Source organism: Chionomys nivalis, chromosome 1, assembly GCF_950005125.1.
Source record: "Chionomys nivalis chromosome 1, mChiNiv1.1, whole genome shotgun sequence".
NCBI classification, from domain to species: Eukaryota; Metazoa; Chordata; class Mammalia; order Rodentia; family Cricetidae; genus Chionomys; species Chionomys nivalis.
Window position 1 is genome coordinate 118084681 of NC_080086.1, and position 144179 is coordinate 118228859.

At 45.5% G+C, this 144179-nt stretch overlaps 2 protein-coding genes across 2 annotated transcripts; one reads left to right on the forward strand and one right to left on the reverse strand.

Annotated features, from left to right (window-relative positions):
* The first annotated feature begins 36754 nt into the window (after positions 1-36754).
* Kcnk12 (potassium two pore domain channel subfamily K member 12) lies at positions 36755-99956 on the forward strand. The gene is made up of 2 exons (XM_057779688.1): positions 36755-43976; positions 94890-99956. The coding sequence occupies exons 1-2, from the start codon at positions 43586-43588 to the stop codon at positions 95789-95791; spliced, it is 1293 nt and encodes a 430-aa protein (XP_057635671.1). The 5' UTR covers positions 36755-43585; the 3' UTR covers positions 95792-99956.
* Positions 99957-111711: 11755 nt separating this feature from the next.
* Positions 111712-112398, reverse strand: LOC130881651 (60S ribosomal protein L14). Its single transcript, XM_057781330.1, has one exon. It carries the CDS (start codon positions 112380-112382, stop codon positions 111747-111749), a length of 636 nt encoding a protein of 211 aa, XP_057637313.1. The 5' UTR covers positions 112383-112398; the 3' UTR covers positions 111712-111746.
* Positions 112399-144179: the final 31781 nt, after the last annotated feature.

Here is a 144179-nt window from a genome sequence, read left to right on the forward strand (position 1 = left end):
CTCTGGGGACGTGGAGTCTGGGGATTTGAACTCAGGTCCTCAAGCTTGTACAGTAGTGTTCTACCCACTGAGTTACTGCCCCAGCTCCATGGCTGTATTTGACAATATGAGCTGGTGATACTACACAGAGATTTATAATATAAATATCTTTTCATAGTGAGAGGTATATCAGCATTTTAATACCCATGCTCCTTTACCCCTTTACCCCTTTACTGGCAGTGAGCTTCCCATAACTTAAGGAATCCCATGACCTTCTTACTAGAGGTACCATCCCAAGTCCAAACACTTTGCTTCTGGAACCTTCTACAGTTTTAACTCAAGAGGGGAGGGTTCTTCTGGGGACGTGGGAGGTGGTTTGTGGGCTTTTAAAAAGGAAAGAAATGAGACGTGACAGGTGAGAGCTAACAGAGAAAAGCCCCTCACCTCACACACTATCGGAATTTCAATGGAGCCTGCATTGCATGCAGCAATGAATGCCCACTGAGGCTGACAGAGTTTCCAGAACCTGCCTGAGCCACTGAAAATTGAGAGGAGATAAAAATAGAACCAGAACTGAGCCCTGAGACTTTTCTCAATTCACAGACACAAAGATGGCCCCAGGAGGACCTGGCTCCTCCTCCGCGCTTCCATCCACACTGCATCCTGCTGTCTAAAAGTCTCCAGGGCTTGCGTTTTTCTGAAAGGCCCCCATCAGAAAGGAAGCAGAGTGGAAAGCTCTGGGGCTTGAGTCAAGAACAATGGCTGCTGTGTGACCTTGGGTCAAGTCCTTAACCGCTCTGAGTGGCTCTGGCCTCATCTGTAACAAGAGGGTAACTGGCCACTCCACAGACTTCTGGGATGGAATGGTGCCTGGAGCAGAGGAGAGGGAGTGAACAAACAGGCTGTTGCTGTTGTTGAATCTGTTTCTCAGATGAGCCAGCAATGGAAGTTGGGGTTTTGTTGTTTGCTTGCTTTTAGGGAAGAAGAAAGACTTACTGAGTGTGCAGTGAGGAAGGAGCTGACTGAGCAGCAAGTACCAGGATATCCACTGCTTATAACTATGGCTTGGCTTTTGAGAGACTTGCTATGTAGTTCACACTGGGTGTGAACTCTCAGCAATCCTCCTGCCTCAACTACACCTGGCTGGAAGCTGGTGGGTTTATTGTTATTATTTTTGACTTTTAGAGCTTTTAAAATATGTGTGTGTATGAGCACGATGTGTGCACAGTCATGTGTGCCATGCACGCATGTGTACAAGGAGGACATTGATCACCCTGCTACATCCCTCTCTGCACTATTCATATGACACAGGATCTCTCGCTGAACCTAGAGCTAGGCTTGTGGCAGCTAGTCCTGGTGATCCTCCTGTCTCTGTGCTCCCTTCGCAAGCCCTGGCCCATGGATCACAGGCTAGCTCAGTCACACCAGCTCTTTCCTTGGGTGCCGGAATCTGGATCCATTTCCTCATGCTAGCACAGCCGCCTACCGAGCCAACTCCCCAGCAGGATGTGGAGAAGTTGGTGGTATATGTGCACACAGCTGTGAGCAGAGGCCACAAGCATGGCGCCTTTAGCACAGGCTGGAGATGTGCTGGGATGGTATATGGGTGCCTTACACCCCTAGCCCTCAGCCTTCATAGTGACACCTTCCCAAGGCCTGGCAGGGGCACAGATTCTGCAGTTAAGTGAAGTTTGACTGAACTTTATTGGCATACTGGGCCTTACAGGAGACCCAGGAAAGACCTGCTCTCTACCCATCCCTGACCCCATTATCTGGCATCTTCCCAAGATCCCAGGCATGTGGTCATACATGAAGGCAGAACCTGCCTCAGTGTACCAGCGCATTGAAACCTTTCCAAGGGCACAAGTGACCTGCACATCTTCAGAACTTAATGGCCATATTGGTTACTTTCTGTTGCTGTAATCAAACACCATTTATCAAGACAACTTATAAAAGAAGGTGTTTAATTGGGCATACAGTTCTAGAGTGCTAGCTTCCATGACAGTGCCTGAAGGCACAGCGGCAGGAACAGCTAAGAGCTCTCATCTGGAACCTCTCTGAGAGGCAGAGCACACTGGGAATGGCATGAGTCTGAAGTCTCAAAGCCCCCCCCCCCCCCAGTGACATACTTCCTCTAGCCAAGGCTATACTTCCTAATTCTCCCTAAACAGCCGCCAGCTGGGAACCAAATATTTAGATCCCTGAGACTTGTGAGAGCATCTCATTCAAGCTTCCACACTGGCCACAGACTAGGAGAGCTCAAACCCTGTGAGTGCTCTCTCAGTGGATGCTGGGAGCAAAGCTGCTTACCTCAGTTGTCAGGTGCCAACACAAAGCACCACGGGCCGAGAGGCAGGAAGCCACAAGGGTACCATCTGGCGACCCTTGAAGCTGGAGGTCTGACGCAGAGTACGAGAGAAGTGGCACGTCACTTAAAAGCCCCAGGCAAGTCCTTTTCTCTCTCCAGTGCCGAAGGCAGAGCATCCCTGAACCTCGGCCTTCTTCATTCATTAGGTGCATCAATCCTATTTTGAGCCTCTATTGTCACATGGTCTGGGTGACTCCATCCTCTTCGGGTAAGGACACTGTCATGGTGAGCAAAGGATCTTCCTACTCCAGAATAACCTCATTTGAGATGATTGCATCTATAACTATTCTATTTCCAAATAAGGTCATGTCAGAGGTCCTGAAGGCTAGGATTTCAGCAGCTGCACTCTTGGCAGCCTGCAGGTCCTTCTGAGACAGCTGTTCTCTAATGTGCCAGGGGACCAGAGCAGCGCCAATCATCTCCACAGCAGGGACATGGTCTAGAGGAAGCCTAACCCAGCCCATGTCTGCAACCCCTGCCAGGCCCCTCAGAAGTGGAGGATGGAAAAACAACAGATCAGACACACATAAACTAGAAAGTGATGTCAAAGCCCCCTGCCCCCCTCCCCATTTTTTTCCTTTTTTGAGATAGGGTTTCTTTGTGTAACAGCTTCAACTGTCCTGTAACTCACTCTGTAGACAAGGCTGGGCTTGAACCCACAGAGATCCACCTGCCTCTGTCTGTTGTGGTGCGAGCGACGGGCTGAGTTCCTGCCGCCCCAGCTCCCGGCTGCCTGGCTAGCTTATACCCCAAAATAATTACACGGAAACTGTATTCTTTTAAACACTGCTTGGCCCATTAGCTCTAGCCTCTTACTGGCTAATTCTCACATCTTGATTAACCCATTTCTAATAATCTGTGTAGCGCCACGAAGTGGTAGCTTACCAGGAAAGATCTTAACCTGCATCTGTGTCAGGTGGGAGAATCAGGGCGACTGCCTGACTCGGCTTCTTTCTCCCAGCATTCTGTTCCATCTACTCCACCTACCTAATTTTCTGTCCTAATAAAGGGCCAAGGCAGTCTCTTTATTTAACCAATGAAATTAACACAAAACAGAAGACTCTCCCCCATCATTTCCCCTTTTCTGTTTAAACAAAAAAGAAATCTTTCATTTTAACATAGTAAAATTATATATAACAAAACAGTTATCAAGCAAGAATTACAGTTACAATATTTATATCTATTTTGTCTTTTATCATAACTAAGAAAAACTATAACTATCTATCCATTATTCAACTCCATCAAAGACTCCAGAAGGATATAATATTACCTAAGCAAATAAGAAATCCAAAACTCTAGAAATCACAGAGACATCTCGCTGCCTGGACAGTCACCCAAAGTCCTCTGTACTATCGGGGCATCCATCTTTGGCCTACAGGCCCATAGTATCCAGCAAACTCTTCCATGAAGCAGGAAATTTCAAAGACAGTTCAGTCACTTTCTGCTGTGCCCTGCAGAATGTCTCGCAGACTCTTTCATGAATCAGGAACCCCAAAAGACCATCTCACCTTTAGGCAAGTTCAGCAGTCCTCTCTCTGTGGGTTCTATGTGTCCAGTTTATGCAACAGTCCAGGCAAGAGCAGTTTCTTGCCCAAATGGCTATCCAACTCCATAAGGAGCCTCTTCGATGCCCATTTTCCTCTTGAAGTAGATTGGTGCTGCCAGGAGCAGAGTGTCTCATTGTCATGAAAAGTCCTAAGTTATTAAAACATTTTAAATGCCATATTCTGTAGTCTTTGAAAGATATGAAGAATGCCTATCTAACTGAAATATATCTCTATATATCTAGAAAATCTAACTAACATGACTACAAGCTTGACTATTATCAATGATTATCTATTAACCTATATTTCTTAATTTTACATTCATTTTTAAATGAACTACACAATCATAATACCTTAATCAAGATCAGAAATATACATATAACAAGATTGACCTTAAATTAGTATCAGTAAACCAAGATTCTTATCAATCCAAATTACATCTATATCATCTGTCTCCAAAGTGCTGGGATTAAAGGTTTGTGACATCACTGTCTGGCCCCCATTGCCCATTTTTAACACATTGCAAAGTTTTAACTGAGCAAACCTCAGGGCCTGAATAAACTGACTACGGGATGTGAGGCGCGTGACAGCTGGACAGTGGTGGTGTGAAAGGGAGGACAGCTCAGTGACAAGGTGAGCAGTCAGTTTAACTCTCACGCAGAGGCTCCACTTTCTCCTTTTCTCTTTTTATAAAAGACATTTGTTTTTGTTTTTGTTTTTTGAGACAGAGTTTCTCTGTGGTTTTGGAGCCTGTCCTGGAACTAGCTCTTGTAGACCAGGCTGGCCTCGAACTCTCAGAGATCTGCCTGCCTCTGCCTCCCGAGTGCTGGGATTAAAGGCGTGCGCCACCATCGCCCGGCAAAAGACAATTTTTTTGAATAAAAATGATGAACATGTACTGGCTGTACACGTTTATGCGGTACTGTTTGGAATTACAATACACACACAGAGCTGGAATCACACAGAGAAGTCAGGTAAGTAGCATTTCCATCTCCTTAGGGTGACTTTATGTTCGCTAGGGAAAGTGGAGATGGATGGGAAGACAGAGGAAGGTGGGCACCAAACACAGAAGGAAGTGGCCATGGAGGTCACAGCACCTGTAGAGGGTCCATGACTTCCAAGCCGTGTTCCTCTACGGAGCCTGGTGCTCCCAGACACGCAGGACAGTGTCTCCTCCCAGAGTTCCTCGCCTTCTCAGCTCAAACCCTCCCTGTTGTTTACTTGACCTGGGCAGTTTGCCAGCTGTGAGGCAGTTCAGGTCCTGGCCTTGCTATCACCCCAGAGGCCAAAGGGAAGACCCTGGTGTGGCCTGGTGAAGTAGACCTGACAGGGTCTTTGCAAACCCTTCCATTTATGGCTCTTCTGCAATGACTTTGGAGGTGTTTGGTAGGACCCCGCTGCTGGATATGACCTCACTTGGCTCCTTGCTCACGGACATCCCATCTCAGCAATGTCTTTCTGCCCTGAACACCCCGTCACAGCTGGAATGAGGGTAGTATAAAGGGAAAGGGAGCATTCCTGCACGGTGTCAGTGAGAGCAGGTGGCACTGGTGATATGTTGGGGGAGGCGCTTGCTCATTTCCCAGCCGCCCAGACTCCCAAAATAATCACACAGAAACTATATTGTTTAAATCACTGCTTGGCCAATCACTTAAGTGTATTGCAAGCTAGTACTTACATCTAGAATTAACCATTTCCATTATTTTATATTTTACCACGAGGACTTGTGACCTACCAGCCAGGTTCCAGCTGGCAGCTCACGTCTTTCCCCTCTGGTGGCTACATGGCGTCTCACTGACTCTGTCTCCTCTCTCCTCCTCTATCTGCTCGGAACTCCCACCTTGCCCTATTCTGCTGAGCCACTGGCCAAAATAAATTTATTCATTAACCAATAAAAGCAACACAGACATTATGATTTCCCACACCATTTCCCTTTTTCTGTTTAAATAAAAAGAAAGATTTTTAACTTTAGCATAGTAAAATTACATATAACAAGACAGGTATCAAGCAAGAATTACAGTTACAACATTTATATCTACTTTATCTTTTATCATAACTAAGGAAAACTATAATTATAACAATCTATTCTTCAACTCCATCAAAGACCACAGAAGGATATAGTATTACCTCAGTTAACAGGAAGTGCATTGTAAGCAACTTTCAAAACTCTAGACTTGACAAACAGTCAAGTCTTGCTGCCAGGACAGTCACCCAAAGTTCTTCTGTAATGTTGGAACATCCATCTTCAGCCTATAGACCCATAGTATCTAGCAGACTTTTCCATGAATCATGAAATTTAAAGATCTCTTATGCCTTGTAATGGCAAAATCCATCAGTTGCTTTCTTCTGTGTCCTGCAGAATATCTGGCAGACTCTTTCATGAAGCAAGAACCCCAAAGGATTGTCTCACCTTTGTTAGGCAACTTCAGCAGTCATTTTTCTGTGGGTCCTGCATGTTCATACAGCATAACATCAAGCAGTCCAGGAAAGAGCAGGTTTTTGCCCAAATGGCTAACTCCATAAGGAGTCTCTTTGATGCCCATCTTTCTCTTGAAGAATTGGTGCTGCCAGGAGCAGATGTGTCTCACTGTCATGAAAAGTCCTAAGTTCTTAAAACATTTTAAATGCCATATTCTGTAGGCTTTGAAAGGTTTGAAGATTACCTATCTAATTAAAACATATCTCTATATATCTAGAAAACCTAACAAACATGACCGCAAGCTTGACTATTATAGACGACTCTCTATTAACCTATAGTGATGGGTCACGGAGTCCTCTTTAGTAGCTTCCATCCTCCCATCAAGGATGAGGCCTTTTGCAGAACAAGGTGCAGAAAGCATGTGGACTAGAGGAAGGAGAGGCAGAATCCTGAGGAGAGGCAGGTAGGCACTGTCTCAGATGTGTAGAACAGGATTGAGGGAACGCTAGAGATGATGACTGAAAGCAAAAGCAATTCCATGTGGTCCACCTGCCAGGTCTCCAGCATCGGCCATGTGGTCCACCTGCTAGGCCTCCATCATCAGCCATGTGGTCCACCTGCTAGATCTCCAGCACTGGCCATGTGGTCCATCTGCTAGATCTCCAGCACTGGCCATGTGGTCCATCTGCTAGGCTTCCATCATCGGCCATGTGGTCCACCTGCTAGATCTCCAGCATCGGCCATGTGGTCCACCTGCTAGATCTCCAGCATTGTCCATGTGGTCCATCTGCTAGATCTCCAGCATCGGCCATGTGGTCCACCTGCTAGGCCTCCAGCACTGGCCATGTGGTCCATCTGCTAGGCTTCCAGCATCGGCCATGTGGTCCACCTGCCAGGTCTCCAGCACTGGCCATGTGGTCCACCTGCTAGGCTTCCAGCATCGGCCATGTGGTCCACCTGCTAGGCCTCCAGCACTGGCCATGTGGTCCACCAGCTAGGCCTCCAGCATCAGCCATGTGGTCCATCTGCTAGGCCTCCAGCATCGGCCATGTGGTCCACCTGCTAGATCTCCATCATCGGCCATTTGGTCCACCTGCTAGGCCTCCATCATCGGCCATGTGGTCCATCTGCTAGATCTCCAGCACTGGCCATGTGGTCCACCTGCTAGGCCTCCAGCATCGGCCATGTGGTCCACCTGCTAGGCTTCCAGCATCGGCCATGTGGTCCACCTGCTAGGCTTCCAGCATCGGCCATGTGGTCCACCTGCTAGATCTCCAGCTTCAGCCATGTGGTCCATCTGCTAGATCTCCAGCACTGGCCATGTGGTCCACCTGCTAGATCTCCAGCACTGGCCATGTGGTCCACCTGCTAGGCCTCCAGCACTGGCCATGTGGTCCATCTGCTAGATCTCCATCATCGGCCATGTGGTCCACCTGCTAGGCCTCCATCATCGGCCATGTGGTCCACCTGCTAGATCTCCAGCACTGGCCATGTGGTCCATCTGCTAGATCTCCAGCTTCAGCCATGTGGTCCACCTGCTAGGCCTCCATCATCGGCCATGTGGTCCATCTGCTAGATCTCCAGCATTGTCCATGTGGTCCATCTGCTAGATCTCCAGCATCGGCCATGTGGTCCACTTGCTAGGCCTCCAGCATCGGCCATGTGGTCCACCTGCTAGATCTCCAGCACTGGCCATGTGGTCCACCTGCTAGATCTCCAGCACTGGCCATGTGGTCCACCTGCTAGATCTCCAGCACTGGCCATGTGGTCCACCTGCTAGGTTTCCAGCATCGGCCATGTGGTCCACCTGCTAGGTCTCCAGCACTGGCCATGTGGTCCATCTGCCAGGTCTCCAGCTTCAGCCATGTAGTCCACCTGCCAGGTCTCCAGCTTCAGCCATGTAGTCCACCTGCTAGATCTCCAGCATTGGTCATAGGAGTACAGGAGACAGGATCAGTGAGAGGTAAGGTAGTTCAGAGCATTTGCACCCAAGTTAGGACAAAGATGGGTCATAGACTCTAAGCTGGACTGAGGGGACAGTCAACATACTGTGAACTGTGCCTTCAGCCACACATCCAGAGACTGCCAAGGACAGGTGACCGGATCCAAGTACAAATAAGGTGACCTTACCCTCAGCTGAGCACTGGCAAGTGCACTCTGGGGTGGGGAGGTTGCAGTTTGAAGCTGGATACGATGTGTCATGACATTTCATAGATTTATTTTACAAGTAATTTGGAGCTAATAAAAAAATAATTGAAGTTTGGGTATTGTTTTCTCTTTACAGGGCATGCTGAAGGCTATCTCTGCTACTTTATTACTTCCATCTGGTTAGGCTTCCTCATGTGAGAAGGGAATGATAGGGTGATGGTTGGCATTTGGCCTGGTGTGCAAAATCAGTCTTGTAGCTTGTATGTCAAGCCCAGCATGAAGAAGGCCTCAAAGAAAACCTTAGGGGTTTTCACTACACGAATGACATTTCAAGGGGCTGTTCTCACAGCAGAAGCCTATTGGGACCACACAGGTCCATATTTACAACTGTCTCTCTCTTCTTCCCAAGTTCTGTGACTATGCAGCTGACGGAGGTTTTCTAGCCTCTCTGTGTTGGATGGCCACTCCCAGACCATATCCTAAGATTCCCTGCCCCTGCATTGCATATGTTTCCCAGGGCCGCAGCCTGAGCGCTGAAGGGGTTGTTGCTTGCTGTCTTAGTCAGTGTTCTATTGCTGTGAAAAGACACCATGATCAAGGCAACTCTTACAAAAGAAAGTATTTAATGGGGACTTGCTTACAGTTTCAGAGGGTTAGTCCATTACCATCATGGCAGGGAGCATGGTAGCAAGCAGGCAGACATGGCACTGAAGAAGTAGCTGAGAGTTTTACATCCTGATCCTAAGGCAGGAGAGAGAGAGAGAGAGAGAGAGAGAGAGAGAGAGAGAGAGAGAGAGAGAGAAAAGAGAAGAGAGAAATACCAGGTCTAGTATTAGTTTTTGAAACCTCAAAGCCCATCACCAGTGACACACTTCCTGCAACAAGGCCACCCTTCCTGACACTTCCAAACAGTTCATCAAATATATGAGCTTATAAGAGCTATTCTCATTCAAATCACCATATTTGCCTTCAAACCAGAGCCTAGCCATAGTGATGGTAAACACACAAGCTAGAGGGTGAACTGAGGCCTTTAATGATAAAGGGCACAACTACTGACCAAGCAAGAACACTTCCTTTGTGCCTTAGGTCACTCAGCTGGCTGGGAACAGATTCTGTGCCCTGGTGCTTACTTGGGTACAGTAGGAAAGGAAAAAGAAACTCTACTTCAGTGACAATGAATGGGAGCTATCTGATGGTTCATGGGCACTCTGGAACAAGGGTGAACTTTCATGGACATCCTGTACTGAGTCAAGGTATGGAACCTTTGTGTTCCCAGTCTCTGGTCCTTCACAAAAACAGGCTGCAAGGGAAGCAACATGGGGGAGACAGCTACCTTTACCCATTGGATAGTCAAGCAATAGACTCATTCAATGTCTCTTCACACTACTGCATCAAGGAAACTGAGGCAGGATAGCAGGTCCTATAACAGTCTGCACTGTCCCTTTAAGAGACAAGCCATGCCCACTCCCCCATCTGCCAAGGCAGGCTAATCTTCAGCTTCAAGCCTGAGTCCCTTCCTTTCCATCTCTCTAGAAGATGCAGCTTCTGTCTCTCACTTCTCCCCACTTCTTTCCTTCCTCCCCCTCTGTTTCTCTCTCTCTCTCTCTCTCTCTCTCTCTCTCTCTCTCTCTCTCTCTCTCTCCCTCCCTCCTCTTCTCCCCTTCTCCCCTTGTACTTGTCCATTTGTCTCTCGCCTGCTACGTAGCTCCCTCTCCCTGACTGGGACCAACCACGTTTGGAGACCTGTGGCGTGGTCTCATGGCATGCCTGTCCGACTGCCCCATCTAGGTCTCTCACCTGTCATGTGGTTCCCTGTCTGTGACTTGCGGTCCCTTGTAGCCCACTGCAGCCACTTGGGGAACTGTGCCATTCATGCCTGGGACTGGTTGCTCTCAGGACCCGCAGCCCACTGCCTGCCACCACTTCAGGGACCTGCAGCATTTCTGCTGCTGTGTCCCTTGGGGAACCTGCAGCATTTTACTCTTACCATTACATCATTGGAGCTGTGACTCAGATAGGCTCTCCATATTCCCTCCAACACGTGGGTGTGCTGGCTGAGGACACGTGGAACCCTGGGCTCAAGAACCAGGTTTTTTTACAACAGCTCTCCATTCCATCTACCTGAGCGTGACTTCTACGCACACCACCGGCTTCAATTGGTGAGTTTCCCCATTCTAGTCAGCTTAACCATTTCTCCCGACCTGAAGGATTGACCACTGAGCTCCTGGAAATCTTCTGGTGTTCCTGGAAGCAGGAAGCGGGGGAGCATGCTTCCAACCACAGCCTTAATGGCTACAGTTGAGCTCTTCACTGACATTCAACTCTGGATTGCTTCCTTAGCTGAAATTGTGTTTGGATGACCCAGGGTCAGTCCTCCTGCATTGGCACTGCACACGCTGTGTGGCACATTCAACTGAGGGTGCAGGGTCTCTCTAATTTTTCTTTCTCTTTTTTCTTTTCTTCTCTTCTCTTCTCTTCTCTTCTCTTCTCTTCTCTTCTCTTCTCTTCTCTTCTCTTCTCTTCTTCTTCTAGTCATGAAAAGCCACTTGGAGCAGCCTCTGGCTTCTCTGGCTTCTGAGTTGCCCCGACCAGGTTCAGTCAGGCTTTAGCACTCCACCTGTAGGTAGAGGATGCTCTCCTACAAGCCCTGCAGTGTTCTCCACCAAATCATACCCTTCCTATAGAGGGGAGATGTCTTCCTACAGACCTTATGGTATTGCCATTTCGCCGGTTTTCACAGTTTCAGCTGTGGGTAGCAAGCCATCCATATCTGTCAATCCAGCACCCCCCTGGGATGGATGCCTTTTAGAGGCTCTAGAACCCCAGCCTAAATGCCCTACTTCTTCAACTCCTACCCTCACTCTGCCAGTGTCCAGCTGCCTCCACTTTTACAGGAGCTTTCTAACCACTGTCGGTGCACAGGTAAATGGAAGGAGTTTCCTCAAACTGTCCCTGCCGCTACAAGATTAGTTGGATCCACAAGGTAGCTGTTTTCAGTTCCAGCCTTTTCTCCCTGCCATGCCTTGTGGCACGGCAGCTCAGCGACAGGGCAGATCACACCTCTAGGTCTCTCCTATTATTAAACTTAAAATCCCTGCAGCTCAAAAATTGTGGCTTTTCCATGCAACATGTACCAATGACATTTTGACTGAGGTCAGGTGACCTTACCACAATCTTATTTGAAGTCAGGTGACTTCACCACCACCTTAGTTAAGAGTCAGGTCATGTGACCAAGTTCCACCATTTTTACTGAGTTATGCCTGTTATGCCCTGTCTGGTTCCTGAGTGCTGACTCTGTTGCGTGTGTGTTTTGTGCAGTGTCATGCCTTTGGTAGGGCCCACCAAGAGCATCCACTTCACCCAATTCCTGTTTACTCTATGTGTGTGTGTGCACACATGTAACTTAAATGCACCTATGTTTATTGTTAAATATTATAATTACCTGTTCATTGTATCTCATTCCAGACTACAAAGCAATAAGTTTCATGTTTTATCTCTTACAACAATATGGTATATTTAATCCTACCTGATTTAAAATATATTAAGATGTTCTCTACTATTGTCAGTTCTGCTGTTAACCTTCTATTGCAAGCCATTTTTTCTTCTTTCTGTCTTTTTACAAGTGTAAATCTTACCTGTTAAGTTAAGAGCCGGTACAGTCAAGCTCAGACCAGCCCTCCCAGAAGATTCTATACTGTAGTTACACCTGATAAACAGCCCTCCACTGCTCAGAGGTCTGGGGAATATGGCATTTAAACATTTGATTATTAGAAAACTTTTCATAACAAAAAGAGACAGGTTGGCACCTAGCAGCAGCACTCTACTTCCTCCAAAGAAGACAGAAGACAAATAGGCACAGACCAATATCCATCTGCAATTTGCTTCAACTGCCAAGTACTGACCACTAGGAAAAACTGCCTTTGATCTAAACTGAAGATCTTCAGACAGTGGACAGAATTGCTGGAATTGATGGCCTAGCGACTCAGGTCAAGGGAGACTTGTCTTCCTACAGATTTCTTAGCCCACGGGATCTTCTGGAGCCTGGTAGGCCCTGCACTAAACAGTAAAAGCAAATATGACCTTCAGCAACCATGGAGGACTCTAAGGAGGGGCTCTAGGTGCCAACCAAGTAAGTTCTCTGTCTTTTTTTAAAAAAATATTTATTTATTATGTATACAATATTCTGTCTGTGTAATATGCCTGAAGGCCAGAAGAGAGCACTGGACCCCATTATAGATGGTTGTGAGCCACCATGTGGTTGCTGGGAATTGAACTCAGGACCTTTGGAAGAGCAGGCAATGCTCTTAACCTCTGAGCCATCTCTACAGCCCCCCTCTGTCATTTTTTAATCAGTAACTCAAGTAAAATTTTATCCTTCTCAAAGATCTCTGATGCAGCTTGACAGCTGAGAGGTTTGATCAGTTTAAAAGGACAACCTCACCAAACAAATTTCAGTAAAATACAAATACAAGACCTGCAAGTTATAAAGGTGTGAGGACAAATACAAGTTATCAAATTTCTCTCTCACACTGCCTTCCATAGTCTTAAAAATACTTTTCATTGTGCAGAAATATCTGTCACAGTCATTGTGACATAAATATGCTACTGTTTATACAATGTATATGTCTAAAACTTCTGTTTTCGCAAACTCAAAGAATTCTTGTGAGTTCCAGGGAGCTGAATTGAAGAATTCACCTTAAACAGATCAGATACACCCCCCCTCAATTCCCTGATTCTAAAACTTTCTTTCCTTAATTTTGTCCTGTTCTGCCAATACATTAAACAGGTGTAAGAAACATCAGACATTTCCATACCACAAACACTGGACAGGAGTAAAGAGACCAGCTACCCCAGGATGTGGCCAGCACCCAGCTTTTTCAGGTTCTTCCCCCAAGACGATGCCCACAGATAAGCAGGGAGTAGTCTTGAGAATCCATGGCCCCAATTCCTTGAACCTGCTGTGCCTAAACTCCCACCTTTTCATTATAAAAAAGAGATGGGAATGTAATGGTCTGCTCTGTCCCTTTAAGAGACAATCCATGTCCACTCCTTTCCTTGTCTGCCAAGCAAGCTGATCTTCAGCTTCCAGCCTGAGTCCCTTCCTTTCTATCTCACTTGCCAAGGCAGCTTCTGTCTCTCCCTTCTCCCTACTTCTTCCCTTCCCCTCTCTCAGTCTCTCTCTCTCTCTCTCTCTCTCTCTCTCTCTCTCTCTCTGCTCTCCACTTCTCTCCTTTCCCCTCCATAACCCACTAAATAAATATCCAACCTCACTCTGCATGGTGTGCCTATTCATCTGTCTCTCACCTACCATATGGCTCCCTAACCCAAACCAGCCACTTTTTGTCTTATGACATGCCCATCCATCTGTCTTTCCTTATGGGCCTGGCTGCCCCATCTAGGTCTCTCACCCACCATGTGGTTCCCTGCCTGGGACTTGCTGTCCCTCGTGGTCCACTGCAGCCACTTGGGGAACTGTGTCATCCCTGCCTGGGACTGGCTGCTCTCGGGACCTGTAGCCCACTGCCTGCAGCCACTTTGGGGATCTGGAGAGTGGTCTCATGACGTGCTGCCTGCCACTGCTTTGGGGACCTGCGGGGTTTCTGCCACTGTGCCCCTCAGGGAACCTGCAGTATTTTACTTTTATCATTACAGACTGCCTCCCATGAGAAAGAGAGGGAGCCAAGCAAGAAGTTATAAACAATCAACACTCCCTGAAATTGGGAAGTAATCAACTTGGTCCTGTAGAGGGTCTGGTAATACCCACTCAAGATTTGTCATGGCTCTCCCTCACACAGAGAAATGTTGATGCTCTATAACTCTTTACTTCCTGCCAGGCCTGTCTGTCACAGCAGTTCAGCCCATCCCAATCTGATAATGCTCTCCACTGGTTTCTAGGGTGTCTTAGTTAGGGTTTCTATTGCTGTAATAAACACCATTACCATAAGTGATTCTGGGAGGGAAGGGTTGATTTCAGCTTCTAATTCTCAGGTCATACTCCATTGCTGAAGAGAGTCAGGGCAGGAACTCAAACAGGGCAGGAACCTGGTGGCAGGAGCTGGTGCACAGGTCATGGAGGGGTTCTGCTAATGGCTTACTCCTCATGGCTTGCTCAGCCTGCTTCCTTATAACTTGCTCAGGGATAGCAATCAACCACAATGAACTGGATACATCAATCAATGACTAGCTGTGTCAATATGACAGAAGAAAAACTGTCAAGGACCGGCCTTAACAAAATACTTCTTATCAGGGTAGAGGAGTAGGAATTAAAGAAATATAAGTAAAGAATGTGAAGACACATAAAAAATAATACAGAAAACATAAAAAGTATTGGGAATGCATTCCAGTGACTGAAATTCTGACAATCCTTCCCTACCCCTGCATTTATTTTTCCACAGCTTTTATACCAAATATAAATGGGGTAGAAGGTAACAGAGGACTTTGTGGTACAAAGGATAACTCATACAGTCAATCACTTTATCACTCTGAGACATCAAATCATTAGCATCTTGTTGTCTAGGTAGTGAAGGTGCTCTAGGTCACTTTATGCTGAAGACTGCCCTTCCCCAAGTGACCTCATAGTTACAAAAGAAGGAGCAGAAGTATGTCTGCATATCCTGACCACCTGTCAGGATGATGTGGCCTATCTTAATTTCAAAAGTAACAAGCATTGACCTCCTGAGTTGGGACTTGCAACTATGCTTGCCAATCTCCAAAGTCTCTCACTGTTAGACAAGGTGGAAATGGACCTGCATTGTTTTCTAGCCTCCACAAAAAAACTACTCAGATATGGGGTGTCTTAATTAGGGTTCCTATTATTGTAAAGAGACATCATGACCATGGTAACTCATATAAAAGAAAACATTTAGTTGGGGCTGCCTTACAGTTTTAGAAGTTTAGTCCATATCATCGTGGTGGGACATGGTGGCATGTAGGCAGACATGGTGCTGGGGCTGAGAGTCCTATATCTTGATTGTCAGACAACAGGCAGTGAACTGAGACACTGCACATGGCTTGAGCATATATGAGACCTCAAAGCCTGACCCCAAAGTGACACACTTCCTCTAACAAGGCCATACCTACTTCCAACAAAGCCATATCTCTTAATAGTGCTGAAAGACCTCTGGAGCGGAAGACTCCCACTCAAGTCTCAGGATAACATGACCCCTTAGGAACTCACAAGAGGCTGTCCTTGCAGCAATCACACAAGGTTTATTGACAGGAACTTGTGCACTGGGGCCAAAACTCATTTCCCATGCAGGGGTAGAGAGTTCGATCCCGAGTAGCTGGGAGAAGGGGTATTTAAGGGAAGAAACCACAACCAGTAATCCAAAGTGGATAGGGAGGGCGTCATTGGAAAATTCCAAAAATTCCAGTGATCATTGAAAAATTCTGAAAACACCAGTGATAATCACAATGGGGCAACTCCCTGTTTCTCAAGATTATTCTCAAGATTATACTCTAACTTTATCTTCAGCTAGTTCCTGAAACAGAGTCACTGAACCAGCTAACCTAGATTATTGGCTCTTTTCTTCCTGCTAGATTTTTGGCTCTATTTTTCCTGCTAGAGGGGTCTGGATTTATCCGGGTCTTTCAGTGCCACTCCCTATGAGCTTATGGGGACAAGTTACATTCAAATTGCCACACAGTGGTAGATCCTATGCAGAATCCCCCTAGACATTCATGAGCTACGAAGAAATACAGAGTCACCAGTCAGACACGGTGGAAGCAGGATGGGCAGTACACAGATGATGTAACAAACCACATGCCAGAACATAGATTAAAAAATATGGGTTAATTTAAGTTATAAGAACTAGTTGGGAACAAGTCTTAGCTAAGACCAAGCATTCATAATTAATAATAAGTCTTCTTATCATTATTTGGAGACTGGTGATTTAAAGATAGTTCAACAAGAAAGCTTGCTACAGTCCCCAGTCCAAGAGCATCACCATCACCCGGGAAACTATTTTTATTGCAAATGTCACCCCTCCCCCAAGACCTACTGAGTCAGAATTTAAGGGGTGGCTCTGAGCATGGTTTAGTTTTTAGCAAGCCTTCTGATGACAGTCAAGATGCAGATGCACTGCACTGGGTTCCCTTCCCTCTCCACTCAGAATATCTGTTATGCAAAGTGTTCAGGAGCCCCATACACAGGTGGAGAATGGCTATTTTGCAAGAGAGTCTGAGGGTGCCCGCAGGAGCTATTGTGGAAAGCCAATGTCAGGTCCAAAGAAAACTCCACTCCCCCAAATTCTGGTGCCTGTTGCCCTCTACCAAAGGAGCCATCTCCTTATCACTGACAGAAAAGGCAAATGGCTCTCGGTGATGTCTCTTAGGACACCAAAGTGTATGCTGGCCTCCCGGTTCCCTCAGCAGTTCTTCCCACCTGCCCCATTACTCTAAACCTTTGTCCTCAGCTTCTCATTCTTATAACTGTAATTTCAGATATGCTTTTGTCAATTCCATAGACATAAGGATTTGCCTGTAGGAATGAGACATCCAGCCTCATCCTCCCAAGGTGAGTCTTTTGAGCTGGGAAGATACATAGACCTTTAGAGATCTTTTGAGGTGGGAAAATCCACCTTTAATGTGGGCCACACCTTCTGCTGTATAAAGGACATGGAAGAAGGAAGTTGCCGCTCTTTGCCTGCTGGCTCTCACTCACTGGCAAATCCATTCCTACTGATATTAGAGCCTGCTTCTTCAGGATTCTTGTCTACACTGAAGACCAGCTGAGACATCCAGCCTCATGAACTGAACAACTCCTGGATTTTTGGACCATTGGCAGAAACACATCTTTACAGTGTAAGCAAATAATCCATAACACATAGGCTCATATGTTTGAATGCTTGGTCATTAGGGAGTGGCACCAATTGACAGATGTTAGGAAATGTGGCTTTGTTGGAGTAGGTGTGGCCGTGGAGAAAGTGTGTCACTGGTAGTAGGTTTTAGAATCTCGAAAGTCCAAGCCAAACCCAGTGTCTCTCTCTTCCTGCTGCCTGCAGATCCAGATGTAGAAGTCTCAGCTCCTTCTCCAGCACCAGGTCTACTTGCATGCTGCCATGATGATAATGGAACCTCTGAAACTGTAAGCCAGCCCCAATTAAATGCTGTTCTTTATAAGAGCTGATGTGGTCACGACATCTCTCCACAGCAATAGAACACTGACTAAGACAGGAACAGAAAGGCGATTGAATATGGTGGTAGAGATGAGGAAGAGATAGCTAAGAGTGTGGGTGATGGAAATGTTCTGTAACTGTGGGTCAGTTTGCTAAAAACCACCAAACTGAGGTCAGTCATGATGTACATGCCTGTAATCCAGCGCTTAGAATAGGCAGGAGACCTCTATAAGTACAAGATCTTCCTGGGCTGTATATGTAGTTCCAGACCAGTCGATGCTTTAGAACTTAAACCCCAAAACAAACAGAATAAAAACATTAAATCATATGCATGTATGTATGTGTGTGTGTGTGTGTGTGCATATGCAGTCTTGGAATTGAACTTCAGTCCTTATACATGTTAGGTGTCTTAGGGTTTCTATTGCTGCTATGAAACACCATGACCAAAAAGCAAGTTGGGGAGAAAAGGGTTTATTTGGCTTATACTTTAGCATTGCTGTTCATCATTGAAGGAAGTCAGGGTAGTGGTACTGGAAGTCCTTTTGCATATATGTTGCTTTTATTGGTAAATGAATCAAGAAACTGATTTGGCCTGTGATAGGGCAGAATGGAGCTAGGTGGGAAAACTAAACAGAATGCTGAGAGAAAGTGGGCAGAGTCAGAGAGAAGTTGTGTAGCCACCAGAGGAGAAAGACATGAGCCACAAGCCAGAATCTTGCCAGTAGGTCATGAGCCTCGTGGCAATATATAAAATAATAGAAATGGGTTAATTTAAGATGTAAGAGATAGCCAGATATACACTTAAGCTATCGACCAAACATTATTGCAAATAATACAGTTTTTGTGTAATTATTTTGGGCTTGAGTGGCTAAAAACAAAACAACAGCCTCCAGCAAGAGAGCAGGAACTCAAACAGGGAAGGAACCTGGAGGCAGGAGCTGATGCAGAGGCCATAGAGGGTTACTGCTTACTGACTTGCTCCCCATAATTTGCTCAGTCTGCTTTCTTATAGAACCCAGGACCACCAGCCTAGGGATGGCACCACCCACAATAGGCTGGGCCCTCCCCCATCAGTCAGTAACTCAAAAAGTGCCCTATACCCTGATCTTATGGAGGCGTTCTCTCAATCGAGATTCCCTCCTTTCAGATGACTGTAGCTTGTATCAGGTTGGCACTAGGTAAGTGTCCTTTCACTGAGCAATATCCCCAGTCCTCTCGTTGTGCTTTATTCTGAGACAGGGTCTCATTAAACTGCCTAGCCTTGAACTTTCTGATCGTGCCTCCATCTTCTTAGTGGCTGGGATTACCCTTAGATGGATCAATTAGATGGCATGTAAGGTAGATTTCCATAAAGCTCCACAAAAGTGCTTAATCAGAGAAAGGTCGAGCAGAGGGTGGTGAGCAGCATTCCCAGTCACCCTACCTCATCTGTGTGGGAAGGACCCAATCAAGGATGCCCTGGAAGTAGCTTGGGATGACTAAGCCAAAGAGAGCTAAATGAAGACAGCTCTATTTTCCCAGCAAGGAAGACGCTAAGAGTCCAGAAAGGATGTGGGTTTGCTCAGGTCTTCCTCACATGACTGCTAAGCAGGCTTCTGGATGCCCTGCAACCCACGGCTGGAGTTCCGGTGGCTGCTTGAGCTGTATTACGAGCAACATGAGGTCCCCCAATCGCCTGGCAGTGATAATACCTTCTATTTATACCAAACACCTCTCCTCCCAGGAGAGTGCTGTGTTTCCCCAACATTGAGTCAGTAAGCCATACAAACTGAATTGAATTAAAATCCACAGCAGCCACACACGGCATGCCAACCCTTCCCCCTGCCTGCCCAGTCTCTTTGCAGTGCGGGGAAGACAGCAACACGGAGGACTTCCACATGCCTGCCCCATACCTGCTCCAGAGGTCAAGAAGGCAGACTGCGCTACCTTCTGAGCTGAGAGAAATGCAACATAAACAAAGTGACCTTCAAGTGTGCCATCATCCCTTTGCCATATACTTATCCAATTGAGATTATTAAACCTCAAAGGTAAGGCCTGCTAATGATAATTGTCAGGTACAATAGAGAATCACATTGAGGGCAACTTTAGAGTGTCTGTGTGTGTGTGTGTGTGTGAGAAGAGAGTGCTCACGCATGCTGCTGAGAATTGAACCAAGTGTCTCATGTATGCTAGGCAAGCTCTGCTATGGAGCTCCGACTACAACGCCTGTCTTTTCTAATTTTATGTACCACAGAGACAGTTGGCTATTCTGTCCACGCAGAAGGGTACACATGGGCATTACCAGGGGACTCATCATGGGCAGATTCCCTCTGGCTCACTGGAAGAAGGAGAAGGAAGGAGCAACTGGGCTCTGCCAGGCCTATATTTTTCGTAGAGATTAGATTAACCTTGGCCTATCCGTAGCCATGGAACAGACTGTAGTCCTGGTCGCACTGGGTTGATTAATAGATATACCCAAATGCACACCCGACCCCCTCACACACACAAGTCAGAGACGGGGCAGGATGCTTGGGGGTCAAGACAGTGCCAAGCATAGGATGCTTTGAATTCATCAATAAAGACTGCATCCCTTTTATGAACATGGTCATGCTGTATCCCCCTTTTACTGTCTTCTAGGGTGCTGTATCCTCTGCCTTGACTGGAGAAATGCAGACGGTTTCCCCAAAGGTGCCTCCGTGACAGGACACAAAAACCTCAGAGGCTGCAACCCTTACAAGCTTTCTTTGAAAGTGCTAAACTCAGGGTTGAAACCACTTAGAGCTCATTCAGTTACCTGCCCACCTTGGCCATCACCACATCCCCTGACTAACACCATAGTCCATACACAACAGGAACACAGCTGCCCCAGCCTTCCCCACTCAAAGCCTTGTCCACTGTTCTTCATTACCAAGTCCCACTTGCTGGCACCCATAGTAAAAGCAATGGCTGGGTCAGCAGCCATGTAACCATGGCTCCTGAAGAGAACATCAGAGGCTGAGGCATGGAATACCAGGAATTATGAGCTCTAAGGCAACTGAACTGGTTCTTTAAAAGCCATGACAAGAATGTTCTCAAATGACAGGCTGCCCCCCCCCTTCCACAGAGAGCACATTTTAGCCTCTATCACGTCATACTTATAATTCCAGGTTAGGGTTAGGAATACAGGTTAGTGGTAGAGGGCTAGCATGCACAAAACTCTGGGTTCAATCCCCACTGCCAGCAAAGTAAATAAATCATATAGATGTATACATGCATATAATACATATATGGACTGAATATGTGGCTCAGCTGTAGAGTGCCTGCGCCATGTGGCAGCAAGCGAAATTCAACTCAAGAGATTAGATTAAAAACCACTGTTCCAAAGTTGTCATTTGCACCTCTTGGATTTATAAATGTTGAGCAATAATAAAAGCAATTATTACAAAAAAAACTTACTCTGTTATAGCTGTTTTGCATATTAAATATCTGTTGCAAAACTGAGTGAACATTTAATTGGAAGACTAGAGAGGGAGCTGCATTTCTCCAGAGGACGTGGAGCCACAGAGCACAGGCTCTATGACAACGCTGGGGAGAAAGGGAGGAAGGGAGGAAGGGCACCTGGGTGCTGCTGCTAGCCCTGTAAGGGAGCGGGTGTGCGTGCATGGGGGGGGTAGTTCTCAATGCCTCCTAGCTGAGCCCTGAGATAGGAAGCTCCAGCATTGCTAAGGGTCTCAGCCTCACTCACTCAGAAGCAGCTGTTTCATCTCCTGCGGTAGCCACTGCTTGCCCTCTACACACAGGTTTGACTGAGGTAGAAGCTCTAGGGGCCTGCCCGTGCCCACCCTGGTGGTCAGCTGATGGAAACACCATGCTGGGAGAGCATCTGGGAAAGGGGTCAGCACAGGTGGTCTGCCTTCTGTGTGTCTCCATCCAGTGGCCTATCATGTGCTTTCAGGAAGATTGGGCGATAGGCAGGGCTTGAGAGCGAGGTGGAATGAAGACCCAGGTCACAAGCCTGTGGAGACCCAGGGACAGAAGGGACTTGCTTGGGGTCGTACGTTGGCAATGTGGAGTTCAAAGGCCCAGGGTCCCCAAGGCAGTTATTGTCTTGGTTCCCTCAGCTACAGTAGCACACTACCATAAAGAGGGTGGTTAGCAAACCACAGACATTTCTCCTCCCTGTTCTGCAGACTAGAACGTCTCGGATCAATGAGCTAGCAAACTCCATGTCTGGTGAGGGCTCTCTGTCTAGTAGAGGATGCGTCCTTCACAGGTCCTCACACGGTGGGAGAGCCAGGCAGCTCTCTTAGGACCTCTTTTCTTTTTTTTTTTTTTTTTTTTTTTTTTTTTTTTTTTTTTTTTTACTTATTTATTTATTTTTATTCTTTTTTAATTAAAATTTCCACCTGCTCCCCATTTCCCATTTCCCTCCCCTCCTCCCAAATATTGCCCTCCCCCCACTTCCCTCCCCCTATCCCCACTCCTCTTCTCCTCCCCCCACTCCATTCCCCCTCCCTCTCGATACTGAAGAGCAGTCCAAATTCCCTGCCCTGCGGGAAGACCAAGGTCCTTCTATCTACGTCCAGAAAGGTGAGCGTCCAAACAGGCTAAGCTCCCACAAAGCCAGTTCATGTATTAGGATCGAAACCTAGTGCCATTGTCCTTGGCTTCTCATCAGTCTTCATTGACCGCCATGCTCAGAGAGTCCGGAATCAACCCATGCTTATTCAGTCCCAGACCAGCTGGCCTTGGTGGGCTCCCAATAAATCAGTTCCACTGTCACAGTGGGTGGGTGCATCCCTCGTGGTCCTGATTTTTTGCTCATGTTCTCCCTCCTTCTGCTCCTCATTTGGACCTTAAGAGCTCAGACCGTTGCTCCAAATTGAGACTCTACCTCGATCCATCGCCAGATGAAGGTTCTAAGGTGATATGCAAGATATTCATCAGTATAGGATAGGGTCATTTCAGGTTCCCTCTCCTTAGTTGCCCAAGGTACCAGCTGGGGACATATTCCTGGACACCTGCGAACCCCTCAAGAGTCAAGTCTCTTGCCAACCCTAAGATGGCTCCCTTAGATAGGATATATACTTCGCTGCTCCCGTATCCATCCTTCCTATATCCCAACCATCCCAATCCTCCGAGCTCCTCCCATCCTCCCCTTCTCATATTTCTCATCCCATTTCCCCTTTGCCCCATGCCACCTCACCCGCAAGTTCCCAGTTTTTGCCCTGCAATCTTGTCTACTTCCCCCTCTCCATGCGGATGACTATATGATTTTCTTTGGGTTCACTTTCTTATTTAGCTTCTATAGGATCACACATTATATGCTTAATGTCTTTTATTTTATGGCTAGAAACCGATTATGAGTGAGTACATCCCATGTTCCTCTTTTTGAGTCTGGGATACCTCACTCAGGATAGTGTTTTCTATTTCCATCCATTTGCACGCAAAATTCGAGAAGTCATTGTTTTTTACTGCTGAGTAGTACTCTAATATGTATATATTCCACACTTTCTTCGGTTGTTTCCAGGTTTTGGCTATTACAAACAATGCTGCTATGAACATAGTTGAACAGATACTTTTGTCATTTGATGTGGCATCTCTTGGGTATATTCCCAATAGTGGTATTACTGGATCTTGGGGTAGGTTGATCCCAAATTTCCTGAGAAATCGCCACACTGATTTCCAAAGTGGTTGGACAAGTTTGCATTCCCACCAGCAATGAATGAGTGTGCCTCTTTCTCCACAACCTCTCCAGCAAAGGCTATCATTGGTGTTCTTGATTTTAGCCATTCTGACAGGTGTAAGATGGTATCTCAAAGTTGTTTTAATTTGCATTTCCCTTATCGCTAAGGAGGTTGAGCATGACCTTAGGTGTCTTTTGGCCATTTGAATTTCTTCTGTTGAGAATTCTCTGTTCAGAAGCAGACTCACCTAGGAGAAGTAGAAGACTGGAAATAATCAAATTGAGGGCTGAAATCAACAAAATAGAAACACAGAAAACAATCCAAAGAATCAATGAAACAAAAAGCTGGTTCATGGAGAAAATCAATAAGATTGATAAACCCCTATCCAAACTAATCAAACGGCGGAGAGAGAATACGCAAATTAACAAAATCAGAAACGAAAAGGGAGACATAACCACAGACTCAGAGGAAATTCAGAGAATCATTAGATCTTACTACAAAAATCTGTATGCCACAAAATTGGAAAATGTTATAGAAATGGACACTTTTTTAGATAAGTACCATATACCAAAGTTAAACCAGGACCAGGTGAACAATCTAAATAGACCTGTTAGTCGCGAAGAATTAGAAGTTGTTATAAAAAACCTCCCCACCAAAAAAAGCCCAGGTCCAGATGGCTTCAATGCAGAATTCTACCAGAACTTCCAAGAAGACCTAATACCTATACTCCTTAATGTATTTCACAATATTGAAACAGAGAAGTCATTGCCAAATTCCTTTTATGAAGCTGAAGTTACTCTGATACCAAAACCACACAAAGACACAACCAAGAAAGAGAACTACAGGCCAATCTCACTCATGAACATTAGGACCTCTTTTCTAAGGACATCCAGGGGGATGAAAATTCATAATCTAATGATGTCCCAAAGCAACGCCCCTCACCCCCATATTATCATCTGGGGGATAGGAAGGATGGCAGCACTTGATTTTTGTGCAACAGACTCCAGCACCTTTATCAACAGCCCCACACGTGATGATGCTGAATGGCTGGCACCTTGTTCATCTCAGGCCCAAGAGCCTGGGTTTATGGGGTGACTGCCCCACAGCCTCAATCTGACCTTGACTTCACTTCAATCATCCAACGACGTCTTAGGGAGGCTGTGGAAAAGGCCACTGGTGGAAGGCATTGAAAGACAGACATTGCGTACGTGCTTCTCACGGGAACTGAAGAGGGAGACTGTCCTGGGACCTGGGTCTCCAGCAGTGGCCGTTCCGAGTGTCTCAGTCAGGGCTTCAATTACCGTGGTGAAACACTGTGACCAAAAGCAAGTTCGGAGAGGAAAGGGTTAACTCAGCTTACACTTCCCTATTACTGTTCATCACTGAAGGAAAGGAGGACAGGCACACAGGGCAGGCAGGAACCTGGAGGCAGAAACTGATGCAGAGGCCATGGAGGGGTGCTGCTTACTGGCTTACTCAGCTTGCTTTCTTACAGAACCTAGGACCACAGCCCAGGGATGGCCCCACCCACAATGAGTTAAGCCATCCCCTATCAATCACTAAATAAGAAAAAAACCCGCCCCACAGGTTTGCCTGCAGGCATTTTCTCAACTAAGGCTTCTTCCTCTCAGATAACTCTAACTTGTGGCAGGCTCCGATGAAAGCTAGCCCAACTGCACCATGGTAGGCGCTAGCCTAGGGAAATTTCAAATTAGTGAGGGATGTTTGGCTGGAGGCCCTGGGGTCAAAAAAAAAAAAAGAAAAAGAAAAAGAAAAAAAAGAAAAAAAGAAAAAAAAAGACACAACTGTGGCAGGAAGCAGATACCAAATGGGGCAATAAAAAAGGGATTTGTGCTCAGCCACTGTGGAAAAGAGCCTGGCAGTTCTTCAAAAACACTGAATACAGGATTACTGTGTGATCCAGTAATGCTGCTCCTGGGCAAACACTAGAAAGAACTGAAAGCAGGTGTCCGAGCAAATACACGTGAATGTTTGTAGCAGTGTTGTTAACAATACCCAGAGAAACTGGGATCTATAGCTCAAGAAACTAGGATCTATAGCCTCTCATGCACAAGGTCCTGAGGTTGGTGCCCAGCACACAAACACAAATAAACATGCAGATAAGTAGAGACTGGACATCTTTCAATAACAGAGTACTTGCCTAGCACGCACAAGGCTTGGGTTTACTGCCAAGCATCATAGACAGATACATAATGAGGAACTGGGATAGCTCCATGGTAGAGCCTTTACCCAGCACACGCAATGGTCCTCAGGCTCAATGACCACCACCACCACCACAGAAATAAAACCCAAAAGGAAGCCAGGTGTGGTGGCTCATATCTGTATCCCAGGTCCTTGGGGAGCACAAGGCCTGTCTGGTCCATAGAGTGAGCTCTAGGCCAACCAGGGCTACATAATGAGGGAAAAAGAAAAATCCACAAGGCATAAACACCCCGATTGTCTGTCAGTGGTGGTGAACAGGTCCTGTGGTATGTCCACACGATGGAATATTATTCAGCTGTGTAAAGGGATGAAGTACTGAGCTATGCTGTTACAACCTGATGAACTTACTAAAGTATCATGGTAAGCATCAGAGACCAATGATAAAGTGTCACCCTTCAGACAGGTGAGGGAGACAAGGGCCTTCTGTCTCTTTGTTTATATTTTTGAGACAGGGTTTTATGTAATCCAGGCCAGCCTTGAACTCCTATTCCTCCTAGTCCTCCTGCATCTGTGCCCCCAGTCTACGGTCACAAACATTCTCCCACCGTGTTTGTTTTAAAGAAGTTTTTCAGTTCATTTTCCTGGCTAATAAGATGCCCAAGGCTGGAGGGGAGCAAAACATTTGCATTTCTTTTAGAAGTTCTTCCTTCACAGAGGAGATGGGGAAGAAACCACAGAGAATGAGAAAAACCTTGATTCTGGATTTTGAGGTAGTTTCTAAGACTTTCCAATTCCCCCCACCACCCCCACCCACACTCCCACTCCACCCCAGCCCTCACCCACACTTCCAGCCCACCCCAGCCCCCAACCCCACCCCAGCTCCCAGTGTGTTTCTGCGTGCACATGAAGTCAACCTTGAGTGTGACTCCCAAGAGTCCTTTGTCCTGTCGTCTCTTTGAGACGGGACTGATGAGGCTGAGCAGACGGGCCAGTGAGTTGAAGGGATACACTGGTCTCCACCCCAGTCACTAGGATGAGAACGCTTCCGTTAGTAGAGCTGGGAACTGAACTCAGGTCATCAAGTTCGTGCAGTGGACACTTTGCGACTGATTGGGCTGTCTTCCAGTCCCCCAGTCCCCTCTCAAACTGCCCAGAGTGCAGGAACATACCTGGGGACACCCAATGCACCTTTTGTTCTAGCTTTAGCTGGATTTTCCCTGTACTGTCAAAGTGCATCAAAGTGGCTTTTCTCACCTTTCTGGAGATGGCGCCTCAGTTCATGCATTGCTAATGAAATTTGAGGTAAGGCAGGACCATAATCTCAGCACTTGGGAGACGGAGGCAAGAGGACCGTCAGTTCAACGCTAGTTGGGACACATGAGATCCTGTCTCAAGAAAAGAAAACAACTGATTTGTTGTTTTGAATCAATGATCAATGGGGTTATTTTTCCTTCCTTCCTTCCTTCCTTCCTTCCTTCCTTCCTTCCTTCCTTCCTTCCTTCCTTCCTTCCTTCCCTCCCTCCCTCCCTCCCTCCCTCCCTCCCTCCCTCTTTCTTTCTTTCTTTCTTTCTTTCTTTCTTTCTTTCTTTCTTTCTTTCTTTCTTTCTCTTTTTGCTGTTGCCGTTTTCCTGCTCAGGTGGAAACTCTGAAGGTAGAAGCTCTCTAGATGACCGTATGTCATCTAAGCCATTCACTCCACAGTGCTAGAGACAGAACGAGGCCTGAGGGCTGAAGAACAGAGAGCAGGTAGAAGAGGGGTCAGTGTTAGGATGGCGCTTTGACTAGGACAAAACAGCTCTTCAGAGCCCTTCACACTTAGGCTGCCTTTTCAGCTTCTTTGTCTCCCCGAAAAATATTTTTCTTCCACTCTAATTGCCTGTATCCCCACCCCTTTCCCTGTGGAGAAGATGAGGACCAGTGGCTCACTGACTGCAGCACTGGAGACAGAACCTAAAGCCTCAAGCAGGATAGCTCAGCATCCAAACACCAAGCTCACCCTGATTGTCTTTGTACTTTTATCTTCTTCGCACAGAGACACACCAAGCCTAACCTTGAACTCATGCTGTAGCCTAGGTAGGTCTTGAACTTTCCATTCTCCTACCTCAGTCTTCCAAGTAGTTGGGGTCTTGGACCTGTGCCACCAGGCCCAGCTGAAGAGGACTCTTAAGTCTCAACCTACTTGGCATTCTTTGTATTCCTTGTTTTATGTGGCTCGTGTGTGTGTGTGTGTGTGTGTGTATGTGTGTGTGTGTGGGAGGGGTGTATGTGTGTCTTGTGAGTGTGTCTGTGAATGCAAGTCTCAAAAAAAAACTTGTGTGGGGAATAAACAGTTCACAAGTCTCAGAAGTCCCTGAAATTTACAAGATACTGAAGACTTCCCCCCATCAACGTTACACAAGCAGTTAAGGGCTGATGAGGAGACTCTCCAATCTGCAAAGGTACCTTTCTCCCTTGTTAATCTTCGTTTTAGAACTTCGTTCGATGGTAAGAAAGTTCTTCTCATTCCTACATAAGCATCAGGCTGCTCTATACTTCTTTCCCTACAAGGAAGAAAGCATAGGATCTTCCTTCTCATGCTTGTTAGAATCAGTGATTTTCTTTCATTCCCCTTTCCTATTTAAAGATTTACTTTTATTATTGTTTAATTATGTGTGTGTGAAGTGAGGGCTTGTACATGTAAGAGCAGGTGCCTGCTGAGTTGGGAGAAGGGAGTCAAAATCCTCAGAGCTGGACTTACAGGCAATTTGTGAACCACCTGACTTATGTGCTGGGAACACAGCCCAGGTCCTCTGCAAGACCAGTGTGTACTCTGAGCCATCTCCCCAGAATCTCCTCCCATTTCTATTGATTTGCCTGTTCATTTATTTATCCTTCTATGTAGCCCAGAATGTCTTTGAACTTGTGATCTTCTTGTCACCTCCTAAGCTCTGTGGTCATGGGCATTTGCCACCATGCTCAGCTCAGTGTAATTCTGTTACAATGATAAGAACACTTCTACTAGCACCAGGCCAGATCTGACCGTGCTGAAACTAGGGAAGATTTGGCACCCTGGCTCTGGGAAACCTGCTGCTTTCTTATTGTGTGGTGATGTCCTCTGGGTTGAAACATTACATCCTGAGGGAAGGCTCCTTAAGACTTGAGTGGGACTTAGAGGTGGTAGTGCATGCCTTTAATCCCGGCACCAGAAGGCAGAGGCAGGCGGTCCTCTCGGAGGCCAGTCTGGTTCACAGACCTAGTTCCAGGGCAGCTAAGGCTACACAAAGAAACACTATCTAAAAAAGAAAAAAGAAAAAGAAAAGACTTGCATATAAAGTATGCAACTCACAAGCCTCAGAAGTCCCTGAAATTTACAAGATGGACTGAAGAGGAGAGTCTCCAATCTACAAAGCCGTATACACACTGTAGCATGGCTAATGATTCACAAAAGCACCAGGGTTCCAGCTTTTGTGAATCATTAGCCACGCTACAGTGGGTATACGGCTTCTGTGAGCCACGTTAGAGTGGATATACAGTGAGAAGGCAGCCTGAGTCATGCATGCTCCTGTAAACAACCCTAATAAATTGGCTGGTTTACTAGGTTTGACTTAGATGGTATCATTCCTTTTGATCTGTTGTTGGCTCCCTGTCGAGGATGAGTAAGCACGTCCCATCCTCCCAGGAATGTTGTCATACAACATTTTTCCCTAAAAATCTTAATGACTGCATGAACGCAGTCTCTGAATCCAGTCTTAGGTATGCTCGTGCGTGACTTCTCCCTACTCTTTAGCTAGCAAATAAAATTCCCTGCCTGGTCAGAGAACTCTTGGGTTATTTGCTGAACTAACAAATACCAAACACATTGGAAGGAAAAGAATGTGCGGCTCTGGGAACACACTTTCTAAATCTATTTTCTGTCTCCCTGGATTACGGAAATCGTAAATAAATGGGAGCCTGTCATGTGACCCTTCTTCTCATTGTTGACATACCCACACAGGCTGGTACTAGTTGAGTGTTGGTTCACAGCAGGTCAAATTCATTCTGGGAGAAAGACCACCAGCAGCAGAATTGTCCAGCCTGGGAGTCAAAGGCAATTCTTTTGCTATGCCCCGAAAGAGTCTTCCAGTAGAAGCGAGGGAGGAAGGGGCAGTGGAGATGCCGTGCGTATTGGGTGAACTGAGACTGTTCCTAGGGCATGGCAGCAGGTGCAGGGAGTAAGGGGACGCAGACACAGCTAAAGGTAGGTTGGGTCCAAAAGAACAGACCCTGGGGGCTACTAGGAGGAGGCTAGAATTACCCTTCTGGGCTTGAGAGAGCCAACCAAGGAGCATAGGCCAAGCAAAAGTCAGAAGGGAAACAAGCCGTGGAGATTGGACTGCGGAGGGATGGGACTTGAAGTAACTGGCTGGAGTCAACAACCCAGGCTTCTCCCTTTCCCCTGGAATATCCCTATAGGGTTTCCAAAGCCCTGTAGCCGGCAGGCCTAACCTCACCCACTCCCACAGGGCTACTCTGCCTGGTGGCAAAAAAGGGGGAAATGAAACTGGAACATTCCTAAGGAACACAGGGCCCCTGGAGACCTGCTGGGGGGCAGGGAGAGAGAACAGAGCCTCTGAAATGAGCACTTTCCCTGGAAGCCGAGGGTACGGTAGCTCCCACGGTAGAACACACAGGCGCTATGCTGGCTCGTTAGCCTCAGGTCACAGTATTCTAGACTTCTTACTCTAGCGGAATGAATGCGCAAAACAGTGAGGATGTCTCTCCCAGGCTGTAATTGTGTTCAAGAGTAAATTCACTCAGCACTTTCTGCTCAAGAAGAAACTCTTGCTATACGTTTGTTGATTTTTCCTTTAATCACTGTGACAACCGCCTGAGAGGAGGACCTTACAGGAGGTCAGACTCGGAGTCAGGGGTTGCAGTCCACGGCTGGCTTTGCTGTCTCTGGGCAGAACTCCACAGCATGGAGTTGAGATGGAGCAGAGCTGATCATTTCACGGAGGCCAAGAAGCAGCAGGGCAAGAATGAAAGGTGCAGGGACAGACTACATAGTTCCAGAACATTCTCCCAAGAACCTGCTTCCTTCCACAAGGCCCACCTCCTACTTTCTACCATCTCCCATTGGATTAAGACTCCCTTAAGGGAATAATCCATTGTTTAGTTCAAAGACGCCAGGATCCAATGAGCCCTCAGCAACTTGATATGGCAGTTGAGTCTTTAGGGGAGGGGCTTCATACCTCAGAGCTAAATCCAGTCAGTCTCTCCAGAGCCAGCTCCTCCACTCTCTTATCTTTCCATTCTTTTTTTTTTTGTTGTTGTTGTTGTTTTGTTTTTCGAGACAGGGTTTCTCTGTAGCTTTGGAGCCTGTCCTAGCTCTGTAGACCAGGCTGGCTTCGAACTCACAGAGATCCGCCTGCCTCTGCCTCCCGAGTGCTGGGATTAAAGGCGTGCGCCACCACCGCCCGGCATTATCTTTCCATTCTTAAGAGGCTGAAAAGCTGAGTGTGCCAAGCTGGAGACTGCGTATTCAATGGGAGTCTCCTGGGCTCAGATGCAGGAGGGAGGATCACCCAGCCGTACAGTTCTGTCCCTGGAAGTCATTGCTGGAGGAGTTTGAAAACATGCTGGAGGTCGGTGCCTCTGACTTCTCTGTGTGCCTAAGCATCCTTGCCTGGAATTCCACCTACACTGTGTCCTTCCCATGCCCCTTCCTGTCCAATAATTATAATTAACACCATCTGTAATGAGTTAGAACCCTTGAAAGCACAGTGCCCGGCACAGAGCACAGGTGTGGAAATCATTTGTTTTATTTTATTTTTGAGACATCTGGTTTCGAATGACCTTGAACTTCTGATCCTCTGCCCCTATCTTCTGAGTTTGTGGGTTGCAAGCATGTAGTGGGGACCCAATCCCAGGCTCCCTGCATGCTAAGTAAGCATTCTGCCTGCTGAGCTACGCTCTCAGTCCATGTGTGCAGCTTTCCCAGACCCATCCTCAGGAGCACTCCTTCTCTTGAAGCCTGGTGTATACGATACTAAAAAAGACGTCCTCAGAATGACCATCCCCCATCCTCCACTGATGCTTCCCCTGCAGATACCATCTTTCTCCACACCCGGCCACCTTCCCCACTCCCAAGGCTCACTTCTGGAGTACTTATAAGAGCCGTTAGCCTCAGCTTCCCTCTCCGCTCTTAGAGTTTAATCTGCTGTTTGTGTTCTGTCCACTGTCACAGGTGTCCCAGCCACAGTCAAGGTAAAGACAAGGACTCCTATTACCCCTGCATATTCCCCTGTATCCCTTTTACTCCTGGGCACCTCACCCCATTGTCAAAAGCTGCCCAGCGCACAGCTTTAATCTCAGTACATGGCCAGAGGCAGACAGATGTCAAAAATTAAAGGTCAGCCAGAAATACACAGTGAGACCCTATCTAAAATTAAATAAGTAAATAAAAAGTAAAATAAAAGTTTCCTGAATAAAATGACTGCCCAATCTCCCTCAAAAAGTCAGTCTGATATTCTCAGACTTCCAACTCATCCGGGAGTCAGTGTCGGCTGCAGGGACTCAGCTTTTTTCTCCATGTCGGCTGCAGGGACTCAGCTTTTTTCTCCATGTCAGCTGCAGGGACTCAGCTTTTTTCTCCATGTCAGCTGCAGGGACTCAGCTTTTTTCTCCTTGTCTTTTCTCTCTGCTTTTGTTACTGACTTCTCATCTCTCCCACTTGCAAGAATATGGAAAAGTCAGGGGTGGGGTGGAGCCCAAGCAAGCCCACCTTGAGGATAACATTGGAAAAGAAAAGGGAAGGCTGGGCAAGGAGACAGAGAGCCAGAAACATGTGGAGGAGTTACCTGAGGATCCAAAACTCCACCTCAGACTCATTTAACCCAGAGCTTTGAATACCCAGATGTACAGTTGGTAAAAGTGGTTATGCGGCTGTGGGCCAAATAAAGACCTGTTCTCCACCGTAAAAGAAGCATACAGGTTTTCATAATTTTGTTCCTCCATTCTGCCCACATTCTGGGAAGCATGACTGAGAAAGAAGAAATGGTAAAAAAGCACATTTCTGGAATTCCCTTGATATTTTGTGTAAAGATATTTTACTTGTCTTTTCACAAATAAAGCTTGCCTAAGATCAGAGTGCAGAGCTAAGCCACTAAAGGCAGTGTTGGCACACACCTTTAGTCCCGATATTCAGGAGTCACGCACCCAGCACTCGGGAGGTGGAGACTGGAAGGGGTATGACTGGGCAGAGAGAGGAATGTAAGGCAGGAGGAGACAGGAGCTCGGTGCAGTCTGAGGTTTGGTGGAGACGGTAGTCTGATTTGTGGAGACAGGATCTCATTCTTTTGGTCTGAAGATTTGGTAGAGGTAAAAGTTCTCTCTAGTGGCTGGCTCCTTCTCTGATCTTTAAGCATTTACCCCCCTGTCCTGCCCCATATCTGACTCCAGGTTTTTATTAGTCAGATCAATTAGAATCCGCACAACAATTTTTCTCAGATTTAAGAGTACACTGTCCTCTAGGGACTGAGGATGTAGCCCAGGGTCAGAGCACATGCTTACCGTACACAAGGCCTAGCATCCAGTCTCTGACAATAAGGAAAATGAAAGTCACAGGTTTCATTAGGTAACCCTGGATGGCCTGGAAATCTCTATGTAATCCAGGTTGACCTCAGACTCACAGAGATTCACCTGCCTCTGCTGAGATTAAAGCATGCACCAGTATGTCCAAAAAAGAAAATTAAGTTTCACTTATTTATTTTTAGTTATGTGTGTGTGTGTGTGTGTGTGTGTGTGTGCATGTGGTTGTGTGCAGGCAGGTTTGTGTAGTAGGGGCTTTTTATGTGTTGAACTATTTCACTGGCCCCCAAATAGGGCATTTTAATTGGACCTGCCGACACTCAAATAAAATGATCATTCTTTTGCTGAAAACATGAGTCTGAATGGCAATTAGCAGTCTGATTAAAAGGGCAGGGTAGGTGGCTCAACCAGTAGAAGCACTTGGTTTCCACATGAGCCTGACTACCTGAGTTCATCCTATGGTGGAGAAACTAATTCCCAACAGTGGTCCTTTGGCTGCACTGAATACACAGACAACAGTAATAATAATAATAGCATTGCATACACATACAACAGTAATGATAATAATAGAATTGCATACACAACAATAACAATAATAGTATTGCATGCACATACAACAGCAATAATATCAATAATAACATTGCACACAAACAGCAGTAATAATAATAATGGCATTGTGCACACATACAGCAGTAATTATAATAGCATCGCATACACATCAATAGTAATAATAATTTTCAAATGCCTGGATCTCACAATGTGGCCTAAATCACCCTCCCACATACCGTGATTGGAGGTTTGAGTGACAGTAGCAACTTGACTGCCTTTAGCTACTTCTACTTTTTTTTCAACCCTGGGGAGTAAACCTAGGGCCTTGCATGTGCAAGGCAGCTGTCAAACAACTGAGCAGCATCCTCAGGCCGTATGGTCTTAAAAAGTAGTGTCAAAATCTATTTGAGACAAAATAAAATCAATACGTGCTTCATGTCCTTACTTATGGACAGGATTTTAAATAAAATAAGTAGCTGGGCACAGTGGTGCATACCTTTGATCCCGGTACTCAAGAAGCAGAGGCAAGCAAATCTCTGTGAGTTGGAGCCCAGCCTGGTCTATGAAGTGAGTTCCAGGACAGCTAGGGCTATTACACAGAGAAACCCTGTCTCGAAAAACCGAAAAAGAAGAAGAAAAAGGGGGGAGGGGGGTTGAAGCAAGCATTTAAAAGCCATTTCTCAATGGAAATACTGACTCCTATGGACGTGTTTGGACAGGGAATCCCCAGCTGTCTGGATGGAAGACTGAGATAAACTGGCCCTCAGTGCCTTTAAGGCTCTTCTCTACCCTGGGGTTCTTGTCCGCAGGGACAATTGATGGGCCCACTTATACACAGATTCCATGGCGACATAAAAATAAGATGGCGCATTCTTCCCACAGACAGACCTGGAAACCAAAGCTCTTGGCAGGGCTTTAGGACCAGAGCCCCTGACTCCACACAGGGTACTCCTCATTCATCTGGCTTCCTGCCTGCAGGTGTTGCTGAAGCCTCGCTATGTGGGAACGCATGTGGGGACCCTGAAAATCTGACCTAAATTGGTTTCATCCAGCACAAGTCCACCAATATGAGCTACCTGATTCTCATTCCTGGAGGGCGTTTTACAGAGTGAGTTGCTGCACTCACTGAAGTCCTGAAGTCGCCGTGAGAGCCCGGCCAATGGGGCCACACATGACAAAGCAGCAAGCTGGTCCCTCCAGCACAGTCATCTGTTCATCACAGATTCCTGAACTCTGTGTGCTTTTTCCTGCTTCCACGCTTGCACCTAGAACAATCCTTTCGGTTGGGGTGTTCCTTTCCCTCCAGTCACACTCTTATCACCCTCAGGCCCACCCCACAGCCCCCCTGCCATCTCTAACTGCCTCTACTGCAGCCCTCATCACAGGGTCTCTGCTCCATCCTCCATGACCAGCAGCACAGAGACAGCTCTGAGCCATATGTGCTGAGACACAGTTCTCAATGCTTCATACATGTGTACTATCCCCAGCCAGGCTCTGAGAAGAGCAGAGCTTGTTAAGAACATGCAAACAGCCAGGGTTCCGTGCTCTGTGTACACTACCTAGTATGCTGCTTTGTATCTGGTGCGTTCTCAATAAATATCTACTTATTAGTTATTTAAAAAACATCAGGAAGAGGCTAGAGGATATCTCGGTGATAGAGTTCTTGCATAGCATGTGCAAGTCCCTGGGTTTCATCACACACAGAGAGAGACACACACAGACACACATACACACACACACTAAAAAAAATAAAGAAGCTTATCAAGGAATCACTGGACAATGAAGAAATTCCTTAAGTTATTTTTATTCTTAAAACTCTGAGTCTATCCAACTATATGCAATTCATAAGAGAGTCATTTAATACCCAAAGATACAAATTGGAAGTAAAAGAATAGAAAATCTATTCCTTGAGGGCTGAGGTACAGTACAGGAGCAGAGCACTTGACAAGCATGTGTGGAGTCTGGGTTCAATCCCAATACGGGGAGGGAATGTGGCCCATGCAACTCAGTGTAGAGCGTGTACTTAGCGTGTGCGCAGCTAGTGCAATCCCTCGTACTGGGGGAATAAAGAGCAATTCTTTCTTAAAGATGCATGTGTGTGTGTGTGTTTGTGTGTGTGCGAGCATGCATGTGTGTACTTGTGTGGCAGGCTGGTGAGCTGCCTGGTGTGAGTGCTGGAACTGAACTCTGCTCCTCTGAAAGAGCAGCAAGCACTTTTAACCACTGAGCTATCTTTCCACACCCCCAAAAGACATCCTTTAAAAACCAGTGACTAAAAGAGAGCTGGGTAGCTATGCTATTCTTAGACAAACTAGACTTTGAGAGAGAGAGAGAAGAAAAGAGAGAAAGGAAGATTGCATATTAATAAAAGAGTAAATTCATCAAGAAAGCCTAACTCTCCTGAAATATAAACACCAAATAATAGAGCCCTGGAATACACGACAATAAACACTGACAAATTTAGAGGGAGAATTACAGTTTTACAACAACAGTTGGGGACTTGGATGCCCCACATCCAGTAGTCAAAAGCACAGCTAGACTGGCAGATAGACTGATAATCAACAGCAGCACCTTCCACATGAGGTTTACTCAGTCCAAAAACCCTCCCTTTTAAGTGACAATTGTAAGTCAGTGCAGGAGCAAGGCAGCATAAGTGCTATGTGGTTGCCTGTGACCTTGCATCCCTTGTGACACTACATGTCTATTGCTGATCGGATACTGCTTCCCATGAAGATCCACACTGGGTATCAAGGATGTACTCTTCTCTGGTCATAAACTGAGGCTTCACCTTGTCTTCTGAGGACAAGTGACTCCAGGAGGTCAGAGCTATGGTACACCCGTCATCAATTATATCCCGTGACATCCACTCACTTAGCCCTTGTGTGAGCCCCAGGCTTCGGCCAGCTTTCTCTTTCCTCAGAACAATTTCTCCTCAGGGGGCTGTTAAATAGCTCCTAGCCCACAGTCTGTCCCTTCCATGCCCTTCTCTTTAACAAGTCTCCCTGGCCACACACTGGATCAGCTAATTGTCTCTGCCGCCCCACCCATTGGCTTCCCCCTTCACCATTCTGTGGGACTGGCAAGAAGAAACATTGGCCAAATCTCTGAGGAAAATACAACCTAATTTCAAGACAATGTAGGAAAGACCTTTGAACAACCAAAAAGGAAACATAAGCAACCTTTCATAGGCTAGAGACAACCAACTTCCTCCAGTTTTTAAAAATAAATTTTATTATAAAAAAAAACCTTTCCAAATAAAGCATGACACACCCAAATTAGCCATAGCCAAAGTCTACAGAGCTTAATGAACTCAGACACAGTTAAAATTGGCATCGAAACAGAAGCTGTGAAGCTTCACATGAAATTTTACACTTTCAGTACTGAATATATTTTATGCATGTATCCACAACCAAATCAAAAAAAAAATTCATGACAGAATTAGAACTAGAAAAACAATTAGCTCTATATTCTTTCATCACTTGAGCCCATTACCCAAATCCACTTCTTCTTTTTCCACTTACATTTCACACCAATTCTTCTAAGCTTCTTCCTCAAAACAAAGAGTGAAGAAATTCATTCTATGATGTCAGTATCATCTTTATACCAAAACTAACTAAAGACAAATAAAAACAACTACAATTTCTTTGATGACCATAGATGCAAATTTTTTTAACAAAATACTTACAAACCAAACACAGGAACACATTAAGGAAAGCTTACATTATGACCAATTGGGCTTTGTCCCAGAAAGTCAAGGTTGGTTCAATAAGCATAAATCAATGTATGTACTACACCATATAAACAAACTCAATGACAGAAGCAATGTAATTATTTTAATTGACACTGGAAAGGCATTTGACAAAGTTCAACATGCTTTTGTGATAAAAAGCTCCAAAGATTTTAGGAGTGTATGAAATACTCTTCAAAATGGTAAAGGTTCTGTCCAGCAAACCTTTACCAACATTATATTAAATAGAGACAAACTGAGAGCATTTCCTGTACAATCAGGAATAAGGTAAGGTATCCGCCCTACTCTCTTTATTTAGTATAATGTTCAAAATCTTAGCTACAGCAGTGAGATGAGAAAGACATAGAAGGGGAGATAGGAAGAGAAGACGCCAACCTAGCCCTGCTTCCAGATGGCACAATTCTCTCCTTCTCTTTATTTGGTCTATTAGAAAACCCTTGGGCCTAATAAGCATAGTGAAGTTGTGGGAGAGAAAAAAAATCAATACATATAAAACATTAGCCTTCATTTATACTAATAGTCTACTCTCTGATAAGTAAATTAGAAATAATATTGCATTCAAGTTAATTCCCTCAAAATAGAGTATTTAGGAATAACCAAAGAGGTGACGGTCTCTGCAATGAAAGATATTGAAAAAGAAAATCACAGAAGGTATTAAAAGATGGGAAAATATTCCATATTCCTGAATATTTCTGAATATTAATTCACAGAATTAATACTGTGAAAATGTTTATGCTGCCAAGTTAATATACAGAATTAATGCAATAGCTATCAAATTATCATGTCATATTTTACTGGTCTAGAAAAAAGTATTTATATAGAACCAGAAAACACCACAAATAGTTGAAGCAATCCTAAGGAATAAGAACCATACCAGAGTTACAACACCAGACCACTATACTATGATGCTGAAGTGATGTAGGCGTGAACTCCAGTGTCAACAGATGGTAATGAAGACAGAAAGTGTCCGTGAAGCAAGGCAATGGCCCCAGAATAGGAGGAAGTTTACCAGCTGCACTTCAGAGAGGGGCGGACATCCAGGACTGGTAAGGAACTGCAGATAATTGTTTGAGCAGTTCTGAGGAGAGCAAAAAGGTCTGGAGGTGCGCAGCACATTTTAAACCTGTTGCTTGGAATGCAGTATTCTAACAAAACTTTGCCAACACAGATTAATTTTTTAAAAGAAAGCATTTTCTGAAATAAATTCCTTTGTTCAAACTAAAATTTATAATCATTTTTCTCTTTACCACAGCTAAACTGGCTCAAATTCTCCACGTTTTTGTTGGTTTTGAGAGAGAATCGTGTGTAGCCCAAGCTGGCTGCAAACTCATGATGTATTTTGAACATCTGATCCTTGCCTCTGTTGGGGTTACAGACATGTGCCATCACAGGGTGTTATGGAGTGGCTGGATTGAACCCAGGAGGCAAGCTCTCAATCAACTGAGCGACACCAGCCCCCTCTACACTAGTCTATTTTTTTAATAATCATTTTTCATTTGGTATGGATGTGCACATCTTTAATCCTAGCACCCAGGAAATAGAGGCAGGTGAATCTCTGTGGGTTGCAGACCAGCCTGGTCTACAGAGTGAAGGAAGGAAGAAAGGAAGGGAGGGAGGGAATGAGGGAGGGAGGGAAGGAAGGAGGGACGGAGGGAGGGATTATTTTCCTGGGGGGCGTGTTTTTATTTGTTTGTAACATATTCTCACTATGCAGCCAACCCGTTCTGAAATTTATAACCACACCGCTTCACCCTCCTCATGTTGTGATTACAAAAATGGGTCACTGTGCCTCGTTCTACTATTTTTTAAATAACAACTTGTCAAATCAATTACCCTTCTGCTTCTTATACAGCTTTATTGAGCTTTAGTTCACATAACTTGTAATTCCAAGATTTCCAATACACAACTGGATGTTTTTGAGTCTCTTGATAAAATCATATATCATCACTACAATCGACTTTAGAATATTTCCACTGCCTTCACACAGAAACTTAACCATCATTCCTTCTCATCCACCCTGGTTGTAGGGTTTCTATCGCTGTGAAGAGGCACCATGACCACAGCAACTCTTATAAAGGAAAGCATTTAACTGGGGCTGGCTTATAGTTTCAGGGGTTTAGTTCATTATCTTCATGGTGAGAAGCATGGAGGTGTGTAAGCAGATATGGTAGATGCTGGAGAAGGAGCTGAGAGTTCTATATACAGAGCAGCGGGCAGCAGAAAGACAATTCCACACTGGGCCTGGCTTGAGCATCTAAGACCTCAGGTCAGGCCCTAGTTCCTCCAACAACACTACACCTACTTCAACAAGGCCACACCTCCTAATAGTGCTGCTCTCTATGAGCCTATGGGGCAATTTTCTTCAAACCACCACAATCCTTAACCCCAAAGTGACCACCGAGCTGCTTCTGTCTTTGTGGATTTACTCATGTTTGGACATTTTATAAAACTAGAATTCATAATATATGGTCTTTTGTGATACTTTTTTTCCTTGTAAGTACTGTTCTTTCAAGACTGTTATATGTTATTGCCCATGTCAGTGCTCCACCCCACTCACTGCTGGGCGTTCTGTTGCATAGACATACTATGATTTTTTTTCACATATTAGCTGGCCTAACAGTTCCCACTTGCTACTGCTGTGACTGTCAGCGTTTCTGTATGTGGTGGATACAAAATTCTGTGTCTCTTAGCTGTATGAAGACGCCAGTTGAGTTTGAATCTGACTTTACCCAGTTTTCCTGGTTAACACTCCAGCATTATGTTCCCCCTTACAAAAGACAGAAAGGGAGGAAGAAAAGAGGAAGTGGAAGAAGGAAGAGAAGTTGTGTCCATCCATTTGTCCTGCTGAAGTTCCTGAGTACATGACAGATACAAGAAGGCTGGGGTTGAAATGACAGCATCAAAGCAATTGGGTCAGAATCTCCTACGAAGGGAAAGCTTTATGAGAAGAAGAAAATCTGGGTTGGCAAGGCAGCTCATGGGCCACGCTGGAGGGGAGCGTGGTCCTAAACCTGATGACCTGAATTCACTCTTCAGAGCCAACATGGTAGAAGGAGAGCACCAACTCCCAGAAGTGATGTGTGCGCGCACACAATCACATCAAATCAGAAAAGAAAAGAAAATCTAAGCTGACTCTACATTTGACAAGCTGAAGAAGAGGGGCCCACAGCATAATCATGGTCTGGTGAATGGGTTGCAAAACAGCTTGCTTAAAGAGTAAGAGGCAGTAGGCAAAACGAGGATGAGACACCCCCACCCCTAACTCTGAGAATCACATAATTAAAGGCACAGAACCACAAACTCAAAGACTTAAACACCAATTTTGTATAATGTTAGGAAATCATTGAGAGTGAGGTTTAGAGGCATCAGTCCCATGACTAGACTGAATGGGCAGGATGATTGGCAGTTAGGATGGACCTATATGGGGAAATTTTGCCACAGCAAGCCCTATCTCCAGGGCTGTTGTGACAATTCTGGGTTGAGGTAAAAGCACTGAAGATAGCCAGCTGGCACAGTCACTGGCTTAGATATTGATTTAGTGGGCAAAAGCCACATTCATCACGGGGCTGGTTCCCTAAAGGACCCACATCTATGAGCAGGGGACTCATCATTTCTCTATTACATAAGGAGATTTGTCACTCGGTGTTGAAACTGATGCCAAGGGTTCTCTGCTAATCAAGCTAGAATCACAGGTTGGAGGACAGGGTGGGCCCTCTGCCAGCTAGGCAAGGAGTTGGACCCAGAGGCACAGGATATTGCAGTCAAACATGCCATCCCTGCTCTGGGAATCCAGGCAAAGCCGGGAGAGGCCTGTCAGTGCCTTTCAGCTGTGTCTGGAGCTTCCATGGACATCTCCTGAAATCACACCTGTCAAGGCTCTTTCCGGCTGACCAGGCAAGTGGAGTTCAGTCCCAGAGGTTGCTATCTGCAGCGGCTGGCTGGGGAACAGTCAGCTGAGGTGACTCCTGCAGGAATCTGAGGGGAGACAAAGGCTTGGGAAGAGAACAGTTGGCAATAACAGTAGTTTGCGGTGGTGATGGTTGGCGATTGGATAAAGCTCCCACTGTGCTCCACAGTGAACCAGGGTGCTCAGGGCTCTCAGTGGATAAGCCGTTTCCTCCTTAAACCACAAGTAGCCATCCAAGCCTGGAGGCGGCGGTGGAGTGGATTTCTCCCCACCTGTGCACATCAAAGAGAGCATGGGGTCCTCTACCCATACACCGGAGCAGCAGTCTCTAAGATACAAGCCTCCATTACCCCTGGCTAGTCATAACCCACATCCCAAGACAGGTGCCGCTCAGCATTCCACACCTCTCCAGCCCCCAGTGCATCTGTGCCTCTACACTGGGTGGAGGGATCCTAGCTTCACGGCTGTTCAGTGAGGGGTCCACCTTAAGTACCACCAAGCTTCAAGGACCACTTTGAGGAGATCTTAGCTTGGCATTTTCCTATGGTGGAGGCTAGCGAGCCTGGCCTTGGGCTGGGAGCAAGACGGAGGCAGCTCAGTGTTTTTGCCAGAGTTCTTGCAGACACCTGGAGTGTCTAAGAAGTCACCATCAGTATTTTTCTTCCCTGTTATCTATATCATATCGTTATCAGGATCCGATTCGCGGCCAACAAAAGAGGGAAGGGGGTTAAAAAAAGAGACTAGCTACCCAGAGAGGGCAGTATTATCTGTCTATATCGAGAGCGTTCCTTGCTGCACAACTTTATGACCTCAACCAGACTGGGTTCTGCCGGGCAGGGAAGGACTGGCGACTGTGTGCACCACTCACTATCTTTCCCCTCCGATATAGGGCGGAGTAGGCTTCCCTAGGGCGTTCCAAAGCACACCGTTTCTCCTAGCGAGTTTCTTCTACCCTCCTCTCCCTCCACTGTACCCGCGGTATATCCAGACTCTCGTCCCTCGGGAGGGTGAGCTAGGGTAGCAGAGAAGCCCCAGCAGTGTCAGGCCTATGATCCTCCGGCTCTGGTGGCCCCAAGTCCCCCACCTGCGCGTGACTCCTCCTCCCGTCTCAGTTCCGCAGCGTCCGCACCCTGGCGACACTCTGTTTCGGCCACCGCACCTGCGTCAGGGTGGAGTAGGGGACAATCTGGAGGTAGAAGGGGAAACAGGGAGGGTCTGGGGAGCACCACGTTATCGGGTGAGCAACCTCGCCCGGGGTGGCGGAGCCCCCGCAGCCTAGAGCCTCCCACCCGAGTCTGCGGCACTGATGCGCTGTCCGCGGTGCTGACGCCGGCCGGCCGCTCGGTCGGGAGGAGGAGCAGACGCCCTGGTTCCCTTGGTGCCCAGAGTCTGTCCTCGGTTCCCAAACCGTGTCTTTTACCCGAGAGGACTTTGCCGGAGTCCGGGCGCTGCGGTTGGATTCAGGAACAAAAGAGTGAGCAAAGGGAACTTAAACTTCAGGCTGGAGCCCGAGAATCGGAAGTCGGGTTTGACTCTCGATAGCCCCCGCAGCCCCTGAGACCTCAAAGCGCCAAGTTGAGCAAAGTTTCCCAGTGGCTTGAGGAAGGAAGAGATTCCGGAGCCCAAGCTCAGGGAAGGAAGGACGCGGTTGTCTAGCGCGCTGACAGCCAGCGCCGCAGTGGGACACCTGCTCCGGTGGGACGCGCTGGTGCCGCCAGAACGACCCGGAGGCGTCGCAGCAGCCCAACTCTCCACCCCTTCCTTCCTTCCCTACTCACCCCTCCCCAACACCCCGCCCCGTGCTCCGGTGACTCCGCCTTTCCGTGCCGGGTAGCTCTTCGGTGGTAGCAAGGAAGGGAAAGGACCGCTTTCCCGGAGGACTCGGCTCGGCTTTGAGGCTCCCAACCCGATACCGCCAGCTCAGTCCCAGCGGTGGAACAGGATCGCCTGCCAGGCTGCGCCTAGGCGCCACCGAGCCCCAGCAACCTCATGGGACGCTCCAGAGGACTCTCTCTGTGCCCTGCCACCGTGTTCCAATCCTAGGCGTCCAGACTCCACGGCTCAACCTGTCCGCAACCCCAAGGCCTGTCCGGAGAGGAGTATGCGGCCCGGGGCCCCGTGGACTCCGGCCACCGGGCGGCACTGGCCTAGCTTCGGAGTCCAGAGCCCGAGGGCAGCAAGTGATGATCCGCGGGTGGCTGTAAGGCGTCGGGGAGCGGAGAGAAGCGCTCCAACTCGGGTGCCCGCTGGGCCGCACGACCCGCGGTGTGTGGCCTGAACGCCCGGCAGGAGGCGGAGGCTCCCTGCCGTCCCGGTTCCAGGGAGGCTGCAGAGGGGCTCCGCGGCGGCCCCAAACCTCTGGCCACCATCCTCACGCTTCTGCTCCTACGGCGGGGATGTCACGGCCCCGGCTCCGAGCGCCGCCCCAGCCCCGGGGTTGAGCTGCGGACCATGTCCTCCCGCAGCCCCCGGCCCCCGCCCCGCCGCTGCCGCCGCCGCCTGCCGCGCCCCTCCTGCTGCTGCTGCTGCTGCCGCCGCTCACACCTCAACGAGGACACCGGGCGCTTCGTTCTGCTGGCCGCGCTCATCGGCCTCTACCTGGTGGCGGGTGCCACCGTCTTCTCGGCGCTCGAGAGCCCGGGCGAGGCGGAGGCGCGGGCGCGCTGGGGCGCCACGCTGCGCAACTTCAGCGCGGCGCACGGCGTGGCAGAACCGGAGCTGCGCGCCTTCCTCCGGCACTACGAGGCCGCACTGGCCGCCGGGGTCCGTGCCGACGCCCTGCGCCCGCGCTGGGACTTCCCCGGAGCCTTCTACTTCGTGGGCACCGTGGTGTCGACCATAGGTGAGCGGCGCGTCCCGCGCGTCTTTCCTCTGCGCGCTTGTCACTCGCTGTCCTTTCCATCGATCTGAGGATGGGCCCTCTCTGATACCCTTTGCTTACTTTTGTCTCGCTCTCCATCCCCTGGGCCTCCTACTTTTTCCCTTGCATTCGGAGCGAAAGGTGGTCATAGTGTGTCAGCTAGGTGCCAAGCACTCTGAGCCCTCCATGTCCAGGCTCTGCTCCTTGGTTTTGTGCTCTGTAAGGGGGTTTGTGAGAGAAGCGTGTGTCAAGGGTTGCTATTGCCCACCCCACCCAGGCCTCACTATCCTCAGCAGGTGATTATAAAAGCCATTTCTTCGTCCATTCCTAGCATTTTTATTTCCTCCTGACCACACTGCCCCACCCCCTCACAGTAAAGTCCGTTATTCCCAAGCCAGTCCTTCCCCTGAGGTGTTTTACACCATTCACCTTGGTTGTCCCCTTCCCACATCCCTAACTTCTCCGAGTTCTTGACCTCTTGTCTTTGTTCCCCTCTTCGCAACCGATATTGGTGTCGAAGGACAGCCAAGGGATAGTCGCCTTTACGTTATGCTTTGGGTGTAAACAGCTCACGTTTGCTTAACCTTGGGGGGAAAGTGCAGATTCTTGAGACCCCAGCCCTCCTTTTCAGCTAGATTGAAGTCGCCTGGCGCTCCTTCTGGAGAGACCATTTCCAGCCACCTCTGTGTCCACCCCCTCCCACCTACTCCTCTTCTCAGGCGTTTGGAAGCATAGGAAACAGCCACCTTCCCCCATTTATTTAGCTAAACAGAGAGCAGAAGAAACATTCTTTGACAAGACTTGGTTGTGTCTCACTCACTCCTTTTTGTGTCTCAGGGTAAGACAAGCACTTGCTGGTCACACTAGTCATCCGAAGACATTCTATTCTGCTGGTGCAATTGGGGAGGAAGGGGCTGCACTTTCAGGGCAAAGAAGTGAGGAACTTTTTAAACACCCTTTCCTCGTGCCAGTTCAGAGTGAGGGGCATGGACTCCTGCCTACTGCTACCTTGGAGGCCGGGAGAGAGGTAGCAGGTTTGTTCAGGATGTGCACAGAGGCAGAGGTCTCTCTACATCTCTCTCCCCGTGTGTATGTACATCCGTGAAAGCACTCCCTTGCCTCCAATCGTTTTTCCCCCGTGTCATGCTTTGGTCTGATTATTTTAAATAGAAAAGGCAAATATGGACTGAGTCCAAAGTCTACACAGATTAGATAAAAATACCCTTTAAAAATATATCATGTTGTTATGGTGATTGAAGATATAAAATGACCCCCCTCAAAATCCCCTTTTAAGAGCTGCATCGAGTTGCTATAGCAACTTGAGGGTTTTTTTTAAGTGCTTTAAAAGTACTAAAGATGCTTAATCTTGGAGGATGACATCATGTATTTATAGTTCATTGTTGACATGTACTCTTCTCGTAAGCACTCCCAGTGGCTTCTTCTACATATAGGTGCACCTATACCACAGTATCGTTCTCCCAGTGACATGTTCTAGCTTCCTGATGGAACTGCAAGATAAACGGAAGGTGTCGCCAGTTTCTCTTCCCCTACAGTCTGTGAATCTATCCAAAGAGACTATATCTGTGACCTGTGCTCACTCTGTGTCTCTCATGAGCATCGTTGTCCTTCATGCTTCGGGGGCTTCCCCTCTTGTTTGGAAATTGTTTCATGCCTCAGTCTTTAATCCACCATCAGGATTGGGTAGGCAGGCAATGTCGACAGGCTACACCAAAGCTTGTGGCTGTGTTAGCAAGGACCTAGCAAGTTGCTTCTCAAATCTGCAGGCCAACGCTAGTACCAGACTGTGGATGGCTCAGGATTGAACTGGCCCTCTGCGGGGACATCAAAACTGCCATATGTGTAGTGTCTACCAGCTGCCTGCCTGCTGCGACACTTGGGGATAGTGGTTTAAATTGGTCCTCTTAATGTCAGCCAGTAAGTTCTGCTGAGTCCCCAGCCAGGGTGATTATTCTTTCAGCCTTCTCTGTGAAAGATGTACTTGATTGAGATTTCAGTGCAGACCTACATATGGCAGCTAAGTTTCTGCTTATATATGTCCTTCCCTTTAAATATCCAATTGTTATTATTACTGATGTAGTTGTGGGTGAAACCACACAGGGAACCAAAGCTCAGTCATAGATGGATAGTTGGGGTCCTCTAGTCTGCCCCTCACCTGGGAAGAGGAAGACTTTCATGTTCTGGGTTTTACTCGATCAACGAACACCACAGGGTGTGTGATTCATGCAACAGTGTGGGATTCAGGGATCCAGCTACGTACTCCACCTAATGAAATGAAGACTTTTGGTGTTTATCTGTGTAGTTTTAGTATAGACAACCCTTCGCTCATGTCATAACTATGAAGTGTTGTGTGTGTCAAGCCCAGTGCTGCGGTTTTAAAGGTTAGCCTTTGTTTTACATGTTCTGTAAGCATGCTTTGCTGTGAGCCGCTGAGATACATCATATGTTAGCCATCCTCACTACAGATGACCAGAAAGAAGGGACCTTTGGTCAAGCCTGTGTGATATAGTATTAGGAGATTTATACAAGGTCACATGGTTAATGAAGGATTCACCTCAACCCAGAGCTGAATTTGTGTGGTGTATTTTACAGTAATTTCATACACAGAGCAGTGGGAATATCCTTATTGGAAACTGAAATACTAATAATGTGTATCTTCTTGTATGTGTGTCTGTCTGTCTGTCTATATACATGCATAAATCTGACACTAAGATAGGAACTAATTTGCTAGTCAGGCCAGTAACTGATTAAGTATAAAAAAAGCTCAAAGGGGTCACACAGATATTCCAGGCAGATGAGTTAGAAGTTGCTGTAGGCCATAGATAGGCAAAAGCCAATACAAACTACAGAGAATCAGAGAAGGGCCCTAGCAAGCAGAGGACAGTCTGGAGAAGTGTGGTCCAAGGACTCTCAGTCCTAAGAGCACATATTCAGGGGAAGCAACAAAAAAGACAGGGATTGGCCTTCAGTAGTAAGCAGTGTAGAGGAAGGTTCAGGTTGGCCACACGCATTCAAGGTCAGAAGGAACATCGCAGAGAGGGAATATTTCTCCTAACATTTGGCTTGATCAGGGCTCCATATCCTGAGCTGGGCATCTTGCACCTGTGTAAGCACACACGCGTTCACACAGCACAGACCCCGCGGGGAAATGCGCCTGTGATTATTCAGCTGTAGTTGAAAGTCTGAGGAGCTCAAGCAAAATGTTTAACAAGTCCACTTTATACTCTGGATTATTCACAGATTGCTCACACAGATCTGAAAACCCGGGTAATTCCTGCTTCTCCCATTCACTCTCGGTGACATATTTCCTGCAGGGTGGGGGATTAAGTTTAGTTTAATATGAACATGTTGGTGTCTGCAATCCTCCATTTAACAAACACCCAAAGCAACAGCATTCAAGGTGGGTGCAGCGCGGCCTTTGATACACAGCTACCTGTGTCATCTGGTATCTGCAGTTCTCAATCGTCTAGGCCCGGCTGTGTTCTTAGCAGCAGCACTCTGGCTTGGAGAAACTCAGAACAGTCTAAGGAGTATTAATCCGTCATCTCACATCTTAAAGGCTGCTTTATTGGTTTGCTTTGGAAAGATTAAAAGGAAGCTTTCCCTTGGGGCTCTCATTATGTGTCTGCTGTCAGATTTACACATACAGGAGAACATATTTAAAAGTCTCTCTCAAATGGCAGCTTGGTCGAAACAGAAATATTTTTGCTTCCTTTTATTAGGTTTCCTGGCAGAGATTTTTAGCTGTAAAGCTAAAATCATGCCGGTAGAGACGATATGGGGTAGGTACGAGAGTTGTCGCTTTCGGCTCTGCATGATTTAGCTCACTGCTTTCAGAATTATGCACACTTGAATATGTGGTCACAAGACTGGTAACAAGTCCTAACTCCACTTGCAACCCCTCCCTTTAAAAAGCAAAAACATAGGTTTTTAAAATGGTTTTTTTTTTCTGCAGAGTAAACTAAGACATTATAAGACCAAATGTCACTACCACGATTCATTTGGGTTTCTTCTAGCATGTATGTAGTAGAACCGGAGGTGGGGTTGACACCTGGAGTGAAGGGGGGCCTGACGTCGCTCATTTCCTTTTCTCGTTAACTGCCTGTGTTGGAACGTGAGGCTGTGACCGTTTCGAAGGATACTAGGGAGACATACATTGCATGTGACATCCATCTGGAGATGAATAGGAAATACATTCCTATTCTCTGTGTCCCCCCCGCCCACACACACCTCATAGCTGACCCAGACCACAGTAAACAGTGATTGTTCAAGTGATTCAGACAGAAGTCTCCCATACTATAACCCTGCTCCAACACAGCTCTTCTCACGTCTGCGGGTCCCTGCAGGAAAGAAAACAGAGGACCTAACTGATATGGGGCACTGTTTCCCTTGGTTGTGTCATCAAGGTCAAGCCTATGTTTCTACATGGCCTGCACATGTGGCTTTTAATAGGCGCATAATATTCTTTGTAGTTGATGCTTCCTTGCTGCAGGCTAACTGGGTGGCTCCCTGCCTGGGCTATTTCGAGTAATGCCACAGTGAGCATCTTGATGCATATGGCCTGTTCCTTCTGTTGAGCATCTCCTCAGGGTGAGCCTCCAGCAGGAAAACTGCTGAGTCAGTGGGCACCGCTAGTGAAGCTGCTGAGTCAGTGGGTGTTGCTGTCTTCACAGCTTCTGGCCAGCCCTCTTAGAGGGAGGAATTGTTGGCTCTTCCCTAAGGTGAGTCTCTGCTTCTACAAAGCCTCACAGAGGTTGCACAGCCATCCGCTAACTGTTCCATGGTTGCAGGCCACAAAGATACTTGGTTTTCTCTAGGATCGTGCTGCATTAGGTTGATGCCATCTTCAGCCTCCACTGCTGCCTCCGATGGAAGCACTGGTTGCAAGAAGTACAAGCAGAAACAGATGGGGACAGCTGCAGGTCATCAAAGACTAAGAGAAGAGGAACATCTGGACCCTCGTCTTTCTGGGTCTCAGGCAGCTGACGGGGAGCATTCTTCCACTGGGCACTGACACTGACCAAGGGCCCCAGTTGAATGGAGCAAAAATGCCCTCCAAGTTTTATAGATGCAAGTACCATGAAGATCTTCTAGAGCTTTCTCTAAGCATTTAGAAGAACATTTTGTCAACAAAAGTTATTCAGACAGACTGTAGCAGAGCTGTGCTGACTAAGAGCTCAAGGCAAGATCCCCAGCCATTGCATTACCCTCAGATGCCAGCTACTATTTGAACTCACTCTCACTCACTCAACTCTCTCTCTTCTTAAGACAGTCCTGCTATGTAGCCCAGGCTGGCTGCAACTTACTATATGGCCAAGGCTGGCTTAGAACTCATTTCCCAAGTTCTAGATTCTGGTAAGCCACAGCCTCATGGTGATACACAGATTAATAGAAATTGGATAATTTAAGATGCAAGAGCTAGCTCAAAATATGCCTGAGCTATCAGCTAAGCAGTGTTGTAATTAATATAGTTTTGTGTGATTACTCGGGTCTGGGCGACTGGGAAATGAATGTGCAGACTCTGACTACAAATGGCACCCAATGTGGGCAACTTTATCCACATAGAACCTGAGAGAGCTTGGGAAGGAATTCTATACACAAAAGAACAGGGTTAAGCATGTCTTCTTGGTAGCAGCATTTTCTTGGGTGGGCTCTGTTTGCTAAAGGAAAGCACAGTTTCCAATTATAAACTTCCTCTAGAGGACAGTGGCTGTGACAAGGAGGTTTTGAACCCTGACTTTAAGTGTCACTTTCCTGGGCTTAGACAGAACTAAACTGGCTGATCAGTGGGTCACTGATGACATGAATACCTGGGCCCTGGAAGGACTGGCTCCATTTGCTTCCCCTGGGTCTCAGAGGACTCATGCTGGGGTGACTGTGGTAGGAAACCCAGTGCCTTACAGTTTAAAGTTTTACAATCCCTTGTCTTCAGGACAGATGTTGTAGACTAGAAAGACAGGGTCCTCCATGCAGTCTCTCTCATGTTGTACAGGACAGAGGAATCACCCCGTGTTCCTCTCTCTGCAGTTTCTGCTAGGAGATCTTGGGTAGAACCTTGGGGGTCCACATTCCTCACAAGCTCCTCACTGTGCCTAGACTTTCTGGGCCTCAGATAACCTGTGGAGGCAGGGATCAGAGAAGCAGTGCAATCAGGATCAGCGACTGTGTGGCTTTGGGCTGGGCATATCACCAGCAGGTGACTCAGTCTCTCCAACCTTTAAACAAGGGAGTGCTAGGAATCACTTGAGTCCCTTCCTCTGATGCTGTCACACTTGTGAGGACTGTTCCCTTAGCCTTGCCAATGTGGGCTGGGGCCACGCTAGCTGCACCAACTGCAGCTGCTTGCCTTGGGCCCAGTTCGCTTCTGTCACTTCCAAATTGTGGAGTACGGGAGTGGGAACAGCTACTACAACTCCTTGGCTCGGTTAGGTCTCTGGAAAGTGAAGATAACAATGCCTCGTAAGCTGGGCATGTTGTCCACACCTGCAGTTCTAGTGCTCAGAAGCTGGAAGCAAGAGTATTGCCATAAGTTTGGTCCCAGTACGGGCCTACATAATGAGTTCAAGGCCAGTCTGAGCTATGTAGTCAGACCCTGTTCCAAACACACAAAGTATCTGTGAATTCAGCTCAGTGGTAGATCATGTACTTGCTTAGTATAGCAACAACCAAATGTACATCACATAAAAATAAACAAACAAATAAATAAATAATAGAACTAAGAAGCATGGAGCTGGGCATGGTGACTCATGCGCACTAGTAATCCCAGAGTTGGGGAGGTGTAGATAGGTGGATGCTTGGGGCTTGCTGCCCAGTAAGTCTACCCTCCTTGGCAAGTTCCAGGCCAGCCAAAGATTCCCTTAAGGAGGGATGAAGAAGGTTGGAATTAGAGAAATGGCTTAGCAGTTAAGAGCACTTGTTACTCTTGCCGAAGACCTGGGGTTGATTCCCAGTGCCCACAAGACAGCTTACAACCATCTTGAACTTTATTTCCGGAGGATCCAATGCCCTCTTCTGGCCTCTGTAGGTACTGCATACAAGTGGTACACAGATATGTGCACAGGAAAAACACTCATACACACAATAAATACATCAATAAATCTTTATACACACATATGTTGATGGTCTCTACACACACTAGTACTATTGCTGTGCTAAAACACCATGATAACAGCAAGTTGGGAGGAAAGGGTTATTTGGCTTACACTTCCACATCACAGTTCATCTTCAGGAAGTCAAGACAGGAACTCAAGCAGGGCAGGAAACTGGAGGCAGCACTAATGCAGAGGCCATGCAGGGGAGCTGCTCACTGACTTGCTCCACATACTTTGCTCAGCCTGCTTTCTTATAGAACCCAGAATTAGCAGCCTGGAGTGGCCTCACCCACACTGGGGTGAGCCCTCCCATATCAATCACTAATTGAGGAAATTCCCTACAGGCTTGCCTGCAGCCTGATCTTATGGAGTCAGTTTCTCAATTGATTCTGCCTCCTCTCCAAAGACTCTAGCTTGTGCCGAGTTGACATAAAACCATTCAGTACAAGTGACCCCTTATCAACTTGACACAGAGACACATCACTGTTAAATCATAACCCTTCCTTTCTTATTCATCTCCAAGATCACATATTAATAAAGACATCACAATATAAAACATTTTACAAACTTGCAAGTCTCATGGCCTTTAAAAATTCAAACAATTAAGGACTGGAGAGATGATTCAGTAGTTAAGAGCACTGGAATCTCTTCCAGAGGACTGGGTTCAGTTCCCAGCACCCACATGGCAGCTCACAACTGTTTGTAACTCCAATTCCAGGGAGTTACATAGTTACCATCACATAGACATACACACAGGAAAAAAAATCAATGCACATAAAAATAATAAACTTTTTTTTGAATTTAAGATTATTTTTTCTTGTTTTTATTATTATTATTAAAAATTTCCACCTCCTCCCCTCCTCCCATTTTCCTCCCCCTCCCTAATAATAAACTTTTTTACAAAATTTAGCAATTAAAAATTAGGTCTCTTGAAAATATTTAGTCTCTTTTAAAATCCAAAGTCTTTTAAAATTTAATGTCTTTCAACTGTATGCTCTTAGAAAAATGAAAGATGAAATGAAAGTTAAATACTTTCTTATTTCAAGAGGGAAGAACCAGGGCACAGTCATAATTATATCAAAGCAAAGCCGAACTCCAACTGTGTAAATAACTGAATGCCCAATGTGTGGGATCCACTCCCATCTTCTAAGCTCCTCCAGCTCTGCCCTTTGCAGCACACAGCTTGTCTCCTAGGCTCCCCTGCTGCCATTCTCGGTCATCATCCCGTGGTATTAGCATCTCCACAATGCTGCACTTTCGCCGATAGCCTCTCTTCATGATGCCAAAGCTCGACTCCTCTGTATATTATATTATTTAATATTATTATCCTCTGTATTCTCCTGAGCTTAACTGCCACTGAGGCTGGACCTTCACCAATGGTCTCTCCCGGCCCCTCAGTACAAGACTTCAGCTCTTTTCCATGACTGTCTTAGTTAGGGTTTCTATTGCCGTGAAGAGACACCATGAGCACAAGGAAAGCATTTAATTGGGGCTGGCTTACAGTTTCAGAGGTTTACTCCGTTATCATCATGGTGGGAAGCATGGTGGCACACAGGCAGACATGGTGCTGGAGAAGGAGCTGAGAGTTCTGCATCTTCATCCACAGGCAATAGAAGCAACGGTGTCACACTTCCTCCAACAAGGCCACGCCTCCAAAAAGTGCCATTCCCTTTGAGCCTGTGGGGGCCAGATTACATTCAAACTAGCACAATGACCCATTTATGCCTTTAGAACCAGTATACCACCTACGTGATTCTTATACTACTAAGTCCAGCTGCCCATGTGAGATACAGTCTTAGCCACCTCCGAAACACAGCTTCTGTGTGCTGACCCTGCGGAAATACCTCCCAGACGTCACCTCAGTGATGCTGGTCTCCTCCTTCTTGAGACAGGACCCTGGTTGTGCAGCCCTGGCTGTACTAGAACTTGCTCTCTAAGCCAGGCTGACCTCAAACTCACCTGCCTCTGCCTCCCCAGTGTGGTGATATTTTGTCTGTGATCTAACAAATAAAGCTTGCCTGAAGATCAGAGTGTGGAGCTAGCCACTAGTTAGCCATAGAGGCCAGGCAGCAGTGGCACACACCTTTAATCCCAGCACAAGGGAGGTGGAGATGGGAAGGGATATGGCTGGGCGGAGAGAGGAATATAAGGCAGGAAGAGACAGGAGCTCAAGATTCAGTCTGAGGATTCATGGAGACAGGATCTTGTCCCCTTCAGCTGAGGATCTGGTAGGGTTAAAAAGTCTCTCTAGTGACTGTCTCCTTTACTTCTCTGATCTTTCAGCATTTACACCATATCTGACTCTGGGTTTTTATTATTAAGACTAGTTAGAATTCACACTACACCCCAGTTCTGGGATTAAAAACTTCAGCCACCGCTGTCCTGCATTGGTCTCTTCTTAATCACAGCTAATTTCTCAGCTTCAGCTAACTAGGGTCAATTGTCCCAGTAACACAAAGGCTTCCCTTCAGTGGTGCTGGTCTCTTGCTACTCCTGGCTGACACTTCAGCCTCACCTGACCAGAACCACAGATTCTGAATTCAGATATGCAAAGACCCTGGGAGAGTCTTTAATGACTCTTCCCTCTGGAACTCCACAGGCCGGGCCTCCATCCTCTGCATTTCTCTCAACATTCTCATTTTCCAAGCTCCCACACAACCGCTCACCAAGGTTTGAATACTCAGTGGCTTTGCCAGCCCAAAATCCCAAAGTCCTTCCATGGTTCTCTCAAAAACACATGGTCAAGTCTGTCACAGCAATGCCCTACCCCAGTACCAGTTTCTGTCTTAGATCGGGTTACTGTTGCTGTGCTAAAACACTATGGTCACAGCAAGTTGGGAGGAAAGGGTTATTTGGCTTACACTTCCACATCACAGTTCATCTAAAGGAAGTCAAGACACGAACTCAAGCAGGGCAGGAAACTGGAGGCAGCATCTAATGCAGAGGCCATGGAGGGGAGCTCCATGAACCCAGAATTACCAGCCTGGGGTGGCCTCACCTCCCATATCAATCACTAATTGAGGAAATTCCCTACAGGCTTGCCTGCAGCCTGATCTTATGGAGTCATTTCCTCAACTGAGGCTCCCTCCTCTCCCATGACTCCAGTTTGTGCCAAGTTGACATAAAAGTAGCCAGGACACATCTCAAAATTAGGAAGAAATGGTTCTTGCTCCCAAACTGCTGTGAAGGTTGAAAGGGCTCATCCCGTGTCTGCCCCTGGTCAGGCCACAGTCACACAGCCGCTTACCAGAGTTGGTTATGCCTTGTTGGTGAGTCCTGGGATACCCTTGTGGCTCCCCTAGCCTTGCCACCCTGCGCAGGGCCCACTGGATTTCTGCCACACGTCTAGAGTGGCATCTGCCACTCAGCGATGGCCTCTGTCTCTATGGCACGCTATAATCACGTGCTGTTACGTTGTGGTGTTTTGCATTTGAGGCAAGATCTCCTGTAGCTTAGGCTGGTCTTGAACTTGCTACCTAGTTGAGGATGACATTGAACACCTAATCCTTCTGCCTCTACCTTCCAAGTATCAGGATTACATGCCTGGCTGAGAAGGATACTCTTAATAAAGTTTTTTATTTGAGCTTTCTTTCTTTCTTTCTTTCTTTCTTCCTTCCTTCCTTCCTTCCTTCCTTCCTTCCTTCCTTTCTTTCTTTCTTTCTTTCTTTCTTTCTTCCTCTCTCTCTTTCTCTTTCATTCTCTCTCTCTCTCTTTTTTTTTTTTTTTTGGTTTTTCAAGACAGGATTTCTCTGTATAACAGCCCTAACTGAACTAGCTACACAGAACTATCTCTGTAGACCATGCTGGTCTCGAACTCAGAGAGATCCACCTGCCTCTGCCTCTCGAGTGCTGGGATTAAAGGTGTACACCACCACCTCACTGTAGCACAATTAATAAAAACTCACAGAGAGATATTGGGGTTCAACCAGAAGGTCAGAAAAGCAAAACAGCCAGCTACTGGTTCTTACCTCTGTCTCAGTCTGAGATGGCGATCCTGTCTCCAGGAATCTCAGAATGAGTCTGTGTGTGAGAGCTGTCTCCTCCCATCTTATGTTCCTCTCTAGGGCTGGGATTAAAGGCATGCAGCACTACTGCCTGGTTTCTATGGCAAACTAGTGTGGCTACTGAGATTAAAGGTGTATGTCACCACTGCCTGATCCATAAGGCTGACCAGGGTGGCTGTTTTACTCTCTGATCTTCAGACAAGCTTTATTTATGAAAATACAAATGAAATATCACTACACCTCGCAGCTGCTTACGTGCCTTTGGAGACAGTTTCTCATGTAGTCTAGGCTAACCCTGAACTTGCTATGTAGCTGAGAATGTCCCTGAATTCATGATCCTCCCCCTTTCATCTCCCAGGCAAGCACCCTACCAACTGAGCTACATCTTCAGGCCCCATCTAATGCCTTAATCGTCCATGATCTGAAAAAGGGCAAAGTGATTGAGCCCAGTGCTTTTCTGCCCCCCAACCTCCACAGAACCATCAGCAGTCTTGTCCTTCCCACCTTCCTCTTTCTTGGCAGTACTCAAGTCATAGGAGGAGGCTGTGGCACTGAAGGTAACAGAGAAAACTCTGGCCTAGGTGGGTCCTTCGCTGTCCCTTTGGATCTGGTATCAAGACCACTGTATCAAGACCCCAGCAGCTCCTCTCTCCAGACCACTATGCCAGCAGTGAGGGCCTGAGTTCTGGGGTTGAAGGTAACGATCAAACCCTTATCATGTCCTTGTCTGACTCTCCTTCCTACTGTTTGTCATCTGGTCAGTCTATCACAGATGCCTTCATCTATGCTTTCTCAGAAGCCTCCCCAAATCCTTTGGACAGGGAAAAACAATCCTCATTTTGTAGATGCAGAGGCAGCTCAGAGAGGTTAAGTGACAATCGTCATGCAAGTCAGTCCTGGCAGAGCAAGGATTCGGGGTCCTGACTGCCCAGGACCTTAACTGCTGCTCCCGACTTATGTGCTACCACAAGGGAAGACCCACAGCCCAGCCTCGGATCTACCCACCGGTGGGAGATGGAAGAGGTGGGGAAGGAACTCTCAGGCAGGACTGAAGCACAGTTTAGGAACGCAAAGATCTGGCTGTGCTGTGTTAGCCTCCGAGGGTATGCTGAAGCAAGGGCTGCCTGCTTGCCATCCCACAGCCCACACGGCTCTGAAAGGAGGCCACGAAACTGGCAGGCCTGGTGCCACCTCCCAAGGGTTGATTCAAGGGAAAGTCTGCTCAAGGTCATAGCCTAAGGCAAATCCTGCCCAGCTGTTGAGCAATGTAGAAACTGTCTGTCTGTCAGTGCATCCTTTCTACAGCCTTACCGTTGGGCTACCCTTCCTCACTGCACCTCCCACTCCTCCATCCACCCGCACACCCCTCACACTTGTTCCAGACATGCCAGCAGGCTGCTGGACCAGTGCTCATACTGTTTCCTCCACCTAGAAGGCCCTGTCCTGTCTCCCCGTTTTCTACCCATTGAACTTGGTCTTTAAGGTATCTGGTATGAAGCACCTCTCACAACCCCTCAGACATGTGCTAATCCCTCATCTATGCCAGTTTTCCCTACTCTCACGTAAGCTTGCATCAGGGAGAATGGCTGTGTCCAAAGCAGACACGTGACCTAGCACATTTTTGTGTGTGATTCTTTCTCCATGGCAGCAGCTTTTGTCTTAGCAGTAGGGATCCCCACTACACCTAGTAAAATGATCGTGACCAGACTGGCATCGACGTGCTGAGTGACTGCCATGAAGTGGGTTCTGCCTAGAGACAGTGAGAACACAGTGATAGCTTCTATTGCCCTTGGAGCGTGTCGGCACAAAGTACACAGTTAGCCAACACATGTGGAGTGAACAGAATGAGTGAATGAATGCATGAATGAATGAAAAACTTGGACTTTGGGGAAACCGCAAGCTGTGCTCCCCATCCGGGACCCTCCTCCCCCAATCCTACCCCCATGGCTGGTGGAGCTGAACATGTTTTTTGTCTCTCTGTCTGGTCACTGGCTTCATCTCTCTGAAGATGGCAGGGGTGCAGCTGGGCAGCCATCTTGGTCATCTGTCACTACCCTGGCTGGCAATGCAGTTTTTGTAACTTTTGAGTCTGATGGGTCCTGTCCTGACCCTGCTTTGGGGTTTCTGGACCTAAAGGTGCCTGACCATATCAGAATTGCCAGAGTGAAACCATTGCTGGTGAGATAGGATTGCAGCAGCACACAATCCTGCCCCGCCCTCCTCTGCGCTTGGTGGGGGACGTTCAGTCCCGAACAAGACTATCTACGTCTGGTCCTTTTTCTCTCATTGCCTTAGAGTCCAATCATGCCTTGGTCTTAGCTGTGTCCTTCAGCCATGAAAGCCCCCTCTTTGTTCCCTCTCTAGCCCCTACATTGCCTGTGCCTTCTCCAGCTCAGGACATACCACATGGGTGGACACTGGCTCACAAATCTGATGGAAGTTTTTATCCGTAAGAAAATATAATTCCACAAACCCAGAAAAGCCACACCCACCCACACAGCCCAGCACCTCCACGATGCCTCCAGAAATACTCAAGGAAGCTTTTATTGGAATTGGGTGTCCCAGCTTTCTGGAAAGTTACAGTGGAGATCAAGGCAAACCCTGAATCACAGCCTGTGTACTTTCTCCCTTTTCCTTTCCAAATGGCCGAGATCTCTCTCCCCTCTGCCAACTGCTCCGAATTCGGAGCGCCTTCTGAAAGCCTGATTGGCTGCTCGCCCCAGACCCTGCCAGAAATGCTGCAGGATTGTTCCTGCAGGAGGGAGAAGAAAACACATTGGCATTCACCACGGGGAGCAGCACTTTGGAGGCCTTGAGAGTTTAGATCCTAGGGTTCTCGTCTTCCTTAGAAAGCTGGGGTGGCATGTTAGCCAAGCCTGCAGGAGACACAGCCACCCGTGCCCACATCCGTGCAGATGTGGTGGGACCTCAGGCCCAACCCTGCCAGCATGCTTGCCTTCAGCCCCTCACTTTCTGCTAGGTTCGTGCTCACTATGACACCGGTGAGCGTCTGTCTCCTTTGCAGAAGATGGGTCCCTGGAAGGTGAAGTGCCTGTAGCTCTGGCCTTTTCCTTGTCCCACTAAAGCAAGCAAGGCACGTGATTCCAGATATAGTCTTGAAATGAATGGTTATTTGAACAAGTAGTTAAGACTCCTCTGTCTACCTGGGTGCTTGTTAAAGAAAAAATAAACCATGGAGACCTTCACTTACAGGCCAAATGACAAGGTGGGCAGAAAAATCCGTTCAAGGTCATCCTTGGCTTCACAATGAGTGTGAAGCTCACCTGAGGGACATGAGAACCTTTCTGAAGAAGAAGAAGAAGAAGAAAAGAAAAACAAAACAAAAAAAACTTTAAAATAAAAGAAGGAAGAGGAGAAGGAAAGGAAGGGAGGAAGGAGGGAGGAAGAAAAATGCAGATAATGATTGAATTTGTCAAAGAAAACCCCAGTATTTGAGTGTTCCATGACAGGCTGCTCCGAGTCAGCTGTTCCAGAATTAAAAATGGACAGAATTTGAAGCCAACGGTTATATACACTCTACTTCACTGCCCTATAAGCCCCTAATGCCTGGGGAAGCCTCCGTCCCTCTGATCAAATTCACAGGCAATAAATATCTACAACCTACTAGGCCACTGAGAAGAACATCCAACGGGTTGGACTGTTTGCAGGCTATGGAGCTGCCCAGCAGAGACTGGGCTGAGGCCTGAGTGGGAGAACTGGCCTCGCAGGGCTCCTGGATGAGCGCTGTGTGGACGGCAGGTATGTATTATTCATGCCTGCAGTTTAAGAATGAGGACTCCTCCATCAGGAGACAGCTCATTCTGAGCCTGTGTGCAGAGTGCTAGTGGTGAGGGCCGGGGACTCCAGCTGTGGTTTTCTGTTGTGCTCTAGCACTGTGGTCTGTCACTTGCCCTCTGCTCCACTGAATCTGTTTCTACTCCTAGACAGTCACCCTGGACAACTCAGCCGTGACCTTGACTCCTTGACATCTCTAAAGCAAAACTTTTCTTCATTCACTCTGACAGGTTCTATCTACTCCCTTGCAATGACCAATCATTGCAAAGTAAGAAAAACAAAAAACAACAACAAAAACAACAACAACAACAAAAAAAAAAAAAAACTGAGATTTGGCAGGTACACACCAGTAATCCCAGCACTTGGAAGTTAGCAGCAGGAGGATTAAGCTTCAAGATCAGCCTGGCCTACATAGCAAGTTCCAGGCCAGCCAGGACTGCATTGTAAGATTTGGTTTCAAAAACAACAAGACAAGCAAAAGCTATGTAAAAAGTCAGAATATTGGTTCCCACCTTTGCTTCTCTTTTCCTTAATAACATCACCCACACCATAGAGTTGTCCCAATTCTTTTTTTCCTAACTTTCCATGTCCACTCCATTATCAAATCTTGCCAGCTCAACCTGCAAAAACCCATCACGATCCCCTCTTCTCGTCTGCCTCTTCGTCAGCCTTAGTCTCCCCACCCTCTGCATGGCTCCCACAGAACGCTGCCAGGGTCCTAACCTGTTCTAGATTCTAGTTTCTTCTCTGCTTCTTGACAACCTGTTTTCCAAAACTAAAGATATCCTTACAAAGGGCAGGAGGGGATCTGATATAGCCCAGGGTGGCCAACAACTCATGATGTAGTCAACGCTACCCTTGAACTCTTGATCCCCTACATTCACCTCCCAAGGGCTGTGATTACAGTTATGAGCCACTGTGCCCAACTTTGGAAAGCTTTTTAAGAACATAGGACAGAGCCAGGCGGTGGTGGCGCACACCTTTAATCCCAGCACTCGGGAGGCAGAGGCAGGCGGATCTCTGGGAGTTCGAGACCAGCCTGGTCTACAAGAGCTGGTTCCAGGACAGGCTCCAAAACCACAGAGAAACCCTGTCTCGAAAAAACCAAAAGAACATAGGACAGGTTAACCCAGTCTTTGGCTTAAAACCTCCAATGAATTCCCCCTGCTCCAAATCATGTTCTCCCCGATTTCCTGCAGGACCCCCGTGCTGCTTTCTCCTTGGCTCGAGTCACTACAGCAGCCCTGGACATCTTAAACCTCAGGACATTAGTTAGCATTTACTTTCTTAATCCTGGGCGCACTGCCCCGTGAGTCACAGAGGGCTAACTTCTCAACTGTACTCACACCTCATTGTCTAGAGCGAAAATATCACCCGGCTCCCTAACTATAGACCCTTCTCACTTGTTTACTGCCTTCCCTAAGAGCATGCATTCTTTTCAGGAATCCTAGTCACAGAAAAACAACAACCAAAAAGAAAACAGATAAACGAAGAAATCCTAGTCACATTTCCTACCTACTTCCTGCATTTGAGAGCAAGGACCTCTTCCTCAGACCCCACTGCCTAGAGTTGGCAGAACCAATGAGTGAGTTTTCAGAGTTCTATGGGTGTTGTTTCTGCTTTTATTTGATGGTTCTGTACATGTATGTGTAGTTGGTTTTTTTTTAACTCTTTGGTGGTCCACTACCCAGCTCCCAAATAAATAAATATGCAGAGTCTTATTCTTATGAATGCCTGCCCTTAGCGTGGCTTGTTTCTAGCCAGCTTTTCTAACTTAAACGAACCCGTTTCTCTTCTACATTTTGCCTCTGGGCTTTTTACCTTTCTTTATTCTACGTATCTTTCTTCCCTTCTTACTCTGTGGCTGGCCCTGATGTCCTCCTCTTCTTCTCCTTTTTTGATTCCTCCTCTACTTATTCATCTCTCAAGCCTAGATTTCTCTTATTTATTCTCTCTCCTGCCTTGCTATTGGTTGTTCAGCTCTCTATTAAACCAATCAGGTGTTTTAGGCAGGCAAAGTAACACAGCTTCACAGAGTTAGACAAATGTAACATAACAGAAAGCAACACACCAGGCCGTAGTGGCACACACCTTTAATCCCAGCACTCGGAAGGTAGAGACAGGCAGATCTCTGTGAGTTTGAGGCCAGCCTGGTCTACAGGGGGAGTTCCAGGATGGGCTCCAAAGCTACAGAGAAACCCTGTCTCCACAAATAAAAACAACAACAAAAAAGAATGCAACATATCTTTGCACCATTAAACAAATATTCCACAGCATAAACAAATGTAACACATCTTAAGCTGGTATTCCACAACACGTATGTGATGTGTTTTGATCACCCACCCTACTCACTCCTATTTCTCTTCTATTCTTCTCCCCCTTCCACTGAACCCCTTGTCTTTGCAAGTGAACCACCTTCTTTCTCCTTGCTTGTCTCCTTTTCTTTCCTTTGAGAGAGGGTCTCGTGTATCCCAGACCGGCCTCGAACTCACTGGGTAACCAAGGGTGACCTTGACTCCCTACCTGTGCCCCCCCAAAAGCTGTGATGACAGGGCCTTGGTACTATATCCAGTTCCCATTTTGTCATCTATAAAACAGGAGTGGGAACAGCGCTGTGTCTCATGGTGGGTGGGAGATAATAGGAGACAGTGAATGCTGATGCTTTGGCCCTTGAATTTAACGTACACTCTAGGATGGGGCTGTGCTCATATGAATACACAATTGGGCTGAGATCATACAGGGAATAGCCAGATCATGGCCAAGGAGCCTGATCCCAGGTCTTTTGCTTTCCACCATGTCTGACAGGGTGAGCAGGCCTGAAGAACAGCGAGGCCAAGGGCAGACCTCCTCAAGCATGATAAATGGCAACAACCTGCAGTTTTCTTAATGGCAGACCTTGAGGGCCAGGCAGAAACGTGTGGGATTGAAGCAGGAGCCATTATGAGTTCCCAGTGTTGTAGGGAAGCATCCTGGCCATGTAGTCAGGCAATCTAGTTAGCTTAAACCATCAGCATCTAGATTGCCTAGAAACAACCAAGTAATTGTGTAATCACTTGTCTCAGCTGTTTACCAACATTTAAGGCAGCCCACTGCCAGCTGTCCCCTGTCTCTATCAAGAGCTGTGTGTCTCTAGCAGTTTTGCATTCTTTGAGTGGCATGTGCTTAGCTTGTATATTTAGTTCTGGCCCACTGTGTGATCCCACACTCTTTCAAAAGGGTTATCACTGTGAATTGTTTTGTGGGTTCTGAGTGGCTCATAGGGTTCTGTTGTCTAGCTACAGCCTGGATGGACAGTGGAATCAGGCAGATGGAATGTAGATGCTGTACACGTCTTTCTCACAATCGCCTTGTGTGTAAGGGGGTGTGGGGCTTAACCAGGGTCAAGGGAGAGCTTTCAGATAAATAAAACAGATGAGGGAAGTGATATAGCAGCAGCCCAGGAGGGAAGGAGCTAGAGGCTGGTGGAGCCTTTGGAAGTGCATAGAGAATTTCAATTCCCAACACCAACTTGCAGCCCTAGCTCCAAGGGATCCAATGCCCCTGGCCAGCACAGGCACCTGTACACATGTTCACATGCACACCCACAGGCACCTGTGCACATGCCCACTCACAGGCACCTGTGCACATGAGCACATGCCCACCTACAGGCACCTGTGCACATGCCCACTCACAGGCACCTGTACACATATTCACATGCACACCCACAGGCACCTGTGCACATGAGCACATGCCCACCTATAGGCACCTGTGCACATGCCCACCCACAGGCACCTGTACACATGTGCACATGCCCACCCACAGGCACCTGTGCACATGAGCACATGCACACTCACAGACACCTGTGCACATGAGCACATGCACACCTACAGGCACCTGTGCACATGCCCACCCACAGGCATACACACACATACAGATACAAGACAGAGAGAATAAAATAAATCCCGGGGATCAAAAAAGACCACATATGAAGATCCATGGCAAGGGGCTAGCAGGATCTCTCCACAGCGCACCTGGAGAAGCCTTCAGAGGAAACTTCCTCCTCCAAAGTGGGCTGGTCAGAGCTGCCTCCCTCTCCCCAGGGTCTCGGGACAACAGCTCCTGTGTTTGCAGAGAAAGGCACTAGCACTGTGATGTAGCAGAAGCCGGCATGTAACAATGACCTGAATTCATGGAGCCTTTGCCCTTAGACTCTCCTTTACCCGCATCTAAATCCCTGCTTTATTTCTTTTTTAATGTTTTCCCACAAAACTTCTGCTTTTATAGCCATTTACGGCTGAAGGGCACCCCAGATGCCTAGTGCAAGCTGGTACTCTGATGAATTCTATCAGCTCATGACCCTGTCCCATCCCAGGGCTAAGTGTGGAGGAGGGAAGGGAAACAGAGCCTGCTGGGAGAAGCCCACTCCATTGTTCCAGGACTCAGGTGTCGCTGGACATCGGTGTGGCTCTGACTCCGCTTCCCTGTGGCTGGAGATGACATTCTGAGGTCTCCCCATCCTCTGCACAGAGGTTAGAACTGCACCTTAAACCAAGAGGCTCCACCAAAACTGGCACCAAACGCTTTTATGTGTTAAAGAGCTAGAAGTAGAGAGCTCAGAAAGTCTTGTAGTATGGATGCTGGGTGCGGGGGTTAAACTAATCGCCCATCTACATTTTCCACAACAATTATCAGACCTCATATTCCATTTCAGCACCCAGAAAACACGACCTGTTGTCTGTTTGCTCATCAAGTGTTCGCTGGACATTCTCCATGTGCACATTCTTAAATCCCTAGGAATACAACAATGGGCATGGAGACGGATCCCCCACTGAAACATTCTAGTCATGGAAGAGAGGCAACAGGCCACAAAGAGAAAACAGTAGGTAACAGACTGGCTGTGTGGACCTGTTCACACTTGCTTAACTCACATGCATTAAAGCCCTAGGTCCAGTCTCCAGCCTGCTCTGACCTGTCAGATGCTACATGCATGTGGCTCACAAACACACATGCAGGAAAAATACTTGTACACAAAATTTAAAAGGACAAGCTGGTTTGCTCTTTACAGAGGTGGGAAAGGGTGAACCAGGACAGATTGGGACTGAGGTACAAGTCTGGGATTTGCCAACTGGTAGACCATTTTAATATGGTCTGAAGAGGGATAATAGATAATGCAAATGCTCAGATGAGCAGGGTATGGCTCAGTGCTGGACAGGTTGTCTCCAAGAGGAAGTCCTAGGGAGCTAGAAATATTCCCAAGCACAGGGAGTTGTTTTATGTATATTTCCACTAAGTAATTGCAGAAATGCATATTGGTCTTTGAAGTCTCTGAATTAATTTAGCCACACGTGTAAGAGCATCCTTCTTCATCATGAGTCCATTTGGAAGCAAAGAGCTCAAGTGTGCAGCAGACACATAAGGCTTTGCACAGGGCTATATAGATATGTAACTGCAGGACCCAGGACTCCATTCTAGATCAGCAGGGCCTGGGACTCCATGGTCACCAGGACCCAGGACTCCATTCTAGATCAGCAGGGCCTGGGACTCCATGGTCACCAGGACCCAGGACTCCATTCTAGATCAGCAGGACCCAGGACTCCATGGTCACCAGGGCCCAGGTCTCCATTCTAGATCAGCAGGACCCAGGATTCCATGGTCACCAGGGCCCAGGACTCCATTCTAGATCAGCAGGGCCCGGGACTCCATGGTCACCAGGGCCCAGGACTCCATTCTAGATCAGCAGGGCCCAGGACTCCATGATCACCAGGGCCCAGGACTCCATGATCACCAGGGCCCGGGACTCCATTCTAGATCAGCAGGGCCCGGGACTCCAGCCCCATTTGCAGTTTTGTGTAAGCAGAGAGTGCTTTTGCCTTTCCCGGCTGCCCAGACCCGAATAATCACCCACGTGACTACGTGACATCTCCTTGACTCTGCCTACTCTCTATCTCTGTTTGGACTTCCCGCCTGGCTTTACTCTGCTAAGCCAGTGGCCAAAACAGCTTTATTCATCAACCAATCAAAGCAACACATATACAGAAGGACATCCCACATCAGTTTCGTGGGAGTCAACAGAGCGTAGGGAGCACACTCGCTTCCGAAGAATTTTCCCTAATAAAGCTGTCACTGAATCAGGATGATGGTGCTAAGCGGGCTCTTTCCCAAGGGAGCCCTTACGTGGTGCCACCTGTTGGCCTCATCCCTGGGTAAATCATTTGTCCAAAGAAAACAAGAATTTAAATTTAGCCAGGTATGTTTATTACAACCTCTGTCCTGCATCTCAGCCTCGGCCTTGAGCCCGTGGCTCTTGCTCTGCACCTGCCAGCACCAATGGTCGGCCTCAGAAGGTACTCGCACTGTGCAAAGCAGCTTGCACGCGTTGCTCATTTTACACCCTCATCTCCATCCTGTGGCGGCAGGTACAGCGTGGGTTATCCGCAGACAAAGGAAATGAAAACAAAGGATGTGGGGGCTGGAGGACCCAGGTTTGATTCCCAGCACCCACAGGACAGCTCACAACCCTCTATTATCCTGGCCAGCAGGATACGAACGGTGGTCCCTGATAAACCTGGAAGAGAGGAATGGAAGGAACAAGAGACACGAGAAATGACGGCAAGACAGTGTTTCTGATCAAACCGTCGTTTATTATATCCTCAGAAGCTGTTATGTAGCAAACGGGCACGGGGGAGGGGAGATGTGGCAGGTCTGCTGGAATTCAGGTAAGTAAATACTGAGGGTCTGTGCTTGTTGACTAACAAAGGAAAATGCTAATTGTTTCTGAAGCCTGGTGCCTGCAGGTCTCACTAGGAGATAAGATGCCAGGTTGATTTCTAGACCCTGCAGAGGGGCTAGAGGTAAATATTTTACTTAACTTGTGAGCTTAAGATGGCTGTAAACAAAATGCAGATCTCAAAATACAGGTCTTTGCTTCCCACACTCTATAACTCCAATTCTAGGGCATCCAATGCCCTCTTTTGGCCTCTGAAGGTACCAGGCAAGCATACAGTGCATATACATATGCAAAACATTAACACATATAAAATAAAATCAACAAATCTAAAAAAAAATTAAAGGTAGGTCATATGACTTTCTGAGAAGTCAGCTAGCAACAGATCTGAGAGATTAAACCGGATGTGGCTGACTCCATGGTAACCCCCCACACACAAAGTTGATACTCTCTAAATGACAAATTTAGAGACATAAAACTATTTATCAATGATTGAACCAAAGGAAGACAACCAGATTCCTGCCTTTTCTGACAGAGACTCCCTGTTTGCTCCAGGGGAAACTGCACACCCCCAGCCCTGCCAGATCTTAGCCCTGCCACTACCTTGCTGGAAGCTCAGCTCTAAGCCGCGTATATCGAACTCCGAGTCTGTGAGGGTCCCTCTGAGGAAGCTGCCTGGTCACTTGGGCTTCATTCACCCTCCTTTCTGATTTGACTTCGGCCTGTGATAGTAAATCCCCCACAACCTTGTTATCTTCTTATTAATGTATGGCTTCCCTTCCCACCCAGACTTGTCATTATTAAAAACAATGAGTCATAACTTGGCATGGTGGCTCATGCCTTTAATCCCAGCACTCGTGGGGCAGAGGCAGGCAGATCTCTGTGAGTTCGACGGCAGCTTGATCTATATAGTGAGTTTCGAGCCAGACAGGTTACAGGGTTAGACCCTGTCTCAAAAAACAAACAAACAAGAACAAAGAATGGGCTAACCAGGGTGGGTAACTGCCTAGCCTGAAAACCTGTGTGATTCCCAGGTGGGAAGAGAACTCCCAAAAGTTGTTATCTGACCGTCCGTTGTACACACATGTCCACAGACATATACACATAAGTAAATAAAATGTAATAACCTATCTTTAAAGGAACAAAAAGCCAAAAAGAAGAAAGGGTGGGAAGTGTCGTATTTCTATTACTATAAAAATCCTAGAGATTTACCTCTGAGTCTTCCCTCTTGATAAAAATGTGGGATATTGTTTTTCATGTGGTTTTTAAAGTATTCTTTTTGCTAGATGCATAGTATTCCTTAGAGAGGGTTTACCATGGTTCATCATGAGTACATGTATCCCCTCCCTAAAGCCTATCTCATCGACATCCTCCCCACCCTCCTGCCCTCGTGAGGACTATGAGTAATTGGGCTGTCTGGGGGTGGGAAAGGGGGTGGGCTATGTTTGGTGCATGATGTGTGTTAGCTCCAGAGGGGCCATTTAGAGGGCTGGAAAATTACAGAGTGCTCATACCCGGCCCCCGTCTGCCAACAAAGGGCACCTACAACAAATCCTGGGAAATTATAGCTTTTGCAGTCTGAGCTACTCAAACGGGAGAAGAGTACACGGGACCCATGTGTCTGGATAAGAACACTGGGACAATGGAGTGACTACCCTGGGCCTGGGAGGAACTCAGTGAGGAGGGAAGGCTGCCCAGCTGCAGCCTCACACAGCATCTCTGCGGTCCAGAACTCGGTGGCTGACACAGCAGAAGGCAAACTCATCCAGGTTACCATCTTGCTGAGGGAAGGCAACCCCAGTCAAGATGATCCAGAGGTTTGCTGTGGGGACCCCTGCATGTGTGGAGGTGGGGGCTGGAGCGCAGGGCAATTGAAGAGGTCAGACCTGGCACACTTGTGTGTCTCAGTCATGGTGGAGGGCCAAGGGCACTCAGCACCCTGAGTCCAACAGGAAGATGTGCCAGTGCAGGGAGCTGGTGCAGCTGGAGCGTGAGGACCCGAGTGTGATCCCCAGGACCCATGCAAGGAAACTGGGTGCAATGGAGTGCATTTGTGACCCCATTACTGGGGAAGCAGCAGTAGAGGGACCCCTGGGCTCACTGGCCAGCCAGTCTAGCCTAGTTGGCAAGACTTCAGTCCCAGCAAGAGACCCTATCTTCACGTGTGGATGAGTGCATGTATGTACATATGTGCATGTGTATATGGAGGCCAGAGGTCAACCTCAGTGGTCTTTCTTCCATATATACATGCACATATGTACATACATGCACTCATCCACACGTGAACATGTACATACATAGACACACACCCATGAAAAAGGTGAGAGTGAGGGTATGTTTCCAGAATGTTGTTGGCTTTTCTCTGGGTGGGGTGGGGTGGGGCAGGCCTGGGCTTCAGCACATCTGGGAATACCTGCTTCTAGAACCTGTATGGGTGAACCAGTGGCTTGGAAGGACCTCCACCTTCCTGCCAGTCACAGAAACTGCTCTGAGAACTGAAGCCGGGTTACCGAAGCTTCAGTTGGAAATGCTATGTTCCCCTTTCTGAACCTCAGACTCAGACACAGCGAGGGCAAGGGGATGTCTTTCCCCATGCCCAGCTCCCAAGGGACCAGACCACAAGTAGTTCCAGGGTCTCATGAATGTCCTGGTTCAACTTCTGTTTAAGGAAGAACCAATGCCCTGTCGCCCTCTGGAGTGTCCAGTCTTAGAGCAAAAGTCCCTGGCAGCTCAGCTGAGCTTTCCTCACTTCCAGATTTCTGCTCTGATGTCTCTAGGTGATGTCATCAGAGAGGCTCAGCCACAGTGGAGTCCGTGATCGAGTTCTGACCCCACTCCACCAATCCCCCATGCTGTCGCCTGAGCCTCAGATTGTACATCTGAAGACAGGGTAACAGTATGGCCTACCTAGCTGGTGTGAGAAATGAAACATGCATTTAAATGGTCTAAAACTGCAAAGGCCACTCGAGCTTCGGTGAAGTATCACAGGCCAATGACTGCAGGTTTAAAAAGGTGTAGCTGTCACCTGCTCTTTCTGGAGACGGTTATGATGGCTGTTGTGAGAGCTACCATCTAGTGCCCCAGCCACTGCTGGTTCCTTAGTTACAGATGCCTCAAGGGTTGGCGATGCCCGCCAGTTAAGAGCTCAAAGACCCTGATTTAGTCCCTAGCGCTCGTGCATTGTCTTAATAGCCCTCTCTAACTTCTGTTCAGGAGGATCCGCGCCCTCTTCTGGCTTCTGCAGGCACTGCACACACATAGTGCACAGACATGTATGCAGGCAAAACACCCATACACATAAAAATAATTAATTTTTTTAAACTTCTACCTCAGCTTATTCCTTTTAAAGGATTATAGTTTCATGCCTACCTGTGAACAGGCATGGCGGGTATTATGTTGCTTGTTTTGGGGATTGGATTTCAGGCAGTTCAGGCTAACCCCAAACTTGCTTTATAGCCAAGGGATGGTCTTAAACTTCTGGTCTTTCTCCTCTACTTCTCAAGTGCTGACCTTATAGCCCTGAGCTACCATACCTGGTTTACACAGTACTAGGAATTGAACCCAGGGCTTTGTGCGTGCAGGCAAGCTGGCTTTCTACTGTGCTCTTAATCATTTAGAAGTGAAAGTGTGTTTCATGCATTGGTGCAGAAACTTGGCAGCTTTGGCAATCTGCTCTTGCTTGTGACTCGCAGGCACTGGCTGTGCTGTAAGGCAGAAGCAGCCTGGGGACTCACTAAGCATTGGTCCTCTTACCTCATGCCATCTGCGCTAGGCTTGAAGGGTCACAGTGTGGCGGTGCTGCAGTCCTGTAGGCTCCTGACAGCCCATCCTGGCTGAAAGGCTACATAACAAGACATGGGCTTTAGAATCCCCCCTACCCTCAGAGAAGCAAAGCAAAGGGTAGGGAGTGTAGTGAGCATTGTGATCCACGTCTGTCTGTCATCTCAGCATTTAGGAGATGGAGGCAGAAGCATCAAGAGTTGAAGGCCAACCTGGGATACATGAGACATGGTGTCCAAACAAAAGAAGCAACGGCATTTTACAGTTAACCAAGATATAAAAAAATTTAATTTGTTAGCTTTTTCTTATGTGTATGTATGTATGTGCACACACACATACTATATACAGTATTTTCTTGTGTATACGCACACACACGTACTATATACAGTATTTTCTTGTGTATATGTGCACACACGTACTATATACAGTATTTTCTTGTGTATATGTGCACACACACGCTTACTACATATGTGTGTGGAGGTCAGAGAACCACTTCAGCAGTTCCTTCTCCACCATGTGGGTACTGGGAATTGAACTCGGGTCTTCGGACTTGGCAGCAAGCACTTTCACTCTCCGAGTCATCTTGCTTACCCCATTTACTGTTTTCTTGAGACAGGGTTTTCTTTTGTAGTCCAATCAGGCCTCAGATTTAAAGCAGTCTTCCTGCCTCTGCCTCCTGGGTGCTAGAATTACAAGCATGTGCTGCCACACCACACCGTTTTTTTTTTTAAAAAAAAATTATTGTGTGAGCTCTTTCTAAAACTTTTTATTACATTTACTTATTGTGTGTGTGTGTGTGTATGGGGGTGGGGACTTAAGCCACAATGCTTGTGTGTGGATCGGAGGACAACTTGCTGGGAGTTGGTTCTTTCCTTCCACTTTGTGGATCCTGAGGACTGAACTCACTTCATCAGGTTCTGTGATGTGTGTGTGTCATATATGTTTGTATACATATATGTGTGTGTTTATAGTGTGTATACATATATATTAGTGTGTATACACATATATATTAGTGTATATGTACATATATTAGCATGTGTATGTACATAAAATGTATATATTAGCATGCACATATATTACTGTGTGTATATGCATATGTGCATACACATCTGTTAGGTGTGTATACATATATGTGTGTATACATACATATTAGTGTGTATATGCATGTGTATACATATTAGTGTGTATACACATATATATTAGTGTATATACACACAATAGCATGTGTATGTACATAAAATGTATATATTAGTATGTACATATACACATATATTAGTGTGTATATAAATATATGTGTGTATTCATACATCTATATTAATCAGTGTGTGGATATACATATATATTAGCATGCGTGCGCATACCTGCTGTGGTAGGCAAGTGGAAGTCAGAGGACAACTTTCAGGAGGAGTCAGTTCTCTTTCCACCGTAGGTCCTGGGGATGGAATGCAGATTTGGAGGCGAATGCCTTTTTCTGTTGAGCCATCTTGCCTGCCCCTTACACTCATTTTTTTAAGAGCAAAAATTTTGTTGCCCTGTTTGTTGAGCACCTACAAAGTGCTGACCTTTCTGATGAAGCAGAAAGACAGCAGAGCTGGACCTGATTCCAGCGGCATCCGTCCTTGAGCGGAGCAGCCTCCATCAACCTCCAGGAGGTGGCCCAATGATGATGAGCTTGAGGAGCCAGAAGCAGATGACCCATCTCACAGGGGAGGGCATTTCTCTGGGTGTAAACATTCCCCTGCAGTTAGTGGGATAAATATAAGCACAACCTCCTGATCAAGGCTCCGGAATGAAGCTTTGCTTCCTGGACTCCCTGCTGCCTCTGCTGCAGGGAAACAGTGGCCAGGGTTGGCCAAGCGGGCTCCTGCAGCCAACCAAGCTGCCGGCCTATGTGGATCTGATTTTGTTCCATGACAGTGAGGGCAGGCAGCTCACGGTACCATAGACTAACACTGAGGTCAAGGGTTTGGTTTCTTCTTAAGGCTCTTTGCTTATAGATGGTTCTGTCTGTCTGTGTCCCTGTCCGCCCCCCCTCCCCCCCCCCCCCCCGGCTTCTCCTCATGGCTTTCTCTCACAGGATCAGATAAGAGCCTTCTTGTTGCCCTTGTTGGTCTCAAAGGAGCTGTCTACCAATACAACCACACTCAGAGCGCTGGGACCCTGACATGTGAATCAGAGGGGAACACAATTCAGCCTGATATGGGCTTCAGAAGCCACTGTGAGCATGCCACGGCTGCTCATCATTGGCTCCTGTAGACTGGAGGGAAAGAATGAGGCAGAAGGAGGATGAAAAGGGTGAGAGAGGACCAAGTCTGAGACGCAGATGGCAAGGACCACTGCCTGCTGCTCTGCTCTGAACCACCCGTAGGTCACACTGGGCCAAAGGGAGGCTGGAGCTTCTCAAAAGGATGAAAATGAACGAGTGTCATAGGAACCAAGACTTCAGGTACTGAGGAGGGACTCATGACCGTAGGACACGGGAGCGATGCCTTCCTCTGGCTTTGCAGAAGTGGGTGCCTCTATTGTTCCTTCCTGAAGGCAGAAGAGCTAGCATCACACCACAGGGACTGCATTTTCGTAGTCTACAGTTTCTATTTTCTGATTACCCAGCTGTATTAGTTTTATGTGATAAAATACCCTAACAAAAGCAACTTTAAGAAAGGGCTTATTTTGGCTTACAATCCCAGGTTATAGCTCACTGTGGGAAAGTCAAGGCAAAAACTTGGAGCAACTAGACACATCCACATCTGTGAGCAGAAAGAAATTAACACATGCATGCTTGCTTGTGCTGGGCCTCCTTTCAACACTTAAACAGCCCAGGATCCCTGGCCTAGGGAATAGTGCCTCCCACAGTGGGATGGGCAATCCCACATTAATTAACACAATCAAGACAATACAGCACAGATGGGCCCTCGGGCCCACCTAATCCAGCGCATCCTTCGCCAAGCTGCCCTTTCCTGATGATTCTACACTGTGTCAACTTGACAGTCTAAACTCACCCCTCACACCGTCTGGACGCAGAGACAGCGCTCGGTGCTCCGAAGGGCTAGAGAGAGGGCTCAGCAGTTAGGTGTGGGTACGGTTCTGGTGGAGGAACCTGAGTTTGGTTCCCACACACAGCTCCGGATCTGACATGCTCTCCTGGTCTCTATAGGCACCTGCGCTTACTCTCACAGAGACACACATGTAAACACATAATTTACAAATCATAAAAATAAATGTTTTTTTAAAAAAGAGATGACATTTGGAATTCCCAGCAGTGGGACTCTTTGCCTATCATCACTAGAATCTCCTGGAGACTGGAAGTGTGGAGGTAGTGTCCCTCTCACCCCAGCCAGATACTAAGCCCCCCCTTGCCACAGCAGTCTCACTCGTGGCTGTCACACAGTAGGCTCTTTATAACACTAGGAATGCCTACGACAGATGAGTGCATAGCTGAGACAGGAAAATGGCGCCCTCCCTGTTGTGTTCCATAAGCTGGGGGTCTGCCGGCGTGGCCTGGTCCTCTCTACTTTGCTCTTTGCAGGAACCCAACCTCAATAATAGGCTGACAAGTCATATTTATTGATGTCTACTCTCTACCAAGTATTCTGTGACTTACAGGCTGTTTGCTGACCCCCCCCCCCCCAAACCTGGCTCCATCTGATAGACAAGGAAAGAGGCGTGGCTTGTTAAAGGTCCCTGTGAGGTGTGGTGGCTGACTGGAATCCCTGGCTCCAGGGCCTGTGGTTTAGCCACCATGTCCCCGTACATGGGCAATTTACTCTGCCTCCCTTAGGCAAAGTGGCACTTGTGGTGTCTGGGTGCCCACAGACTCTCTGGGAACTGCTCCAGAGACCACCTTCTCTCGTGCCCAGAGCCAGCAGCTTGCCAGCTGCCAATCCTGAGAGAACTGTGAGGTTTCGGTCTTACTTTTTTGTTGTTTGCTTCTATTTCAGCTTTTAGTTTCATTTGGGTTGTTCTGCTTTGGTTTTGTGAGCTAGGGTTTCATGTCGCAGAGGACGGCTTTGAACTCCTTTGAACCCGATTTTCTACCTCCCCCAGTGCGGCGATTGCCCACCAGCTTGTTTCTCCGTTTTTAACCTCCCACCACCTTTAGGTTTTGAGTTTGTTCTCTCCTGTTTTGTGGCCTTATTTGGCTCCTTATCTCCTCCTGGCTACTGCCCTGTCTGGGTCTCCTCTTTTCCATGCATGTATATGTCCACATGCATGTGCACAAGTGCAAGCGGGTGTGCACATGCATGCACAAGAGCACACACATGCACACACACACACACACACACACCACCTTGAAGCTGAATTCCCCACTCCACCCTCTGCAGTCATCTTCAACACAGCAATTGAGACCCCCCTTTAATCAAGATAAGCCTTGATTGAGAGCATTAACTGTTATAGCCTCCAATAGTTCTCTGCTACAATCAAAAGTTCTAGACTCAAGAGGGAGGAGACAAATGCTCACTCACACTTGAGGAAGTTAGGAGTCCTGCATGTGTGTTATTTCCTGTAGATGCATTTTCCTTGTCTGCTCAGTGGGGACAATGACATTGTCTTTACTTGATTATGGTGATAACTAAATCAGATAAAATAGACAATTTTCTCCACAGTGTCCAGAACTATTAAAAATGTGACAGGTGTGGTGGCACACACCTTTAATCCCAGCACTCAGGAGGCAGAGGCAGGAGGATCTCTGTGAGTTGAAGGCCAGCCTGGTCTACAGAGTGAGTTCCAGGACGGGCAGGGCTGCATAGTGAGATCCTGCCAGAAAATAATAAAATAAAATAAATGAATGTGACCCCAGGGCCTGTGTTAACCAGGCAGGTGCCTGTAATTCCAGTCTGGGGGTGGAGGTAGGTGGGGAGGAGACCAGAGGATCCCTGGAGCTCACAGGCCACCTCAGTTAGCCAAATCAGCTGACCCCAGTTCCCAGCATCTCAATACACAAGGAGGATGGCTCCTGAGGTAGGACACCTCAAGCTGACCTCCACCACAGACACACACACACACATGCACGCGCGCACAACACACACACACACACACACACACACACATACACGGTGTTATTTCCTGTAGATGCAATTTCCTTGTCTGCCTATTCAACCACCACAGCCTCCATCTCCTACACAGAGGATAGTACCAACTCATGCCACAGACCCAGGGCAGGCATCCTGACTGCAGCAAGCCTCTTTGCATGGTACAACTGGGCATACCTGACTCTGCGTGCGTTTTGAAGCGACATCAGTCGCATTCTCTCACTTGTGTGCTGTGTCTTCTCATCTACTGTACACGGCCAACAGGCCACCTTCTGTGCAGAGAGGTGGGGGTGCGGTCAGGTATGGAACACCTCAGTCAAAAAGACCTCAGGAACCACGGGAAAGACTTTGGACTTCACGATTGCACCCTGGGCTCCTTCCACACCTGTTCCTTCCCCAAGCCTGTGTAATGACTCTGGGCTACACATCAAAGGTACCAGTGGGGTGCCAGACCTGGGGTTCCACTCACTCTCTCTACACCAGTATTGGCCTCCCCTCTACCACAGCTGGGAGTAAAATCCACACTTAGAACCAGCCCAGCCTAGGTCCTCAGCTCAGCAGTGACAGTCCCACCCCTGCTGACCCCTGACAGGCTCTGAGGGAGGCTTGGTGCTGAGCCATTCTGAGGTGCTATAGCAGTTGCTTTGATGGACGCGTTGGCCTGTCTGCCAGCCTCTGGATGGGCATATCAGCAGATTGGCAGGGCAAGCACAGGATTCTCTGTGGACCCTGTTGGTACTTCTCTGGATGTCGCTTTGAAACTGTGGGTCTGTGTCCATTGTGTCTTCTTATCTACCATAAACAGCCGACAGTCCACCTTCTGTGCAAAGAGGGGGTGCAGTCAGAACACCACAGTCAAAAAGACCAAGACTGGCCTCTGTGCATCACCAAGTCATCCCTGAGGGCTTGGCAGCTAACCTTTCGGAACTCCACCCCCTCCCTAAGTGCCAGGTCTCTTCAGGGGACACAGAGGCCCTCAAGGCAGCCTGAGGCTACACAGGTGGGCAGGGAGTGCTTGCGTACTTAATGACCTGATTGAGCAGTGCTGAACTTTCCGCTGTGAGCAAGACTCTTCTGCCTTCTAGAACCACAGTGTTCCTAAAAGTCCTGCCCCTCAGGGATGGAAGATTCGAGATACATTATGATGAAATGGACATTTATTGAGCATGTAAATTGGGTTTATTTAGAAGACCTGCTTTCTTGCATGGGTTTCTCTTGTCTCTCTCGGAGAGGTAGCCTGAGTTCTGGTCATCACTGGAGCTCCACCATGGTGCTCCGAAGTGGGCTGTGCAGGGAGCAGGGTTGGGGGCTGAGCAATAGAGCAGGTCTTCTCCACATCCAGCTGCTCCTAACCCTGGGCTGTTGCTGGCCACACTTCTACCTCAGCCAAGGCCTTGTCAGTCTCCACACAGTCTTGGTCTGAGGTTAGGGTTCTGCTCTTTTGTTGGGGGGAGGGGGCTGGTGGGGTGGTGATCTCATCCTTGAAGGGGATTAGTCACCAGAGAGACAGGGATGGAGCTGGGGGGCAGGATGGAGCCTGACTCTCTACGTAAATGAGTCATCTTCCCGCCAGCTCCACGGGGCCTGCCTTTGACAGCTGCTCCCCAGGAGAGATTGTTAAACGGGAGCTACCCGGAGGCAAAAGTAGTTAGCCGGCTTTTAATAACTCATTTTGGTGAACGGTTTCTGGTGAGGAGAGAAGAGTTTAATCCCAGAGATGAGGCTGAGGCGCGGCGTGGGGGTTGACGCCAGCCCCAGCAGGAAAGCTGCGCCAGGGCTCAGAGCTCTGGGGAACTGCTTTTTGCTCACCGCCTACCAAAAGCACTGGCCTCGGGGCAAGGCTGTGGCTCAGCGGGAAGGAGCTTGCTGAGAGTGTACTTGGATTTCATCTTCATCATAGCATACACAAGGCCTTGGATTCTACCTTCACCACCAAGAGAGAAAAACACTGGACTGCACCATGGGATTTTGTCCTGTTTCCCCAGCTTTCCTGACCCCTCAGTCTCCTCAGCCCTCAGTCTCCTGTAGCACGAATAATAAAAACCCAGAGACAGATATTAGGGTTCAGGCTGAAGATCAGAAAAGCAAAGCAGCCAACTAAAAAGTTTCTGCACCTCAATAGGCCTCTCCACCAACCCAGTAATCGGAATCAGACCAAGTCAAACTGAATTAGAAAAAGCCCAGGTTTAATGGATGCAAATGCTCCCAGATGACTTTCCAGACCCCCAGAAAGGAGTCAGGAAAGGAAGACTGGAAAACCACATATTAGTGGTCTGAGGAGCAGTGGGAGTAATCTTGAGCCTCTCTGGGGAGCGGTTATCTTTTGGTGGGCTTTCTCAGGGGTGGAGTCTGGACTGAGGCAACTCCCAGGGGAGGAGGCTTGGGGTGGAACTTCCACCGGAACATTCCAGACTCTTTGGGTGTGTGGATGCCAAGGACAACCACTAGAGAGAACTTTCATCTCTATCAAATCTTCCCGCTGAAAAGGTGAGATCCTGTCTCCATGAATTCTTAGACTCCACACTCCAGTGAGTTCCTGTCTCATCACCCCCCCCCCTTTTATTTTCCTTTTAGCTGTCCTGGAACAAGCTTTTGTTGACCAGGCTGGCCTTGAACTCACAGAGATCTGCCTGCCTCTGAAGTGCTGGGATTAAAGGCGTGCACCACCACTGCCTGGCCTTCCCCTTTCTATTCCTTTCTCTGCTCAGCCATATCGCTCCTGTCTCTACCTCCCCAGTCCTGAGATTAAAGGTGTGTAACTCCAAAACACTGAGATTAAAGGCGTGAGCCACCACCACCTGGATCTGTGGTTCCTGGATTGGTTTTGTGTAGCCCAGGGTAGCAGCCTTGAACTCACAGAGATCCACCTGCCTCTGTCTCCCAGAGTCCTGGTGATTAAAGGTGTGTGCCACCACTCCCTGACCTCTAGTGGCTTAGCTTTGCATTCTGATCTTTAGGTAAACTTTATTTATTGAAATACAAATAAAATATCACTACAATCTCCTGCCATTAAACAGAGAAAATCATCCCAGAGCCCCCCAAAAGACAAGCCAGCCAGGCAGGATGATAGAGGGGTAGTTTTGCCATGTAGCTGGCTGGTTCCTGCCACTGTATCCAGAGTCACTGAGCATTGGAGTGAGATGGATACTCAGCCCTGCACCCACAGAGACCTAAGCTAAATATTCCTGCCTTTCGAATTAGCCCAACCACATGCAGCAACAAACACAGAAGAGAAGTTGTCAGTCTCAGCTTTTCCACCAACAGGCCCATATCTCCAGCATCTATCAATCATATCTATCTGTCTATCTATTGCAGGATATTTGAGCACACTGTGAATCCCTAAGCCTGTTTTTAGTTGTGGTATGTGTCAGCCCTAGCCCATAGCCTTTAATCCAAAAGCTTTCTGCTTGAATATTGTAAACCGGATTAAGTAAAGTCAACCACTGGTCAAGAGACCTAGCAAGCAACCAGTTGACAGGAAAAAAAGAACCATAGCGTAAGAGGGAGTAAGGAGGACGGATAGAGAGATGCTAGGAAGGAGATGGGAGGGACATTCAGTTTGAGGAGTCTTATTTGAGATGGCATAGGAAAAAGCCTTTCTGGGATGCTGGCTGAGGAGGAAAGTCAGCTGGGTGTTTTCTCTCCCTCTCTGAGCTAGTAGACTTTCACCCCAGCATCTGGATCCCAAGTCTTTATTGGTAAAACTGAACAATTGAGATTTAGTTAAAAACAACTATTATCTATCTACCATCTGTCTATTTATCAATCTATCATCATCTCTCTATACTCTATCATCTATATTATCTATCACCTATCTATTTATCATCTGTCTCTCAAGATTGACAAAGCTGGTGCTTACTTCTAGATGGACCCAACAGGGAACCCAAAGCCAGAAGTGAAGCTGGGGCCAGTGAAGGGAAAAGAATATGAAGCTAGCTGTGCTAAATGAGAAATCGCTCCCCACCCTTGAATAGATCCCAATAGTAACAGTAAGCCAGTCACAGTGGTATGCATCACCACAGGGAAGCTGAGGCAGAGGAGGCCTTGGACTGTGTTAAAATCCAGCCTATGCCACCTTTGAGGTAAAGACTGTCTCATCACTACCCCTTCCATCCCTGCCTGTGCAAGTGCCCCTGTCAGGTTCCTACCCAGTCATCTGGCCAACACAGCTTCAGACTCAGGACACTGTGGGTCATCCTGGAATTCTCCCAACATTCCATCCAACAGTTGTGCAGGTACACGTGAGTTCCTGTAGCCTCAGCCAGTACCCAGCTAGGAAGAGAGATGCCTGTTTGTCTTCTGATATCTCTCTCTCTCCCCCTTCCCACCTCTGTTTTTTTGGCACAGATTTCTCTGTGTAGCCCTGGCTATCCTGGAACTCATTCTATAGACCAGGTTGATCTTGAACACAGAAATCCACTTGCCTCTGCCTCCTGAGTGCAGGAATTAAAGGTGTCCACTACCACCACCTAGCCTCTGACTGTTTTCTTGACAGCCTCCCACAGCTATAAGCAGCCTGTGGAAGAACACCGCACACAATGACTCTAATACCTTAAATGCATCTCCCACAAATATCCAGGTTAATTTCTGATGACAGAAGTCACAAAATAATCCCACACCAGTTCAGAATTATTAATAATAAAAAGGCCATTTATTTCAGGGGAAAAACTTACAGATCACTGTCCTAGATACAAGTCCTCTACAAAAACAAGAACAGAGTCTAGCAGCCTGATGTGGGAGCCAAAAGCAAGAGAGCAAGCACAGGCTTTACAGCTGCTTTTTACAGTATCAGAGACCACACCCAAGTGGGCTGGTATCTGAAGGGGTGGAATGTGCTCCCACAGCACCTCCCCCTTTTGTTTAAATAAGAGAGTTCCAAACTCAATTCAAAACTATATACACTAGGAACAGATATCAAGTATAATTAGAATTACAAGCATCATAAACAATATTAAGCTAGGAATGTATGCTAAATGTTTTAGTAAACATCCTATCCTAAGGGGCCTAAGTCTTGTATAGGAAATGGCTTGGCTAGTTCATAAAAGTACAATAACTATGACTATCTAATCTTCAACCCCATCGAAGGTCTGAGAAGGGAGATAATATTACTTAAGCAGGCAGGAAGTGCAATCAAGCAGCTTCCAAAGTGAGCAATACATGATGGAGCAATCATCCAAAGTCTCATTTTGCAACATTGAAGAAACCAACTTTGTAGCGTAACTGACAGACCATTTTTAGAGGCAAGAAATTTTTCAGAACCATCTTACCGTGTCTTGGCAAGATTTGACAGCCTTTTTCCTTGTGTCCTGCTCATCCATTTTGGATACCATGTTCTTTGTGAGTGGTTGAGACATAGGCAGTTCTTTGCCCAAAGGCCAGTTGTGCCAAGAAGAAAACAAACTCTGAGAGGAGTGTCTTTGGTGCTCAGTATTCTCTTGGGAATAGATTAGTGCTGTCAGGAGCAATCATGTCTCATACCAACAGAACCCTAAGTTATCTAAATGCCATGTTCTACAGATCCTTAAAGTGGTTGAAGATTACCTATCTAGACAGAATACAATCTCTATGTATCTAAAAAACCTAATTGATCTGACTGTATGTACAACAAACATGAACAACTTTTGACCTATAATATTTTATACCTGTATAACTTAAAAACTAAAACTTCATGTCAGAATATTAAATAATCTGTAAACAAATGTGCAATAAATGAGGGCAATGACCTCAAAGTGTAAACAATCTATAAGTATCTTGATCAGAGGTAGAAGTAATAAATATTGCAATATGAAAATATGTTCTATAGCTGGGCAGTGATGGCACACGCCTTTAATCCCAGCACGTGGGAAGCAGAGGCAAGCAGATCTTTGTGAGTTTGAGGCCAGCCTGGTCTACAAGAGCTAGTTCCAGGACAGGCTCCAAAGCTACAGAGAAACCCTGTCTCGAAAAATCAAAAAAAAAAAAGAAAATATATCCTAAAAGTTGTATCAATATACAAAATGTCCTAAACAGAGGTAGAAACATGAATATATACAATCTAAAAGAAAAACGTTGCATAGGTGTACAAATAATGTAAACAAAAATAACAAATATAATTTGAACTTGTATCAATATACAAAAACTATACCAATGTAAATTATGCATAAATAATAGCTCACAAGTATTCACTATATTACTCACTATTATTAATCCCCCCATTTTTTTGAATAAACATAGTTTTCACCACAACCCTCTATCTAGTACAAGTAATAACAACCCCTAAACAGTGTTCCCAACCCTAAGGACAAATAATTTTGGGATGGGGGCATTGTCCTCTAGAATTGCTTCCCACTGTCATAGGAGTGATATTCTCTTAATGGGATCCTGCAAAAGTATAGTGATGATTAAGTTTCAAAATTACTGTCTAATATAGCTGCAAACAATTTCCGAGCAGTCTATAGGGTTTTTTTTTTCCCACAAAGTTCTTATTTGGAGTTCTGGCCAGAATGTCATGAGAAAGTGCACCATTCCAGTAGCTGTTACCCCAAAAAACAGTCTTATAGAAGCGCTATCTGCATCACAATGTCATCTCAACCAGGTGGATTTGTTGCTATGGGGCCCCATCTTCTTCCTGGAATTTTCAAAGATTACTGCAAAAAGGATCTGTAGGAAAATCTATTGTTCATTGTGGAAAGCTTAAACATCATTCACATAAACATACATTCAATGAAGAATATGATATAGGTAAAATAGCAATGGAGAAAGTAAAATTTTTTCTAAAGTCTTCCTTCTGTCTCATACTAGATGGTTCCCGATACGAGACAGAAACTCTAAATGTTCCTTTTACCAACGTGCTTGGATTTAGAGAAGTACAGAGCCATTGTCCAACTCCAAAACCAGCTCTATATATTCATAAAGATATATGTGTGTATATGAATATATATATATATATAGGTCACCTGTCCTTACAAGTCATATTCCTTTTTCATGATGATGATCCTTATTGGATAGCTATTTTTCCTTCTGTTAGCATCCAAACAGCCAGGGTTTCTTGAGTTTTTGAAGATGTGTATTTTCCTGGAAAGACAAGAGTAGAACCCTGCCCCAATTCATATGAAGTTTTCTTACCACCTATATGATTGTCACCATGTGGATGAGCTGTCATTTCTCTTTTTCAAGAGGTTTCACCTTTTCAAAGTGAATCTTTATTAATTTTGATGGTATCCATAATTTTCTTCTCCTGTGGAAACAAGAGCAAAACCCCTACCCTAGCTTAGCACATCTCCTGGTTTCCATTGTGAAGTCAACACAACCTTGAAATATACTGGTTGATTCAATTCAGAAGTTTTTACAATTATCCAATGCCTTCAGTTGCTGTTGTTCCTTTCTCATTAACATTAAGAAAATTCAAGGTTAATAAAGCATTATGCAATCTATTTCTAGAAGTATTTTCCATCCATGTCGACCGCCTTGATGGGTTACTCTGTCTAGGGTCTGTAACCCGCCTGGCTGGTCAGTTATTCCAGGGTCACGGAGAGGTACCACCTGAAAGACATGGGCTGATAAGAGGAATGAGGCTAAGCATATTTGTCAAAGCCTCCGTTTATTAGAGTCATGGTTACAGCTTATATAGCCCCTGGATGAGGAGCTTGAGGGGCTGGGGCACGGGATCTTGCCACGTGGTCCATGACCGTCACGTAGGCCAAGAGGTTACGATCGGTCAGGTCACGATTCCTTGGTCAGGAAGTCACAAGTTGACCCACCTAGTTCTCTAGATAGTTTGGAATGTGAGGCAGGTTCCGTTAACAGATAGCTCTCTATTAATAGTTAATTTGGGTGTGGGATAGGCTTTGTCAATAAGACTATTCTCAATACAATTGAGAAGTAGAGCTCTCTGCAAAACTCCTCACTGCGGTGATTCCTGTAAATTTTGGGGGGACATGGCTCCTGACACGTCCATTTCTGTTTGTTCAGCATATCCTTTATAGTACAATTTGACCTATATAACTGCCTGACCTATAAGATTATTTGGTATACTTATAATATGCTTTTATATTATAATAAACAAAAAAACCATTTCATTTTCTTAGATACATATGCCAGACCATTGTTTGTCTTTATTTGTGCATGAATGCCCATGATGGCCATAACTTCTAATAAGTGTGTGATTACTGAATCAGCATTTTCTGAGCTCAAGGCAGTTGCCCATTGAAAACCTGAATATGTGTCTATGGTGTGGTGATATTTTAATATTTATCAAATTCCGTATAATGGAACACATCCATCTGCCAGATTTCATTCCTCTGAGTTACTGAGTACCCTTTGGGTTACTCACTGTAGGTAATGGTTTTTGCTTATAGAAAGAGAAAGTAGGACGTCTCTTTATAATCTCCTTAGCTAGTTGCCATGTAATGGAAAACTCTTTCTTTAAACCTTTGCTATCGACATGATTTTTTTAATAAAATTCAGAGGCTCGCAACACACTTCCAATCAATAATTGATTAATTTTTATATTACCTTGTGCTAGAGGACCTGGTAGACCCATATGGGATCAGATGTATATGGGACAAAGCCTATTCCTGATAATGTCTTGCACCTGGATGAATTATGAAGTCAATTCCATATCATCTGGTATAAATTCAACAGTTTCAATATGCAAGACAATTCTTTCTGCATATTGTGAATCAGTAACTATATTGAGAGGTTCTTTAAAATCCCTTAGTACCATAAGAATAGCATATGATTCTGCCTTCTGGATAGAATTATAAAGGCTTTGTTCCATCTTACTTAATTCTTTTGATTTGTAACCTGCTTTCCTTGATTTATTTGCATTGGTATAAAATGTATGGGCTCCAGTTAGTGGTGCATCATGTACAGTTCAGGAAGAATTCAAGAAGTTCTATTTATGAGGTTAAGTCTATTGCTTTTGGGATAATTGCTATTAATTTCTCCCAAAAAATTCGGACAAACTTTTCCAGGGTTCATTGTCTTCCCATAACTTTTTTATTTTTTCAGCAGTAAAAGGCACTATAATCTCTGCTGGATCTATACCTGCTAATTGACAAAGTCTCAATAAACCTTTTATGGTTAATTCAGAGACATTTTCCACATACATTTTTAATTTTTTACTTGGTTTATGTGGTAAAAAGATCCATTCTAAGTTAACATCATCCCTCTGCATCAAAATTCCTGTAGGAGAAAATCTAGAAGGCACTATGACTAGAATACAATTAATAATTGGATTCACCCTATCCACATGTGCCTCCTGTAATTTCTCCTCAACAATTGTCAATTCTTTTTCCACTTCAGCTGTTAATTCTCTGTGATTATTCAAGTCTTTATCACCATCCAAGGTTTTGTTTAAATGAATTATTAAATCAGGTGTTATCCCAACAGCCAGTCATAGACTGGAAATGTCTCCTAATAATTTTTGAAAGTCATTAAGAGTCTGTAACCAGTCTCTCCTAATTTGTGCCTTTTGAGTTCTAATTTTCTATAAACCTATTCTGTAACCTAGGTAATTGACAGAATCTCCTCTTTGAAATTTTCAGGAGCAATTTGTAATCCCCATTTAGGCAAGACTTTCTTTTCTTCTTCAAACATTCTTTCTAAAGCATCAATATTTGAATCCGATAACAAAATGTCATCCATGTAATGGTAGATTATAGACTTAGGAAATTGCTTATGTATTATTTCCAATGGCTGGCTGACCAAGTATTGGCACAGGGTGGGGCTATTGAGCATCCCCTGTGGGAGGATGGTCCATTGATATCTCCTAGTAGGCTGAGAATTATTATAAGTAGGCACTGTGAATGCAAACTCTTCTCTATCCATTGCTGTAAAGGTATAGTGAAGAAACAATCCTTTAAATCAATAACTATGAGAGGCTATTCCTTTGGTAACAGAGAAGGCAGAGAAATTCCAGATTGAAGAGGGTTCATAGGTTGAATAACCTTGCTGATACCTCTAAGATCTGTCACCATTCTCCATTTTCCAGATTTCTTTTTGACAACAAATGCAGGAGAATTCCAAGGGCTGCTAGATTCTTCAATATATTGAACATCTAGTTGCTCTTGTACCAGCTGTTCTAAAGCCTGCAACTTTTCCTCAGCTAGAGGCCACTGCTTAACCCATATTGGTTAACTATTTTAAAGGTAGGGCTATTGATACCTCTGAAGGTTTATCAATTGCTTTGTGTTCTTGTACAGCTCGATGGCTGGTGTACATCATCTATAATATCTTCTAATATTTTCCTCAGAAAAATAAGTTTTTTGGGCTGCAGAATGTTAATCTGTATATTTCATTGCTGCAATAGGTCATGACCTCACAAATTCACTGCAATATTAGCTATATATGGCATCTGCCTTCCTATTTGCCCTTCGGTCCCTATGTATTCAACCCATCTCATGCTTTGTTTTACCCAAGATAGGTTTCCAATTTTCAGGAACTGAATATCTACCTCCTGAAGAGGCCAATTCAGATGCCAAGATTCTGGAGTAATGATACTTACATCCACACCCATGTCTAATAAGCCTTAAATAAAAATGTTATTTATACACACTCTTATCTTTGGTCTCTGATCATTTATAGAAGTCTGCCAGAATATATGTTTCCTATGTCCTACTGGAGTTTTTGATTCATCCTCCACATTTAACCCATCATTCAGACCAGTATTGTTAACAGCAGGCATTGGATTTTAAATTTTTTACTGGAAAGACATGTTCTCCACAGTAACTGGGAATAATTAGACCATGTTCATCATGGGAGCCTGCAAGAGCCCCCGCCCATGGAGTTTCCCAATGTTATTGGGTTGCCTTGTCTATCTTTCATAGACCTACATTCATTGGTCCAATTATCGGCCTTTGTTATACCTTCTGCATATACCTTAAGGCTGAGTCCTCCTATTTCTGCCATTGCCAGAGAAGACATTATTCCTAGGAATCCCTTGTCTACAATCCATTCTCAGATATCCCATTCTACCAAAATTAAAATATTTGGTATTTTGATGTCTTACCATTGGAAATTGCTTCTCCTACCCAAGCTTCAGTACCATAGCCAAGTGTCTCTACATTTATTGTATGCAAGACCCATTCATTCATGGGTGATGATCTGATCTTTAAAGGCCCAAGGGTCCTTTTGCATTCTATGTTGGCATTCTCATAAGCCAAAGATTCAATGATTATACTTCTAGCTTCTGGGTCAGTTACCCCTATTTGTGCAGCCCTAGTTAGTCTTTGTAAAAAAAAAAATAACTAAAAGGTTCTCTCTGACCCTATTCAACCCTATGATATGATTCAACTCTCCTAGTTCCTGAATTCTGTCCCAAGCCTTTAAAGCTGCTGTTCTACATAGGAACAAGGTGTGGTCATCGTAAAGAGCTTGATCCTAAGGATCAGAGTAAAGTCCTTCACCTAGAATTTGATCTAAGGAAATATCAAGTCCTTTTGTTTTTTTCTTATTGCTCTAAAATCTAGCTTATTCATTAAAAAAGCACCACCAAAGTAACTGCTTTCTACTTTCTAGGACTGCTGAGATTAACTGAGCCCAGTCTTGTGGCATTGCTTTGTTACTGGAAGCCCACGTTTTGGCCATTTCCCTAACAAAAGACGAATGTAGTCCATAAGCTACAATTGCTTGTTTAATTTCATTTAGATCAGTCATATGTATGGGCTCCCATTGAATTTCCTTTGACCACCTTAGGGTACTTGGGTCTATGTACTTTTTCTGATGTTATTACTGGAAAGGCAGGAAGAACTCTGGGGAAGCTATCCCAGAGATTTTTACATACTGATGAGGTTAAATTTTGCCTTTGTACCTTATGTCTCTGGTCATCAAAGTCGATCTGTTTCTCGGTCTTTTCACATCTACTTACCACTGCCTTTTGTAAAGTCTAGATCTCCTGTCCAGTGTTCTGTTCTAATGCCCTCATTGAGGATTCCAAGGTATGAAGTCTGTCCAGTAGAGATAATGTCTCATCCTTGGACATAATCTTCATAGCATGCATATTACCTTCCTGGAGAGACACTCTCTCAGTCAATCTGTCATACCCCTTCGACAGAGTCCAGTTAATACATCTGTACTCAAATAATGTTTCAACCCCCATTATGTGCCAAATTGGCTGTATCCTTCTCCAGAGTGCTGGATCTTCCTTTAAATAAATTATTATCAGTCTGTACCATTTCTAAAAGTACCTCAGTTGACTGTTTTGTTAGTTAAATTGTTTGTATCCTCCTTCAGAGTTCTGACCTCTTTTTCAAGAAGCTTGGTATCAGTCTGTAAAGACTGTACCATTTCTAAAACACCTCATTCTTAGCCCCATTGTCAAACCATATTTTTAAGAAAAAGATATTGAGGACAAGACTAATCCCCAGAATCAAAAATAGTGATGTAGAAGGGACATCTTATAAGTCTTGTAAAACCTCGTACATGGTGTAAGTAAAGAGGCTATTGAAACTTTGAACAGTCAGGTTGTCTGACATATTGCCCTTTTAATTTAGAAACTTATGATTTATATTTTGGATATTAAATCTTACCTGTTGTTTAATCAGCTGGATTAGGTACAATAACCATTACCTGCTAGTAGGTATCATGGGCCACCTAAAAATTGAACCCAGCTGGGTCTAGCAGTGCACCTGGAGTTATGTGACTGGTCTGAAATCTAATTTTAGAGTGAAATGCTGCAAGATATGCTTAGATTAAAAATAGTTATTTAATAGAAATCACAGACTGTATGAACCACAGTGGGCTCTGATTGGTCAGCAGTCACAGGAGTAAAGGGACAACAAGATAACAGAAGGCACCCAGGAAAGCCTGTATCTCACCTGAGTTTTCACATGGTGTGTGGTGGCAGGGCACAAGCACCAGGGCAAGTGCACAGGGACTGGAAGCTACTTCGAGGTGTGTAATGAAATAATATGAAGAACCATGCCTGATCTGTAGCAAGAAAAGCCACCGCTGAGTGAGAGTTCTATATCCAAATGAGCTACTGGCTCCGCGCGCACAGGCTGTGGTTGAGGTGGGCTGAGCCAGGCATGCTCCAAGCCTGGCGGCACGCAGCAAAACCAAAGTTTCTAAAACCAAACAGTGGGCACCAGATGATGATGGAAGACACAAAATAATCCCACACCAGTTCAGAATTATGAATAATAAAAGGGCTATTTATTTAAGGAAAAAACTTATAGATCATTGTTCTAGATAACAGTCCTCTGCAAAAGCAAGAACAGAGTCTAGCAGCCTGACGCGGGAGCCAGAAGCAAGAGAGCGAACACAGGCTTTACAGCTTTTTATAGTATCAGAGACCACACCCAAGTAGGCTGGTATCTTAAAGGCTATTGGCTGAAGGGACAGAATGTGCTCCCACAGCAAATTTCTTTTTTTTTAAATTTATTTATTTATTATATATACAGTATTCTGCCTGCATGTATCCATGCAGGCCAGAATAGGGCACCAGACCTCATTGTAGATGGTTGTGAGCCACCATGTAGTTGCTGGGAATTGAACTCAGGACCTCTGGAAGAGCAGCTAGTGCTCTTATCCTCTGAGCCATCTTTCCAGCCCCTCACAGCAAATTTCTAGCCTTTCAGATACCTGGGGGGGTGCAGGGAGTGGGAGTGGGTGAGGGTGCAGGGAGTGGGGGTGGGTGAGGTGCAGGGAGTGGGAGTGGGTGGGGGTGTCCTAGTTGTCAAACCTGGGAAGAATGGAAAGTCCAATTCAGCATTCTTGTGACTCAGATAAACATCACTTTTCCAGGCTTGGGATTTTCCACTTCTTTAGGAATTTAACAAAGGAATCCCTCCTTGAGAGGTTGTCCCTGCCTAAGCAGAGCAGCCATCACAACAGCCCAGGCCAGGCTCTCGCTGCTCTCCTCCCTCACTAGCACAGCGAGGGGCAGGTCAACATTCAGGTCCCTCAGGTGGGCATGGAGCTCAGTAGCAGAGGGCTTGCCAGCCTTGCTGCAAGCCTGGCTATGGTCGCCAGCGGTGACAAAGTAAAACAAAGCATCCAGTTGTTTTCCTCTCAAACACTGATAAAATAGGCCTCAGGCTTTAATAGGCTGCTATAACGAAAGCAGATTAAATATCTTCCAGTTTCATGTTCTAAAAATCAAGAGCTTTTTCTTATTGTGAGAAAACACACAAAATACAGTTAACACATCCAACACAGCCAGCACTAGGGAGACATTTCCAGGACCCCTGCACCCTCTCCCCAGGAAAGCCCCTATTCTTTACTTATAATTTGATCAATTAAATAAGTATCCCTTTAAAAAGTGTATTATATTACTGAAATAATGAAATAGTGCAGGTTTCTTTGTTTCCAGCTTCTTTTGTTCAATGTTCTTTATTACATGAGATTCATCATACTGTAAATAGCTATGGCTCATGTTTTTTGGTTTTTTTGTTTCCGATGAGTGAGGTTCCCTTGTAATAGGCAGACCATAGTCTAGTTACGTTGCTGGGCACTGACTTATCAATCAAAAACTTTAAACTATGTGAATGGAGTTTGTGGATACAGGTGCCTAAGGCTTTGAATGCCAGAGTTAGCGTTCTGGTTGGTGTGACTGCTCAGGTGTCTACTAAGGGCCTCTGAAAGAACAGTATGTGCTCCTAATCACCAGCCATCTCTCCAGCCCCCAATCTAAGGCTTCCTAAATTTACTTCATTTTGTTTTGCTTTTGAGACAGGGTCTAAAAGGATCACATCAGCTCAGGCCCAAAAGACCAATTTCTCAGCCAAAGGAAATGTATTTGTCCAAGGGAGATGAAGGGCGGGAAATAAGAGACAAAGACAGGAGACAGAGGATGAGGGAGGAGGGAAAGGGAACAAGGGATATTTGTCCCAGAGGGACAAAGGACTGACTCTGGATAGAGAGGAGACAGCATGGCCCTTAGGAAAACGTCAGTTTATAAAGGTAAAACGGGAAGCCTGTGCTAGGATGAGGTGTTTAAGCCTAATACCATGTTTGGACATGTTAATTAGGTAAGCCAAAGGGGGCTTCTCTTTGCTGGACTTCAGTACTTTGATAGCTGGACTTTGGTCGTCAGCCTCAGGAAGTGATCAAATAAAGGAATAGACCTTGGTGACTAGCTTTAGGAACACAATCTAATGGTTTTTAGCAAGGAAAATGGAATGGGGTAAAAGGTAAGGCCTGCCAGAGCCCTGTTTGCCATGCTCGAGCTGGCGAGAGTCGCTTCAGGGTCTCCTGTATCCTAGGCTGGCTTCCAGTTTACACGCAGCCAAGGATGACCTTGAACTCCCAGCCCTCCTGCCGGGGTTGTAAGCATTCATCGCCAGGCCTGACCTCTACCTCCACAGGTTCAATATAAATACAGAGTTCAGCCGGGCGATGGTGGCGCACGCCTTTAATCCCAGCACTCGGGAGGCAGAGGCAGGCGGATCTCTGTGAGTTCGAGACCAGCCTGGTCTACAGAGCTAGTTCCAGGACAGGCTCCAAAGCCACAGAGAAACCCTGTCTCGAAAAACCAAAAAAAAAATTCATTTCTTTGTGAGCCCAAGAAGTTGAGTTTGACTTTAGAATACTATAAAATCCTTCTTTCTCATTCCTGGGCAGACTACAAACATCTTGTTTGTTTTGTTACTGTTATTTGCTGTTATTTTTCATTCTTTTGTGGACAAATTTGGAACACAGCCAACAAAACATCTTTCTCAATGAGTAATGTCATAGGATTTCCCTTGAACTCGAGTCAGTAATCATAAAATGAATAGACAACTTGGGTGTTTCCTCCAGAGAATCAAGAAAACTGTTAGCATACAAGCTTAAGGAATTTGCTCGGAAAGCATTAGGGAGTGTTTTCTCTGGCCCATTTAAAAACAATAAGCTAACTGGAACAAAGTATCATTGATTTCTTCCCAGAGCTGGGCCTACTGCACACAGGGTCGTCCCTCTCTGTTGGGTGTGAAGGTAGTGGGGACGCTTCTGAAGCTTGGCTCCCACAGGCATGAAAATGTGTGGTGGTCAGACAGCTCAGACTCCATGCACCAAGATAATCAAGACCTCGCTCCCCTTTCTCAAGCAACTTTAATGGGCGCACTGTGGGGGCAGCCAGGCCTTCTGTGGGAATCCATTAACAAAGGCTTTAAACCCCAGCTTTCCACAAATGGGTAGGCATGTTACCTCTCTTAATTATAAGGACTGAAAAGAGTAAGCAACTGCCTGGGCCTAGGGCAGACCTTCCCGGACAAAACTCCAGTCATAGACCAGCACCACAGGACCCGGCTGGGCCAAAGCATTTTCCCTTGGCCTTGGTTGGAGCAAGGATGACTGACAGTGGTCCTAGGGAGGGGGTCAGAATGAGCAAGGGTGACTGACAGTGGTCCTGGAGAGAGAGGGGGGGTCAGGATGAGCAAGGGTGACTGACAGTGGTCCTGGAGAGAGAGAGGGGGTCAGGATGAGCAAGGGTGACTGACAGTGGTCCTGGGGAGAGGGGGTCAGAATGAGCAAGGGTGACTGACAGTGGTCCTGGAGAGAGAGAGGGGGTCAGGATGAGCAAGGGTGACTGACAGTGGTCCTGGGGAGAGGGGGTCAGAACGAACAAGGGTGACTGACAGTGGTCCTGGAGAGAGGGGATCAGAAGCCAGTGGCAGATGCCCAGATCTGCACTCTAAGTGCTGGGGAAGGGAACTTGTCCTCCAAAAGAATCCTTGTGTGATTCACTTGGTAAGTGAACCAGAGGCTATGTGGTCCTTCTATCTCAGTGGTCCCAGAGTGAGGAATCCCCTTCACAAGATGTCCTTCTGGAAGTCCGGCCCAACAAGGCTGTCTGCCTGGGAGTCATAAAAAATTCAGTTAGGGGAACAGGTGTCTTGCTGGCTTCCTGGCAGCTCAGTGGTTTGCATCTGTGCACCTGTTGCTGCTTGGTACACCTATTGGACCCTTCCTAGCGCTTATCTTCCCTACCCACACTGCGGTAAATATCCCCACCGAAAAGGCCCCTCTCCATGTGTTGGGGTTCCCATGATCAGGAGCCACCAAGAGAGGGAAATGTATAAGTGTTGTTTGAAAAGTTTCTGCACCCCAATAAACCTCTTCGCTGACGCAATAATCCAAATTAGACCAAATCAAACTTAATTAGAAAAAGTGCAGGTTTAATGGATACCAACACTCCAGGGTGGCCTTCCTGTTCCCCAGAGTGGAGACTGGGAAGGAAGACTGGAAAACCACGTGTTTGTTCTCTGGGGGGCAGTTTAAACACCTTGTGGGAGTGGTCTTGAGCATCTCTGGGGAGGGGTCATCGTTTGGTGGGCTTTCTCAGAGGAGGAGTCTGGACTGAGGCAACTCCCAGGGGAGGGGGCTTGGGATGGAACTTCTACCCAAACATTCCAGACTCTTTGGATATATGGGTGCCAGGGGCTGAGGTGAAGCTTCCATCCAAACATTCCAGACTCTTTGGGTATAGGGACGTGAGCTCAAGTGTGGCTACTTGCTGCAGGCATAGGGTAACATGGGAGAGGGGAGAGTTGGGAGTTGGTGGGCTCATGCTCAGCAGAAGGTGTGGCTGGAGAGGCATCCGGTTACCTGCCATCTTGGAGACCTCAGGCTTCTGTTGAGGGAGATGGGAAGGCACATTGCTAGGAGAAAAAAATAGATTGTTATTACTGGCTCTATGAATGGGGCTAGTCATGGGAAGGGTGATTAACTCCAGAAAGAATGGGACAGAGAAGTGCCCTGGTTGTACAGGAGAAGCACGGGTGAATAAGTGAGACACGAGGGCAAGATATGCCCTTCAAGCCCAGATTTCAGTTGCTGGGTAGGTGCCCATTTGAGCCAGGAGAGGTGATACCAATGGTGAAGTTCCAGGAGCTGGTGTAGGTACTGGTGTTATCTGGAGGGCCTTTGTAAGTTGGTCTTGGCCCAGACAATAGGAGTGACCTGTAAAATATGCTTGAAAATGGGCCGGGTTAAAATGGGCTCTGGAGACTGTTTTCACCAGACCAATTCCTTGATGCAGCAGCAGAACTTTTTTCAGGAACCTGCAGGTGTCTGTAAGACAGCTGGGACAGATTCACATCCTGATGTCACAGCACAAGGCTATGGCTTTAGGTTAAAAGGTGTGAACATTTTAGAAGACAATTAAAGGAAATTGGAAACTCTGAACCTTTGAAGATACCTGTTAATTTTGGACTATGAAGCCTGTGGAAAAGGCACATCTGTCTGTACTTTAGCAGGAAACTTAACAAATGAAGTAATGAGCTACCAGTACCCTAAGTCACCAAACGCCATCAGACAGATCTGAGAGGGATAGGTAAATGAACAGAAGTGACCTGGCTTTTTTTTTTTTTTTTCTACACAGGCAATCCCAAGTCTCTCCATAGTCTTTGGCGAATACCAGTCTTAGAAGCAGTACTTGCCTTTAGCTGCTGAGTCCAGAAGGCCTGAAGATTTTCCTGTGGGGGTAGGGTTCAGTCTACCTGTCTTGACAGGATGAGATGATCGATTCCCCCCAGTCCAGGAAGCTGAGGTGGAAGGCAGCTTTTTGCTGCATGGGTGGCTTTGCCATACCCAAAGGCAAGCCTCCAGACAGGTCTTCTTCAGCCATGCATCTTCTTGGAGGAGATACAGGATGCTGCAGGAGCTGGCATGTCTCTGTCATAAGAAGCTCTTTTATTAAATGCCATACTCTCAGGGTATTATTACCTGTCATGTATATCTAAATTAGACATATAAGTTAAATTTGGACATATAGTTTACCCAATCAGTTACAGCTTACCAATGTCAGTAAAAGGCAAGAAGATTAGAAGGAATATTTTAGTATGTTAAAGAATTTTGGAGGCAGAATGTCTCCTTGGTAGGTCCAGGGCATGTGGGTACTCTTACCAAAGATGGCACTGAGGTTTTCACTTTGACCCCAACCAAAAATGTTGGCTATTCACATGTTATTATTTTTCCAGAGCTGTTGTAATCTGGAGTTACAAATTTTATAGATTTTTTAAAAATATTTATTTATTATGTATACAATATTCTGTCTGTGTGTATGTCTGCAGGCCAGAAGAGGACACCAGACCTCATTACAGATGGTTGTGAGCCACCATGTGGTTGCCAGGAATTGAACTCAGGACCTTTGGAAGAGCAGGCAATGCTCTTAACCACTGAGCCATCTCTCCAGCCCAATTTTATAGATTTCAAAACAACACAGAGACACAAAACAAGCATACTGTGGCCACATTATTTATACATATATATTAACAGACAGACAAACAAACCTTTTTCCAGGAAACTGTGTCAGCTGACCAACTTAGAAATCCTGGAGTAGGCTGCAGAAGCCAGGCGAGCACACAGAGGGTCCCACTGAGGGCCAGATCAGCAGGTGCTGAGAGGGAGAACAGAAACATAAGGACGGAACACCTATGCAGCTCAGAGTGGGAGGACAGGGAGAATCCCAGAGAGACAGATCACATGCCAGGAATGCAGACAAATAGCAAACAGCGAAGAGAAGTGGGGAGAGGGGTGCGGAGGGGGAGCAGGAGCGCAGTATCCAGAAACCACCGGCATATGGGGGGGGGTTGTTTCACACGGGCAAAAACTTTTAGGTGTTAAGGGACATAAGGTGTCAGCCCCAATTTAAAAAGGTTTTGTAAAAGGCAGCCCAATGGTGTTTGGAGATCAGGCCTCGAATTGTAAGTGTTCCTTTTTCAAGTCCATGCCAGGATTCACAGCCTAGAGCAATGCGTCCACTCTGGTAGACTTTGGGTGGAAAAAACAGAGGGGTGTGAGAAATGCTTTAACAGGACGTCTCCTGATAAAAGAATCCCACAGGGACAAGGTCAGGTCGGGTGCCTGGCACAGCCCTGTCTTCAATATGAGGCCCTGAGCCTCCAAAGACAATGACTTAGAAATCAGAACTTACCTAGATGAAGCCGATCATAACCTGGAGACCAAGAGCAGGTGCTGGGGGAGAAAGGTGTTTTCCCAACACATGGCCTTGGGCCAGTGAGAAAAACAGCCCCCCTTGGGACCTCCAGATAAAAAGTTTCTGCGCCCCAATAAACCTCTCCCCCTACACAATAATCCAAATCAGACCAAATCAAACTGAATCGGAAAAACTCCATGTTTAATGGATAGCAACAATCCGGGTGGCCTTACAAACCCCAGAGATGAGACTGGGAAGGAAGAAAGACCAGAAAACCAAGTGTTTGTTCTTGGAGTGGGGGAGGGGGGGAATTTAAATACCCTGTGGGAATGGTCTTGAGCATCTCTGGGGAGGGGTCATCGTTTGGCTTTCTCGGGGTGGAGTCTGGACTGAGGCAACTCCCAGGGGAGGGGGCTTGGGATAGAACTTCCACCCGAACATTCCAGACTCTTTGGATATATGGGTGCCAGGGGTCTGGGGTGAATTTTCCACCCAAACACTGTCCTACCCCCACCTGATTTAAATCAGTTAAGACAGAAGTTGGTTGATCCCGCAACATCTGTATTCGCCTGCCAAGTGCTTGCACCAGATAGAGACTGCCTGCCCTAGCTGACCCCGACTCTTATCTCCACAGGTTTCGGCATGACCACCCCAGCCACAGTGGGTGGGAAGGCCTTCCTCATCGCATATGGACTGTTTGGCTGTGCGGGGACCATCCTGTTCTTCAACCTCTTTTTGGAGCGCATCATCTCTCTGCTGGCCTTCATCATGCGCGCCTGCCGAGAGCGCCAACTGCGCCGCAGCGGCCTGCTGCCCCCCACCTTCCGTCGAGGCTCGGCACTATCGGAGGCCGACAGCCTGGCGGGCTGGAAGCCCTCGGTGTACCACGTGCTGCTCATCCTGGGCCTCTTCGCCGTGCTGCTAGCATGCTGCGCCTCGGCCATGTACACCAGCGTGGAGGGCTGGGACTACGTGGACTCGCTCTACTTCTGCTTCGTCACCTTCAGCACCATTGGCTTCGGGGACCTGGTGAGCAGCCAGCACGCCGCCTACCGGAACCAGGGGCTCTACCGCCTGGGCAACTTTCTCTTCATCCTGCTCGGCGTGTGCTGCATCTACTCGCTCTTCAACGTCATCTCCATCCTCATCAAGCAGGTGCTCAACTGGATGCTGCGCAAGCTGAGCTGCCGCTGCTGCACGCGCTGCTGTCCGGTGCCCGGCGCGCCCCTGTCACGGCGCAATGCCATCACCCCGGGTTCCCGGCTGCGCCGCCGCCTGGCCGCGCTAGGTGCCGACCCCGCGACCCGCGACAGCGACGCCGAGGGCCGCCGCCTGTCGGGCGAGCTCATCTCCATGCGCGACCTCACAGCGTCCAACAAGGTGTCGCTGGCGCTGCTGCAGAAGCAGCTGTCCGAGACGGCCAACGGCTACCCGCGCAGCGTGTGCGTCAACACACGCCAGAACGGCTTCTCGGGCGGCGTGGGCGCGCTGGGCATCATGAACAACCGGCTGGCAGAGACCAGCGCCTCCAGGTAGAGCGGCCGCCCGCCCCCAGCGCCGCGGACCCTGCTTGGACTGCGCGCGGTAGGGCGGGTTTGCTTCAGTTCTTCTCTCCGAGATGGCGCTTTCTTAATCTTTATCCAATAAAAACGAAACAAAAAAAAAACATAAAAAACAAAAAATGTTTTCTAAAGAAATACTATTTGGCCAGGCCTGACGTTATCAAGGGCAAGTTTAAGATGAGACTGTGATCTTTTGAGTCCCCTCTTGGAGAATCGTGGCCGCCAACAGATTTCTCTTCCTGGAAAAGAGAAAACGTGGCACCCCAAATCTACCCCCCTCCCCGTGCCAGTGAATTCCTGGGCTTTGCAGACAGGCACCAAAGCCTTCCCCATGCGCATAAGCAGCTGGCAACCCCGAAGCATATGGTGCCGCCTTTCATGGCTCTGAATTACCTCCTCAGCCTTTAGAATCCTGGCCCGGCCTAGCAGCTTCCTTCTGGTCGTCAGAAGTGATATAGTCACAGTTTTGACAGGTGGGGGTAGGGAGCGCCATATGTTGCCTTCCCGTGTATATATATATAGAACAGCCACTACACACCGGGAACGGTGTAGTATTATGCAATGAGAGGAAACAGCACCAACCAGCGGTCGGTGGCATCTCCCCCCACACTTGGAAATTGCAAGTGGTGAGGGGCTTAGCTGGCCTTTTTCAGCCCGCAGCTAGTCCACTTCGTGAGTTCTTCTTGTGTAAACTCAGAGGGACCTGTAGGAGGAGGCGCTCTCTGACTGGGAGTCCTGCTCTGTGCTTCGGGGAGATCTCGGAAATGAGCCCCCCGACCTTTTCAGTCACAAGCTTCACGCACCGCACCGGTAGGGCCGCTTCCTGTTACTAATCAGGACTGGTTGTTTCGTCTCAGATAAGATTTTGTCATTGTTGTCTTCTTAACTATTGTTGGCCAGCTCAACTCTTTTCCCCTTTTTAGAAAGCCTAGAGGTGCAGCGCACAGCCCCCATCCACCTCCTTTCTGATTCAGGGCTCTGCCCTCTACCCCCACAGGGGAGGAGGGCACTACAGCACCAGAAGCCAAAAGAGCCATATTGCAAATGTCAGGCCATTAAACTTCTGTGCCTACCACATAGTGTTTAGGGGCAGGCACAATGAGATCACATTCTGAGCCCTGTGTGGTCTCCAAATAACCAGGTGGGTCTATTTTTCTCTGCACACTCTACACTGGAGGTGGAGGAGGCAGGAGGGATGGAGATACCAGAACCTATGGATGGGAGGGGTAGTGGGATAAAAGTGATGTTCTGAAGAATGGTCCTCAGGCTGAAGGACAGAACCTCCCAGACTCCTGCTCTGCAGAGGGAAGTCCAGACACCCAAGGCTTCATTGAAATGGCAGAATTTGAAAGCTGTGAAGGAACACACCTCTGCCTTTTTCTCATCTTAAGAAATGTCAACATTTAAGAAAAGTGTTCGTTCATGGTGTGACCCAATATACAACACTTCTGGTAGGAATTTTTGCAAGCGTTATCACCTGAATACTATCTGTCTCCCTGGCAGATGTGCCTAGAGTGTGTGTGCACATATGCATACACATACGCTCACACACACATAACATTAAAAACCATATTTGAATGCTGAACTCTTCTTTCCCCTTCCATTTTCAGCTAGAAAAAAAAAAAAAAAAACCAGGGCACAGGAGTTTAGTTTGGGTAATTTGTAGTCTGGTTTGGGGTTGGTCTCTAAACATGGGCTTTATTCTGGTGTAAAAAACCAGTGAGGTAAGACTGGCTGAAGAGAGGCAGTCTTACTAAATCTTCAAGGGGGAAACCCCTCCAGAAGTCATACTTCCAGGATCTACTGTGACTGTCCATCAGAACCAGCCCATAAGCTAACATCTGAATAATGGCTTTGGTCCCAGGAAGTAACTACACACTCTTAAGAGACTTAAGTCTCCAGTATAGAGCTTCTGACAGGACCTGGACGTAAGGCACCAGGCTCATCCCTTTAAAAAAGAAACAGATTAAAAAGCATTCAATTAGAGATGTCACCTAGGCAACGGGAAATAACTTGGGGAGCTGAGCCATCCAGAGGGGGATGTAGAGATTCCCGTGGCAGAGTCATCTGGACGAGACAAAATAGCAGTTTGCCCATTGGGAGGGAGCTTGGCAGCAGCACAGTGGGACTAAGGCTCGGTCACCAAGTCATCATGTGGTAAGATATCCAAACCACCCTTCTGACAAATGCATAGCACTGCACGGAATCCTGCCTCCTTGGGAGCAGGGGAACAACCACCAGGATCCTCCTCCAGGGGAGAGAACACCAAGCACTCCTTAGCAGCCTCTTCTGTCACCATGCTTCTGAGGCATCCCTGAGTTGCCTACACCGCACAGCCTTAGCGGTTTTCAGTTCCTTTTTTATGCATCATTTGTTTTGGAAGAAAGCAATCGGCTACGGTTAGAGCAAAGCCTCTCAATGAAGCATAGGCACGGTTGGAGGGGGCAGGGAAAGGAAGCCCCCTCTTTCCCTTCCTTCTCATGACATCCCAGAGAAACGTCTGTCCTCCAAGTATCTCGGGATCCAGTGACACATGTACATTGTTGCCCCTGTCCCTCTGGGCCCCATCACACAACACCAGTCTCAGTCCCACTATGTGGTATGACATCGCATCATTTTCCTCTGCCCAGACCAAAGGATTCAGTGGCCCAGATGCCTGGGGGCTCCTGAAAAGCTGGGGTTCCCCGGGTCAGGGGACTTGATGGAGCAATAGAGTTATGTGGTGTGACCTCTTATTTAAGAGAACTCGGAAAAGCAAGAATATAGGCTCTCCTATCGTTTAGAAACAATGACATTGATAAGAACCCCTTTCCTAAGAAGGGCTCCATGTCCTTAGATGGCAACATCTCTTCCATGGTCTAGTTTGACCCATGACTGGCAGCTCACCAATGTTCTCAACTCCTGTGGGCTGCCGCTCACCTGCCTAACTTCAGGTCCACATTCACAGGGTCCTACTGGGTTGTGGGTTCCTGTAATGACACGGTAGGGTTCCCATCATCGTTTGTCTTCTCCTTGTGGCCACACAGAACACAGAAGCCAGGGGCTGAGCCCCAGGCCCTCTTAAAGTTGAGTAGATAAAGAAGCCACTGTCCATGTCATTGTTCACTAAAGCCACATAGTCAGCCCCTGTGTCTTCCGAATGAAGCCCAAGGTCCTGATGGGGTGGTCTAAGGGCTAGGCAGCCTCAGGCCTTCAGCCCTTGAGCAGCAAACAGGGAGCCCTGGCCATTGCATGCCATGCACAGGTGTATCCATGCACAGCAGCCTTACAAACAGCCACTAGCCCTTTCCTCAAGGGACCTCCCCAGGTGGGGCCACTTGAAGAGACCTCCTTGGGTGTTGTTCCTCTCTGTGTCAGGGAGTTTTGTGTACAGTGTACAGTGTTTATGTGTTACACAGAAGCCAGCATCCCACCCCAAGCCCACCTCTAAAAATAGCTGGTCACCAAGACTCCCAGCAGGCTCCTCTTCCTACAGGTTCTAGAGTGAGGGTACCTGTGCCCTTATTAACAGAGGAGATGTTTCTGGGGGACTGATACCAACAGCACCCCATCTTGTCTGCCACCATAGGGCCTGTAGGCCATCTGGGTCTATCTTAGTGTAGCCTTTTACATTCTTAGGGAAAAAGAAAAGCACAAATCTCTATCAGTGTCTGGGAGGCCCTGCCACGCAGCAGCTCGGGGCACTGCAGCATCCAGAAGAGATGCTGGGCTTGTCTGTCTATCGCTAGGGTTGTTGGGTGACCCTGAAGTCTCCTCCTGTAGAGTGGGAAGGACCTTCTGAAGCCATTCCTGGCCCCACAGACATGTGGCCTGAACCTGGTGACCCTGGAGAAGCCCTGGCACCAGCAGGCATCCTGCCGTGTGATGTCACCTAATGCAGAGCAAAGCCAGCCTCACTGTGCACTGAGGAGAAGCGATGGCCTTTCTACACCAACCTGACCAGAGACACCCCCCCCCCGTCCCTCCTCCCAAAGAAGCTGGCCCTGGCTTTACAGCTCATTCCTTATGCTGTGTTCTCTGGGGAGGGGTTCCAGCATGCAGGTGAGCCTACAGCACTTGGAAACAACACTTTCTCCTCTGAGCAGCACTTTGCTGAGAGAACACTAAAGGGTATTTAAATTATTGATGAATAAAAAGCAGCCTGCCACCCTTTGTGCTGTTTGCTTTCTGTCTGGTCAGAGCTCCTCTTACTTCTCACACTGCCTGCCCAGGCTCCTCCTCCTGACTTCCTGCTCACACTGCCTGTCTAGGCCTCTCCAGACATAGGACTGCCAAATCAGAGCTACCCCTGGCCCAGCCTGAGCCGAGGTTGGTAGAGTCTGGGAATGAACTGAACCTCAACCATGCTCTCAAACCTGGTTGCACACTTGATCCTCCAAAATATGTGTGGAAAAGTGCTGAAGCTAGGCCCTACCCAGGGAATGGGGCTGCCATACTTAATTTTCAGGGGTCATACCTCATAAATGCTAGAGAGCAATTTGGACTCTGCTAGTAGAAGTTCAAAATAATAATTCTACTAGCTAACAACAGGTAAGAGGTTTATTCTTCTTCTGGGAAGGAGTTCCAGCACAGAGTCCCTCCATATCTGCCTATTCCCACACCATCCCATGGACCAAGGCTCTGTGGTCCAAGACCATTCACTTACATTCCAGACAAGGAAAAGGTCTAGACAGATGCCTCCCTTCAAGACCATGGTCCCGAGACAACACACGTCACTCATTCTCTATCAAACCAAACTTGTCATACGACCTAACATGGCTGCAAGCGGATCTGAAAACTACTTTTCTTCAAGTTAGCCACGGACTGCTGGGGGGAGGGGGACACTGTGCCGCTGCGGCAGGGTCTCTAAAAGCTCATGGCAAGGCCAAGTTTGTAGCTCTTTGTTATTGCTGGTGGGATTCAGACTCAGTGTCTGTCTTGTCACCATCTCTTCTCCCAGCAACTGCGCCCCTATCAACAAGCCTGTCTGGAAGGAAACTGCCAAGGGATTCTGGGAAACGTAGTTTTTAGACTTCCAGCCTCTGTTTTGTAAGGCAAAAACTGTTTTATAAAGCAAAAACAGTTTAGAGGCAATGTCTTAACTGGGGTTTCTATTGTCAAGAGACACCATAACCATGGCAATTCTTACAAAGGAAAATATTCAATCGGGCTGGCTTACAGTTCAGAGGTCTAGTTCATTACTGTCATGGCAGGAAGCATGGTGGTGTGCAGGCAGATGTGGTGCTGGAGGAGCTGATCCTCAGGCAGCAGAAGGAGACACTGTGTGCTGGGCATAGCATGAGCATTATATGACACCTCAAAGACTGCCCCACAGTGACGCACTTCCTCCAACAAGGCCACACCTCTTAATAGTGCCAATCCTTAAGGATCAAGTATTTAAACACATGAGTCTATGGGGTCAAATCTACTCAAACCACTGCAGGCAGCAGGTATAAAATATATACCAAACACCATTTGGGTAGTTCACAAATTCCTGTAACTCTGGACCCATGAGATCCAATACCCTCAGAAGACTTCTGTGGGTGCCTGCGCACATGTACAAACATACACACAGAATGACACACATACACATAAATGATAAAGATTTAGGTGTATGTGTGACGCACCACTCCCCTAGGACACATTAGCCACCACTAGGCAAAGATGGTTTACATCCCAGTGCTTATTTGGTCAGCAGTTTCTATGGAGACAAGGTCTCACTGTGTTATACAGTTTCTATGGAGACAAGGCCTCACTCTGTTACACAGGCTGTTACACAGTTTCTATGGAGACAAGGTCTCACTGTTACACTGGCTGTTACACTGTGTTACACAGTTTCTATGGAGACAAGGTCTCACTGTTACACTGGCTGTTATACTGTGTTACACACTGTTACACAGGCTGCTGTAAGCTCTTGGACTTCGGGTACCTCAGCCTCCACAGGAACTACAGAGTCATTGTTCCCCTCATGCCCCTCTCTAGTCCACTATTGAGAGCACACTGCTTCATTTTGAGGGGTTCATTCACAGAGCACTATTGGTATCCGGATGGCAAGGGACCGTCAACACTTCTGACCTGGTTCTGCCTCTACATGACTGCAAGAGTGGACTAGAGTAGGGTTCTTTTCTCATGTCAGCAAAATAAGGGGCTGGCCTTTGGTCTCTGTCACCCTAAAGCTTTGATGGCCAAGGGAAGAAGGGAGAAGTGCAAGAGGTCCCAGGGGTTCTTGAAAAGAACCATATGTAGGAGCATCTACCGAGTGTCTGTCTAGCTTGAACAATTTATCCCACCTCTATCTCCTTTGGCTGGGTACAGCAGGACCAGTCACTTGGATGCAAGCCCACTCTGAACAGAATAGCTCCCTGCTGAGGGTGCAACTTCTTCATCCCACAGCCTAGAGAGTAGCACAAGCTCCAGGTTCTTGGTCTCTTCAGTTTCTGTACCCCAGGGGTCACATAAAGCATTGTTCTCTAGACACATGCTATCCTCTAAGGCCCCACAAGCAACACACAGATACTTATGTTACATGGGTTTATATTAAATTAAATTTCCAGTCTTGGACTGGCAAAATGTTCAGCAGGTAAAGGGACTGAAGTTTGATCCCTGGACCCCCTACAAGCTGTCCTCTGGCCTCCACACACTCACTGTGGCATGCATTCTCCCATCTACCCTACACACAATAAATGTAATAAACTTTTTCAAAATGCCCAATCTTCAGTTGCAGTAGACATGTGTGGTCAATAGCTACATGTCACTCACAACCACCACGTGATGGTTAAACCTCCTTGTCCATTTGCGATCTGGAATTTCCTAGGAGACACACTCTGGGCACGTCTGTAGAAGATGAACAAATGTGGGTGGTATCATCCCACAGACTGGAGTCCTGTGTAGTGGGAGCTGCAGGCTGTGTTCCTGCCGCCCCAGCTCCTGGTCGCCTAGCTAGCTTATGCCCCAAAATAACAACACACAAACTGTATTCTTTTAAACACTGCTTGGCCCATTAGGTCTAGCCCTTACTGGCTAATTCTCATTACCAATCAACCCATCTCTAATAATCTGTGTAGCATCAGTCTTACCGGGAAAGATTCAGCATGTCTGACCTGGCGGCTGGCTGCATCGGGTCTGCCTCTGAGAGGAGCTGTCCTGCATCTGCCCGGGAGAGGGGAGCATGGCATGGCGTCTGTCTCTGAGAGGAGCTGCCCTGCATCTGAGCTCACTTCCTCTTCCTCCCAGCATTCTGTTCTGTTTACTCCACCCACCTAAAGGCTGGCCTATCAAATGGGCCAAAGCAGTTTCTTTATTAGCCAATGACCTTCCTCCATCATTTCCCCTTTTTCTGTTTAAACAAAAAGGAAAGGCTTTCACTTTAACATAGCAAAATTACATATAACAAAACAGTTATAAAGCAAGAATTACAGTTACAATATTTACATCTACTTTATCTTTTATCATAACAAAGGAAAACTATAACTATAACTAACCATTCTTCAACTCCATCAAAGACTCCAGAAGGATATAATATTACCTAAGTAAACAAGAAGTAAGAAACTTACAAAACTCTAGAAATCACAGAGACATGTGGCTGCCTTGACAGTCACCCAAAGTTTCTCTGTACCATTGGGGAATCCATCTTCAGCCTACAGTCCCATAGTTTCCAGCAGACATTTCCATGAAGCAGGAAATTTCAAAGGCAGTTCAGTCACTATCTGCTGTGTCCTGCAGAATGTCTCGCAGACTCTTTCATGAATCAGGAACCCCGAAAGATCATCTCACCTTTAGGCAAGTTCAGTAGTCCTCTCTCTGCGGGTTATTTGTGTCTAGTTTAAGCAACAGTCCAGGCAAGAGCAGTTTCTTGCCCAAATGGCTATCAAACTTCATAAGGATCCTCTTCGATGCCCATCTTCCTCTTGAAGTAGATTGGTGCTGCCGGGAGCAGAGTGTCTCATTGTCATGAAAAGTCCTAAGTTATTAAAACATTAAATAGCATATTCCATAGTCTTTGAAAGATATGAAGAATGTCTATCTAAAATATATCTATGTACATCTAGAAAATCTAACATGACTACAAACTTGACTATTATAGATAACTATTCATTAACAACTTATATACATAACATTTTTACATGAGCTATACAATCACAATACCTTAATCAATATCAGAAATACATATACATATAACAAAATTGACCTTAAATTTAAATCACTAAAGCAAAATCCATATCAATGCAAATTATTCATACCTATATCATATCCCCCTTTAAATGTAAAAGAACATTTATAAACAATATTTGGGAAGATGGGCACAGATTTTTCTCTCCAAACTGCTTCATGCTGAATAGGGCGTCATGGCCCCATAAATTTATTGCAATATTGGCTATATATGGCCTTAGTCTTCCTATTTGCCCTTCAGGCCCTATGCATTCAACCCATTTTGTGCTTTGTTTTACATGAGATAGGGTTCCAGTTCCCAAGAACTGAACATCTACCTCTTGAAGAGGCCAATTTGGATGCCAAGATTCTGGAGTAATGATAGTTACACCCACACCTGTGTCTAATAAGCCTTCAATAAAAATGCCATTTATATAGACTCTTAGCTTTGGTCTTTGATCGTTAATAGAAGTCTGCCAAAATATACGTTTACTCTGTCCTGGATTTTTTGACTCATCTTTCACATGTAATTCATCATTTAGAGCAGTATTACTTTTTACAGCAGAAATTGGAGCTTTTAATTTTATTGGTGAGGCACATTTCCCACCTTGACTGGGAATGACTGGGCCACTTCTGGCCTGGGGGCCTGCGAGAGGCCCCTCAAGGGGTTTCCCAATGGTATCGGGTTGCCTTGTCTGTCTGTTGTTGACCTGCATTCGTTGGACCAATGTTGGCCTTTACTGCATCTCCTACATACACCTGAAGGCTGAGGTCTCCTATTTTTGTCATTCACAGAGGCCCAATTATCTTTTTGCAATCTATGTTTATATTCTCAAAAGCTAGAGATTCAAAAAGTATTCGTCTAGCTTCTGGGTCTGTTACCCCTATGCCCAGAGCCTTAATTAATATTTGCAAAAAGTCAATAAAGGGTTCTCTCTGTCCCTGCCTAATCCCGGTATATGACTGGACCCTTTTCCCTGGATCTTGTATTCTATTCCAAGCATTTAAGGCTGCCTTGTGGCATAATGACAATACTTCTTCATCATATAGAGCTTGGACCTGTGGATCAGCATACGCTCCTACACCAAGAATTTGATCTTGGGAAACCTCCACACCTTTTGCTCTTCCTTGCTGTTCCATATGTTTGGATTCTTCTCTGAAATAAATTCCAAACATCAAGGAAGATCCATCATCTAATACTGCAGACACTAACTGATAGAAATCATGGGGGTAGCTCTGACATTAGAAGCCCAAGTCCTTATCATTTCCTTAATAAATGCAGAGTGCAAGCCATAATTAACAACAGCTTGCTTAATTTCTTTTAGATCATTCATTCCTATTGGCATCCATCTAGCTTTTTTGACTCCCTTTGAGCCTTTAGAAGTTGACGCTTTGTCAGAATAAAGTACAGGGTATGTTGCAAAAACCCTGGGTAAGCCAGTTCTAATAGCTGGTGGTGGCATTGTATCCTGTCCTCGTGCCTTCTTATTCTGTTCACTAACTCCAATAATTTCTTCAATCATTTCAAATCTTTTTATTATTGTCTCTCTTAAATCCTGAATCTCCTGACCTGCATGAGTTTCTAGTAAAGATTGTATGGTTCTTAGGAGTACCATATTCTTCCTTAATAATAGAATATTGAAAAGAAAACTGAACCCTAGTAACCAGTAGATTAAGGTATCCCCATAGTCATATAAACCTTGCATGATATAATCCGTTGTATTAGTAAACAAAGCAGTAAAATTGCGTTGGAAACGAAAACTGCCATATTACCTATTATCCAGCAGGTAGCTCTGTTGCCGAGTCACGACTAGAACTTCTGCAAAGGTGATGAAAACTGGGTCCTGTTTCAGTGTCTGCCTTAGTATTTGTTTAAAACTGAGAAATGTGAGTTACTAAACTAAGTAAATGTAATTAAATCAATTCCATACACGGAACCAGAAACACAGAATCCAGGGGTAGAAAAAAGAGCTATCCGGAAGCCATGTATGCCTCCATGTGACAGAGTTGCCCCGAGGGGTTGCAGCTTTCAGCAACTGCTTGCGCTCTGGTTTGCGCCACTTAAGCACTGCGCTTGCAAGGGAGATTTAAAAAATGACTCAGAAAAGAGCAAGCCAGGCAGGCAGAGACTGTGCGGGCCTGTGGAGTTTAAATCCACATGGGGAGGCAGGGCACAGGCCGTGGCTGAGGAAGGGCTCGTGCTAAACCAAGCTGGTGGCAAGCTGCCCAGCAGGGGGAAGGAGGGTTCCTAAAACCAAACGTTAGGGTGCCAGATGAAGGCGTAAGTCACAAACAATCCCACACCAGTTTGGAATTATGATTAATAGAATGGTTATTTATTTAAAGGGGGAAAACTTACAGATTACCGTCCCAGACAACAGTCCTCTGCACAATCAGGAAAGGAGCATAGTCGCTGGAAGCGGAGCCGGAAGCCAGAGAGCGAGCAGAGGGAAGTGGCTGCTTTTTTAAAGAGAGAGAGAGACCACGCCCCAATGGACTGGTATCTCAGCAGCTATTGGCTGAAGGAGCAGAAGGAGCTCCTGCAACAGCATCCCACTATATCACAACATTTCCTACAATTCCCTGACTCCATGCTGGCCCCTGAGCTTTTCAATACTCTGCCTTCATTTCCCACTATTGAATTCCTACACAGTCTTCAGGCAACGCTTCCTCTATTGGGTGTGCTCAGAATCCCCTGCAGAAGAAACTGATCTCTCTATCTCTTTTATTTTCCCTTGCACTCTCATTCTTGGCTCTTGTCACTACAGGCTGCAGTGTTGGAGCAGAAGAACAATTCTTTCTGCTAAATTTTGAGTTTTGGAACTTGTAAGCCATGTCTCACTTAATGCCATTTCCCTCAGAGTAGGTAAATGCACAGGGAAGTTTACTCAATGGTTGAAATAGGAAGAAATAGAAACTGTAACATCTAAAAGCTCTAACATTTGTCTGACTTACAGAACTGGCTTTAAGGTGAGGCAGTTCTTAGAAATTAGAATAACTTTGGACTGGAGAGATGACTCAGAGGTTAAGAGCACTGGCTGTTCTTCCAGAGGATCCCTGTTCAGTTCCCAGCACCCATATGGTAGCTCACAGTTGCCTATAACTCCAGTTCTAGAGGATACAACACATTCACACAGACACACATGCAGGCAAAACACCATTGCACATAAAAGAAAAAATTTAAAATGAAATTAGAATAACCACAGAGATCATGGTCTTTTCTATATTATTCCAATGATTATTCTTTTACTGTTTTAAGTCAAAGGCTAAATTTTATAAAAGTCACAAAAATGTTTAAAAGTGAGAATCTGTATGCTTTCTACAACTAAACTCACAGAGTCTTTCAGATATAACCTGGGTTTTTCCATGTTGCCATTTTGCATGTTTGTTCAGTCAATACACATCTAGTACATATATGATATGGTCCTAGCGTTCAATATACTGGATATTAAAAGAAAGCAAAATTAGGACCAGATGAGATTATTAAAGACTTGTGAACAGAAACTATTCTTGGAAGAGAAATCTGCCAGTCACAGATATATGAATAAAAGAAGAAATGAAAACTCTTTCCAAGATTAGATGTAATCAATTCACTGAGCAAGAATAAGCAAATAACTATAATGTAAGTTAGTGAAGAGCAGAAATGACAAAGTGGGCAGCCTATGCAGAAGACACAGTCAGAAAGAAGAAAAATAACATCATAATATGCTAATGACCATTTCTTCTCAGGGGAATCAGAAGAAAAGTGCTTAGACCACAGAAAATCCAAAACTGGAGGTGCAGGAACACAACATCCAGTCCCATAAAAGCCAATGAAATGCTTTATAGCCGGAGTTCATACTGGCAGCACAGCCCCAGGAAGCCATGTTTTAAAATGACTGCAGCTTTTTTTCTGCTGCTATTGCTGAAACAGGAAATCTCTCTATGGCATGTTCTAGCAAACAGCAAAAAGCTATGTTAAACTCTGTTTCTTTTGTGTTTAAAATTAACCTCTCTCAGGTTTTACATGGATCCAGTTTACCATGTTGGAGCACCACTCTGTAGTTGGGAGCTGTGGACTGCTTCCTGCCTCCCAGCTCCCAGCCACTGGCTAGCTTTACCCAAAATAATTACACAGAAACTGTATTCTTTTAAATACTGCCTGGCCCATTATCTGTAGCTTCTTATTGGCTAATTCTCACATCTTGTTTTAACCTATATTTAGTAATCTGTGTAGCACCACGCGGTGGTGGCTTACCAGGGAGAATCTTAACCTGTGTCCATCTTGGAGAGGAGAGCTATAGTGTCTGCCTCACTTTCCTTCTTCCCAGCATTCTGTTCTGTCTACTCCATCCACCTATGTTCTGACCTATCAGGCCAAGCACTTTTCTTTATTAATTAACCAATGAAAGCAACAGATAGATAGAAGACCCACCTACATCACTTTTACTATTGCACACCTCATTTTCTGACAATAAAAAGATGGGAGAATCCAGTCCTTCTTGGTTTATAAAAATGGGTCCTATTTACACAGGTAAAATTTTAAGGGGGCATATTAAATAGCTACAAAATATAGTGAGTAGAATGTAAATATAGGTGACAGCAGACCATCAATGTGAGTGACAGCAGGCCACCAATGTGAGTGACAGCAGACTATCAATGTGAGTGACAGCAGACTATCAATGTGAGTGACAGCAGGTAGGCCATCAATGTGAGTGACAGCAGACCATCAATGTGAGTGACAGCAGGTAGGACATCAATGTGAGTGACAGCAGGCCATCAATGTGAGTGACAGCAGACTATCAATGTGAGTGACAGCAGGTAGGCCATCAATGTGGGTGACAGCAGACCATCAATGTGAGTGACAGCAGGTAGGACATCAATGTGAGTGACAGCAGGCCATCAATGTGAGTGACAGCAGACTATCAATGTGAGTGACAGCAGGTAGGCCATCAATGTGGGTGACAGCAGACCATCAATGTGAGCGACAGCAGGTAGGCCATCAATGTGGGTGACAGCAGACCATCAATGTGAGTGACAGCAGGCCATCAATGTGGGTGACAGCAGACCATCAATGTGAGCGACAGCAGGCCATGAACATGAGTGACATCAGGCCATCTATATAACAGCAGACCATCAATGTGGGTGACATCAGGCCATCAGTGTGAGTGACAGCAGGCTATCAATGTGAGTGACAGCAGACCATCAATGTGAGTGACAGCAGGCCATCAGTGTGAGTGACAGCAGGCTATCAATGTGAGTGACAGCAGGCCATCAATGTGGGTGACAGAAGACCATCAATGTGAGTGAGAGTAGACCACCAATGTGAGTGACAGCAGGCCAAGATTGTGAGTGACAGCAGGCCATCAATGTGAGTGACAGCAGATCTTTTCTTCAGTAACAGTAGAGAACAGTAGGGGGAAGAGATCAGTCTTGCTCCATAGACTTCAATTTTCTGTATAGAACTAGAATCTACCTTAGTCTTAATTATTAGTTTTTATTTATCAAGAATGCTTAATTAGGGGCTGGAGAGATGGCTCAGCGGTTAAGAGCATTGCCTGCTCTTCCAAAGGTCCTGAGTTCAATTCCCAGCAACCACATGGTGGCTCACAACCATCTATAATGAGGTCTGGTGCCCTCTTCTGGCCTTCAGGCATACACACATAAAGAATATTGTATACATAATAAATAAATAAATATTTTTAAAAAAGAATGCTTAATTAGTAGGCTACAATTTCACACAATGACATTTTCTTTTAAAATATTCTATTATCCTTAAAAATTTCAGACATCTATTTTTTATGTTATGAGTTCCTCCCAGATCTATCTCATCTTCCTATCCCCCTAATATTGTGTCTTCTTTTTTACAAAAATGACCCATCATATTCAGTTTGTACTGTCCTGTAGTAGGAGTGGCGGGCTGCATGCTGCCACCCGGCTAGTTTTACACCTGAAATAATTACACGGAAACTGTATTCTTTTAAACACTGCTTGGCCCATTAGCTCTAGCCTCTTACTGGCTAACTCTCACATCTTGATTAACCCATTTCTATTAATGAGGGTAGCACCACAAGATGGTGGCTTACTGGGAAGAATCTTAACCTGCATCCATCTTGGAGAGGAGAGTTATAGCGTCTGCCTGAATCTGCTTCTTTCTCCCAGCATTCTAATCTGCCTACTCTGCCTACCTAATTTTCTGTCCTATCAAAGGGCCAAGACAGTTTCATTATTAACCAATGAGAGTAACACATAGACAGATGACCCTCCTCCATCATTTCCCCTTTTTCTGTTTAAACAAAAAAGAAAGGCTTTAACTTTAACATAGTAAAATTACATATAACAAAACAGTTATCAAGCAAGAATTACAGTTACAATATTTATATTTATTTTATCTTTGATCATAACTAAGGAAATATAAATATAACTATTTATTCTTTAACCCCATCAAAGAAGTTGACAAAATATTACCTAAGAAAACAAGAAATAAGCAACTTCCAAACTCTAGAAATGACAGAGACATCTCACTGCCTGGACAGTCACCCAAAGATCTTTTGTACCATTGGCATCCATCTTCAGCCTACAGGCCCACAGTATCCAGCAGACATTTCTATGAAGCAGGAAATTTCAAAGACAGTTTAGTCACTATCTTTTGTGTCCTGCAGAATGTCTCACAGACTCTTTCATGAATCAGGAACCCCAAAAGATCATCTCACCTTTAGGCAAGTTTAGCAGTCCTCTCTCTATGGGTTCTCTGTGTCCAGCTTATGCAACAGTCCAGGCAAGAACAGTTTCTTACCCAAATGACTAACCAACTCCATAAGGAGCCTCTTCGATGCCCATCTTCCTCTTGAAGTAGATTGGTGCTGCCAGGAGCAAGCATGTCTCATTGTCATGAAAAGCCCTAAGTTATTAAAACATTAAATGCCATATTCTGTAGTCTTTGAAAGATATGAAGAGCCGGGCAGTGGTGGCGCACGCCTTTAATCCCAGCACTCTGTGAGTTTGAGGCCAGCCTGGTCTAGAAGAGCTAGTTCCAGGACAGGAACCAAAAGCTATGGAGAAACCCTGTCTCGAAAATCAAAAAAAAAAAAAAAAAAAAGATATGAAGAATGTCTAACGAAATATATCTCTACATACATATCCAGAAAAATCTAACTAACATAACTACAAGATTGACTATTATCAATGATTATCCATTAGCAACCTATATTTCTTAATTATATATTACATTTTTAAATGAACTACACAATCACAATACCTTAATCAATATCAGAAATACATATGTATATAACAAAATTGACCTTAAAATCCATACCAATGCAAATTATTCATACCTATATCATATCCCCCTTTAAATGTAAAAGAACATTTATAAACAATATTTGGGAATATGGATGCAGTTTTTTCTCTCCAAACTGCTTCATGCTGTATGGGGGCGCTGTTAATCAGATCTTTCATGGTGTAACCTGTGTGCCAGGGTCATCTCAGTTGGCAGTTGAGTGAAGTAATATTTTGAGGGTGTTCACAGCAACCTTTCAGGAGGGCGTGGTCTATCATACCATATTGGGATAGAAGCAATCCACAGGGTCTCATCCTCTGTGAAAACAAAAGAAGAAACTCCTTTCCAAAGCATCATGTTTTTAGATCCAAATTCTGAAGTCATACCCTTATGATATCCATTCTGGTTTAGCTTGGCAGCCCATATAATGAAATGTCTCTCTGTACTTCACTCCTTTACAGTCAAAAACTTTATTTTTTATTTTTTATTTATTTTTTTTTTTTTTTGCCAATGTGTCAAAAAACCTTTATTCCTTTGTACAGCCTCACGCTTTCTTGCCAGCTGCTTTTGAAGAAGGCGCTTTCTGGGCTGGGGTCTTCTGACCCTTCTGACCTTTAGCGGGAGGTGCTGCCTTCTGGCCTGAAGCCTTCTGGCCTGCAGCCTTCTTGGCGGGTCCTGTCGCCTTCTTGGGTGGAACTTTACCCTTAGCAGCAGCAGCTGCTGCAGCTGCAATGGCAGCCTTAGCAACAGGTGCCTTTTTGGGAGAGGCTTTCAGGATAGCTGCTCTCTGTAGTTTCTTGACTTCAGTCTTGATGATTCTGTTCCTCATTTTCTTTGCCTTCATGACTTTGAAACGATCAAAATCTGTCATCTTGGCTTTCCTTTCCCTGGCATCAATCTTCTTGGCCCATCTTGTAGCTGCCCATTTCGTATTGATATCCGCCTTCTCCCAAGCTTTTCGCACATACTTCTGTCGGGCACTGTGTGGGAACTTGAGGATGAAGTCAGTGAGCTGCATGCATTTGAAAGGCATGGCCTGTCTCCTCACCCGAGTGCAGGGTCCATCCACCAGAGCCCGGTTCTGATCAATAACATCGACAATCGCGACCAGCTTTCCAGCATGAGGCCCAAAGGAGACGTAGGCCACCCGGCCAACCTCCACGAAGCGCCGGAACACCATGTCGGCGGCGTTCAGCGAGAAGCCAGTCAAAAACTTTAAAGAAAACACAATAATACACAGAATCCAGGCTTTCTGAGAATTTTCCATTTTTACGTGGCTTATTTTTCTTTATTTCTTTTAATCTATAACTATCTGTACTCTGTCTCTTTAAAGACTTTACCCTTTTTTAAGGCATTAACTTTATTCTCTATATTCTTTTTCTTCTCTCTCCCAAGCCTACGTACATTCATCTAACACTGTGACCCATTTACAGGTCTTTTATGTCTGAATCTGTCCTATTGTGAATCTGTAATTTTTTACTGTCCAGGAACATTTCTTAAAATGCTAAGCAGTTCTTAAGAAGTTAAGACGCACCATGTAGAGGTATTACAGTACTGCCTGTGTCCTGTCCAGTCTAAACCTTAACTGCGCTGTTATTGTGGGAATTATGATAGATTCTGCCTGAGATCAGCACAGTTCAGCATGGTGGAGGCAAGCAGCTCCTGCCTCAGAGCCATTTGGTGCCCCTGAGCCGCGCACAGTTCCAGGCACACAGCAGTTCACATTGTCATCAAGTAAGCCGTAGCACTTTATTCCAAATGCTCCATTCAAAAGCTCTGTCTTGTGCAGGAGCCAGACAGAGATTGTGATGGTGGCACAACCCAGGAAGCGGCATTTTAAAAACGCAGCTTTTTTCCTGTTGCGATTGCTGAGTCCGGGAAATTTCTCTACAGCACACCCTAGCAAACAGCAAAAAGCTGTGTTAAACTCTGGGGGTTTTGGTTTTTTGTTTGTTTGTTTTTTGTATTTAAAATTAAGCTCTCTCAGGTTTTTAAGTGGATTTAATTGGCCATGTTGGGCGCCACTCTGTAGAAGGGAGCAGCAGGCTGCATTCTACCCGGCTCCCACACAGCCAGCTTTGCACCCGAAATAACAACACACAAAGTGTATTCTTTTAAACACTACTTGGCCCATTAGCTCTAGCCTCTTCCTGGCTAACTCTCACATCTGGATTAACCCATTTCTATTAATGTGTGTAGTACCATGAGATGGTGGCTTACTGGGAAGATCTTAACCTACATCCATCTCGGAGAGGAGAGGCATGGCAGCTCACTCACTGCCTTCTTCCTCCCAGCATTCTGTTCTGTCTACTCCACCCACCCATGTTCTAACCTATCAGGCCAAGCAGTTTCTTTATTAATTAACCAATGAAAGCAACACATAGAAAGAAGACCCGCCTACATCATTTCACCAAAGGAAACTTACCTGGTTGTTCACTGGCTTATGTTTCAGTCCAGGCTTGCTCAGGAGCCTCTCAATCTGTAAGTGGTTGAAGTTGGGATGCCCAGGGCTTTCACAAGCCCCTGGTCCACCAGTTCCTCCATGACCTATTACAGGAAGGAATGCAGTTTAGATGGCTGCAGGAGGATACAGGGATGCTGGCTCAGCTTTACAATGACACAGGATGCTGGTAAATTTGCAACGAATCCACCATTACAAGTTTAGCTAAAGCACGAAAAGCAAGTCTCAGTCCAGACCGTGGTGCCCTCTGGTTGTTTCAAGCCCCATTACCCAAGTTCAAATAATGTGAAATGAGAAATATGTGAAGGTTTTGCACTCTTTCTGCTCTCTATTCATCCAAACCTGGGTCATCCACAAAGGAGGCTCTAGTCTGTGGAATGGCATCACTTCTGTGGGATGTATTTTAATATTGGTTGTTTTCTGCTATTGAAGATTATAAAACCTAGGGCCTCTCGTATATGAAATAGACACTCTACCACTGAGCTTTATTGTGGCCCATTTTTAAAACTTGTGATTGAAGGGACCCTGACCAGCTGGAGCGTGACCAGTGCTCTGGCAAGCCCTGCCTTTTCCCCCTTTGTCTCTCTCTTGCTAAAAGCCATTAGATGTAGAAGGAGCTGCGGACCTGCTTTTCGTCCTGCCTGGCTCCCATACAGCTAACTTTACACCCGAAATAACAACACACAAATGTATTCTTTTAAACACTGCTTGGCCCATTTCTGTTAATGTGTGTAGCACCACAAGATGCGCTTACCAGGAAGATTCTAGCCTATGTCCATCCTGGGTTGGAGCTTCATCGTGTCTGCTGTGGAGAGGGGCGGCCTGGCATCTCTGACCTCACTTCCCTTCTTCCCAGCATTCTATTCTGTCTACTCCACCCACCTAAGGGCTGGCCTATCAAATGGGCCAAGGAAGTTTCTTTATTAACCAATGACCTTCCTCCATCAATTAGATTACAGCCATCAAGGTCTGTCTCCCTTATTTGGCCACTTCCTCCTCCTGAGGCTGACTACCAAGGTCCAGCTATCAAAGTATTGAAGTCCAGCAATCAAAAGTACCCTTTGGCTAATTAGCATGCCCAATTAAAATTAAACACTTCATCCTAATATTGGGTTTCTCCTTGTGCCTTTATAAACTGCCATTTTCCTGTATGCCACATCTGTCTCCTCTCTATGCAGAGCAGTCCTTGTGTGTGCATGCACACATGTGCATCCTTCCTCCCTCTCCTGACAACACCCCTGCCCCTTTCTCTTACTCCATTCCCCTTTTCCCTCAACCTCTAGCTCCCGTCTTTTTCTCTTATTTTCTGCCCTTTGTCCCTCTGGGGCAAATAAATCTTCTTTGTGCTGAGAACTTGGACTAAAAACCTGGTTTTGGGGTTCCTGAGCCAATACTTCTCCTTTCAGGGATAATATCTCTACCCAAACTAGCCTTGACCTTTGTGATAACTCGTTTTATGTAAACTTAACACAAGCTAGGGTTATTTGAGAAAATGGACTTAATTTAAAAATTGCCTCCATAATATTTGCTTATGGATAAGTCTTTAGGGCATTTTCTTAACTAGTGATTGATGTGGGAGGGCCCAACCCTATTGTTGGTGTTGTGAGACCTGGGCAGGTAGTCCTAGGGTGCATAAGAAGGCAGGTTGAACAGGCCAGTAAGAGCATGACTCCATGGCCTGTGCTTCAGTTCCTGCCTCCACGTTCCTGCCCTGACTTCCCTCCACAGTAGAATATGAGATGTAAATGCTCATCATGCTTTCATCCTGAAAACAGAAGCTATAAGCAAACTTACTCTGCAGTTCAGCCAGGGTTTGAACTTGTGGTCCTCCTGCCTCTGTTTCCAGCTTGGCTAGGGTTATAGTCCTGAATCATCAGGACCATCTGTGATTCTAGGGTCTAAGATCTTTCTTCCTTTACAACCACAGGTTGGCATGTAGTGGGGAAGGCCATTCAGATATCCTGGCCCTGGTAGGAGAACCTGGCCTAGAACTGAAGTGGGCCTGAAATTTGTCTCATTGACTGCTTGTCCTGCAAACATCCTTCAACCTAAAAGACCTAGGGTTTATTTTATTTTTTTAATATTTATTTATATTTTTGCCTATAAAGAGCTTGTGGCAACCACAAATCAAACACACATTTATATTTTGTTTATTGTACATTCTTTTTGGGAGTTTCTGGAATGTAAAAAAAAAGTAAGCAATGTACTTTCTACTTGAAAGTCTTCTCTTTTTTTCCCCAGAAGCTCAGTATGTAGACCAGCTTGGCTTTGAATTTATAGAATTCTACCTCCTGAGTCCTGGGCTTAAAGGAGTGTGCCACCACACCCAGCCAGCTTGAGATTCTAGCAGTTTAACTAAAGTTCTAGGGGACCCCTCAGTAATCCAGCTGCCTTAGTGCTGAGGCTACCTCAGCTTCACTGACAGTTGACATAGCCTCAAGAATCAAGGATGGAAGGAAAGAATCCACTGGGTCCCAGGGGAGACATTAGAAGTAGAGTTCAAACTGGGCATAGAAAAATGCCATGAGGAAAGGCAGTAAACTCCTGAACAGATTGTGAAGAAGGAGGAGCAAGAGCTTAGAGGTCGGGATGAGCAGGGTGTGTTCAGCTGACACTGTCTACTGTTTCTCAGTCTTGGCTGCATCTTGGACCCTCTGAAGGCTATCAAAGAAACAGGAGTCTAGACTCCACTCCCAGGATTTCTTACTGATTTCCTTTGGGATGCACCATGGATATTAGGATGTTCAAAATGCCCTCTGCCGATTTTAATGTACCAGGATGAGAAGCACTAGGGTAAGGAGTGAAGAAGACTTTACTAGGCAAGACAGTTTAACATTGATGAGATCTGAAGGTCCCAGCATCTTCCCAGTGGGGAGGAAACCAAGTGCTACTCTGTGACCTGGGTCAGATTTGCTCTGGGTGTATGATCTATCTGTTCTTCCTTACACTCAGTTCTCTTCTCCTATTATAGATTGTGGCCGATGAACTTTCTATTGGATTGGTTGTGGATCCATAAAACTACCCTATCCGGACATATTCCATTCTGCCAAGATCAAATCAGAGCAGTATGATATCTTTTTATGTCTGTAAAGCTTTTATTTAGGAATCATTGTTGGACTTATTCATGAGACAGCAAATCAGCCCCAGTATGAGATACTGCAGCAGAATTGTCATCTTAATATGACATCATTTAAGAGCTATGATAAGCCAGGAGATGGTGGCGCACGCCTTTAATCCCAGTACTCGGGAGGCAGAGGCAGGCGGATCTCTGTGAGTTTGAGACCAGCCTGGTCTACAGAGCTAGTTCCAGGACAGGTTCCAAAGCCACAGAGAAACCCTGTCTCGAAAAACCAAAACCAAAGGGGGAAAAAAAAAAAAAAAACAGATCTATGGTGAAAATGTTATGGAACAAACTTCAGACACACTAGTGTTCACATCACATAGTAAAATATTATGAAGTCTCTAATTAGTACCCTCAACTCACTGCAAAACAGTGACGAACAATGAAACCAGGCTGTCTGTGAGTCTTGGTAGACACACTGCAGCATCGCTGATTCTGTGTGCATAAGTCCTTCTGTTGTTTGTTAAGCATCAATCAAGTGGGATCATACTATAGAGCCTCCTTATGGTTGTAGTTTTGGGGGTTAATATTTTTCCTTTCACATCTAATGCCAGAAGCCTCATCCAGTCTTAAAGACCCAACCGTATGTACCCAAGTTGTAAATATCTGTTTCTGTTTGGTTAAACCAGGCCTTGTGCTTGCTCTACAAGTATTCTGCCAGAGCTAAATCTCCAACCTCCAGTTTTTCATCCTTCCAAATTCCTTGTAACAAATCTTCTGCTACTAGTGGGCAAATTTAATTATTCATTTGTCAAGGATAATTCCTTTAAATGCATTTCCAGGTTTCCTGGGGAAGAGGAAATAAATGAACAAACATCTATTCACACCAGATGGGGTACCAACAACAAGCAGACCAAAGAAGAATTCTACCCAAGTCTAGTTCTTGAAACAGTGAATTTAACTGGGCTAACTTAGGAGTGACCATACCCACAAAGAAAGGACATTCCTCAGCAGTGTGTGAGCGTCCTGTGAAGGTAATCACAGCCTCTGTAACTTCAAAATGAATAGCGGCAGGCCATGCCCCCAGGATAGCATTCTTCAGCACCAGGGTTTCCAAAGGCTGCCCTGCTTTTCTGCTTTCACCCTCAGTTGTCACATGGGTTTTGCGCTCTCCATTTTCTTACCAAGACCAGATAAAGCTCAAAGTGGCAAGAACACTATGCTAGTAGATGAACACTTTGGGACGAACCATGGAAAAGTAACATTTCATCAATTCCATTCTCTCCAGAGAAGGCAAGTTTCCTAGAGTCGGAAACACAGTGCGATTCGGGACAGCCTTACAACCAATACGCTAATTCTTGGAGTCTGTCTTTTCTAATCATTTACGACTTATTCTTTAACTTTGTTCCACCTTTTAGCATTTATTTTCAAGAGGATAGTGGTTATGCTGGCTAGTTCTATGTCAACTTGGTACAAGCTACAGTCATCAGAGAGGAGGGAACCTCAGTTGAGAAAATGCCTTCATAAGATCAGGCTGTAGGCAAGCCTGTAGGGTATTTTCTTAATTAGTGATTGGTAGGGGAGGGTCCATCCCACTGTGGGTGGTGCCATTCCTGGTGGTTCTGAACTCTATAAGAAAACAGACTGAGCAAGCCATGAGGAGTAAGCCAGTAAGCAGTATGTTTCCATGGCTTTTGTATCACGTCCTGACTCCAGGTACCTGCCCTGTTTGAGTTCTTGTCTTGACTTCTTTTGCTGATGAACAGTGATGTGGAAGTATAAAATGAATACACCCCTTTCTTTCCCATATTAATGTTTCATTGCAGCAATAATAGCCCTAATTCATACAGTGGTAAAAGTTATTAGAGACAAACAATCAAACTTTAATTCATTTTTGCATGATTATGCAAGTCAAGGCCTCAACTGGTCTAAAAAGCATGACACTTGTGTTCTCTGGTGTCCATGTGTATTTACTGCCAAGGAGGACACTCAAAGCCTCGGTGGCTGCTGAGCCACACAGATCTGGATCCAGTCCAGACTGTGTCACATGTTTTCTATATGACCTGATGACTTACAAGTCTTCTAGGTGAGGATTTTATATTCCATACGTGGAGAAGATTACGACCAATGGGCTCTTTGATTAAATTTCTATATTTTAGCTATTTTAATCCTTGCCACACCCTAACAATATGCATTATTATTATATATTATGTTTTTTAATGATGAGGACAGTGAGGCTTATGGGAGTTAATTTTTTACTCCAAGTTGCCCAATTATTATGAGTCCCCAGGGCATCCCTCTGTTTCCAGGATGGCGTATTTATATCAAATTGTGATGTAATTTGTGTTTCCTGCCTCACTTAGATTTCAGTGTAAATAGGGTCAAAGGGAACCCCAATCCATCAGGTGGTGAGTAAGATGTACTGAAAGAATTGGAGAATTCAGTGATGAGATCCCATACAAGGCACATGGCCTGTATGCCAGGGTGAAGTCAATGGGTATCTGACAAACTTATCTCTTGAGTACATTTTAAAGAAACCAGAACCTACCTCCCAAGCACCTAAGAATGTGTATTTACTGGTGATAATATTGCCTTTTTCATCTGTGGGGAAAAACTTCTTCCCAGGCTGTAATGCAAAACGAGAGACCCATTGGAATCTGCTGCTAGATAACCATTCCTGTGGAGAGAGGTCTCAGGACAGGGCAGTAAGAACACTCCACACCTGCACAGCATCTGTTCAAGCTCTGGAGAACACACATCAAAAGAGCCTCAGGGCCATCTCTGCACAGTCTACCACAATAGGTATATCTTCTATTTCTGATACTGCTGGTTTGGCTTTACAATCTGCTGTTAGTATATTGCAGAAGCCATCATTATCCCCATGAAAATTAACCCAGCATACCAAGGTCCATATAAACTTGGAGGAAATTTTAACTTCAAGGCAATTAGGCAAACATCCAATAGGAAGGGCATAGCAGCAGCCAGCATCTATGGTCAAACCTGTCGAAAGATTGGATTTGGAGTGGCACATCACCATCACTGTAGCTGGTCTTGAAGAGAAAGGGCTAAGAATTCCATTTCCTCCAGGCTCTTGTGAGCAGGCAGGAGGAGGCTCCCAGCACTGAGTGATGGTTTTCCATGGTAGGTTGACTGCCTCCCAGCATCAGCTGGCTGACAGTGCATGAGTGCACTTGGGTGAGCAGGAGCCTGAATACTATTCCAGACCCCTAGGAGAGGACTGCTGGGAAGGTGACAGGCCTGTCATATGTATCTGGGCTGGCAAGAATCACAGTTCCTCTAAAACAAAATTAAAGCAAAACCTAAGCATGTGCCATCCCCAAGCATGGAATGCGGATCCAGAACCCTTCTTTCTGTTCTGCCTCTGCTCTCTTTCCTGCCCCCAGCTCAGGCACAGCTGCTGCTCTGACATTTGCTCAGCAGCAACAGATAAGGCTATGAGCAGCTCAAACCTGGAATCCCTGTGGCCAGTGAACTAGATACAGGTTCAGGTAGTCCAGCTTCCTGTGCCCCTGTGCCCCTGTGGCCCTATGGCCCTATGGTGAAGGGTGATATATCTCTGATATCTTTCCCAGCCTATTTATGGCCCTAACTGTGTGTATGTCTGCACTTGACCTCATTGAGCTCAGGACCTTTCAAGAGCAGGCACTGAGCTATCTCTCCAGCCCTTCTTTCTGTTGCCAAAAGAGGGCATGAGACCTCATTAAAGATGGTTGTGAGCCGTTATGTGGTTGCCTAGAATTGAATTCAGGATATTGGAAGAGCAGTCAATGCTCTTAACCACTGAGCCATCTCTTCAACCCCTTTTTCCACTTTTTTAACTAAACCAGGTTTACTCGATGTGGTGTGTGAATCACATCTACATTCCCCTATCATGTGGAGCACAGGGGTCTCCATGGACCTATTGACTGTTCGTGTACCTCATAGAGGAGGTCTAGATAAATTGTTTCTCTGGCTTTAAATTGGTTAACCTTTTGCTGGTGTTTGTAGTCCTTTCTATGTCTTGGATGTGAGTTCTTCATCAGGCACATGAACATGCCAGTATTTTCTTCTTCTAGCCATCTTGCCTTGCTCTCCTTGGCAGTGTCTCTGAAGCATGCTGGTGCATGGTGATGGAGCTGTTAGGCTTTAACATCCTAACACAAAGTTTTGCCTGATCCAGTCACAACAACGTGTGCCCATGTCCTTTTTTTAGAATTTGCGGAACTCATTTCATACTTCTAATGTTGCATTCTGAGTGAATTTTATTGGTGGTATTTCATAGTCACCAGCACTTGTTTTTTTCATATGTGGATACCAAATTGCCCCAGAATCAGTTCTTGTTGGAAAAAAATTGTCCTGGAACTAACTAGCTCTTATAAACCAGGCTGGCCTGGAACTCATTAAGATCCGCCTGCCTCTGAGTGCTGGGATTAAAGGCATGCACCACCACAGCTAAAAATGTTGTTCTTAAGAATGATTTTGCAGCATTTTGTTGTGATTCAATTGATCATAAACACGGGAGTTTGGACAAAATCAAGTCAAAATCAAGTAAAACTGCTCAATGTGTGCTCTGAAAATGAAGAGAGACTTGGATTCCATAATCTCCTTCAAGGGATGCTCCAGGGACCAAACAGGGCCATTCAGCCCTACCTCTTCAAGTATCACCCTTTCCCTGTAGTGCACTGATTCTCAGCCTGACTTCCTAAAACTGCCATCCTTCAATACAGCTCCTTATGTTGTGGAGACCCCCAGCCCTAAAGTTATTTTTATTACTCCTTCATAACCATAATTTTGCTACTTTTATGAACCATAATGTAAATATCTGATATTCAATCCCTGTGAAAAGGTTGTTTGAGCCCCAGAGGGGTTGAGAACCATGTCTGTAGTGTCACTCTGGGATCCAAACCCTTAACACCTATGTTTTGAGGAGACTTTTGACATCCAAACTATAGCAGCTGCATAAATAAAGGAACAGAGAAAGGGGCAGAAAACAGGTCTGGCAAGTTGAGTTGGGAGTGAGAGGACCACGAGGCAATAAAGCCACTGGAGACTGGAGAGGACATACCCAGAAGAGTCCAAACACGGTCACACTGCATTGTGACACTGTCGTCGCTGGGGTCACTATTGATGAAACTTCACCATCTAATGGTTCCTCCCCAGAGGAGAGGTAATTCCTTAAGCTAAGAGAACAATGGAGTGTAGGCTTCACCTCAAAACTAGAGCAGCTGCTCAGGCATCTGGCCCCAGCAAGGCCAGGAGAACACGAGCTTCCAGTATATGCTGAGGTCCTCTGAGACCTGACCGGGCTCATGTCCCTGCCGGTACAGCTCTGTGGCTTTGTTCTGAACCTTGTTTGTGTTCATGACTTTTTCCATTCATGGGTCGAGGCATCTTTATTTCTGAAATAAATGATAAAAACAGTCTTAAGAGAAACCAACTCAAATCTATTAAAGGGAACAATGTGTGCGAAGCCAAGGGCCTGGTGTTGGGATGGAAAGGAAGGTCATAGGTCAGTCACACTGAAGTGGCCAGGTCGTAGGGTGCAATAGGACCTGCAGGAATGGGCAGAAACCAGAAGATCAAGGTCTCAACACACTCTGCTGAGAAGACTTTTTTTATTTACTACTCCAGGGAGATATATTTATCTATTCAAATAGGGAACTGCACAATTAAAATTGTATGTTAAAATTTCACATAATAGACTAAGATCGATAAAACTAAAATTATAGGAAATTACATCCCTGGGTACAAAATATCCAATTTTATGTTTCAAAACCCATTCTGCTTAACTTTCTTCTATTTATTTATTTACTTTTGCTGTCTTTTTCAAAACTTTTTCCATACATTTGGTCGCATCCTCTCCCCTCTCTCAAGTACTCTCAGCTCCTCCCACTCTACCCACCCCACTTCATAGTCTTCCTCTCTCTTTCTCTCTCTCTCTCTCTCTCTCTCTCTCTCTCTCTCTCTCTTAGAAAACTCAAGGCCAGTATAGGCCTTTAAGCTCATCACTTGGCAAGTAGAGGAAGGTGGACCTAGGCGCCTTTGAACCAGTTTGGTCTACTGAGTGAGTTCCAGAGCAGCCAGGGCTGTTATATAGTGAAAGCCCTATGTTAGAAAAAACAAAAGACAAACAAATAACCCCCCCAAAAAAACCTCAAACCAAAATCAGAAGAAATAGACAAAAAGCACACATAGACACAAATAAAACTGAAAAAAGGAAAAGAAAAAATGGAGTCCATCTTGTACAAGCCAATGATCCCTTAGCATGGGGGCCTGACCTGGAGTGTTATTGATTATCCAGTGTCATTCCACTGAAGAAAACTGATTTTCCCTTCTCCTTCAAGTATTAATTGCAAATACCTTCTTTGTTAGGAGTGGAACTTTGTGCCCACTTCCCATTCTCAGTGCTCAGATGTTTGTCTGGTTTGAACTTGGTCTTGGGCATGTTGACACATTCTCTGTGAGTTCAGTATGCACCAGTCCCTCTGTGTGCAAAGGAAGCTGTTTCCATGGAGTCATCTGCCACCTCTGCTCATTGCACCTCCTTTTTAGCATAGATCCCTGAGCTTTGAGGGGAGGACATGACAGATATCCCATTTAAGACTGAGTACTCCAAAGTTGAGGAAATGCTGCCCTGAGATCAGGTGAAAGGCATTTTGCTATATAGTGATCAATTGGGGAGGGTCCAGCCCATGGTGGGTGGTCCTAGAGTCTATAAGAAAGTAGGTTGAGCAAGCCATGGGAAGCAAGCCAGTAAGCAGCTTTCCTCTATGGCTTCTGCATCAGCTCCTGCCTCTGGGATCCTTCCCCATTTGAGTACTGTCCTGACTTCCTTCAGTGGTGAACAGCAATGCTGGAGTATAAGCCAAATAAACCCTTTCCTCTCCAACTTGCTTTTTGGTCATGGTATTTTGTTGCAGCAATAGAAACCCTAACTAAGACATCTCCCACTCTCTGAATGTTGTCCAGCCGTGGGTCTCTGTGTTAATTCCCATCTTCCACAAGAAGAAGCTTCTCTGATGAGGGTTAAGTAGTGCAGTGATCTATGGGAGTATTAGGGTTCTCTAAGGGAACCAAAATAGTAGAATGAGTCTATTTATAGAAAGAGGATTTATTAAAATTGTTTACAGGCTGTAGTTCAGCTAGTCCAACAATGGCTGTCCACCGATGGAATGTTCAATAATACAGTAGTTGTTCAATCAAGGAGGCTGGGTATCTTAGCTGGTCTTTAGTATACTCTGAAATCCCAAAGAAGTAAGCTCTAATGCCAGTTCTTGCCAGCAAGAGCAAGCATGCAAAGAGAGCTAGATTCCTTCTTCCATGTCCTTTATATAAACTGCCAGAAGAAGGTGTGTTCCAGATTAGAGGTGGGGCTTACCACCTAAAAAGATCTAGATATAAGATGGGGCTTCCTACTTCAAATGATGTGCCAGAGTTCTCTGTCATCCAATATGCCTTAGAGGTGGGTGACCACTGGGGGAAGGAGAGTCATTTTTCTTTGGTGTGTGGCCACTAGTAGGTTGTCCTTGTTCAAGTAGATGGCCCCACAGCCACAAACTCATGGGTAGCACTAACTGGGCTCAGTAAAATGTATGCTTTAAAAAGCAAAAGACCAGGATATGGATTGAGAGAGTGATGTGTTGGGGAGGTCTGGGTTGGTTCCTAAAAGCTACCTAGGGAATGGGAGAGCTCACATCTTCCGCAACTCCAACTCCATGATCCTACACTGTCCTCTGCCCTCCCAGGTTGCTGCATGTATGTGCATATGCAAGCATGCACACAAGCACAAATGCACACATGCACAGAAGGGAAATTGAAGGCAATAAGGTAACCCCCCCACCGCAGGGTGAAGACTGGCCCAACCCTTAAAAGACCCCTAATGAGCCTGAACTAGGATCTATGAAAAGACTTCACTGGGAGTTCTGTGTCACTCTGTCTAATATTTTCCAAATGTCTTTGATCCCCAAGAGCCCCCACCCATGGCACCAATGAGGACTCTAAGGTTTTAGATTTGGACCAAGGCTAGCCCACACAAGAGCAAACTCATCTGTACTTCCTGTGGAGGCACCGATAGTCACTTTCCAGCCAAATACAATCAGAGCAGCAAGGTTGACCCAGACTGTCCCAGGGATTGGGGACAGAGCTAGGGAGGAGGGGAACAAGGCAAGTTAATGCAGGGTGTGTGTGTGTGTGTGTGTGTCACACTCGTGTGCAGCAGGCTGAAAAAAAAAGCCACCCTGATGCCTCACTACACCTTAACACCATGCTAACGGGGAAGGGACTATTTAATGAAAATGTCATACTGTATTTTCTGAAACCCCTCCAAAATATCTAGCGCACAATTCCTGGACATCCTAGGAATATGGCAATATCCCTTTTCAAAATTGTACCAGGAAATACCATTCCCCCAAAGCCAAAGTAAATAACCATTAATGCAGTAAAAATTATTACACCAGACAGATGTAAGTAAACTTGAAATGTTTATTCTAACCTCACATACCCAAGCTTACAGTAAAAACGATTAAAATTTGTAGTTTATATCCAAGTGATCTATATAAAAGCCTATTAAAATTATGTATTTTTGCACAATTTTATAGATATGTAAAATACATTCTTCTAAAGTGATCACTTGAAGAATTTTACTAAATATAATCATCATTGCCACAGTGAAGTTACAGGCCATTTCCTACACACCTGAAAATTTCTCTATTCTTCACAGAAAGTCCTCTGGCTTACCCTAGATCACGGCTGTACTGAGCACAGAACAGGGGAAGATAGGAGCCAAAATCCCCAGCTGTGGGTCTCTGCATCAGAACATGGTGTGACAAAGCAGGGCTTGCCTGAAAGGGGGCAGGAACATCTCTGGAGTCCCACTCTCTCTGTGGTTCCGCTGAGGAGCATCAGAGGCCTGTGCTTATGAGCTTAAGAAGCTGGCAGCTCAGGAATGCCAGGCTCCACAGAGGATCTGGCCTGGCTGCTGATGCCCAGAGGCAAAGAGAAAGGACACTGGGGCATGCTGAATAGTGTCTATGTCAGGTTTGTGTGTGCCACCATGGCCCACAAAGGTCATGAGCAGAGGACAGTGGTGCCAAGAGAGGCATCCCTCCTTCTAGCAAAATCTTCAAGAAAGGAGGGAATGGGGATGGGGAAAAAGGAGAAAGAAGAGGAGGGAAATGGGGGAGATGTCTTTTATGTATGCAGCACCATGCAGTCACAGTGTCAATCACTGGAGATGTCCTCACGTCCTCACTGGAGCCCTGGGTCTGTCTAGATCACATGAGATTTTCTCCTTGGAGAGAAAGAGATCAGAAGGGTTCAAAGAGATAGAAGTCCATGCTGTCTGTATTTGCGCTTAGCCTGGTGCACCTGCAATGAGCAGAAGAGCTGGGATTTGCAGTACATGCTCCACAAAACACTGCCTGCTCCTGCTTCCTGGTCCTCACCAGTTGCTCCATCTGAGCACTGAACTGCGCATATGCCCTGGATCTCATTCGCCGTTTTTGACTCAATGCTCTGCCTGTGTTTCCCACCCTTCTGACTCTATTTCCTTTATTTGTTTTGCTCCTGCTTCTTTACCTTTTAACTTCATGCTATTTGTCTAGTTCACAGGATGAGGATTAGGTGTATTACAGAAGTGGTATATAATAAGTGTAACACACTCATCCTCGGGCATATCATTGTCTTTGACTGTTCAAATAATCTCAGCTCCAAACCGCTCCCTGTCCTACAGAAGACTGCTGTTCTAACTGACCCTTGGGTGCCTAGCCCCAGTGTATACATTTACAGCACAACCCCTACCCCAACAGCTCAGAGGACATTGCTGAAGAAAGGGTGGGAGGATTACTTCTGCTCTCTCTTCTAATTATGACAGTAGAGCTACCGATGAAGTTTCAACAACATGGTCACCTAAACAAGACCTATATGATGGCAATACCAGTTGACATGCCAATATGCATTGGGATATCTCACAAGGCTCCATCCCTAGATAGAGAACTACAACCATGAAGGGCTGCTAAAAAAGGGAAGAAAGGGGGAAAGTCATTCTATTCAGGGACGAGCCCCTCAAACGTTCTCTAGAACTAAGTGACTAAGTAGTTGATCCTAAAAGCATATCCATATAAGCAACACTAGGCAGGCTCTGGTGCTACGAAAGTTCATACTAGTAAGTCTTCATACTGCTATCTTGTTAATCTCAGTTTAGTTTTGAAGTCCCCAACAAGGAACCTAAGATGGGTAAAAGGAAAAGATATTTTCCCTCCTCTATTTACTACTTTTCTTGTAAAACTCTTGAGAACTCCCCTTTTTATACAAGTTCTCTGCTCTTCAAAAATGTCTTCTATTAGAGCACCATAAAACTGTTTTATTCTACCTTCTCAGGACTTGGAGGTGAGGTAATTTGAATGTAATTGGCCCCCATGAACTCATAGGGAGTGACATGGGGGTTCACTGAGGCACTCAAGAGTGAGGCATTAAAGCAGTGTAGGGGGCACCATAGCTACATTGAGGGACAGTTGTGGGGGACACCAACAAAGGTCAATACACCCATGAACCCTGAGGGGACAGTTAGGCAGTAGGGGGTTGGGTGAGGACACCCATGTAGCCTCGGGGAACTGATGCAGCTGGGGTGTGCTGAGGCAAGGGTGGGGGTGGGAAGTACTGAGGCAGCCAGGGGAAGGAAACTGAGACAGTCTGGAGGACATTAACATGGCTGTGGGGCAGGGAGCATTGTAGGGTCGAGCAGAATCACTTTATCAGGGTAAACAATAGAACACAACAGTTGTTTTGTAAAAAGAAATGTAACCTCAAGGAAAATGTTATTAGAAATCAGTGATTATTTTCTGTTGTTTACAGAGTTGTTTTTCTGAAGCATTTTTACAGTCTTTGCATGCCTGCAATCAGAGATGCTTCTGATGTACCTGACGGTCTTGGATTATTGGGTACTGCCAATGGTACATAATAAGGACTAAAGTAGAAGGGGCGTGATGCTATAGAAAAGCACATAGATTAGATTAAGGGCTTTGGTATGATGAACTTGTTTGCCCAAAAAACAACTTTGTGTAATATTTGGTAAATATGCCTTTGTACTGCTGCTGGAGATTCAGTCTATCAGAGGCTGAACATTTGCTGCTACCAAGGCTACAAGCTGGAAGATTTCATTTTGGAGTGACCTCTTTCTTCATCCAATTCATGCAACACAGAACACAATGGAACTCCAAGGCAGCTGGGGGTGTTCTGTGGTAGCAGTAGAGGAAAGGAATACATACCAAGGCAACCAGGGACACACTGAAGTAGTTATGGCCACACATTGACACAGCTGTGGGGACACAAAAGAAGCATATGGTGACACTGAGACAGCCTGGGTGATATCCATGCAGTCACGGTTACACCAAGTCGGCCAGTGAGATACTGAGGCAGTCCAGGGGGGAGATGAGGCAACATGGGAGCACACAGCAAAGCAGCATGGGGGCCCCTGACACAGCTGGGTGACACCCAAACATGCCTTGGGACTATGAGGTAAAGGCCTTGGGGGTGAGGAGGACAGACACTGAGGATTCATGGGACACACAGGTTGTGATCTGGCTGCCCTCCTCCCCCTGAGCTATGGCTAAACTTCCATGTACTAAACAAGGATGTTTGTGTTCTTCTGGCCTTCTGCCCTGATCTTGACTTCTGGCTGCTCAGCATGTCTCTGACCAGCCTAAAGGTATAAAAATGCTCTAGCTTGGGGCAAAATAAAGGTTGTTCTTCCTTCAGCATTGCAGCCTCCACGTCTCGATCCCGGCAACCCCCCCCCACAGATGGTGTACCCAGACCCTTTATATTTTACAAATATAATTGTAAAAATATTTGCATCTTAATTATAAGCACATATATGTGTAATTAAATCAAGCTCTTATATAGTTAAATTTAAGTCATATATGTGTATATACATTTTAAATAGGAGTTGAACCATATACATACATACATACATACACACATACATAATATACACACACACACACCAATGTATGTAAATTTTAGTATAAGTCTTTATTCATTTGCTTCAAGCCAAATTTTGTTATAAATTATATAGATTTTAACCCATATCTCATGAACAATCTGTAAGTCCTGAGATGAGAATTTAAACTATTATTTAAAGATATTATCAATACTACATTAAACATTTTATAAGTACAAATGTCACACAGCCTCACAAATTTAAATATTTTAAAAACTATTCTTTAAAAAATGAAGTATGATTAAAAATCTGTAACAAAAGTTATCTGCCCTCACTCACCTTTCTGAAATGTAAGTTAGATCTACACTGGGTCACAGTAAAAGAGTAAGAATCCTGGTCACATTTTAGTGTAGTATGAGCTGCGGGCCTGCTTTTCGTCCTGCCCGGCTCCCGCATGGTTAGCTTTATACCCGAAATAACAACACACGCATTGTATTCTTTTAAACACTGTTTGGCCCATTAGCTCCAGCCCCTACCGGCTAATTCTCATATCCCGATCAACCCATCTCTAATAATCTGTGTAGCATCAGTCTTACCAGGAAAGATTCAGCATGTCTGACCTGGCGGCTTGCTTCGTCACTTCTGGCTCTGAGAGGAGCTGCCCTGCATCTGAGCTCACTTCCTCTTCCTCCCAGCATTCTATTCTGTTTACTCCACCCACCTAAAGGCTGGCCAATCAAATGGGCCAAGGCAGTTTCTTTATTAGCCAATGACCTTCCTCCATGATTTTAGAGTCATTCCTTTTGACAATCTTTTAACATTACAGTAGAATGCTTTTAAAGGTAATGTCAAAGGCTGGAGAGAACACTTTGGAAGAACAGTCAGGGTGCTTAATGACAGAGGACCCAGGTTCAATTTTCAGCAACTACACTTGGCTCACAACCATCTTTTACTACAGTTTCAGGAGATTCAATGCCATTTTTCTGGCTTGTGTGGACAATAAGAACAGATGGTGTACCCAGACACCCTAACAGACAAAACACCAATACACATAAAATAGACGAATTCTTTTTAGGAAAAGCATAAAGGATAACATCAGTGGTAGTCATTCTCTGTCCTTGCCTATCAGGATGGGTGTGTGGCCTCTGATGACTGAGAAGGAAATGCACATCCTCCTGAGACTAACCCTCAGCCCCAGATCCAGGATATTATGGGCCAAGAGCATGTGTTTTCATAGCTGACTCTTCAGTTGGTCTTGGTCTTACAGGCACCCATATGAAAAGTATAAAGACCAACAATGAAGAGTGGCTAACTCTTAGAGAATTTGAAATTAAAGGGGGATATGAAAAATCAGAAAAATGGAAAAGAAGTATTCATTGCAATGGATGCCATCTTCAAGATCTGATAAAGGTATTCTGGTGGTAGATGGCTTCCATGTTTATTGGGTAAGATGGTGAATTAAAAACTTCTATGTGACAGGCAGCTTCAGTTATTCTGGGGTGAGACAATAGGTTAGAAGCTCTTTTGGTATGACTGGTAGCTTCAATCAAGGATTTCACTGTCATAATTCACTTGTCCCAGATGTTAGCAGAATTCTGTCTCCATATCATTATGATTCTTTTTTATTTATTTTTTGTTTATTTTTTTAGTTTTTTAGTTGTTGAAAAAAATTTCTGCCTCCTCCCCGTTTCCCATTTCCCTCCCCCTCCTCCAACACACCGCCCCCTCCCCCCATTCCCTCCCTCTACTCCATTCCCCCTCCCTCTGGAGACTGAAGAGCAGTCCAGAATCCCTGCCCTGCAGGAAGTCCAAGGTCTTCCCACTTCCATCCAGGTCCAGGAAGGTGAGCATCCAAACAGACTAGGCTCCCACAAAGCCAGTTCATGCATTAGTGATGGAGGAAGGTCATTGGTTAAAAAATAAAGAAACTGCTTGGCTCTCATAGGTTAGAACATAGGTGGGTGGAGTAAACAGAACAGAATCTGGGAGGAAGAGGAAGTGAGCTCAGACGCCATGCTCCCCTCTCCCAGGCAGATGCAGGGCAGCTCCTCTCAGGCAGATGCAATAAAGCAAGCCACAGGTCAGACATGCTGAATCTTTCCCGGTAAGACTAGTGCTACACAGATTATTAGAGATGGGTTGATCGGGATATGAGAATTAGCCAGTAAGGGCTAGAGCTAATGGGCCAAGCAGTGTTTAAAAGAATACAGTTTGTGTGTCGTTATTTTGGGGCATAAGCTAGCCAGGCAACCAGGAGCTGGGGCGGCAGGAACACAGCCCGCAGCCCCCACTACACATTAGGATCAAAACCTAGTGCCATTGTCCTTGGCTTGTCATCAGCCTTCATTGTCCACCATGTTCAGAGAGTCCGGTTTCATCCCATGCTTATTCAGTCCCAGTTCAGCTGGCCTTGGTGAGCTCCCAATAGATCAGTTCCACTGTCACAGTGGGTGGGTGCACCTCTCGTGGTCCTGACTTCCTTGCTCATGTTCTCCCTCCTGCTGATCCTCATTTGGACCTTAAGAGCTCAGTCCGTTGCTCCAAATTGGGTCTCTGTCTCTATCTCGATCCATCACCAGATGAAGGTTCTAAGGTGATATGCAAGATATTCATCAGTATAGGATAGGGTCATTTCAGGTTCCTTCTCCTCAGTTGCCCAAGGTACTAGCTGGGGACATCTCCCTGGACACCTGCAAGCCCCTCTTGAGTCAAGTCTCTTGCCAAATCTAAGATGGCTCCCTTAATTAGGATATATATTTCTCTGCTCCCATATCCACCCTTCCTTTATCTCAACCATCCCATTCCCCCAAGCTCCCCCCATCCTCCCCTTCTCACGTTTCTCACCCCATTTCCCCTTAGCCCCATGCCACCTCACCCCCAAGTTCCCAGTTTTTGCCCGGCAATCTTGTCTACTTCCCATATCCAGGCGGATGACTATAGGTTTTTCTTTGGGTTCACCTTATTTAGCTTCTCTAGGATCACAAATTATATGCTCAATGTCCTTTATTTATGGCTAGAAACCAATTATGAGTGAATACATCCCATGTTCATCTTTTTGGGTCTGGGATATCTCACTCAGGATAGTGTTTTCTATTTCCATCCATTTGCATGCAAAATTCACCATGTCATTGTTTTTTACCGCTGAGTAGTACTCTAATATGTATATATTCCACACTTTCTTCATCCATTCTTCCATTGAAGGGCATCTAGGTTGTTTCCAGGTTCTGGCTATTACAAATAATGCTGCTATGAACATAGTCGAACAAATCGTTTGTCATATGATAGGGCATCTCTTGGGTATATTCCCAAGAGTCGTATTACTGGATCTTGGGTAGGTTGATCACGAATTTCCTGAGAAATCACCACACTGATTTTTAAAGTGGTTGCATAAGCTTGCATTCCCACCAGCAATGGATGAGTGTACCCCTTACTCCACAACCTCTCCAGCAAAGGCTATCTTTCGTGTTTTTGATTTTAGCCATTCTGACAGGTGTAAGATGGTATCTCAAAGTTGTTTTAATTTGCATTTTCCTGATCACTAAGGAGGATGAGCATGACTTTAAGTGTCTTTTGGCCACTTGAATTTCTTCTGTTGAGAATTCTCTGTTTAGTTCAGTGCCCCATTTTTTTAATTGGGTTAATTAGCATTTTAAAGTCTAGTTTCTTGAGTTCTTTATATATTTTGGAGATCAGACCTTTGTCTGTTGCAGGGTTGGTGAAGATCTTCTCCCAGTCAGTGGGTTGCCTTTTTGTCTTAGTGACAGTGTCCTTTGCTTTACAGAAGCTTCTCAGTTTCAGGAGGTCCCATTTATTCAATGTTGTCCTTAATGTCTGTGCTGCTGGGGATATATGTAGGAAGTGATCTCCTGTGCCCATATGTTGTAGAGTACTTCCTACTTTCTCTTCTATCAGGTTCAGTGTGTTCAGACTGATATTGAGGTCTTTAATCCATTCGGACTTGAGTTTTGTACATGGCAATAGATATGGATCTATTTTCATTCTTCTACAGGTTGACAACCAGTTCTACCAGCACCATTTGTTGAAGATGCTTTCTTCCATTGAATACTTTTAGCTCCTTTATCAAAAATCAGGTGTTCATAGGTTTGTGGGTTAAAATCCGGGTCTTCTACTTGATTCCATTGATCAACTTCTCTGCTTTTATGCCAATACCAAGCTGTTTTCAATACTGAAGCTCTGTAATAGACTTTGAAGTCAGGGATGGTAATGCCTCCAGAAGTTCCTTTATTGTATAAGATTGTTTTGGCTATCCTGGGTTTTTTGTTCTTCCATATAAAGTTGATTATTGTCCTCTCAAGATCTGTAAAGAATTTTGATGGGATTTTAATGGGGATTGCATTGAATCTATAAATTGCCCTTGGTAGAATTGCCATTTTTACTATGTTGATCCTCCCAATCCAAGAGCAAGGGAGATCCTTCCATTTTCTGGTATCCTCAATTTCTTTCTTCAAAGACTTAAAGTTCTTGTCAAATAGATTCTTCACTTCCTTGGTTAGAGTTACCCCAAGATATTTTATGCTATTTGTGGCTATCGTGAAGGGTGATGCTTCTCTGATTTCCCTCTCTACTTCCTTATCCTTTGTGTATAGGAGGGCAACTGATTTTTTGGAATTGATCTTGTATCCTGCCACGCTACTAAAGGTGTTTATCAGCTGTAGGAGTTCTTTGGTAGAGTTTTTAGGGTCGCTTATGTACACTATCATCTGCAAATAATGAAAGTTTAACTTCTTCCTTTCCAATTCTAATCCCTTTGATCCCCTTATGTTGTCCTATTGCTATTGCTAGAACTTCAAGCACTATATTGAAGAGGTATGGAGAGAGTGGACAGCCTTGTCGTGTTACTGATTTTAGTGGGATGGCTTTGTGTTTCTCTCCATTTAATTTGATGTTAGCTGTCAGCTTGCTGTAAATAGCTTTTATTATAGTTAGGTATGACCCTTGTATCCCTAATCTCTCCAAGACCTTTATCATAGAGGGATGTTAAATTTTGTCAAATGCTTTTTCAGCATCTAATGAAATGATATGGTTTTTTCCTTTCAGTTTATTTATATGATGGATTACATAGATAGATTTTCATATGTTGAACCAGCCCTGCATCCCTGGGATGAAGCCTACTTGATCATAATGGATAATTTTTCTAATGTGTTCTTGGATTCGGTTTGCCAGAATTTTATTGAGGATTTTCGCATCGATGTTCATGAGTGAGATTGGCCTGTAATTCTTTTTCTTGGTTGAGTCTTTGTGTGGTTTTGGTATCAGGGTAACTGTAGCTTCATAAAAGGAATTTGGCAATGACTTTTTGTTTCTATATTGTGAAATACATTAAGGAGTATAGGTATTAGGTCTTCTTGGAAGTTCTGGTAGAATTCTGCATTGAAACCGTCTGGGCCTGGGCTTTTTTTGGTAGGGAGGTTTTTTATAACGACTTCTAATTCTTTGCAACAGGTCTATTTAGGTTTTTCACCTGTTCCTGGTTTAACTTTGGTATATGGTACTTATCTAAAAAAGTGTCCATCTCTTTCACATTTTCCAATTTTGTGGCATACAGTATTTTGTAGTAAGATCTAATGATTCTCTGAATTTCCTCTCTACCTGTGATTATGTCTCCCTTTTCATTTCTGATCTTGTTAATTTGCGTATTCTCTCTCTGCTGTTTGATTAGTTTGGATAGGGGTTTATCAATCTTGTTGATTTTCTCCAAGAACCAGCTTTTTGTTTCATTGATTCTTTGGATTATTTTCTGTGTTTCTATTTTGTTGATTTCAGCCCTCAGTTTGATTATTTCCAGTCTTCTACTCCTCCTAGGCGAGTCTGCTTCTTTTTTTCCTAGGGCTTTCAGGTGGGCTGTTAAGTCTCCAATGTGTGCTTTCTCTGTTTTCTTTAAGTGGGCACTTATTGCTATGAACTTTCCTGTTAGTACTGCTTTCATAGTGTCCCATAGGTTTGAGTATGTTGAGTCTTTTCATTGAATTCAACAAAGACTTTAATTTCTTTATTTCTTCCTTGATCAGGTGTGGTTCAGTAGTTGACTGTCCAGTTTCCATGAGTTCGCAGGCTTTCTGGGGGTAGCATTGTTGTTGAATTCTAACTTTAATCCATGGTGATCCAATAAGACACAGGTGGTTACTAATATTTTTTTGTAACTGTGGAAGTTTGCTTTGTTACTGAGTATGTGGACAATTTTCGAGGTTCCATGAGCTGCAGAGAAGGTACATTCTTTCCTATTTGGGTGTAGTGTTCTATAGATGTCTGTTAAGTCCATTTGATTCATTACCTCCCTTAATCCTCTTCTCTGTTAGGTTTCTGATTGACCTGTCTATTGGTGAGAGAGGAGTTTTGAAGTCTCCTACTATTAGTGTGTGTGGTTTGATGACTGCCTTGAGTTTTAGTAATGTTTCTTTTGCATAAGTGGGTACTTTTATATTGGGGGCATAGATATTCAGGATTGAGACTTTGTCCTGATGAATTGTTCCTGTTCTGAGTATAAAATGTCCCTCTCCATCTCTTCTGATTGATTTTAGTTTGAAGTCAACTTTGTTAGAAATTAGTATGGCCACACCTGCTTGTTTCTTAGATCCATTTGCTTGATAAACCTTTTCCGAGCCCTTTACTCTGAGTAGATGTCTGTCTTTGTGGTTGAGCTGTGTTTCTTGTAAACAGCAGAATGTTGAATCCTGTTTTCGTATCCAATCTCTTAGCCTGTGCCTCTTTATTGGTGAGTTGAGTCCATTGATATTAAGTGATATTAATGACCAGTGGTTGTTAACTCCGGTCATTTTTTCTTTTCTTTTTTTCTTTCTTTCTTTTTTTTTTTTTTTTTTTTTTTGTAGTAGAGTTTGTGTGTTTCCCTTCTTTGAGTTGTGCTGGTGAAGGGTCATTAGATATCTGAGTTATTGTGGGCATTGTTGGACTCCTTGGGTTGTGATTTTCCTTCAATTACTTTCTGTAAGGCTGGATTTGTGGCTACGTATTGTTTAAATTTGTTTTTATCCTGGAAAATTTTGTTTTCTCCTTTTATAGTGAACGAAAGCTTGGCTGGGTGTAGTAGTCTGGGCTTGCATCCATGGTCTCTTAGTTTCTGCAGTACATCTATCCAGGACCTTCTGGCTTTCATGGTTTCCATAGAGAAGTCAGGTGTAAGTCTGATAGGTTTACCTTTATAAGTAACTTGAACTTCTTCCTTTGTAGCTCTTAATATTTTTTCTTTATTCTGTATGTTTTGTGTTTTATTATATGGCGAGGAGATTTTTTTTTGATCCAATCTATTTGGTGTTCTGTATGCTTCTTGAACCTTCAAAGGAATATCTTTCTTTAGGTTGGGAAAGTTTTCTTCTATAATTTTATTAAATATATTTTCTTAATAAATATATTTACTGAGCTGTACTTCTTCTCCTTCTTCTACCCCTATTATTCTTAGGTTTGGTCTTTTTATTGTGTCCCAGATTTCCTGAATGTTTTGTGATGAGAATTTGTTGGTTTTGTTGTTTTCTTTGATCAGTGTGTTTCTCTATGGTATCTTCAGTGTCTGAGATTCTTTCTTCTATCTCTTGTAATCTGTTGGTAGTACTTGTCTCTGTAGTTCCTGTTTGTTTACCCAGATTTTCCATCTCCATCCTTCCCTCAGCTCATGTTTTCTTCATTACTTCCATTTCATTCTTCAAGTCTTGAACCATTTCCCTTACCTGTTTGATTGCTTTTTCTTGTTTCTCTTGGTTTTCTTGGGTATCTTTGAGAGATTTATTCATTTCCTCTACCTTTTTGTTTGTAATCTCTAATTCTTTATGGCAATTTTTCACCTCCTGTTTAAGGTCCTCTATTTTCATATAATTCACTTTTGAGTCAATTTCTTCTAATTCTTCTGGAGTAGGATGTACAATCCTTATTTCTGGATCCCTGGATTCTGGTGATGTCATGTTGCCTTTCAGGTTGTTGGAGGAATTCTTGCATTGGCGCCTGCCCATCTCTTCCTTCAAATGGAGCCAGGAGAGGCCTGGTGTCTTGTTCCAATCTTTGCTGTGACTGACTCTCTGGGTGTATCTCCTCAGTTTATAAGCAGGAACCATTCCCATCCAGATAAAACTCTTCAGCACCGAAACATGGACGCCTGGTAGTCCAATGACCCGCAGACAAAAGGGCAAACTTGGGGGGCAGGGCGGGGTCCAGTAGAGCACAGGAGACCCTGCAGTGCAAGCTGAAGGTGCCCGTGCTCCCTTGCAGGGGACCTTGATGCCTGCCTGGTAGGCAGGCACTCACCACTCTGGGTGAGTATCCTTAGTGTAGGAGCGGAAAACTGTTCTTGAGCAAAGGACCTAGCAGACAGCAGGGCAGGCTTGGGGGGGCTGGGGGGCTGGGTCATGTGTAAGAAAGACAGCCCTGCAGCAGGAGCTAGGGGAGGGGGGTTTGTGCTCTCTTCTGGGAGAATCCGCCCCTGGATAGCACACACTCACCCGTCCAGATGGAACTCTAAAGCACCTAAACAGGGATGCCTGGTCCATTATGATTCTTCTTAGACAGGTTCCATTACATGGGTTTTTGCCATATGATAAAATCCATTTTTATTATTACTGAATTTTAAAACATGCCAGAGATGAACAATTAACAATTTTCAGATGAGGGCCTCAGACATCATGGCAGAAGGTCATGGGGCAGTTATGTTCTTCTTTGTTCACTCTGGGCTTGTTGGGTTTTCCCTCTGAAAGCAGAAGAGATCATTTATTTGATGGCCCCCAATGTTTGTTCCCACTTGTATCTCAAGTATTTTGATGCTCAAAGCAGCCCTGGCCTCTTATGCTTGTGAAATCAGAACTATATAAGCACCACAGAATAAATCAAATTTGATCAAACACAAATTTGTCAATTTTGAAACTTACAAGGGCACAGAGATGGAAAACAATTTGTAGACAATAGTGTGAGACATCAGAACAGGAGATCTTGGGATAATTACCTGTCTCCTTATCCTAGGTGGGTCTGGTAGATGTCCTTCCTGAAAGACAGAGAGTTAATGATGGGAGAGTCTTTGCTTTTAGTTTGTGAGTGAGGTATTTCTAACCACCTTCTCAATACTTTTGTCTGTATGTACCCTTGTTAAATACAAGCTGTCTTCATCGAAACTACTCCCCATGTGCCCCACAATGAGTCAAGGAAACATTTAGATCCCCTTTCCCTGTCCTGGTGATTTTCACATGAGCTCAAACAAGGGATGCCACTTGATCACCCACAGCTTCCAGACACACTGAGGGCTGATTTCTCATACTCTTCTTTCCCTGTGTAGATAGCTGCATTGTACACATTGTCAGAACTGTCCTCCATGACCCAGCTCAGGGAAGACTGTTCCATGACATGGTTTTCAGTCCTAAGGCCAGAAATAGCCATCCCACCCCTTAGCTGCAGCATCATTTCCTACAGACTCCTCTCCTCCACAGCAGGAACTGCAGGTAGGGTATGAAGGTGCAGCCTTGTCCTGGCCAGGGGCTCACACCTGTACTCCCCATGCTTTAGATGCAGCTCAGCCAATACTCAATGAGAAAACTTTTGTCCTTTATTGTGAGGATGACACAGGGATAGGCCATCTGAGACACATTCCAGAAAGATCTGTGTACCCTACGTCATGAGAAATAGATTTAGCTACCAAGGAAACCTCCTGGTTTTCCCAGTTTACAAGATTGATAAAAGTGAAGAACTAAGAACTTATTTCAAAATTATTTTTCTTTTACTTTTATTTTTGTGTAGGTGGAGTTGAGGCAGGCCTCACTCTGTAACCTCTCCCAGAACCCACTACAGAATATAAGCCATCCTTGATCTCTGAGCAATCTCCTGTCTCAGCATCCCCAAGTGCTGGGATTACAGCTGTTGAAGAACAAGTGTGACACAATGACCTGAGAGAACTGTGGGACAATCTTGTAATGCAGGCATCCATTTAATTCACCATCTTACCCAGGAAACATGGAACCATCTACCACCAGCATGCCTTTATCAGATCTTGAAGATGGAGTCCATTGCAACAAATGCTTCTTTTCCATTTTTCTGATTTTTCATATCCCCCTTTAATTTCAAATTCTCTAAGAATTAGCCACTCTTCATTGTTGGTCTTTATACTTTTCATATGGGTGCCTGTAAGACCAAGACCAACTGAAGAGTCAGCTATGAAAACACATGCTCTTGGCCCATAATATCCTGGATCTGGGGCTGAGGGTTAGTCTCAGGAGGATGTGCATTTCCTTCTCAGTCATCAGAGGCCACACACCCATCCTGATAGGCAAGGACAGAGAATGACTACCACTGATGTTATCCTTTATGCTTTTCCTAAAAAGAATTCGTCTATTTTATGTGTATTGGTGTTTTGTCTGTCAGGGTGTCTAGGGATACACCATCTTTTCTTATTGCCCACAGAAGTCAGAAAATGGCATTGAATCTTCTGAAACTGTAGTAATAGATGGTTGTGAGCCACGTGTATTTGCTGGGAATTGAACCTGGTGTCCTCTGGAAGAACAGTCAGTGTGCTTAACCACAAAGTGCTCTCTCCGGCCTTTGACATTACCTTTAAAAGCATTTTACTGTAATGTTAAAAGATTGTCAAAAGGAATGACTCTAATACAGGACCAGGATTCTTAACTCTTTCTTTTACTGTGACCCAATGTAGGTCCAACTTGCATTTCAGAAAGGTGAGTGAGGGCAGAAATTTCCCTGCTGGACTCTCGTGAATCCAGCCACGAGGAAGCTGTCACCACAGCTACTTCTTTAACATTATACTCCAGGACACGACAGTTTGCTGTTCCTCATATTTTAGAATCATGACTAGTTGATGTTAAAAGTCATTTAGGAAATATAGTCAACATGGAACAGCTAAATTGCATGTAGGTAGTAGAATCACAGGAAAAACCCTTACATCTTGCTAAGAAAAGAACTTCTTTGGTGTTAGGGAAATGGTTCAGTGGTGAAGGGCACTGCTGCTTTTGCAGAAGACCCAGGTTCAGTTCTCAGAATCCACATGGGAGCTCACATCCATTACTCCAGATCTAATGTCCACTTCTCATTTCCATGGACATCAGACACACTCAGTGCACAGACACATATGCTGCCAAACACTCATAGTCAGAAAATAAAAGTAAATCAAAGAACTGTACTATGGAAAGGAAGAACAAACATGATAGAGGACCAGTGGCACTGCACTCTAACAACTACAATTTCCACACTATTTTATGTCTATTATCTTTTTATCATAGCAATGTGGTGAGAGAAGTTTTATTCTCATTTCAAAATAGAGGAGGCTTCATATTAGGGAACCTGAGGCAGATGACAGAGAAACTGACTTGTGGTTGAGCTATGGTTTGAAAGTTTCCCCCAGGGGTCGTTATTGAAAACCTGGTCCTTGACAATGTGGTATGTGAGGTGGCACTTGATCATGGAGGCTGCTGCCTTTGGGAGGGATTAAGATAGTTCTCATGGGACCCCAATCACTGTCTGGCTTGCTGTCTTATGGTGTGATCTCTTCCTCCTCCATGTCATACCCCTGCCATAATGCCACCTGCCAACAGTCTCTCCAAAGGCCCATAGTATGAGGCTGCCTGACATTGGCCTTTTAGCCTCTAAATCTGTAAGTTAAATAGAGCAGTCTGATTGAATATTTCAGTAGAGCAAAGAACACTGGACTAATACACCAAGAGAGCTGAGATTAGACTGTACCCAAATTCCAATCCAAATCCTCTGTGTTTTCTTATTTAGCTTAAAGTTTGACTGAGGTTACAGCTAATGGACCCACAAAGGTTGATGCTGACTTTCTCAGACACATATACTTCCCATCCTGGTGTTTAGGGCTTACTCTTGTCTGAGATGCTAAACAGGTTTCTTATTGGCCATTTGCACCATAGTCAAGGGAGGTAGCCTGATAAGCTACAGATGTTTGATATTTACACAGAAAACTGATTTGGGTACAACTCTGTGACAGAGCATTTGTCTCACATGCACAAGGCCCTGAGTTTAATCTCAGTCCTACAAGAGGGAGAAAAAAAGAAAAATATGAAAAATGTCCCCATTCCTGCTCCTCTTGGGTTTGGTGCAGAAAAGAATGAACACAGCAGCCTACGACTCTCCTGAGAAATGCTGCCTGGCACAGTGAAACTTTGGGTGGAGTCTGCAAATGAGGCTTTGTAGAGCACTTCTGTCACTCGCAGAATCACAGAATGAATCTCCATGCCCCAACCATTTACAAACAGTTCACGTCACACTTGAGACCTGCTATACTTGTGGGTATCTGCATTTGGGGTGTACTATGCAGTTAGGTACCTGCATAACTCATAACCCTGGCCCTGGGCTTGGGCAGCTCCTTGGAAGAAAGTCTTTCACACTTTCATTGCTGGGGTGGTAGATTGCACCCTGTGTGTCCCAACTAGGAGAGCAATGTCAAGAGTTTCTGGCTCCTGTGGACTTGGCGTCTCATGCCCTCTCCTAACCCTCGCTTCAGTAAGGGGTGTGACTTTGCCAATATCCTGAGTCCTAAAAACTGGTTCTGGGATGAGAAACCCCCAAAACAGATGCCCACTCCCTACACAGTGCCATTGTCCAGACAAAGAGCACAGAAGATCTGAAACTCACCTTGAGCAAATTTCTCCTTATACAGAGTCCCCTTAGCGTTAACCACAGGTCACCCAAAGCTCAGGATGGCTAAAATACACATTGTTCCATTTGTGAGTTCTTGGATCTGCAAGGACACATTTCACTTTATTCTAGAACTGTGCATGGCTTTTCCTCCACCCACTTTGGTATCTTGTTTCTGCAACTAAAATGCTCTGGGTTTTCCCATGAATTAGTTACACTCAAAGATATTTCTTTTATGAATGATTAGATTCTTTTTTTTTTTTTTTTTTTTTTGGTTTTTCGAGGCAGGGTTTCTCTGTGGTTTTGGAGCCTGTCCTGGAACTAGCTCTTGTAGACCAGGCTGGTCTCGAACTCACAGAGATCCGCCTGCCTCTGCCTCCCGAGTGCTGGGATTAAAGGCGTGCGCCACCACCGCCCGGCGAATGATTAGATTCTTATAACTAACAAGCTGCTCTGTCCCCAACCTCTGAACTGCATAGTGGCTGCTGCCTTGTGTGTCAGAATCCCAGCTCTCAGACTTGTTGGTCCCAGCAGCCCCTGTGTTGCGGGAACTCCTCCAGACAATAGCCTTTAGAATACTGGCCCACTCTGGGCGTGGTCTCATGTACTTTAACTGCCTGAAAGCTGAGCAAGTTTTGGGTTGGCTGATCCACAGTAGGGACTTGGTAATTTCTAGCCCTCCTACCCCTGTGTGGCTCAGTCCTGCCAGCTAAGTGGCTGAGTAACTGATGCCTGCAGATTCCTGCAGCAATTCCTCTGTGGCTTCTCTGACCCATGTGGCTCACTGCTGCTACCCAAGCTAGGATCTGCTTCTGAGGTCCAGCTGCTGTCTGGCCTGCTCTGATCAGCCTGAGCTCTATGCCTGCCCCTAGAACACAGGCTTGCATTCCCAGATTGGACCCATGAGAACCACTGACCCAAAATCCATCAGCAACTTCACAGCTCACAATTGCCTGCAAGCTCTGAGTCCTTTGAGCATCTGCCTGACTCAATTGTCTCCCTGTGAAGGTGTGCTACTTTTAAAATTTTTTGCTGAGTCTCAGGTGATTCAGACCCTGATCTAGGACCTGCCTTACTGCACAACTGTGACACCTGCTGAAAATCCAATCCACAGTATTACACCTACAACAGTTTTCTCAAAATTATAAGGGAGGTAAGTTAACTTGATACCTAAGTATCAGATTGATTGGTAAATAAATTTGGAGATTGTAAACCAATTCCAAGATAATCATAGACAATATCACTACCCAGGAATATAATAATATTTTTGTTTCTGCTGTGAATGGATTGATGCAAGAACTAAGTTGTATGACCTACCTGGTACATATATTTTTGTGGCCATGGTGGCTATTTTTTTTTCTTCATATTATATTGTTAAAGAAATGGTTTCATAACAGAGTCAAGAATGAGAGACTTTTAGAAATGATAGTCTTTATTGACTCGTAATGAGAAGTTATCTGTAAAAATTCATACTTTTGAAATTGACCATCAAAATCTGTTAAAAAGGTATGATAAGCCAGGAGATAGAACATCCTACCAGGAAGGAAGTCTACATGCCATCCAAATAATATCTATGGATAAGAAGATATGATAAGTGAAAAAATTTAAAACCTTGAAATAACATGTGCAGAATGAGAACCAGAAATTAATTGATTTGAGGAACTCATTAGAAATATTCAGAGGTCAAGAGGTTTAGATTTTACAAAAGACAGTGATAAAAATATTTTAATCAATCAAGGACCTTGTCAGATCTGATAAGCAAGGAGAGGAGGTACAGGCAAAGGACAATAGTAAAGATTTAGCATTTCTAATAGCTCAGAGTCAGAGATGACTTTCCAAGAGTATTAGCTATTGATCCTGTTACTACCACCGAAAACCCAGTAAATTCTCAATACCCAAAAGGATATACAGAATGTAAATTGAAACCTATACATTTGAAAGATCTAAAAGATTAAGCAAGCAGTAGTATCTTATGGCATGCAATCACCATACGTGAGGCAGTTGGTAAAGACATAGGCTTCAAGACATATGGTTACTCAAAATGATTGGCTTTAATCAGTCTCACCCATGCTAGAAGATGGATTGTAGTTACAGTGGAAGTGCTATTGGAGAGCAGAGGCTAAAGCTCTGGAACATCAAGGTAGAACCGGAGGTATTGAGACCTCCCAAAATTAAATTATTTGTGAGGGCTGTTACACTGATCCAGATAGTCAAGCTATATACAATGAATACATCTTATTTCTGTGCCATACAGCAGCCTTGAATGCTTGGGACACATATTCAAGAACCAGGAAGAAAATTGAATCATATACTAAGACCATGCAAGGCTCAAGAGAATCATTTAGTGACTTTTTACAAAGATCAGCTAAGCTGTACAAATAGGGGTAACAGATCCAGAAGCTAGACAAGTACTTACTGAACCTCTAATTTTGAAAATGCCAACTTAGAATACAAAATGATACTTGAACCATGAAAGGTCAGATCAGCACCAATGGATGAATGGATCCTGCACCCAGTCAATGTTGAGTCATTTGACTATAAGGCTGAGGCTTGGGTAGGAGAAGAAATTTCCAAAGTCATCAAAATATCAAATGTTTTTATTGTGGTAGAATGGGCCATCTGAGAAAGGATTGTAGACAGGGCATTCATACAAATAATGTTTCTTCTGGAAATAACAAAAATAAAAAGTCTCAATCTTCTGTATTATATAGAAGATGAGGCAAAGACCAACATTGCACCAATAAGCACAGATAAATAAGAGACAAACAAGGTAATCTGTCACCACTGGCAAACTCCTTAGGGGGTTTCTCACAGACCCCAGTTCAAACGTGGTCCAGTCATTCTCAGTCACTGTGGGGCACATGCCTCACCAGGACAATGAAAAACTCCAGTGTCTACTGTAAAA

Excerpts from the sequence above, each read along its gene's own strand:
- Kcnk12 (XM_057779688.1), top strand. The coding sequence starts at position 43,586 with ATGTCCTCCCGCAGCCCCCGGCCCCCGCCCCGCCGCTGCCGCCGCCGC. Across the intron at positions 43,977-94,889 it reads CACCGTGGTGTCGACCATAG|GTTTCGGCATGACCACCCCA; the intron begins GTGAGCGGCGCG and ends TTATCTCCACAG.
- LOC130881651 (XM_057781330.1), bottom strand. The coding sequence starts at position 112,382 with ATGGTGTTCCGGCGCTTCGTGGAGGTTGGCCGGGTGGCCTACGTCTCC.